At 38.2% G+C, this 144,179-nt stretch overlaps 1 protein-coding gene across 1 annotated transcript; it reads left to right on the top strand.

Annotated features, from left to right (window-relative positions):
• The first annotated feature begins 27,437 nt into the window (after positions 1–27,437).
• LOC114666255 (suppressor of cytokine signaling 5-like) lies at positions 27,438–140,193 on the top strand. Its single transcript, XM_028821032.2, is given in 4 exon segments — positions 27,438–27,706; positions 102,812–102,883; positions 137,941–137,997; positions 137,999–140,193. Coding segments are annotated over 2 exon segments (1,662 nt in total). The 5' UTR covers positions 27,438–27,706; positions 102,812–102,883; positions 137,941–137,958; the 3' UTR covers positions 139,622–140,193.
• Positions 140,194–144,179: the final 3,986 nt, after the last annotated feature.

Genomic DNA, 144,179 nt, shown 5'->3' with positions numbered 1-144,179 from the left:
TTTCGATATTCCTTAAACGTTTTGAAGAATCGACATTCTAAGCTTACAGATGGCTTAACGTCTATTACAGAGCTGATTGTGTGGCGATTGGGTATTTGGAGAAAGAAAAGTAAGGACAGGAATTGGAGGTTAGTACGTTTGAAAGAGACAGTACTTCTGTAATAAAGCATTTCATTGAAGGTGGAGCAAGCATCTTGCTGTAAGACATGAACAATCACTGCGCCACCGTGTTCCCATGTTTAATAACATGCTTTAACTCATATCATCATGAAAATGATATCACGTATACTTCTCAGTATTTTAATTACTCAGAGAGCTTTAATATTACGAACATAATGGATTCTGTGTCCTGTCGGAGGAAGAGCACGTAGTGATTCAGGCACATAGAGCACATAGAAGATCAAATACAAAACAAAGCATTTAACGTGCTACTTTAGTTACGATGGGATTTGAGAAACTAGTAAATTAAACGATTTTAAGATGAAGTTTATGATGTTCTACTTTAATGACAAAATAAACTACGTGATTAAAGTGGAAATTTTGAGATTAAAGTTGACATTTCGTGCTTTTTTTCACACTGTGTGCCTTTTTTTTCACTGTACCTTAATAAGCTTTCATATGACACTCAGACTGTGGGCTACAACTCGCCTTTTCATGCCGAATTTGATATGTGACAACTTTTTTATTTCGGGGCACTGTGCGACTTTGTGAACTTGAGCTTGAGTTTCTCCAACACACTATGTCACTCGATGAACTTCCTTTTCTTGCTTATATAACTGTTTAAACCAACAAATAGTACGTTTTTCTTTGCCTCCATTTGGTATTTGATGAAATTCTTCTATTTTTCCTCATACTTTTGCCATTGCCTTTTCACAGAACGCTGGGCTTAAGGTCTATTTATATTGATTTGCATATTCAAAGAGGTGTAATTCTGGGAGGAGTTGGGGCGGGACAGCAAGCGCGTGCATGTGCATTTATTTCCACGCTGAGCGGGATTCATGTAGCGGAAGAATGCGGAAGTTGGCGAACGCACAGATTCCTGTATCTTGATTTTTCTGTGCGTAAGCACATTTTGGCTTTTGTGCTTACGTCATGTTATAGTGCGAATTCTACACACGGCGTTATGCATGAGGCCCCAGGTTTGGTGTAAAAAGCGCTTTGAACTTTGGTGAACAATCTGGTTCATTGTGTGTCAACCTTTTGCTAACTTCCTTGATTATTTTATGGAAAGATCAAAGAAAGAAAAGTAGTGTGCTGGGGCCCCTGTTTTGATAGCAAAACAGAAATATACATAGGCATCAGAAACATTGTGGGCCCCTATGCTCCTGGGGCAGTGACCATTGTGCCCATACTTTAAGAAGGCCCTGATTCTGTTGCTCTTTAATACCAAATGTATGATAGGACTTTCTTATTGGTTCACTTTTAGCAAAATATTATTTTTCTAAATAATTTACACAAAACTAATAACTCTATTAAACAAAAGAATCCTGAAATCTTAATTTTGGCAGAAAAAATTAAAAACTTTAGGATATCTATTACGTGTGTTACCATTTTTTTCATATCTTCGACCATTCATCTATTATTTGCCTCTTGGAGATTTGATGTATTTCCTCCATGGACCGTTGCTTGTTCTTATATGCCACTGTATTTACTTTAAAAGATTACCAATAAATGATGTATTTTTGTTGAGTTGTTGATTCCTTGGTTATAAAAAAGATGATATTCAATACTGCATAGATAACTCTGGGGATTTCCAGCTCTAAGGCACTGTTATTTGTGAATTTAACAGTCCATTTTTATATTTTTGTTGAATACTCATTCTTTGCTCATTTATTATCTTTTCTTTTTTCTTTAATAAACTTTCTGCTTTCATATGAAGTGTGATAGTGTGATTGTGGGCAGTTTTATATTAAAAATGTGTGGAACTCTGCAGGGATGCTACTTTTTGTTTGTCTGTGGTTGGGCTGAGAAGAAGCATGCAGGTTTCATAGACAGTGTAAAAACATAAAATGATGTAATTGAACAAAATGTATGTGTGTACAGAAAATAGGACAGAATGATGAAACTTGTTTGTGTTTTGCGTACGTGACAAAAAGCATGTATACTTTCTGGAAGTTTTCTTTTGATAAATGTGTGTGACAAGAAAATATACCTTTAGGGTAATGACTTTACAAAATTGGAAAAGTACAATGAGTCAGGACGCTATTTTTATTGCTTACGTGGTCAACGATCAGGAGATTAGAAAGGTATAAAAGAACAAGGACATCTGCGCTCGAGGCAGATGAAGCGCGGTGTCCTAGGACTGTGTTTCTCTGACATTTTACCTTTGTCTGGTATGTATCAATAAAAGGTTTTTACTAATTTTAATTTTCTTCTCTGTCTTCAGTCACAAAAAGTGTCCACAGTTTTTGGCGCCCGGACGTGGGGCAAGAGACGGCCGGTCGACTCCTCCAGCGAGACCATTTCAGTGATCCGTCTTACCAGCGGACTGCCGTCAACTTGAGTACTCCGGCAGCAGAGCATGCAGCTCCGGCAAAAGTTAGGACTGCCCTGTCCTGAAACAGTTCTTGCGTGAGGAGTCCCTGGTCTCCTCTTTGCTACATCCACAGTGACTGAACGGATTTCCAGACAGAGCTTGCACACTTCCAGACTGGGGTAAGCACCGGGGGATTTCCGAACATTTTTTTATTTTCTAAATAACGGGAGGGCGAGTTTCCTGTTGACCGTCTAGTCATACTCATATCTCAACGGGTTGCTTAAGGTGATGGAGACTTGACCCAAGCAGTTTGACGCATACGAAAGGTCTGACGAAAGGATACTGGCCTCACCCATATCCTAGACTCGGCTGGACGTATTGATGTAGTATTCTGCTGAACCAAATCGGACACGAAGTCACCTGAGCTGGAATCCGGGGATGTGAGCGGACAGGCTAACGGGACGAGTAACGGGGTGGTATGGAAATATAAACCGAAAAGAGCACAGATTGCAGGATTGCTGTTAGGAACGGAATGATATGTAGCGCTATGGAAGATATGTAGCGCTATGGAAAAATAAATAAATCTACATACGGAATAAGCAACAATACCGTGTTCTCCTGGGAGTTGGACCGATAGTAAGGTGTCTCCCCTTGGAACTAAAGAAGGGAACAGTAAGGGAATAGTGAGTGGCACACTTAATACCTCGCTGATTCATACGTACACAAGGGATTAGGCGAATCAGTATATAGTTGGAAAATTAAATACAGAACCCGGGAGAGCAAGGGAACATAATGGGAACTGATAACAGTAAGCCTGTTAATCGCCGCACAGGGGGATCAAAATCATTAATGCTGGAAGAATTATTTTCGGAGGATCAACAGACGCCCCGTAAAAATGGGTCTCCTAGAAAATTTATAGAAAAGAAGACAGGTTTAGATTTCAAGAAGGCATGTAAGAAATGGAATAGACAGAGTGGTGGGCGTTGGCCGATAGAGGGGACAGGAGATGTAAGTGAAATACAGGAAACTAGGAAGATCCTGTGTAGGAATAAGCAGGGTTGTTATAATAGTGGACCGTATCGAATGGATATGATCGATAGAAATTTAGAAGCAGTACCCCCTTTATCCTATTATTTTTTTCCCCTCCTCAGAACCAACCTCAGGCACCTCTATTATCCCCTCCTCTATCCCCCATTCCGACTGCCCCCCCTGCACTACAACTAGCAGAAGTTTCCCCTGATGATTCCCCAGGCACAGATCACTATGACCCCTCAACCCAGCGTGATGACCCACCCTGTACTAGACAAACCCCCGTCTCCAAATGCACCAGAAGTCAAACCTCCACTCACAAACCAGCTCCAACTTTTTTCTCTTCTGATCCTTCACCTTCACTTACTTGCTCTTTAATAGAAGTTCCCAATCCCCATTATAACCCTGCCCATCCAGCTGGACCCCAAAATCCCACAACAGTTATGATAAATCGGAATTGGGACATCCAAGAACTTAAAGATGTCGTGAATGCACTTCCAGATCCAAAGGAAGTAGGAGGACTAAAATTTGTTGAACAACTTGATCAGTTAGATAGCATGTATAAGCCTAATGCTGCTGAATGGACCCAGGTACTTCGTCGAAAGCTTGGGACCACATGGGCCACTGTTAGCAGGGGTGTCCGCAATGACGTTCCATGGGTATGGAACCCAGCTTTAACTCGGGGATAGGTGGAGAAGGCGAATTTAACCCACAATGGGAGGCGTTGAGACAAAATATTGCAGAAAAATATAAAAAAGGAACGGACTGGTCCCTTATTTCTGCTGCAAAACAAAAGAGAGACGAAACGGTTGATGAATGGGCACATAGGATTCAAGACCTTATGGCTAATCACTCGGGCTTGGGAAATGCTGATGACCGCACTCGAGCTGCAGTTCCACCTTTTGTTTCCGGTTTGCGCCTTGATATACAAAACAAGGTCCGCACTTCCTGTATTGAGTGGGAAAGTGCCACGTTTGATGAAGTCAAACGACATGCTGAACATGCCGAAAAAACAAACTAAGCAGAAGGAATCGGACTCTCATGCCAAATTATTGGCAGCACAGATGAACTATTATACCAGGAATGCTCCTGACCAAGGTCGAGGATATGGCTTTAGAGGAAGGGGACGAGGACGAGGAAGAGGACGAGGTGGTTTTAGAGCTCCTCCTGTTGACCACACTAAGAATCCTTTTATTCCCTCTCCCTTTAATCCCAATGTTAATTCCTACTCTTGCTACGCTTGTGGTGAAACTGGACATTTTCGTCGGGAGTGCCCTCACAGACAGCAACAGCCCCCACCTCCCCTTATTCCACCTGTTTTTTCTGACACCCCTGACCAACAATACTGGCCATAGGAAAACGCTGGGACCTCCAGCCACTCTTTTCAACTACCTTTGCTCACCCATAATTCTGAGACTGATCCTTTACTGACATTGTTCGTTGATGGCACTGAGACTGTTTTCTTCATCGACACTGGTGCCACTCGATCTACCCTCTCGCTGGCAAAGGTCCCTGCCTCAAACGAAACTGTTACTGTGCTTACTGCTTCTGGACAACCTCACCTTCTTCAAGTATCAAAACTTCTTCAAGTCCAGTCACGTCCTGGCGGACATACCTTGTTCAACCCCAAAAGTTGTTGTGTCAAATTACCCCTTACCCCAAACCCTCTTTTGCAGCATGAGATATTTCCCTACACACCATTCTCCTCAAAGCCCTACACTCTTTCTCCCCTTGTCTTTTTCCCAATTTACAGGCCCCTGACATTTTACACTGTACTGCCCAATACTTCCCTATAGAAGCAGACACCCCCTGGCTAGAATCTTTCCTTACTTCTAGTACTTGCCCCGAAACCCTTCACATCTACTGTGTTTTTATTTCATCCACAAAGGCAGCTGCTTCTGTTATCTTGGCAGCATAGTGCCTCATATTTCCTTAGCTAAATCACACACTGTTAAATGGGGAAAATAGGACCATGGGTGGAAAAATGCCTTGAAAGAACAGACTGGTTACAAGTTACTCCAGGTATTTTTGATACTCCTGACCATTTAATAACTAAAGTAGTGTTTCAAAGGATAGCCCATTGTGAGCCTCTGGTGATCCACCCGAAATCCTCCTTCCGCCCGCACCGTGCCCAATATCCTTTGTCTCCCGAAGCAGAGGCTGGCATCTCCGCCGTACATCCCGATCTCGTCAAACGCGGTACCGCCGATGGACATGGACCGTCATGCCTCAGGGATACAGAGAAGCCCTTTGTGTTTATGGTTAAGCTCTTGCCCAAAATTTAGACGGCTTTTGGCTGGAAATAGGTAGTACATTGATACAGTATGTAGATGGAAATAATATGTAGCGCTACGGAAGAAAATTGTACAATAGATACTCAGAAATTGTTGCTGTTTCTGGGGGAAAATGGCCATAAAGTTTCTAAAGTTAAGCTGCAGCTAATCAAAACAACTGTAAAATATCTAGGTCATGACATTACGTATGGAACAAGAGCTCTCTCTAGCGATCGCATTACAGCCATCCAAAATCTTCCTAGACCGGTCACAAAACAACAGGTTATGTCTGTTTTAGGTATTCTGGGCTACTGCAGACAGTGGGTTCTAAATTTTACTGAAAGAGCACAGCCGTTGCAACAACTGGCTGAGAAGGCTGTCTGTGACCTCAAAGCTGCTTTTCTATCTGCGCCCGCGCTAGGTTTGCCTGATCATTCTCGTCCATTCACTTTGTTCGTGGACGAAAAGCAGGGATTTATGAATGCAGTACTGACGCAACAACATGGAGATAAACAAAGACCGGTGGCTTATTTTTCTAAAAAACTGGATCCAGTGGCCGCAGCACTTCCTCCGTGTCTTCGTGCTGTGGCTGCAACAACAGAAGCTGTATTAGCAAGCACGGATGTAGTTCTCATGAGCCCCCTAACAGTTAAAGTGCCTCACGCTGTACATTCTATCCTAGTACAAGCCAAAACTTCACATCTCAACTAGTTACGCAGTGGTCCAAGGGGACCGCCTGCTGGAAGCAAATCGAATTTCATCAAGCTTAAGTGCACAAACAGCTGAACTCGTAGCACTCACTCGAGCATGTCAGCTGTCCGAAGGGAAGATCGTAACAATTTATACAGATTCCAGGTATGCTTTTGGAGTCTGCCATGATCATGGAGCACTATGGAAACTAAGGGGATTTAAGACCAGTACTGGCAAACCCATCCAACATCAGAAATTGATCAAATCCCTTTTAGAAGCCATAACCAAACCATCGAAGCTAGCGATTGTTAAATGATAGCTCACACAGGATCCTGTTAGCAAAGGAAATGAATTAGCTGACCACTTTGCTAAAGAGGCTGCATATAATAACACACCAATTTCTTTATTCCAACAGAGAAATGACCAGGACCCTGATAATCAAATTATTTCTTTACAGAGTGCAGCCACGGATATCGAAAGGAGAAAATGGTCCAAAGAAGGGTCCCTTTCTGATGGAGTCTGGACTCATAAACACACTAACAAACCTTTTCTCCCAAAAGCCTCTTTCCCAGGAATGGCAAAAATCGCCCATGGCCTCGATCACGCAGGAAGAGATGCCATGGTTCGAGATGTTGAAAAACATTGGAAGCTGTAGGTTTCTCTACATATGCAGAGCAATTTTGCAGATGCTGTGCAATATGTCAAAAGTTTAATGTGGGAAAAGGTACCCAGGTAAGTCCCGCCGTTACCCCTAATCCAATGGGTCCGTTTGAACACCTCCAAATGGATTTCATTGAACTAACCCCGTCTAAAGGGTACCGATATTGTCTTGTGATTGTCGATGTGTTCTCCCGATGAATAGAGGCTTTCCCTTCAAAACACAGCGATGCCAAAACAGTAGCTAAAGCACTAATTAAAGAGATTATTCCAAGATGGGGTATCCCTCAAAAGTTACAAACAGATAATGGCACTCATTTTGTGAACTCCGTTATAAATGAATTAACCACCTGGCTCCAAATTAATGTGCACCATTATTGTAAATACCATCCCCAAAGCGGAGGCATCGTAGAACGATGCAATGGCACTTTAAAAGCTAAACTCGCAAAAATTTTGTGAACAAACTAATTTATCATGGCCGGATGCACTACCCTTAGCTTTAATGGAACTAAGGGGACGGACACACCGACAACTGGGACTATCGCCGTTTGAGATTCTGACCGGACGTCCCATGCCCGTTGGCATGGTTGTAATGTGAATTTGCATACTGTGGACAATGATCTTCTCTCTAGTCTTGCAGGTTTGCGAACCTCGTTGAAGGAAATCCACCAGCAGGTTAATCAAGCCTGGAGGACCAGTCCCCTTTCTAAGGATTTACCAATTCCCTTGGGCACCTGGATCCTGGTTCGAGATACTCGGAGGAAACACTGGCATCAGCCTAGGTGGAGAGGACCATTCCAAATTCTTCTATCCACACCACACGCCGTGAAAGTTGAAGGACTGCCTGCCTGGATTCACGCCTCACATTGCAAGAGATGGCACCCTTGATTGCTGTGCTACTATGTTTTTCTTTTCCCTTGTCTACTGCCCTGGTCACCTTGACTTTCCCGTTAGGAATTACCACATCAGTGCAGTTTGATTTCTGCTCTATTATCAACTGTGGGACTGGTCGACAAGCCCAATGACTTGGCAAAATCGTCTAGCCTTGGACATGTTACTTGCGAAAAAGGGAGGTGTCTGTGCTATGTTTGGTGATGCTTGTTGTACATATATTCCAAATAATACCGCGCCAGATGGATCAATAACTCGTGCATTGGCAGGCCTTACTGCTCTCTCTAAAGAACTTTCCACTAATTCTGGCATTACAAATCCCTGGGATCAGTGGTTTGCATCCTCCTTCGGATCCTGGGGACAATGGATAAGATCTGTTTTCATTTCTTTGGTTGTGACATTTTGTCTCCTCCTCCTGTTTGGTTGTTGTATTATCCCTTTGTTTCGCTATATAATATCTAAGTACTTTACCGCCTCTATGGAAAGGGCATATATGCTACATGAGGAGCGCATGTCTCGTATAGCTTCTTCCACTTTCTCTCCCCCTTCCCCTTCATCAACCATTTCAAGATAGAATTGTATTGCCCACATCATTTTGTTCAAAAAGGGAGGAGTGTAAAAACATAAAATGATGTAATTGAACAAAATGTATGTGTGTACAGAAAATAGGACAGAATGACGAAACTTGTTTGTGTTTTGCGTACGTGACAAAAAGCATGTATACTTTCTGGAAGTTTTCTTTTGATAAATGTGTGTGACAAGAAAATATACCTTTAGGGTAATGACTTTACAAAATTGGAAAAGTACAATGAGTCAGGACGCTATTTTTATTGCTTACGTGGTCAACGATCAGGAGATTAGAAAGGTATAAAAGAACAAGGACATCTGCACTCGAGGCAGATGAAGCGCGGTGTCCTAGGACTGTGTTTCTCTGACATTTTACCTTTGTCTGGTATGTATCAATAAAAGGTTTTTACTAATTTTAATTTTCTTCTCTGTCTTCAGTCACAAAAAGTGTCCACAACAGTTTGAATGAATCCTTGAAGATATAAAAATTTATTCTGACCAGATTACATTTGTTTATTTGTTAGTGAAACAGTCACTTTGTTTTTTTTATTGCAAAAAGACATATGGATAGTATCAGACTTATTCAAAATGTTACAGAATTTTGGATAAATCATTACCCTCTATATTGTTTTGTACATCGTTCAAATCATTTATTAACTAAATCTGAATTATGTAGGAAATGAACTTCTGTCCTCTGTACTCCTCAAATGAACGTGTCATAGTTTTGCTGAAGCTCTGCTTCAACCTTTTTCTTTTTTAAAATTATGACCCTTTTAGTTGATAATTATTATCCTTTTACAATTAAGATTCAATCTAAAGAAATGAGGCTTTCAATTATGACTCATTCCCAGGTGACACTACTAACTTAGCCCAGTCACCTGAGCTCAAAAAATAGAGAAGCTTTAAATAAACGTAATCAATGCACAATGAGAAAAATTAAAGGATCTTTTCTTGAATCTAATGTGTTTAATTTCTTAATGATGCTGACACATCACATTAATTCAAATGAGCTAAAATATTTTGCTACTGATTTTTCTTTGTACTCCACTTCTGATTCTTCTCATTTCAATGTTCAACAGCACTACATCAGCATTGATGGATTCCATTTGCCCTGGTACTGATTTTCCATCATTGCAATGTCCTTGTAAAACCTTTCACCATCATGGCACAAAGATTAGTTGGGAAGAAGTCCAAGTGAGAATGCAGGAAATGATTCTTTAGTGATATGTTGCACTTCATGGTTTTGTGTGCTTGAAGCATGTTGTCAGTTAGTTGGATGCAGATTAGTGCTCACCAAGGAAATTCTCAGCAACATCCTTGAGTGCTTTCCAGGCGATTCCCTGACCTGTATGTCATTGATGACATGTCTGATTTTTGGGCCAACAAAATTTGGTTAGGTTAGGTAGACTTTATTATTCCTGAGGAAAATTTGTTTGCAGCAGTAAAGTACAACAAAAATGCCTGGAACAAATGGAACCATCTGCCTTAAATGTCAAAATCCTTTACCTTCCTTGTTTATCACTTTCACAAAATTTATAATCAGTCCAAGTTTTATATGAAAAGAAGGAAAAATATGTTTGTTGGGACGATAAGTGCTTTATGTGCCACAATTTTCTGTCCTGGAACCAAATGCTGTGATGAGACTCTTTAGTATGGCTGTCTCATTTGTAAATGAAACTACAGTACTTGCTAGATTAGGGCTACATTCCTAGAAGTTGTGCTGCTACTTTTTATCACCCCAGATGTTCCAGCTGTAGTTGTTTTACTGTATCTGTATACTTTGTAACAGAATAAACAAGACAACGATAAAGATTTTGGGTACCACGCTGGTAACCCCATATAACTGAATGATTTATAGTAAATAAAACATGAAACAACCGTGAGAATGTCTTCACAGATGTGAGTTCATGACAGAACTGGACTAAGATGGTGGATCTTCCAGCTCTGATGACTTCCAACAGGAAGATGCAGGTCCAGGTGGCTGGATATCAGAAGCAAAGCTGCCAATCTTCCAGCACCAACCCCTGGAGTGGCGGGTTATTACCATTACCAGAGCCCTTAAGCTGTCCCCCATACACGCACATGTAATATGAAAGGAAATCACAAGAATAAGTGACCGCAATAAAATGGTATGTATTGATACAAAAACATAAAGTTGATTTTTGTGATCAGCAGGACAAAATCTATAAGATTCACCCAAAGTATTCAGGAAGTAAACTCTTGATTGTTCAGTATATTTAAGTAACTGTATTAAGGATAAATGTGTGGAGATGAGAAATTCAAGTAAAGAGGATACTATTGGAAAAGGAGAGTCTGACAGGACCCTTATGTTATTGAAAAAGTATGCCAAGAATGATGTATGTAACTTGAACCAAAAGAAGAAAGACCATAGAGGTCTGAAAAACATATGTGCTCAGAAGTAGCGCTGGAAGCTATTAATTGCAGAGGCTCTGAAGTAGTAACCAATATGTGAGAAAATGAAGTTTGTTTTCAGTACAGGTGGGTGTTTCCTGTACAGGGTGAAGAACATGCTACCAAGGACCTATCAGACCCCTTAACTTGTAACTACAGTTTAGGGTTGCAGGAATACCTAGAGTCACCCAGTGTTTCCATAAGACGTTTCTGGCACCAGAAATGTTTAATGAGATGAGCCCAGAAGTGACTCTTGGTTGGGGCTTAAATCTGTTTCTGTGCAGATCTCAGTTGAGATTGGGTTCAAGAGGATGGTATTCATTCAAGAGAAGCAAATGAGACCAGAGGGCTGGAGAAAAAGAGGTGAAAGATAACAGTGCTTTGTGTGGTACTAAGCAGAGTAGTGCACCAGTCACCACAGTAAATAGACCGGTCACTGCTTTTTTAGGGAGGCCTATAGATGGAGGATTATTTGATATTTTCTATTTCTTTTTGAAGGTTTGTATGTCAGTGTGTGGTTCCATTCCTTTTTTGTTACCTGCAAAAGAAAAAAAAATACATAAAATATTAACAATTTTTATGTAGCTTGGGCTCCATAGAGTGCTTTCTTGATTCTGGAGCAGCTAGGGGAAGAAACACTTATTGTCCACAACTGATTTTTCCTGTAACAATACTGACAACTGAAACGTTAATGTATATGTAACACAGTTGCCAGGTCAGTCCTCCCCACTGCTTGGCTTCTGTGACTCTAAGTAAGTCTTTTAACCTACCAATTTCAAGTTCAACTTTTTTGTAATTTTTATAAATACAGCAAAATTCTTAGTTGCATGTCTAACTAATACCACTGTTCCAACTCTAGAAATATGAAAGCAATTGCACTGTGAATTAAAAATAAAATTACTGATTTACCAACACAGCTTCCATTAAAGAGAATCCTACTAGTTGTACCTAATTTCCAACAAGCTGAATACTGATGTGGGGCGGCACGGTGGCGCAGTGGGTAGCGCTGCTTCCTCGTAGTTAGGAGACCCGGGTTTGCTTCCCGGGTCCTCTTTGTATGGAGTTTGCATGTTCTCCCCGTGTCTGCATGGGTTTTCTTCGGGTGCTCCGGTTTCCTCCCACAGTCCAAAGACATGCAGGTTAGATGCATTGGCGATTCTAAATTGTCCCTAGTGTGTGCTTGGTGTGTGGGTGTGTGTGTGTGTGTGTGCGTCCTGCGATGGGCTGGCGCCCTGCCCGGGGTGTGTTTCCTGCCTTGTGCCCTGTGTTGGCTGGGATTGGCTTCAGCAGACCCCCGTGACCCTGTAGTTAGGATATAGCGGGTTGGATATTGGATGAATACTAATGTACGAAAGATTCACCTGATCTTTTCTTTGTTGATAATCTTTGGATTATCCCTCCAGGTCAAACTGGTTTGGCTCACTCAGTCTCTAATTTGGTTATGGACAGTGCTCACTCCAGAGAATCACCCACAAAAGGGTATTATTTTGATCAAGGAGATGTGAAGTTAATTTAAGGCAAAGACATTTGGATTGTGCAATGACCCTGTCACATTTCAGATCTTCTTAAAGTGTGTCTTAGTTAACCATCTCCTGAACAAAGGAGGTAGTGTATTATGACCACATGCTTTTGCATGCTCCTGATCTTGTGCAACACAATTTAATTTTATGACCTCTTAGAATACACAACAAAACAGGCATCAAACGCAACCCCTGGGTGCTGTTCAGGGTAGTACACTGCTGCAAGTTTAACAAATTGTCAACGGCCTTGCAGATGGGCCTTGTGATCTGCACACATTTCTAGTACTAATCTTCACTCTTGGTGAATTTTATGGAATACTTTGCCAAAACTGCCATAATGGTCACCTATGCACAAATGCAGCAGATTTAATTTTGAGAATAATGTCAGACAGCCTTTGATCAACCCCAGTCAACCCTAATAAATTTCCATTTTTATCTTTCTCAAAATGCACATTTTAGTGGATACAGATGATATCTGCATTGGCGATGGTGAATGGGTAGTGTCATATTCCAGCTGGGCACTAGCCCATGCAGAATGATATTAAGAACATTTGGCCACAGTACAAGCTATTCATCATTTCTGCCCCTCTTTTCAATGGCACCCACTTCTGGCTGTTCACCAATCATGAATCACTGATGTGCCTATTCATCTTTCATGAACTGGAAAAGAGGATTACACATTGGCTCAAGGTCCTACAGAAGTAAACGTTTGTGGTGAACATCACAAGTATCACAGTAACTCAAAAGCTTTATTTGAGAGGCTCTCTGTTCCAGCTGAACAGGGCCTTTGTGCAACACACAGAAGGAGTCACAATGCACTTCAAAGATGTTTGTGTGTGTGTGCAGCAATAGGCAAAATGGTGAAACCACTGGAGTTGGATCTTGTAAAGATCTGGTGCAGCAAACTATTTAAATGTTAGCCTGATTCTGTAATGAAAACCAAACAGAAACCAAAACATGTGAGAAGAACTTGGTCTCCATTATTGCATGGTCTCAGAATATTGCAGCAGTTAGAACATTTTAGAAATTGGACTGGATCTGTTTTCTGTGGTATAAAAGGTCCTCTGGCCTACGCTTATAATGCTGGCAGCTTACTGTGTGGTATGATACACTATTCACAATAGTTTAGCATTTCCAGATATGGCATTCTTAGCTCAGGTTTACATTCTGTTCACTGTTTTGCCATTACTGACAAATAATTTTCTACTGCATGTATGTGAAGCCATCAGCCTTATTGATCCAATATAGTGTACACCTGAAGGCTTTCAGCATCTATCTGTGGTCTTCACAGTTGTGCATGGGGAGTACCAAAGCATGAAAATCCCACAAGCACTTCCCATTAGAAGGGGCAATCTCAGTAAAAAGAAACCCGGTTAGGCACAGAAAGGGTCTTGTAGAATCTTCAAAAAATGAAAGGTTTATTCTTCACAAAAAAGGTTCTTCAATATCAATGAAGAACTGAAGAGCACAAAGACATAAAATAGAGTGGCCTAAACTCCCAGTAAGGCAATCCAATGTAAACAAAGTCCCAAAACAAGAATCTACTAACTGGACAAAATAAAGAGCAAACAGGTACAAAATCCAAAAATTCACAAACAGATACCGAAAAAACTAAAAAATTTGCCAAAACACACAAACACATTCAAAATGAACTGGTAGTAACTGTGAGAAACGCTGCGGATATTATATTGTGGAGGGAGGTTCCTGGTAGTGATTGGTCTCTTGGGTACCACCCACAAAGCACATGAGATTTTTGGAGTTATTTGTTATTTGCTTTGGAACTGTTTTGTTACTGGGATTGAAGATCGAAAGATGGTATTGATACTGAACTCAAAACATTTGAACTAATCCAACACTATACAGCACCTCATCCCTGTTCAGATAAGCTTATTTTTACTAATGGCCTGGTTGCACCTGATGCTTAGAACACTTACGCGCACACATCATGGCTGCCACGTGTTCCCAGCACTCTTTTGACACATCCTCTGAGCATGTCGTCCAAAATTAATGCGAGTTGCAGTACCATCAAAAATTTGGGTGGCGTATGAGTTCAAGTTTTGGTACATGATGTCATCATCATTGTTTACTATCAACATTTCTTTAGTGACAAACATGCCTGTCAGAGCAGCTGGTATCAAATCACCAACTCTTTGAAAGTGGATGTGGAAACATGCAAAGTGGAAAATGTCTGAGAAAAGAAGTGGGGTTTCACAGTGTGATGGGAGGCCACATTGCAGCTCCAACAGAATCAATGTGTGTACTTCAATGTTTGATGAATTTTTTCGGTGTGGTGAAGCAAATCATCAGACTTAAATGCTAACATCTGAATGTCTTCATGGTGCTTTTTTTTCATCCATTTCTCGCATAGGCAATACAAGCGTCGCATATTCCCAATCATAATGATGCAATACATTTAAAGGTCTCACATACCATCTTCTGTGTCTCTGTTGCCATTTTTTTTTTTTTGCACCTTCACAACAGCCTCTTGCATTGCCACCATTAGAATCCTCCATATTTACATAAAGTACACGTCCAAGTATAGTCTATACCAGGGGTAGGCAACGTCGGTCCTGGAGTGCCACAGTATGTGCAGGTTTTTGTTCCAACCCAGTTCCTTAATGAGAACTCAATTATTGCTGATGAAGCACATATTGCTTAAGTGACATTTTGATGCTTCATTTTAGTGGTCTCGCTTGTTAAGGTTCTCCAACCTTAATTGCTTATTTCAATCTTAAACTGCTGCATTCAGTGTTTTAATTGCTCCTTATTAGCAATAAGATGTAAAAGACAAAGCAGCCAGCAGTTCTCCAGCTAGCTTTTTTCCAATTACATCTGTGTGTGTTCATCATGCACGGTTTGATTTAATAAAACACTTAATAGAAAAATGTGACAGACTGAAAATGATCTGTTTTAGGCTTCATATCATTTGGATGATATCCTTGGAAAGGAAAAAAATCTACGATATAAAAGCCTTACATTGCACAGACTAACAAGCCATAAAATTAAATAAGGTCTGAGATTGGCAATGATTGGTTTCTAATTAAGCAGTTGGGTTGAATGAAAACCTGTAGCCACTGCGGCTCACCAGGACCGACATTGCCTACCCCTGTTTTACATCTTATTGCTAATAAGGAGCAATTAAAACACTGAATGCAGCAGTTTAAGATTGAAATAAGCAATTAAGGTTGGAGAACCTTAACAAGCGAGACCACTAAAATGAAGCATTAAAATGTCACTTAAGCAATATGTGCTTCATCAGCAATAATTGAGTTCTCGTTAAGGAACTGGGTTGGAACAAAAACCTGCACATACTGTGGCACTCCAGGACCGACGTTGCCTACCCCTGGTCTATACATTGGCTTACATAGCAGCAGCGTCCAGTTCACTTACTGTCAAGTGTATTCCGGCCCTAACACACCCCAAGACTGTATGTAACCTTGGGGTGATGACACTTGTAAGGTCCTATGCTCCCTCCAGAACCACTCAGATCTGCTGATGAACAGCATGGTATCAAATCTCAATCCAGACTCTTTTCATGTGTAGTTCCTAACAAGTGAAACAAGCTGTCCAGCTCCATTCAAAATGCTGACTTCATCAATGTGTTTAAGGAGCATTTGAACACTCTTTTGTTTGGTGAATTTCTGTCTAACTGATATTAGCTGATAGGTTTTGTAATGTAGGAATTGTAATCGGCTTGTATTTTGTTCTGAGCTCTTCACTGGGGATGATCAATTTTGTAACCTTGCCCTGTAATACTTGTTCCAAAACAGTCTGATGTTTACTCAATAATGCTGACTTCTTTTGTAAGTTGTTCACTTTAGATAAAGGTGTGTGCTATATAAATAAATGTAAATGTCTACTTAAATCACAGCCTTTTGTTATCTGCACCCTTGTGTGGCATTTGTTTCATCAAGTGTAGCATCTTCAGACTTCCTGTATCTCTGTCTGTCCTTTTCTAGTTCCTCCTAAATGTTGAGATGATGCAATCTTTTGAGAACTGTCTTGACATTTTCACTAAAGCAATTTTACTACACAGCATGGTCATTTTGTTCTTGCTTTAGTTATGAATTTAAAGTCTTCTGAGAAAAACAGCAGTCAGACATCCTATGTGCTTGACCACTCTTCTTTTTCTTCTTCTTTTGGCTGCTCCTGTTAGGGGTTGCCACAGTGGATCATCTTGTTCCATATCTTCCTGTACTCTGCATCTTGCTCTGTTACACCCATCACCTGCATGTTCTCCCTCACCACATCCATAAAACTTCTCTTAGGCCTTCCTCTTTTCCTCTTGTGTGGCAGCACCATCCTTAACATCCATCCATCCATTATCCAACCCGCTGAATCCGAACACAGGGTCACGGGGGTCTGCTGGAGCCAATCCCAGCCAACACAGGGCACAAGGCAGGAAACAATCCCGGGCAGGGTGCCAACCCACCGCAGGACACACACAAACACACCCACACACCAAGCACACACTAGGGCCAATTTAGAATCGCCAATCCACCTAACCTGCATGACTTTGGACTGTGGGAGGAAACCGGAGCGCTCGGAGGAAACCCACGCAGACACGGGGAGAACATGCAAACTCCATGCAGGGAGGAGCCGAGAAGCGAACCCAGGTCTCCTAACTGCGAGGCAGAAGCGCTACCACTGCGCCACCGTGCCGCCCCATCCTTAACATCCTTTTCCCAATATACCCAGCATCTCTCCTCTGCACATGAGCTGACCCTCTCATGTACTGTACTCATTTCTAATCCTGTCCGTCCTCGTCACACCCAATGCATATCTTGACATCTTTAAGTCTATCATCCCCAGCTCTTTCTCCTGCTTTCTGGTCAGTGCCACCATCTCCAACCCATATTAGAACATTAGAACACTCTAGACGAGAACAGGCCATTCATTCCAACAAAGCTCGTCAGTCTTATCTACTTATTTCTTCCAAAAAAACATCAAGTCAAGTTTTGAAAGTCCCTAGTGTCTACCACACTACTTGGTAGCTTATTCCAAGTGTCTATCGTTCTTTGTGTAAAGAAAAACTTCCTAATGTTTGTGCGAAATTTACCCTTAAGAAGTTTCCAACTGTGTCCCTGTGTTCTTGATGAACTCATTTTAAAATAACAGTCTCAGTCCACTGTACTAATTCCCTTCATAATTTTAAACACTTCAATCATGTCACCTCTTAATCTTATTTTGCTTAAACTGTATAGGCTCAGCTCTTTTAACCTTTCCTCATAATTCAACCCCTGTAGCCCTGGGATCAGCATAGTCGCTCTTCTCTGGACCTTTTCTAACGCTGCTATGTCCTTTTTGTAGCCTGGAAATCAAAACTGCACACAGTAGTCATGATGACGCCTCATCAGTGCATTATAAAGGTTGAGCATAACCTCCTTGGACTTGTACTCCACACACCGTGCTATATAGCCTAACATTCTGTTAACCTTCTTAATGGCTTCTGAACACTGTCAGGAAGTCGATAGCTTAGAGTCCACTATGACTCCTAAATCCTTCTCATAAGGTGTACTCTCGATTTCCCGACCGCCCATTGTGTATTCAAACCTAACATTTTTACTTCCAATGTGTAATACTTTAAATTTACTGACATTAAATTTCATCTGCCACAAATCTGCCCAAGCCTGTATGCCATCCAAGACCTTCTGTAATGATATAACAGATTCCAAATTATCTGCTAATCCACCTATCTTGGTATCATCTGCAAACTTAACCAGCTTGTTACTTATATTCCTATCTAAATCATTTATATATATTAAAAATAGCAGTGGCCCTAGCACTGACCCCTTAGTCAGTGTTCCAGGAACACCATTCTTAACATTGGTCAGTTCTGAAGAGGTTCCTCACACCATCACCCTCTGCTTCCTGTGTCTGAGCCAATTCTGCACCCATCTAAAAACATCACCCTGAACTCCCACTTTTAATTTGATGCCCAACCTCTCATGTGACACCTTATCAAATGCTTTCTGAAAGTCAAGATAAATAATATCATATGCTCCACTTTGATTGTATCCTTTTGTTGCCTCCTCATAGAATTCCAGCATGTTAGTAAAACACGACCTCCCTCTTCTGAACCCATGCTGACTGTTCAGAATAACTCCTGTCCTTGCCAGGTGTTGCTCAATCTTATCCTTAATAATTCCTTCCATTAATTTTCCAGTGATGCATGTTAAGCTTACTGGCCTATAGTTGCTTGGATCTGCCCTGTCACCCTTTTTATATAATGGGATGATATTTGCCATTTTCCAGTCCTTCGGTATCTCTCCAGTGTGCAGTGACTTCCTAAAAATATGTGTCACGGGTTTATATATGTACTCACTAGCCTCCTTAAGAACTTGATGATCAATATTATCTGGTCCTAGTGATTTGTTTGATTTCAGCTTATTTAATCTGAGCAGCACTTCTCCCTCTACAATTTCCAAATTACTCAGTACCTCCTTCGTAGTCGCGTTTACCTCTGGGAGGTTATCCACTTGCTGGTCTCACTACCGTCCTGTAGATCTTCCCTTTCACTCTTTCTGATAACCGTCTGTCACAAATTACTCCTGACAGCCTTCTCCACCCATTCCGTCCTGCCTGCACTCTCTTTTTAATCTCTCTTCCACACTCCCTGTTACTTTGTACTGTTGATCCCAAGTATTTCAACTCATTCACCTTCGCCAACTCTACTCCCTGCATCCTCACCATTCCTCTGACCTCCCTCTCATTCACACACATGTATTCTGTCTTGTTCCTACTGACCTTCATTCCTCTCCTCTCTAGAGTATATCTCCACCTTTCCAGGGACTCCTCAACCTGCTCCCTGCTCTCGCTACAGATCACAATGTCATCAGCAAACATCATAGTCCATGGGGACTCCTGTCTAATCTCGTCTGTCAACCTGTCCATCAACATTGCAAATAAGAAAGGGCTCAGAGCCAATCCCTGATGTAATCCCACCTCCACATTAAATGCATCCGTCACTCCTACCGTAGACCTCACCACTGTCACACTTCCTTCATACATATCCTGTACAACTCTTACGTACTTCTTTGCCACTCCCAATTTCCTCATACAATACTTCAACTACTCTCAAGGCTGTCTGCCATATGCTTTATCCAGGTCCACATAGACGCAATGCAACTCCTTCTGGCCTACTCTATACTTCTCCATCATAACCTTCAGAGCAAAAATCGCATCTGCGGTGTTCTTTCTTGACATGAAACCATACTGCTGCTCAGCAATCATCACCTCTCATCTTAAACTAGCCTCCACTACTCTTTCCTATAACTTCATGTTGTGGCTCAACAATTTTATCCCCCTGTAGTTACTACAGCTCTGTATATACCCCTTATTCTTAAAAATCAGCACCAGTACACTTCTCCTCCACTCCTCAGGCATCATCTCACTTTTCAAGATTCCATTAAACAATCTGGTTTAAAACTCCACAGCCATCTCTCCTAAACACATCCGTGCTTCCACAGTTAAGTCATTTGAACCTATGGCCTTTCTATTCTTCATCCTCTTCATAGCTGTCCTTACTTCCTCTTTGTTAATCTGTTGCACTTCCTGATTCACTATCTCCACATCATCCAACCTTTTCTCTCTCTCATTGTCTTCATTCATCAGCCTCTCAAAGTACTCTTTCCATCTGCTCAACAAACCCTCCTCACTTGTGAGTATGTTTCCATCTTTATACTTTATTGCCCTAAACTGCTGCACATCTTTCCCAGCTTGGACCTATTCTCCCTCCTTAGTGTCCAGCCTCTCATACAACTCATTTATTTGTCTTTTCTTTAGCCTTCGCCGCCTCTCTCTTCACCTTGCGCCTTATGTCCTTGTACTCTTGTTTACTTTCTGTATCTCTCTGACTATCCCACTTCTTCTTTGCCATCCTCTTTCGCTGTATACTCTCCTGTACTTACCCATTCCACCACCAGGTTTCCTTTAAATACTTCCTCTGTCCAAATGTCATTCAAAGCACCCTTCTTGCTGTGATCCTTACTAATTCTGCTATAGTTGTAGGAGTATGAGCCTCCTCCCTAAACACAACCTTGCAGTCTTCCTTTTTCAATCATTTTATTCTTGGCTCTGTCCTCACTCTCCTCCTCTTCTTGATCTCCAACATCATCCTACAGACCACCATCTCATGCTGCCTAACTACACTTTCCCCTGCCACCACTTTGCAGTCTTCAATCTCCTTCAGATGGGCTCTTCTGCATAGGATAAAATCTAGCTGTGTGCATCTTCCTCCACTCTTGCACGTCACCCTATGTTTCTCCCTCTTCTTAAAATACGTATTCACTACAGCAATGCCCATCCTTTTTGCAAAATCCACTATCATCTGACCATTTTCATTCCTCTCCTTGACACCACACCTACCCATCACCTCCTTGTCTCCTCCTTTCCCTTCGCCAACATGTCCATTGAAATCCGCTCCAATCACCACCTTCTGTCCCTTGGGTACACCGTCCTTCAATTCATTCAACTCACTCCAGAAATCTTCTTTCTCATCTTTTGCATACCCAACTTGCAGGGCATATATGCACTATTAACATTCACCATCACGCGTCCAGTTTCCAGTTTCAAAATCACCACTCTGTCTGACACTCCTTTCACCTCCAAAACACTGAAATACTGTTCCTTCAGAACAACCCCTACCCAATTTATCCTCCCATCCACACCATGATAGCAATTTGAATCCACCTCTGATCCACCTGGCCTTACTCCACTTCCATTTATTCTCTTGCACACACAATATATCAACCTTCCTTCTCTCCATCATATCAGCTGACTCTCTCCCTTTACCAGGCATACTGCCAACATTCAAATTTGCTACCCTCAGTTTCACTCTCTTTACCTTCCTCCTTTCCTCTTTCCTCCGGACACGTCACCCCCCTGTTCTTTTCCTTCTTTGGCCAACAGTAGCCCAGTTTCCGCCAGCACCCTGCTGGCTAACAGTACAGGTCACAGCCGTTGTTAACCCGGGCCTCGACCAATCCGGTATGGAAATTTGTATCATTGTCCGCATGTTGATTTTGCAAAATTATACACTGGATGCCCTTCCTGACGTAACCCTCCCCATTTATCCAGGCATGAAATTGGCAAGAAGAAACGCACTGGTTTGTGCATCCCCTGTGGCTGGGATGACCACTTTGCATTTTGACCACTGCTTGACCAGTCTATTCTTGCTTATATGGTGAATGCTTATGTTGGCAATGCTGTTTTTTCACATAAAGAATAGAAAAATCTGCTTCATTACAAAGTAACTGCATTATTTTCAGTTTGGATGTTATAGTCCTATTATAGTCCTCCTCTGGTGAATATTGACCCTTAATCAGTAGTGGTCTTTCACCTACTCCATTTAAGTGCTGTGCTGCTGAAGTTCGAGCTGATGGGTGAAAGGATCACCTTAATGTGATTTTATGTTGCAGAGAAAAAATGTGGCATTGTTTGCATTCATGTATTTAATTTCAAAGATTTGTGCAATGGCCCGGTGTTTAGCATTGCTGGCTCATGGATCAAAGATGCCTGGTTCTTGTTTGTGTGGGGTTTACATGTTTCCCCTTGCTTGGGTGGGCTTGAGGTATTGCGGTTTTCCTAAAGATGTGCATATCAAGTTAATTGGCGACTCTCGATTAGCCATTTGTGAGCATGAATGTGTCCTATTATGGATTCCTGTCCTATTTAAGGTTGGTTCCAGATTTGCCTCCAGCCCCCTACAGTACGCTACTGAGATGGATCGAGCACGGTTGAAAATATTACTTTACATTATTTGGTGCATTTAGCTTTCTAGGAGAAGAAGATAGGTGCAGTACATCAAGATGTGGCAATTATACAGGGAATGAGAGATAAACATGAAGAGGTGCAATTTTATGCAATTAAATTTTTACTTTACATTTAACTCTATAAGATCATAAGATATAATAAAAGAAATCCAAATTATTTTTAATGAGTGAAACACTTGAGAGAAGACATAAAATATCAGGAAAATTTTTATCAGTCAAAAATGAATTTCTACTTAATTGTTGAAAACAAGCAGTTTTTGATGTCAGAAGCAGCTGTCAGATGAGTAAGACCTGCTCACTTCGCTCGCCAACCCCCGTGTTTGGTTTTCCTGATACACACTTTTAAGATTTTTTTTCTTTGTTTGTTGCTATTTCATTAGTTTCACTTTTATTTCAGAACTTCTGTAAAAACAATATTTGTAATCTTGCGAGTCCCAATATGCTGAATCTTTTTAATGAGGTCAGGACAGGTTTCTCTGTTTGGAATTTCAGCACAGACAAAACGATCGACATCATCAGCAGTTAATATTTTTTTTTTTACAAAGTAAAAAAGTAAGTAGAGTTCTGCATTGGACTCCTGTCTGTAAAGTTGTGCTATTTTCCTCTCACAGTTCCAAAAGTACATGGGGTTACCAAGGTGATATCCCAGCTTTTGTCTAGGTTTTTGTACAAGGTACTAGGCAGAACGTTTTTGACTCCTGGGGTAAATTTAGCTTTTTAAATAAGCAGACAGATATATATATATATATATATATATATATATATATATACATTAACAAAGTAACCAATAAATGCATGTGCGGTAAACTCCGTTTTTGAAATTCTCAAGATTATTTATTTGTCACATGCATAGTTATACTGGACAACACGCAGTGAAATGTATCCTGATCCGCTTATCAGAAACTGTGCAAAGTTAGAAGAATAACAGTTAAATTAACAAAAAGTCATAGATTGAAAGGTAAAAGTATAGTAGAACATAATAAATAAGTACAATTATGTGAATAAAGTAGAGTTAAGTGTTAAGGTGCAATAGTGTAATAATTATTGTGCAAAACCAAAGTTAGACTGGTGCATAGTTAAATGAGGCAGTTTGTTTGTTTGCGCTACTGCGATCTTTACTTTCTTTTTTTATATTTTCTAATTTTCCTACTTTCATATCCTTTAACTTTCTCCATATGTGTATAGCGCCGTTTCTTTTTTTTGAGCCTTTCTAATTTCATTGGTTTCATAGTCTCTAACCTGCTCTGCATGTGTTTAGCGCCAACGTTTGTAAACGTCATTATGAAGTTCTACTTTGTCATTTTACTCATTGTCTTTTAATTCTGAGCCGTACAGTACAATACATGGAACAGAATAAATCCTCAATGCAGTATAAAAATTAAAATTCCAGAAGTATGGAGTAGAATTTCACATTAGATGATATCACATAATATGATTTGGATTTGTTTTAAGTCCTGGAGACCTCATTCATCAAGCTGCCTCCCCCATTTTGCCATTCCACATCTGAAATAGCGCTAATCCAATGAAAGGACCCCTCATTCCCACGTCCCCATTCATCAGGGTTGAGTTTACCTTATGCAGGCAATCTACAATTTAAAGAGATTGTTATTTTCTTGTGAATTGTTACATATGCATTATTTTCACTTTTACTTTAAAAACTTTTGTAAAAACAATACTTGTTACTTTATTTCCTGCCTTGCGTGAGGTTACATCTCTTTCTTCCCAGACGTATAATACTGCTCGTGTTGTGAAGGGTGTTGCGGCTGAACGTACGCTAAGGATATGCCTTTGGATCATTTGCTGTCTTTTTGCTGCTTGCTAGCTGCCTCTTCTGCCTGTTGCATGACGTTGTTTTAAGAGCTCAGAGCACATGATGCTTGCCTGCCAAAAGCAATCCAACAACTGCTAGCTTAGAGGTCTGTTGACTTGTTTTAAATGATGGGTCACTGCCTGGTCTCACGTGACGTTGTAAAAGTAATACCTGTCTTTTATTTCTGGCCACAGACGTGGTTGAATTCTTTCTTGCAGGATGTATAACGCTGCTCGCGTTCGGTTGGGGTAGCTGCTGTCGCAGCATTCTCCACATGTGTATAGCGCCGTTTTTTTTTTTTTTTTGAGCCTTTCTAATTTCACTGTTTTCATAGTCTAACCTGCTCTGCATGTGTTTTGCGTCAACGTTTGTAAACGTCTTTATGAAGTTCTACTTTCTTTTACTCATTGTCTTCTTATTCTTAGCTGGATTGGATGTGTTTTTTTCAATTCCACTTGTTCCGGGCTGATAATTACTTTCCTTATTTTCTGAATTTGCACCTTGATTATTCTTTTTTGCTCTTTTTTCTGTCCAACGCATTTGAGTCTCTTTTCTCCGCACCTGATTGGACGTGCTTTTTTTTCCTTTCCACTTGTTCCAGGCTGATCATCACGTTCCTTATTTTCTAAATTTGCACCTAGATTATTGTTTTTCTTTTTAGCATTTTTTTCTCTCCATACGGATTTGTTTTTTTTTTTATATTGCTTGTAAGTAGGGTGTGTCTTGCAAGACTCTCGTTCTATGTTCCCGTGAGATGCACCGTGGCAGGTCCCTTTTGTCTCGCGGGTCTTTAAATTATCTTCCGAGAAGATCACGTATTGTAGACTATCAGGACAGGGGACAGGATTTCTTTTTATAATAGAGAGATAGATATGGAAAATATGCACAATATAGATGCTGATGTGACCTCACTCGTGTTAAATTTGAAATGGTAAACAAATCTGTAATTGAAGTTGCACAGAATGTTTCTCCGTTTTAAGGTGGATGAATATGCAAATTCACCAAAGCTTTTCAATTGAGGATTTTGAAATTTCAAAATTTTGTAAAGCGCACTGTAATCAAACTATCTTGATGAAAACCTAACATTCCTGAAAAATGTTATTGAAGAATACATGTGGTGAATTTCAACAAAATCAGTCCACTGGGAGGCGAGTTATTTCATTCAGACAGCAAGACAGACATACAGAAATGACAACTCCAGTAGGTGTTTTCACATTATATGCAAATGAACACTAAAAGTAATAGTCAGTTAGTCATTTTCTAACCTGCTTAGTCCTGAACAGGGTTGCTGGAGGTGCTGGAGCCTATCCCACCCAGCTAGCAATGCAGGAAAAAACTGTGGGCAGAGCAAATATACACACACTGGCCAATTTAGTATTGCCAATCCACCTAACTTGCATGTCTTTGAACTTTGGAAGAAAACCAGAGCACTGGGAGGAAACCCATGCAGACACAAGGAGAACATGCAAACTCCACGTGGGGAGTACCTGGGATGCGAACCGTGGATCTTACTTAGGGTGAGGCAGCAGTGTCACCACTGTGCCAAGGTGCCGCCTCACAAGTAATAGAATAATGATAATAATAAGTCAAGGCAGGCAATAAAATATATTTAAAAATATTTCATGTTTGATATGTCTTTCCCTACAGGTACCCTTCATCATTCCTCGTATGGCTTTCCTTGATATCCTCATCTGTCTGAACCTCTCTTGTCCGACACTTTCTCTCTCAGTTGAGATCCCATAAAATCTGCTTCTCAGACTCTTGTCATTTTGAAGCGCTTTGCTTGCCTCCTGTTTGCATTTTTACTACTACCTATGGCAGATAGGCCCCTATTACCCGCTATGAAAACATTACTTGTATTCTTGTGAATACTTACCATCTCAGTGTGCCTCCTATGCTTATACTCCTTCTCATGTGTCTCAGCATCTCTTGCCTGACACTCCCTCCTGCTGATCATGTCACCAAAGCCAAACTGACCAATTAGACTACGCAGGGGGAAAAGACACACATTTGCACTCACTCACATACACACACACTCACACAGAAGTAACATTTTATTTCATACTAGTCATGTTACCTGTTGACAACTTATAGAATAAATTTTCATGTATCTGATATCTCTTGCCCTGTATCTACCCTTAGCACCTTTCCTCAGTATCCTTGTGTGTCTGAACCTCTCATGCCCAGCTGTTCCTCTCTCGAGCATGTTCCTGAAAAGCCTGCTTCTCAGACTGTCATTTCAAGGTGCCTTGCTCACCTACTGTTCGCTTTTATACTTCCTCCTTTACTTTTCCATGTGTGTCTCACACTTGTACATTCTCTTTTAATCTAGTTGCAAAGTCAAACTGAGCAGTTCAGAATGTTCAGAGGGACTGGCCACACATACAGACCTTAGCATTTTACAATACAGTACATCAGATGTACCTGAAATTGTTATTGTTGCCATACATTTTAGTGGACAAAAAAAAAAATCAAAAGATACTAGCTTGCTTAAAATTGTAAATTAAAGTAAAAAAGAAAGACAGACATAAGTAAATTGGGAGTAATGTGAAATTTAGAAATGAAAAATGAATCTTGGTGTAAAAGTTCTAAATAGAGAAATGATGGTGGTGGATTTTAAACCAAAACTGGCATGCCCGTCTAATGACTGCACCTGCCTTGCGCCCGATGCTTGCTGGGATGGGCTCTGACTTCTCCATGGCCCAACTCTGGATAAGTGGGTTAAGTAAAGATTGATGGCTTTAATTAGTAAAAATCTGAAAAAAGAATGAAAATATAGAAAATATGCCCCGTGAAGTGGTGACGTCATTGCGTGACGTCATTGCCGGACTCACGTGTCTTTTTTTTTTTTTTTTTCAGAAAGATCCGGCTCATGTTGCCGGAAACACGATTACACCCACAAAGCTTCAATGTTGCACAGCCATTGGCGGAAACGAACTGTTCGTCACTCACCATGCAAAGTCAGCTATGAGATGCAGATTTACAATTTACTAACACAATCCTTTTACGAGGCGTCTAAAACATAAACATTAACTTTTGCAGTGGCTAAATATTACTACAGACGTTTACCTTTCACAATGCATCTGAGTGTCAAAGAGATATAGTGCAACTATTGGAAGAATAATCTGTCCGTCAACTTTAGCCGTAGCCAAGCACATTTTCACTCTCTAGAACTGTTTCTTATCAAACTCCGCCTCCATTCGGTTTCTTTGGTTGCGTAAGAGATGGTCGTTCTTTCTACCTCCTATCATATTTTAACAACGCCCCCTTACTAAAATTTAATTGGCCAAGTTTCTGTCCGTCAAAACAACCAGAGAAAAAGGTCGCCCCACCCCCGACTTCTCCCTTGGCTTGCCTTGGCGACCATCGCTCTGGGGCTGTCAGGGAGGGCTCTTTCAGCGCATTCTGGGGGCGAATCACCGATGGAAATGTTTTTGTTCAGTTAAGAACAGAAAATATCTACTTTAAAATTACAATTATCAGGAATGGTGCACAAAACGGCATACCTCTGCATGTTTCTAAAGACTGTGGTCAACGAGAGGACGATGCATTCAGCCACTATTTCTACGTGTTACTTGAAGACAAACGTGTGGAGCTGAAAATAAAAGGTGGGTGCACAAGAAGTCCACTTCACATTTCAGAGATTTTCCTTAAGGCCTTACTCACGCAGAACCTAAGAGTTTACTCCGTTGTAGCGCGAGGGCTTCGCCAGCAATCTAACTCTGCGGCCGCTTCATCAAAACCTGCTCTGCTCCCTCTCTACTCAGCTGGCATTTGTGGCGGGCTGGACGCAGTCGGGGCCTTTCGCTAACCGCATTCATAGTGGGGCACGGTAGTTCTCACGGGCACCCTGTGTGTGTGCACGCCTGGCATCGTCTTTGGACCACGAGGTTCTTGTGGCTTCCTCGCATCCCCCTGTCACTTTTTAGGCTTATCCTGTCCGCCTTTCTTGCCTTGTCCGTGCTGTCTGCAATCACGGTAGCTTTGTAGTGAGTTACTCGTACTTTAAATCCATGACCCATTTATAAGTAAGGGTATAGCGCATCATCTATTAATGCACGATAAAGTGGTTATTTGCTTAATTTGACTGTCTCTCGTGCTTATTTGCGCGTTTATCAGACACAATCCGATTTGTTTATTCAGATGAACACTTTTTTGTGGGTTCAAGCGCACTAGGATTTCTGTTTATACCAACGTGGAATTGTACTTCTCGGAAAAGAAAAAAAAAAAAAGGTCTGTCCTTGGAAAATGAATTGACCCGAAATGATGATTTGATGCAGTGAACCTCGTTTATTAAGCTGGTTTTACTCGAAATCATGGTATTTAATTTTGCTTGATGTAAAGCAAACTTTGCGTTTATTTTTCGTGGACAAAAGTTAACCTACATAAAGTTTTGTGCTAATGTCTACTAAATGAATAAGACACATCTACCGATGTTCTTTTTTTTAGTGTAAGAAGTTCAGCGATTACAAAAAAAGGTGGAAACTTTTTAAGAGAGAATCTCCTTTGCATGTCGCATTGAGTTCTTTTGATTATGTTATCTTTAGTAAAATGACCAAAAGAATTGTCACTTTTGAAGTATTGTGTTCTGCTGATTACTGCAGTTTTTTCCTGGTGCAGCGGCCAGTGTCACAGCGCTAGGAACCAAATTCAGTGGCCGACTGTTGTGCGTTGAGTTTGCGTGTCGCCCTTCGTGTTTACATGGGACTGCTCAGGGAATGTCGAGTTCTCTCACAGCCCACAGTCATGCTGTGAGGTGGATTGGTAACTCGAGAGTGTCCTCGTATGCGGGTGTGCGATGGCATGCCACAGACCGGTGTCCCATCTACAGCGTTCATCAAGTTTGTTCTTGCAGCTACTGGACTAGGTTATGGCCCCTAATGGTCATGTACTAGTAGGATGGTGACAAAAGTACATATAACAAAAATTTGAAATTAGATGAGCTGTGGTGCACTAATTAGGTGTATTTGTTTCTCCTTTACTGCCTGTGTGTGTAATATATATATATTAGAGAGTAGTTAAAAAAAATTGCATAGCGTAAAGGCACTTGGTGCAAATCCTGGACCAGTCACTTTCAATGTTGTGTTTGCATATTTTACTTGTGTCTCTGTTGTCGTTTCTCACATATCGCAAACTTGGCCCAGTGTGAGTTTGCTCTTAAATGTGTCCCACCCAGGGTGGTTGCCTATCTTTAGCTTGATGCTGAGGTGGTAGGTTTTGTCATCCCACAACCCTGAATTGGAGTAAATAGCTGAAGAAATGGGTGGGTGGATGTTGAATTTTCCTGTTAAGCATATTTTGGTGGGCTTAACCTATCAAGTATTGATTTTAATGTTGCTGTTGTATAAACATATGTGTTATATATGAGATAAGACCATTGCATTTGAGATAGGCCCTTAATTCCATCAAAGCTGCATGATTGCCACTGGATAATTAACCCTAGTGATCAGTTTTTTCTTTTAAATGCTTTTCAAAGGCAAAGAGGATTCCATTGTGTGTGTATTCGATTTTAGCAGCAACAGGTACAAAGCAGGAGCTAAATCTGTAGAGGGTGCTATTTCACCACAGGGTACATTCACTTCTTAAGGCCTAATTTAGAGTTTCCAGTCAATAGACCATTCCCATCTTTGCAATGTTGGAGTAATTTAAAAGTATAACTTCTCTTTTAAGCACAGAGCAAAATTAGTCAACACCATTTTTATTTTTAACAATATTTGTCAAACAAAGTATATGTGCAATTTTATGTTTTCTTCCAAAGTGATTGTAGTAACAATTCAGAATTAAAGGTATTTATGATTATAGTGTCAATAATACAATTTACTTCCTTCCATCCTACACAATTATACATCCAGTTTTACTGTATATTATAACAGTACTTACATGAGTGCATGTTTCTCAAACAGAACATGTTGTGTTGAACTATAACAAAATAAGTTACAAGAAAAATCATTCATAAACATAATAAATTAAATGTATTATTATTATTATTATCAAAGGCATCTGTGCATCCCAGAATGTAGAAAGGATGTCTTCAGGAGTCAGTAAAGTTACATGGCCTGGCTCACATTTTGTTGTAATTAAAAAAAACACAGTAACAAAATACAGTCAAAAAAGAAGAAAAACATAAATACTGTAATACGTTCCAGAGAAAGTAAGTGATACTCAACACTTAACCCACACCTGGCTTGGAGAGCTAAACAATAAGAGAGCCCCAACTAAAGTGTTCTTTTTATTGTGAAAAAGAGCAAATAAAATAAAACCACCACAGATTTAGCATGCTTACTTTAGAATTCAGTTAATGATTTCCTTCCAAATTCTGAACAAGACCCTGTAAATGGTGATTTTTTTTTTCCCATTTTGAGAAAAATCTGGAACATCATTCTACTGCTAAATTATGAAAGGTGGATTTGGATTCTTCTGGTTTAGCAAAATAAATCAGTGTAAGTAATCAGATATAGGATATCACAACACACGCACAAATCTTATCTAGCAGCAGGGGTCCCCTTGAAAATTTTCAGTATTTTGGTCACATGGCCATATCCATTATTTATTTGTTGCTAAGACTGCAATATTTGTGGGTTAATTCAGAGATGCACTTAAATAATTATCCTTGTTTTGTATAGTACTAATTTGGGCAGTTAAAAACAAGACATGGGAAAAAATGTGCTTTTCCATTCATAAATGAATGAGTTAACACACAATAAATAACAACAAATACAAAATAAGGAATTTTCAATTAAAAATTATCTTCTCAAATTAGAAGTAATGACAATTTAAATATGACCCTATTAGCTGAACCATTTAACAAATAGGTTATATGCATTCAACAAATATATGCACGCGGACACACTGTTCTTTGTTACGGGAAATGCTAAATTGCAATGTCAAAGTATCACATAGAAAAATGATTTTGTTGCTGATGTTTACCTAGTTTAGAAATCAAATCTGAAGTTGCAGAGGCGTATTGCATGACTAATTTTATTTGGCATGAAGCACTTTAAAATTGTAGCTGTGATGGGCTCTGCATTCAAAATGCGTTTATTCTTTGTAAGTGAGGGGGTCTGCAAACCCAGGTTTTACTTATTTTAAAGAAACCAAAATGTTTGCTGCAGTTTGAAAAGCCGAGGTGAAGTAAGCTCAACTTCCAGTTTAATTAATCTTGCTATGAATACCTGTCATGTACAAAAATATACTCTGATGGTTTAATGGTTGTCACAAGAGAAATTTCCAGATGAAACAATGAAATAATGTTACAGCAAGATTCTGTTTATATATTTAAAAACAATGCAATATGCTCTAATTCTGAGGTTGTGCATATCCCTTCTCACGTAATCTACTTGGCAACCAGATGGATATCCACGCATTTTGGTTTTAGTAGTAGCAGCAGCAGCAGCGGTGGTGGTGGTGCTGGCAGAAACTTGAAATGATGGGTTGCTGCAAAATTTTCTTTTTTGCGGGAAGCACTGACAGATTTATTTCTAGGGCAGCGTTTTCTCACCTGGGGCCTCATTTATAAAGCTTGCGTAAACACAAAAAAGGCTTGAAAGGTGTGTACACATCTTTCCAGACAAAGATCAGGATTCATAAAATAAACTTTGATGGGAGAACATGCATATATTTATGATAGATAAATAGATACTTTATTAATCCCAAGGGGAAATTCATTTATGGCAACTCTCACTCATGCGTATGCAACATTTCAGAGAAACAGGGAAATGATGACACCCTTGATCAAATAGGGAAATGCAGCCAAACCAGCTAAATGATGACTCGCATGCAATATAATATTTGTTACCAAGCTGTTGTTATACTGTGTGTTGATGTTACAAATATATTACAAATGATGAATATGATGTATAGACTGTATTTTAGTTGTCTTTCAAGAGGGACAATTTTGCGCATGTGCACTGAAAATCTTGTTTGGTTATTCATCAGTTTATGTTGGCTACCTGTTGTCACTTTTCTGGGAACTGGCAGACAAGTCAGGAATATCTCATCTTTCTGTGTTGAAGCCATTATCTAACCAGTGAGGCGGTACATCCAGTTTTCCTATGGTGTGGGTGCACATACAATACATAAAATAATGTGCCAACATACAGTGGTGTGAAAAACTATTTGCCCCCTTCCTGATTTCTTATTCTTTTGCATGTTTGTCACACAAAATGTTTCTGATCATCAAACACATTTAACCATTAGTCAAATATAACACAAGTAAACACAAAATGCAGTTTTTAAATGATGGTTTTTATTATTTAGGGAGAAAAAAAATCCAAACCTACATGGCCCTGTGTGAAAAAGTAATTGCCCCCTTGTTAAAAAATAACCTAACTGTGGTGTATCACACCTGAGTTCAATTTCCGTAGCCACCCCCAGGCCTGATTACTGCCACACCTGTTTCAATCAAGAAATCACTTAAATAGGAGCTGCCTGACACAGAGAAGTAGACCAAAAGCACCTCAAAAGCTAGACATCATGCCAAGATCCAAAGAAATTCAGGAACAAATGAGAACAGAAGTAATTGAGATCTATCAGTCTGGTAAAGGTTATAAAGCCATTTCTAAAGCTTTGGGACTCCAGCGAACCACAGTGAGAGCCATTATCCACAAATGGCAAAAACATGGAACAGTGGTGAACCTTCCCAGGAGTGGCCGGCCGACCAAAATTACCCCAAGAGCGCAGAGACGACTCATCCGAGAGGTCACAAAAGACCCCAGGACAACGTCTAAAGAACTGCAGGCCTCACTTGCCTCAATTAAGGTCAGTGTTCACGATTCCACCATAAGAAAGAGACTGGGCAAAAACGGCCTGCATGGCAGATTTCCAAGACGCAAACCACTGTTAAGCAAAAAGAACATTAGGGCTCGTCTCAATTTTGCTAAGAAACATCTCAATGATTGCCAAGACTTTTGGGAAAATACCTTGTGGACTGATGAGTCAAAAGTTGAACTTTTTGGAAGGCAAATGTCCCGTTACATCTGGCGTAAAAGGAACACAGCATTTCAGAAAAAGAACATCATACCAACAGTAAAATATGGTGGTGGTAGTGTGATGGTCTGGGGTTGTTTTGCTGCTTCAGGACCTGGAAGGCTTGCTGTGATAGATGGAACCATGAATTCTACTGTCTACCAAAAAATCCTGAAGGAGAATGTCTGGCCATCTGTTCGTCAACTCAAGCTGAAGCGATCTTGGGTGCTGCAACAGGACAATGACCCAAAACACACCAGCAAATCCACCTCTGAATGGCTGAAGAAAAACAAAATGAAGACTTTGGAGTGGCCTAGTCAAAGTCCTGACCTGAATCCAATTGAGATGCTATGGCATGACCTTAAAAAGGCGGTTCATGCTAGAAAACCCTCAAATAAAGCTGCATTACAACAATTTTGCAAAGATGAGTGGGCCAAAATTCCTCCAGAGCACTGTAAAAGACTCATTGCAAGTTATCGCAAACGCTTGATTGCAGTTATTGCTGCTAAGGGTGGCCCAACCAGTTATTAGGTTCAGGGGGCAATTACTTTTTCACACAGGGCCATGTAGGTTTGGATTTTTTTTTCTCCCTAAATAATAAAACCACCATTTACAAACTGCATTTTGTGTTTACTTGTGTTATGTTTGACTAATGGTTAAATGTGTTTGATGATCAGAAACATTTTGTGTGGCAAACATGCAAAAGAATAAGAAATCAGGAAGGGGGCAAATAGTTTTTCACACCACTGTATAAATTCAATTTGCATCAGTGTCTTGTTCTCATAATGTGATCAGAGCACTATGCTGCACTCGTATTGTAATAAGGGCATCTAGCAAAAATGTAGCTGCTTTTGTTAACAATGAGCAGTGACATTCATTAACACACAGTCATCTGGGATGCTAAGATGAGACTGAAAAAAATGTCATGGCTCAGTGGCTTTGGTCAACCCGTGATTCATTTATTTTGAGGCAGAGTAACCTTGAAAGATGTGATGATGCGTACGTGGTGGCTGACTTATTGGTAAGATAACTTCCAGAAAGCCTGTGCTGTTCATTGTAACAGCATCGTGTCATTGTATTTGTTAGTTAATAGTGGCTGCCTGCTCAGACACATACTGTTGATGCCTTAAGTCTCTCCCTGTGCCCCAGAATGCACTGGAGAGGCACTATAATGCTGCACATGGCCTTTCACTCTCGGTTATAGTGCATAGCCAGATACTCTTAATTGCAGGTTGTGGGTCTCAATGCAGCAGGTGGGAGGCTGCTCCGTCTTCCAATGAAGTTCTGTAGCTTTGTGATTTGTATATGTTTTAGGTTGATTAGCATGCTCCGTATGTGGATGTTTCAGAGCATCATTCGAGGTGTATTCATGTACGCACATTTATAAGGTTACTAGGGGGCTCCGCCCCCTGCTCGCTTCGCTCGCCAACCCCTGGTGTTGGGAATGACAAAGAGCGCGATGTATGAATGAGATATAGAATAGTGTGACGGTGTAGATGATGCAAATAGAAAGCAAACAATAAAGTGTGTGGCACAGTGTAAAGGTTTATTTGAAAATTTCTTTGTACACGCCGTTTAAGTGTAAAAGGTAATTTCAGGTCAGAACTTGTAAGGTCAATGAAGATGGTTATTGTTGTGATCAGAGTCAAGTTTGTCAGAGCTTAGAAAGAGTTGTGTCTCTCCAGGAAGTAATGGAATGACTTGGGTATTTATGTTTTGCACATTAATATTTTTTGGACCTAATATAGTGCGTTGTGTTAAAAGGGGCATTTGGTCTAATGAGATTGCTGTTCCAAATCTCTCTGTAACTAAGTTGTCGCAGATAAAGGCTTGAGGAATTGTAATAATATGTGGCTGAAGTCCATCTGTATTGGTGAGTGTACCATCTCTCAGTTGTAATAAGCAATTGTTATGATTTGGTTCTGGACATCGTATCTTTTTTACTAACTGTATCTTTTGAAAGCAATGCCAATTGTCTGCGTATTTTAAGGTGCACTGAACAATAGCTGAGTGCATGGCATCTGGAAGAATAGCTAAGCACTGTCTAAAATCTCCTCCTCATAAAAGTACCTTTCATCCAAATCGAATATTATTATTCATAAACGTTTGTAGAAGTTTATGAATGGTGTTGAGTAAGTGACTTCATGCCATTGTACATTCATCAATAATTAACATTTTTTCAAGACGGATGTCACGTGCAGTGCCACCGTTAATGTTCATAGTGGATACCGATTTGTAGGATCTAATGCAGTTGATAAAGATTTCACTTTCAGGTACATCGTTAGAAGCTTTTGTAGATATTCAGTATAGGAATGTAAAGAAGGCAGTCTAATTTGACCCTTTTGACAACAACGTGTAAATGTATTACTTGTATTGCCAGTTGTTTCTTCAGGGAAGTGAACTGAATGACAATGATTGCAAATGACATTCATTAATCCGAATGAATTTTCCTGGTGTATATTTTGCTTGTGCCGTTTGAGAGGCACGTTGTTGCATGTGTAGTATTTGGGACGTGTTGTTTTGGAGCTGTAATCGATTTGCCTGTGCTGTGTGAAAAGCCTGTTGTAGCCTTCCTTGCCGTTAACGTATGTCTGAGATGGGAGGTGTTTCGTTTTGAATCCGTGCCTGTTGCGATGCAGCACTTTGATTGATAGCTTGCGTCATGTGGATCTAGGATGTAGATTTGTGCATATTTGCGTTGTTGATTTGTTTCAGGGTGCACTGTTCCAATGCGATTCAGTATTTGTGCACATATGCGAAAGCAGTATGGGCCATTGCCTTTTGGTGGCCTGATATTTACTCCGTTAGATGCAAAAGCAAATGAACTATTGTAGGATCTAATGCAGTTCATAAAGTTTTTACTTTTAGGTACATCGTTAGTTAGAAGCTGTAGTTGAGCTTTGCGTTTTTGGAGTCGAGACATTTTTTCTTTTAGAAATATGGATAAGTAATAAGGAGTATTGCACTCACTGTTAATATGGAGCCTTTTCTGCGGTTGAACGGTTAATAGTGCCTTATTGTAATGAGATCCACCTATGCTGCATAGCCGTCTATTTTGTTGTTTCTTTCGTGTTCGTGTGTTTGTTCCTGTTATCCTTTCCTTTTCGTTTTGTACCCGTGACCGTGTATTCAAGACTTGTTTCTTTCTCAGCTAGCGAAATATGAATAAGTAATAAGGAGGATCGCAGTCACTGTTAATATGTTTCCTTTTCTGCAGTTGAACGGTTAATAGTGCTTTATTGTAAGGAGATCCACCTATGCTGACACCTATGCTGTCTAGTGTGAAGGTGTTGACGTTCACTTTAGAATATGTGGCTTTGGGTGTCACTTCTTATGGATGTGTGTGTGTGTGGGGGGGGGGGGGGTGAGGATTGTTGTTGCGCGAGCGTCTTCTTTCTTTTTGTGTTCCTGTGTCTTGTTGAATCCCCCTGTTTGTGTGTGTCCCGTCCGTTGCTTGTAGGGTCTGTGGGGTGGTTTTGTTGTGTTCTTTTTTTTGTGTTCCATGGGCTTGTTGAATCCCCCTCTTTGTGTGTGTCCTGTCCGGTGCCTGTAATGGGGGGGGGTGTTGCCTTGCTGTTGTGCGCGAGCCTCTTTTTTTTTTTTTTTTTTTTTTTGGGTCTAGTTTCGTGTGCAATGTGTTTCGTGCTTTGCCTGCATTTGACTACTTGTTTATGTGCCTTTTCCTTTTTTCGGTGCTCCTTGCGTGTCATTTCTCCTTTTTTGTCTTTTTTCTGTGGTCTTGTCCGTCTGTCGCGGCCCCTCATCCGCCTCTCGCGGACTCTTTTTGCGCCTGCGCAGTACGTCCTTTTGCAGCTACGGCCCATGGCCGGATGTGCCTGCGTCCATCATCCGGTTTAGCATTCTCGGTTAGTAATATGGATTGTGATTTGTAAATGGTAATTTGCATAGAATTGTGCATCTGTCAGGTATTATAAATCTGAATTTTTTGTTTTTTGGCATACACATTTTCTGTATTTTTTGGTATGCACTGTAGGAGGTACACGGCATGGATAGGTATCCCAGCAGGAAGTTGAGAAAGTCCCTTACCCGGACGGGAAGCCCAGAGTAAACAGAAGGGTGCCCTGACCGGATGTGTACCTAATACTTTCCCTGGGCAGAAGAAAAGAAGACCGGGATGAACTGTTGCAAAGGGGTATTTAATTCCCTCAGATGTTAGATGGCAGCAGCCCTCCATATCAGTGCCCATTTGGGAATCGGCAGGGAATGCTGGGTGTTGTAGTCTGGCAGCACAGCCCTGCTGGGGTTCAAGGGTGCCACAAGGGGGCAGTGCAGGTGGACGCTCTCCCTATTCATGGGACTTCCGTATGACCCGGAAGTACTTCCATCGGGCAATGGCCCTGGCACCGGGCCCTCAATAAAAGGGACCTCACTCCCTTGTCCAGGCGAGTCGGAGCTGGGGGGAAGGAAGGCAACACTCAATTGAAGGAGGTCAGTGCGGTGGCGAGAAGAAAGGAATAGTAAGGAGGATTGATTTCTGGAGAAAAGAAAACCTGTGTTTGTGCTACTTTGGAGGTGTTTTGTAATAATCCTTCTATTATTTGAACCTGGGACAGTGCTGGTGTGTTTATTTTGGGGCTTGGGGCTAGCTGATGCCCCCTTTCTATTACAGCGCATATTTTCAAGCTTGAATCCCAGCAAAGTTTTATAATAGGCCCTAGGCAGGTAGATAGATAGAACAACATTACTCCATATATTGCTATTAAAGCATTTGGAGTGATTATAAAGATCCATGTTTTTTTCAGAAATGTGCAAAACCTTTTTTCCTCAAAATTATCAGAATGTAGGACCTTCCCAAAACCAGTGACCTAGTAATGCAGGCATTTGATGACATCTCTTGTCAGTTTGGACTTTTCCATATGTTCATTTTAGACAATGTTTTTGATGAGATACTGTATGTATAAATGATGGATCATTTTTATTTATTTATTTATTTATTTTACTTATAGTATGCTTGGCTCATGTTGAACTAGAACACATTTTGTCAATGGGTTAATTCCATTTCTTTTTGGAAATTTAAAGATCTCTTTTCTGTCATTCTCTAAGATCATCATCTTGTCAGTTCCTTAAAGGTTGTTGATAGTAGGGCTGAGCAATTTGAGCAAAGTATGTAATTGCAATTTTTCTGACAGATATTGCAATTCCAATTTAATTTGTGGTATAATTTTTTTTAAAGTCAAAATTCAGTTCAATATTCACTGTGTCATAGAGTGTTTTCAGCCTGCTTGGTGCGAAAGCACAATCTTATCCCCCACGATAATCACTCAACTCTTCTTACAGATGTGTCTTGTACCCTCATAAAAACTGCTTTCCCCTGGGCTGCAACAGAGTGAACAAAGTAAAAAAGCAGGCAGATCAAAAGTTGACTTGTTTTAATATTTTGGATGTGCCCACTGTACTGCACCTGTTGTAATTTTAAATAAAGTGAGTCATATTTCAACAAAGTACTGATTTCAAAATTCAGTAAATGAACAGCAGAGGTGCTAACATGCTAATTAATCAAGCACCAGTTTAAAGAGATCATTTTTAACCAAAGGTCGGTGTCATTTTGAGTAGCAGACCTCCCGCTCAGACGGTACTGAGTTAACTGAAGAACAACATTAAGCCGATGCCTCCAAAATAACACTGGTCAATAAATGCATTGCTTTAGAATGTTAATTAAGTGTAACACACTATATTAATAACATACTGGATATCAGAATAGTGCTTCTCCAAGCCAGACAGTGCACATGTTTAAAGCAAAAGAGACAATGTGGTGGCTGTGTGACACATGCCCGCATGCAGCTAAACAAAAAAAGAGGTCAAAGTCAAAACTTGCCCCGTACGGAGCTCCATCAATACAAGTTGGTTAGGATTGTCCATGCCCAGGTCATCGTCTACAGTGATCAAACTTGTCATGTTATTCAGTCTGACTCTGTTCAGCGCCTTAGCTCATACCATTTGATAGCTGAATTCTGTTGCCTATACTGTATGAGGATCTTTTCGGTGAGGTTATCAGGTAGATAGTCGTGTACAGTAATTAAGGAGCAGACACAATGTCTGGCATTTTGCAATATTTATAATTACATTTTTTAGAATTGATGTGCTATGCTTTGTAATTATTAATGGTCTACATTGGTGACTTTGGACCTAAGCGCAACCTCTTGCTGAAGGTAATGCTGAGTTACTGTCCACGCCAGTTAACCAGTTTGGGTATGATATGTGATTAAACTTGCTAGAAGAGCTCCTATCAGTAAAAAAAAAAAAAAAAAATCACTTATTCAGTTCTTTGTAAATCTACAAGTACATTCAATATGTACATTTTATACAAAAGACTATTTTTTTTTACTTATTAAAAAATTATTATTGGTTGGCCCTTGCAGTCTGTCTGAATGGGCACCCACCACCAAGGCCTGCCCATAGCAACAGGTCTAACTTATTGAATCAAAGAGCACAGCGGGGGGCAGGCAAAAATATCATTTTGAAGTTGTCTAGTTGTAAGATTTAGAAGCTAACCATTCAAGATTATGAAAAGGCAGATCATGGAAGTGAAGTGCGTAAAACATCTACAAAACACAATTGAATATCAAATTTTGCCCTCATAACGTATATCCTAAATCACAGTCTGCGATTTGCTAATCGCATTGTTTCAAATTGCGATTTCATTTTGAAATCAAGTTGATCTGTTCTAGAGATGCTGTCTGAATTTTCATCCAAACTGGCTAGCATCACCTCAGAGACAGATTTAGATGTAAGGTAAGAGAGCTTTGCTGGGTTGTTCTTGATGAAGTTTCAATTTTGTAGAAGTAAAAATGTGGAAGATTAAATTTGGAGCTTGGAAACTTTTGTCTCTCAAACTCCAGAAATAAAATATACAAACAAATACAAAAGCATCCACAAGTACTGTTGTATCTAAACATGACTCTGGAATTCCTCATCAACCAACCCATTAGTAATCAGTTTATGAAAAACTATGTATATCCCTGTACTAAAAAAACTAAAATTAGGCACTTGAATTTCACTGGATTTTGCTCTTTCTATGTGTGCATATGTGAGCTTCATAAACAGTAATATTGCACATCTGGCTGCAGTGTTCATCTTGGGATGTCCAAATTCCAAGGGTAAGTCAAAAAGTACCCGTAATTGGGGATGCTCCGATCAGGTTTTTTAATGCCGATTCCGATCACCGATTTCATGTTATTTGAACAGCTGATTCCAGTAGTATGTGATATTTTTGTTTTTGTATTTTTTCCCTTAAAAAACTTTTACTCTAAGCTCCAGCTTAACCAGATGCATAGAAGCCTTATATGCTAAATTAAAGTGTATTTTCATAATTAAACTATAGACCAAAGGTCTTGTTTATTTTTTATTAACAAAATGAAGTTCTGTAGGCGTATTCAGTGACCATAAAAATACTAAAATAAATAAAAGCTCATTAAAATTTTAAATAAAATATGTACGCAAATATGTATCTGTAATACATATGCCATAAAAGAAAAGAAAATTCTTTATAAAGTTACAAACTGTTATTTTAATTTTTTCTGTAATGTACCTAAAACAAGATTTAATTAAAAAAAAGTAGTTTTGCTGTTTCTCTAGCTACAAAAACATGTATGTGTATATATATACACACACACACATATAAAGTTTTTTTTCTCGCACAATCAATTGATATTGCAAGTTAAACACAGCTTATATGTAAATATATTTGCATTTATAGGTTTTAATAATTTAAAATCATTAATTGCACTACAGCTTTTTAACTATTAAAATATACATTTACTAGATTTATACAGGTGTGTTTTTTTTTTCTTTTCACTATGTCAGCTGAACATTCATAATTCTGGAGGTGTAATTATAAATATGGAATGCCATATAAATCTAAAAAAGACACAGATGTATCAAATGTTCATTAGATGTTCATCAAGAAGATAAAAGACTAACATACTTATCAGGTTTATAAGTAAAAGCATTTTGATGTTAAGCTAACAAGCCTATCTTTTTCTATAATACGCTACTGTGGCTTGTCTGTCCAGGATTTTAAATCACCTGTAACTCACAAACCGTTTCACCTATTGACTTGAAATTTGGTACGCATATACTATGTGACGTCTACTATCCGCTTTTGGGGTGATGATTTTTATTACTGTTTTTATTTTTATTTTATTGTAGAATCAACTTTCGGCAGTGCGCAGCAGGGCGGCCGTGCAGCGCATGCGTATGGGCGCCTTTCTCATTCCCTACCACCTTCGCTAATCATTCTTGAGACAGATTGAAGACTTAAGTGCCAGCTTAAGTGAAAAATTAAAGAAAACGTACTAGGTAATTGCAACACAAAAACTAACTTAATCAGTTTTAACGTGAAAAGATGCCGATGAAAGAAGAGAAGCAGTGGGCCGCTAGGGTGGAGAAAAGAAGAGCTGCTCCGGAAGTAGCAAGCGAATCAACATCTGAGCAAACGAATGATAAACGTACAGAGCTGAAGTCAAGTGTATTCACTGCACATTATAGTGCAGTATGCCGTTACTGGTTGTTTAATAAGTAGCAATTTCAAAATTGGCTTTATCTTTTACTTTTCCAATTAAAAATGTAACCAGTTGCATTTCAAACAAGCTCGCTGTTCAAACTTAAATGGTGTCCATTTTAATTAAAGGACAAAATAAAAAGGTCTGACTACATTAAAGTAACTTTTCTTGCCATTTTTCTGACTGCACAAGAAGACTCCTCTGATACTTTTTTTCCACTGTATTGCACCACTTTCTTTTATGTAAAGGTTAAGCTCTCTGCTTAAACAAGCCTTGAAGATAAAAAATAAATAAATAGACGTAGTGGCTCAACTACTGTAATACCTTCCATAAAGTCCTTAGAAGGCTGGCGTCCTTCAACATCTGCAATAAGATGCTGCAGATGTTCTATCAGACGGTTGTGGCGAGCGCCCTCTTCTACACGGTGGTGTGCTGGGGAGGCAGCATTAAGAAGAAAGACGCCTCACGCCTGGACAAACTGGTGAGGAAGGCAGGCTCTGTTGTTGGCATGGAGCTGAACAGTTTAACATCTGTGGCAGAGCGATGGGCGCTCATCAGGCTCCTATCAATTATGGAGAATCCACTGAATCCAGTAAACAGTGTCCTCTCCTGACAGAAGAGCAGCTTCAGCGACAGACTGCTGTCACTGTCCTGCTCCACTGACAGACTGAGAAGATTGTTCCTCCCCCAAACTATGCAACTCTTCAATTCCACCCATTTGGGGGGGTAAACATTAACATTATAAAAAGTTATTGTCTGTTTTTACCTGCATTATTATCAGTCTTTAATATTGTTTTTTGTATCAGTATGCTGCTGCTGGAGAATGTGAATTTCCCCTTGGGATTAATAAAGTATGTGTCTGTCTGTCTGTCTGTCTGTCTGTCTGTCTGTCTGTCTGTCTGTCACAAAATTTCCATAAAGCTTACACAAACAGGAAAGATCTTTTTTTTTATAATCAGCCAATTTACTGACTGAGACTTTTTTTTTACAGAATATTGGCTGATTTAGATCGGCTGCCGATCGATTGGAGCATCCCTACCCGGAACAATTATAATAATTAAACTCCAAATTCCTTCAGTGTTACCTGAACATTACTTTTTGGTATAGAATCCTAGGTTATTAAAACACTTTCTCTAACCATGTCATGAGCATGTTCAACATTGTCAGAACTAGTGGACTTGGATGAGAGACCTGACAGTTTTTAAGTTATAACAGTCATTCTTGAATTTTTTAACCCATTCAGTTACTTTACTGAGGCAAAACATTGTTTCCTAATCCTGATGAAAGGTGGTAATGGATCTTTGTTCCTGATAATACATCCTGCCCACAAAAAAACAGAGTTAATTAATTCATATGGAAAGAGCGGCCTTGTTAATAACTGTTTAAAACACCAGCAATTACCTGTCTAGTTTGGACCTGTTTTGCAGCAACTTAGACAAAGAAAGCTAACACACTATGATGTTGTTGTTTTGACCTACCCATGTATTTTATAGTACCAAAAAAAGTGAAAAAGTTTAAATGATATTGTTGTGCCACAGACAAAACATATATATTTGCTTGTGGATTTCATTTTTAATCCTAAAGTTTCAAGTTGTTATAAACCATTAAAATATCAAGAATCCAAGAATAAAACTGAATAAAAAACTTGCTATAATTCAGTTTTATTCAAGAATCCCAAGAATAAAATTGAATAAAAAAAATTGTTAAAATGACATGTTGATGTTAATGTCCATCTGCAGGGACAAGTAACATCCTCCACAGACAATGTATGTTTGCTCAGCAAGACACCAAGAAGAAATGATTGAGACACATATATGTGTCTGCTTTTAACCCTTCAGTGCTTATACAAATACCATGAATTTACACAGGATATTACAGACTCATATCAAATGTATGTTTTTATTATGTGATGATAATAATAATAATAATAATAGCAGCTCATTACTCATAGTTCTAAATACAAGGACAACGTGAGATTCCAACCTATTACCTACGTGGTAAGCGATAGCTTTTCCACTGCACCAACTGCGTAGATCTGGGTGACAACTGGTTAATAATAATAACTAGCCAACCCGCCGCATAATTATGTATTGATGGGTGAACACTTCCTGAAAGACACAGTTGTCCAAATGGTGTGGGTTTGAGGATACGACTGTAAGTGAATGAAAAGATGGAACTCTGGAGAGAGCAACATTATTGTCCGTGACTGAAAACTGGAGGACTGCCTCCGCGCCCCCACCTCCCAGAGCGAGGGGCGCCCAGTGAGGACGCCCCCTCCGCCTCTCTGGAGAGAGGGCGGGGAAGTGGGCCTGAGAGGTTTCGGGTCCTAACCGTCCAATGACGGGTCGGCACAACTGGTAACGATCCTTCCGCAGGTTTACCAACGGAAACCTTGTTAGGACATTTACATCCTCTAGATAGGCAAGTTCGATCGACTGACGCCCATTCTGCCCCGGCATTCTAGTCTGCTGATTTCTTACTCATCTCTTAGTCATCGTTCAGTACGCAGTGCCTGCTCATGTGCCCGCCCCCAACTCCTCACCTGAATTGCTTTCGTCTGTGTACAGTCCACATGCACTTGTGAGGCACGTTGACTGTTTATTTTCCAAACACTGCCTCAGTCGCTTTAGTCTGTGCTACAGTTCGCATACACCTGTGAACCACGTTCAAGCCGGGTGAGGTTTCCCGTGTTGAGTCAAATTATGCCAAAGTCTCCACACCTGGTGGTGCCCTTCCGTCAATTCCTTTAAGTTTCAGCTTTGCAACCATACTCCCCTCAGAACCCAAAGACTTTGTTTACCCAGTAGGCTGCCTGGCGGGTCATGGGAATAACGCCGCCGGATCGCCAGTCGGCGTCGTGTATGGTCGGAACTACGACGGTATGTGATCTTCCTCGAACCTCCGACTTTCGTTCTTGATTAATGATAACATTCTTGGCAAAAGCTTTCGCTCTCGCGCCATGGTTGGCTGCTTAGTGAATTGTTGGTTGGCGGGACTCGGTCGTGCGTGCGTCTTGCTTACCATGGATTGCATGCAAAACAGGCATATCTTTTTGAAAGTTTGTCCCTGCGCCTTATTAATTGTTATCGCAAAGGCCAATCTAACAGGAAATTGTCTGTGTGTAAAAGTAAAAGGCAAATTTGAATCTGATGGGGTCAGGCAAATCGGCGAATAAGGACAGTTTGTGAGGTAGCAGCTGCGATTGTTTTACACTCTAGTACATTGCGGTGAATGCTGAGAACAGTCAGTCTAGTGCCTTTACAGAGACTTCTTGCTGGCATGAGGTTTCTGAGAAGTATGACGACTGAACCAATTTTAAGTTTGACTTTATGTGGAGGCATGCTAGTGGGAGTAATGGCTGCCCAGCGGGTCATGGGAATAACACTGCCGGATCGCCAGTCGGCATCGTTTATGGTTGGAACTATGACGGTATGTGATCTTCTTCGAACCTCCGACTTTTGTTCTTGATTAATTAAAACATTCTTGGCAAATGCTTTTGCTCTCGCGCGAATTTTTGTCATGCGTGTTCCATGGTCTGGTGCTTAGTGAATTGGTGGGCGGGGCTCGGTCTTGCGTGCGTCTTGGACTTAGTGAATTATATATATATAGATAATTCTTTGCATTTATATAGCGCTTTTCTTACTACACAAAGTGCTCAGCAATTGCAGGTTAAGGGCCTTGCTCAAGGGCCCAACAGAGCAGAGTCCCTATTGGCATTTACAGGATTCGAACCGGCAACCTTCCGATTGCCAGTGCAGATCCCTAGCCTCAGAGCCACCACTCCACCATATGTGCAAACACACATGTATGCAGACGTCTTTTACTTTGTACCGACTGATAGTTGGACTTCAGGAACATGTCAGTTCAGAAATTTCTTTTTCTTCGGTTTTATTTTTGAATAAAATCATACATGTTTTGTTACACCTTTTGTGTAAGTGTTAATTTGATATTTGGGCTTCAGTCTTCACAAATCCTACACTTCACATCAGCATTATACTGTAACATATGAAAATATTTTCTGTTTTAGCTGTGTGATCAGCATTTCTTGCCTCGCATTTCCTCTGTCATTCTATATTTACACAGATCGTTGTACATATGGAACACACATGAAATGTATGTATTTCAAATCATGGTATTACCTTTATAATTCCTTATAAACACATCACTGTGAGGATTGCATTAGGATGATGCCTTCATCTAACTGATTGGGGGCTGTAGCAGGCTGCTTTCTGCTAAACCACACTTTTGCAAAACAAAAGTGGGCTATTAGCGCAGTGATAAGGAGCTACGAGCTTCTTGGCATGGTCAGGAAAATTTAAGAAAGTCAGAGACAATGAAAAAAATCATAAGCTTCAGGGATTCTAGTGTTAATCAGTTTGTGTATTACACAAGCTGTAAACTTGCTTAATCCAATTCATGGTCAAATTTCCCAGTGTGTTGGTAGAAGTGGTATTGCCATATATGGGTATGCAGACATTTATTTATATAAATGACATGCATATATAAATGTTACTCCTACTGTGTTTTAGTGTATTGTGTCCAAAATAAAAATATGACACATGCATTCTTAATGATTGTATGGATGTTAATAATATACCATGAATAAATAAAGACAGGTTTTTATTTAATATTGTTAGCCTTTTCTGGACAATTAATACCACATTGGGAATTCTATCAGTTCTCTTGTTTGTTATATATGCTAAAAATGATATTTTACTTATATTTGGTACAATATTAACAATGAGTCATCTGATAAGATGTGCAAATATTTTAATTATAGTAATAGTTTTCTCAACTGTGAAAGTATTTCACAAACAATGTGAGTTGCCTTCTTGGATAACTACTGTGAATCTTAACATTATTTCATAGATGCATCACTGTGTCCACAGGATTATTTTCAAAATGAACTCTACTGAGACCACCAAAGCACAAGCTTATCATATTGGGACAGTTCTCATTATCTGTCTAGATACTCAAATGCTGCTGGGAGCAGTAGGCTGCAATTACTACAGTTCTCATGTAGGAAAGGGTGTTGGATCACTCGGTTAATTATCGGTTTTACCTACTGCAATGCTGGAAATTAATTAAACCAATCAACAAGACGGCCCCCAAGGGACACCAATTTAAATGTAGGTTGAGTCAACTTCTCTGTTTCACTTTCTGGCCAAGATGGCAGAAATATAAAACAATTTGTACAATTTATGAACAAGGTTCCTAAATCTTAGAAAGTTTATACATTAACACATTCACTTTCTCTGTTGTGGTTTGACATGAAGATAGATCTATTTTCACAAATAGCCCAAATTTGCCTTGTTTAAATAAAGAAAATAATATAATTCGTTTATATCATAAGGATAATGGAAGATGGATATATTAACGTATAGAGAGATATAGATGTAAAACTGTAGGAAACTGTTGTCTACTTTTCTCCCAGGTCTCAACTTCTGGTTTCTTTTGGGCAGTTTCTTTTTGAGGTTCAAACACACCATGTCACTCCTCATGTTGCTAGGAAATGTACGTCCGTTCAGCAATTGGTGATCAGTCAGTTGCCATTTTCAGCAAGATGAACACATTGCCTTTTATATAACGTCTCCCTCTGCTTGTGCACCTGCTATTTCTCAGCAAGGTTTGGACTAATGACACTCTCGTCCACCTCCAGTGCAGACTAGGCTTCTTCCCTTCTAGTCTAGCACAGTTGTCCTTCAGAGTAAAGGGGATTGCTTCAGCCTTATTATACGACCACATCCTGTAAGCTGTGTGCTCTGGCTATAGATAGTCAAAGTTACGGCCAGGTTGAGAGCTGTAAGCTTTGTCAGAAGAGGGGTGATCTAGGTCTTACGGGGGTATTTAAATGAAGGAATAGGGTTCTATCATTGGTTTCTTGGGCACACATAAGCCCAAGTTCTTGATTGACCACTGTTGCAAAGTTCTGTCTATCAATGTTATTCATCCTTCATTCGATTTTGGGTATCCAGCTTGTGCCTCCAAGAGATATCCCTGCAATGTTACATGGTCTGGTGTAGATCATATTATCAGATAAGGTGTAAAGGCTGCATTCCAGCGAAACCCCCACCATGGAAACTGAGACTTTTTAGCTGGTAATAAGAGTGTCTGTCAGTGGCTTTTTAACACTAGAATTACCAGAGCCTACGAGAAAACTCATAAATCCGGCCCACCTTAAATCCTTTCTCACCGTCAGTATCTTTTGTCCTGTGAATGTGTCGATAAGCAGCTAGCAGCCTGGTATCCCATCCTCCCACCCACCGCTGCAGTTCAATTCGCAAAGAAGTTTGTCAGTGCTAAGTGTTTATCTTTGAGTGAAGTGCTGGAGCTTTATAGGGTAAAAAAAGTACATTGTCATTTGGAATACATACATTTCATGTGTGTTCCGTGTCAACAACAATCTAAGTAAATCGTCGTTAACACAGAAATTTTTTTCATGTTTTAGTAATAGTTGACAAAATGTAGACATGAAATGTATAATGTGTGAAGCCTGAAATACAAATATGAAATAAACACTTTCACAAAAGGTACAAGTATAATTAAACAAGTGCACTTTTATTGAAGAATTTAACCGAAGAAAAAAGAAAGCAGGTTATGGTAGGTGGTTGATATGACAGCTTGCGTGGTGCAATGCTAAGAACTGTTGCCTTCCAATCAAGAGGTTGCGATGTCGATATGAGCTAATTCCCAAATTTACCATTTTGAGTAGTGAGCTGCACTTATTGTTAATATCATACAATAAAAACATACATTTGATTTGCATCTGTTTATTATAGTACTTGTCAAAGTTAGCGTTTTGTTTTTAGTTTTATTCTCTCACATTCACGCTCCCACACATACACCACACCCCCCGATCTGGCGCTGTTTTCAGATAAAGACGTGGTATAACAAACAAACTTGTTTTGTTATACCCCCTCTTTATTTGAAAACCGTGTCTGATCTTGTGCGCGAACGGGACTGGGAAAACTGTGGATGTGAGTGGTGTGCGTGACTTGAGAATGGCTGTGGATGTGAATTTTTTTTATTCAGTTTTATTCTTTAGTGTTCCTGTTCACGCTGAATTAGTATGCACCTTCTGATCCATGATGTCAAAGCTGCACTGACCAAAAAAAGAGAGACTTAGGTATATATGACCTTTGGAATAATTCATTTTATGACCTGTATTGTACATTTCGTAAAACGTTGCACAAATGCAACATTATATTCATTTTCACACCTTCATGCAGTTGTAGTCAGTGACCGCGTTTTTTTTTTTGTTGTTGTTGTTTTTTTTTTTTTTTTTTTTTTTCTCCTCGATCTTGGGCAGTGTCCACATGTTGCTGCATGGTTTTATTTCTTTTGAACTCTAGGAGATGCAGAGGACAGAGTAGTACAGAGAGGTCAGTTCCGCACTATATGCAATCACCAGATTCAAATGTTAACAGTTCCCACACACACCCAAGGACTGTTCTTCCTACATTTACGACATGTGTATAAGGTGTGAAACCTGAAGTCCAAATATGAAATAAACACTTTCACAAAAGGTACAAGTATAACAAAACAGTGCACTTTTATTCAAGAATATAACGAAAGAAAAAAGAAAGCAAGTTACTATAGGCAGTTGATACGACAGCTTGCGTGGTTCAATGCTAAGAACTGCTGACTCCCAATCAAGAGCTTCTGGGTTTGATGCTGGCAGCTTCTCAAGTTTACTGTTTTAAGTAGAGAGCTGCCTTTATTGTTAATATTATACAATAAAAACATACATTTGATTTGTGTCTGTAAATTCAGCCGCTGTAAATTTATAGTACTTATCAAAGTTAGTGTTTTTTTTTTTCAGTTTTATTCTCTCACTCACGTTCACGCTCCCAAAACACCACCCCGTAACCCCAACCCCCCGATCTGAAACAGTTTTCAGATAAAGACGTGTACTTGACTGGGAATAATTGTGATGATTTTATATAGAATGGAATTGACCTCTCTGTTCTATTCTGTCCTCTGCATCTTCTGGAGTTTTTGTTATACCATGTCTTTATCAGCTGTAAATGTATGGTATTTCTAAAAGTTAGCTTTTTTTTCCAGTTTTGTTCTCTCAGTCATGTTTACGCTGTAACCCCCCTTTTGATCTGACTCTAACAGCGCCAGTATAAATTCACACCCGATCTGATGCTGTTCATTTTCAAATATTTCGTTTCAATATTGCATTAGTGCAACGATGTTTTCTGATTGGTACTATTCAGGTCATAACATGATTTCTTTAAAATGTCACATATATTTGTCTTTCTTTTTTGCCCGGTGCTGCATTGACCTCGTGCACCAGAAGGCATGAGCTTATTTAGTATGAGAAGGAGCATGCAGATGGCCGGTTGCTGTGTGCTATAACACGCTTGACTTGGCGGTGATGAATGCACATGTACTGTGCAAGGCCACTGAGAAAAAAAGTGTGTTCATGCGTAGTCGCTTCTTACAAGAAAAGGCGATGGATAAAGCAAAAGAGGATGCAACATCGACAAGCTTCTGTTCCCCAGCCCTTTCAGTGTAATAGTAACCACAGCACAGAGAGAAGTGTGTACATTGCAACAGGTACACGTTTTAAATGTAGAAAGGACGGTCCTTGGGTGTGTGGGAACTGTTAACATTTGAATCTGATGATTGCATATAGCGCGGAACTGACCTCTCTGTACTATTCTTTCCTCTGAATGTCCTGGAGTACAAAAGAAACATCACCGTGCACCAAAATGCGGAGACTGCATGGGCAAGATCGGGGGAAAAAAAAAAAAAAAACAACGTGGTCACTGATTACAACCGCAAGAAGGCATGCAAAATGAATATGAATAATATTGCACAATATGGACCATAAGGTACATACTAATTCAGCGTGAGCAGGAACACTCAATAAAACTGAATTAAAAAAATTTCAAGTGATGGTGAGTGGCGAAGCAGGCAGATTCACCATCGTTTGTGTGTCAGCTTTTATCCCTCCAGATCAGAGAATTTCCAGTTCCATTGTCTCAAAACACCACTCACATCTCCAGTTATTCCCAGTTTTAGATAAAAAGTAACCACGTCAGATCTGGGGCGGGATGGGTATGACAGCCATTAGGGCGACCAGACCAATAAAAGGTTGTACCCACCTGCAGAGATCTGTCCAGTCCCAGGTCTGTGCACCTCAGAGAGTGCCGCCTCTGAAATGCTTAGTTTATGAAGCTCCTCTTGACAGCAGAGGAAGATGATCATCATGCCGGAGAGACAAAACGTTCAATGCGCCTGTCTGGGTGGGCTGCCTCAAATTGGGACCCGAGTGCTGGTGTGCAGCGGGCGATGCCTCCACACCACACCAGTTCTGATCTCCAATAGGCCTGACTCTATTGGCTCTCCGATGGTTTTGATTCTTCCGGAGATGGTGCTCTTGAGGCCTTTTCCCCATCCCCTTCATAATGCGAGCAGCCTTCACAGCAGAGCTACTCCCACAGAGAGCAGAAAGTAGTCCTGTCTGCCGTCTCATAGCTGTGTGAAGGTTTTTTACGGTGGCTGGAGTGCCAGTCCTGCCACCAACCCCCATGATTTCCCTTGAAGTTGGAGGGCCGGATGCAGTTTACTGTCATACCCATACACCAGCAGCAAAAATTGAGACTTGAGTAGAGGTAGTGGAAACTTTGTATATTATTCAAATATTATAATATTTATCATAATATGTATATTAAGGTTAGGTGTGCACTCTGCTTAATTGAGCTAAGTATTTCAGGTCTTGAACATTATCTTCTTATTGTTACAATGTAATGACTTTAAATTGTTGTAAAGAGACAGTAAACACTTTCTCAGAGTGCTCTTTTTTCCTTCTCTCAGGTTAAGTGTACTTACACCTGAGTTATTAACCTAGCATTGATGTTTCACATTACCAGTTTAGTGTCTTTGGGAGCAATGAGCACGAAGCTAGCATGTGAGTGTTGTTTGTGATTTTACTTTTATTGTATAATCAGATGAGGACTTGTTCATTTTGAGTATCTGCTTTACAGACAGTGCTTCATTAATAAAGATGCACTTTAATCCATTTTAGAGAGACACAAGCATTTGGCTGTCAAATTTGGCTGTTCAAAAGCTCAATCCTGATTGAACCCACTCCCTACTCATTTATGAGAGGAATTTCGAAAGTGGTTGATTTAACAATATTTTAGCAACCATACATATGTTTGAGACATTGTGAGAATATGATTTGCTATCTGACATGTAGAAAAAGTTAAGAATTTTTTATATGAGTGTTTTGATATTGTTCACTGTTTTTGTTCAGGGTTCTTTCCCATATAAGCCAAATTGTGTCAGACACTTTGCTAACTCCGCTATTTTCAAAAAACATCAAACTAAAAATTATTCTTGGTCATTACTAAAAACAAGATGGTAACAGGTAACATTTTGGGTGAGGTGTTTATTTAATAAACTGATTACACATATGGACATCTAGAAAAACAAGGTTATAATCCCCGTGAACGTATATTTGCATATATTATCTTTTAATGGCATTCAAATATAATGATCTGAATGTACATGAACTAGTAATCTATAAATGTTTGGTAATTATTTATTAAAAATTAAAGTGTTACCCAAACTACATCTTAACATCTCATAATAGGATATCTAAATTAGAATGATATTTTATGAAAATTAAAATTAATACCAGCATGCTACTGCAGTTACTAGTGCTGCTGCCACTTCAGGCACCCGGTGTGGAGTTTGCTGTTTCTCTCTCTGAATGTATATATTTATTCCGAGTTCCTCCCCCTAAGTTGAATGTTCCAAAGATGAATGTGTGTTTTAATTGACAATTCAAAATTAGCCCATTATTAGTGAGAGTACGCATGAGTCTCAGTATGCTCTATAAACAAATAATGCTACATCCATGGTTGGGCTTGTGTCTTCAAGCCCAGTATTTCAGGGTTATGCACTAGCCTGGTACAACCTCGAGCTAAATATGCTGGCTGGAAGTTGAATAAATACTACCAAACTACTGTATATCTTGAATCAGGGTCCAGTGTAAGCTGTATACATTTGTTTATTATCTTAATCTTTAAATTTTAAAAATGAAATTATTATTATAAGTTTTATATCTATAATTTACATAATATTGAGGAGAATACCAAATCCTGGAAGCAGACGCCCTTCGATTATAATTTTGAACATGCCATTACAGAAAGTGAATATCAGGAAGGATTGGTAATATAGAGAAAATAGTTACCATTAATATATTAAGAACTGTTGGAATCAAGTTTTAAATACAAGTTTGCTTTTTGCAAGTATAATTTGCCATATGTATGTTGAAAAAAATTCTAAACCTGTAGTTTATATAGTATGTTTTCTTATTTTTATATTTCATGTTTATATTACAGTATATAGTTGAATAGACCCAGTTAAAGATGCATGCAGCTTTTTCTCTTCATTTGTTTTAAGTAAAAGCAGTTCATGTAGTATTTTCTGCAAAAACATAAGTGATAGAAATCTTCAAGTGATTTAACTAATCAAAAATGATTGAAGTGTTTATTTTTTTAAATGTTGATTACTTTTTAAAGAAAGCTTTGTGCTGGGTATTTTTGCCTCTTCAGACTTGTAACGGGAAGAGGCGAGGCTTCTCTTTAAGCTACATAAATTATATTATCTGCCAGCTGAGTAACTGTTTTTATGGAACAAAACCCAGCAGCCACTAAGATTGCCAGAAAAAAAGTTTTTTGAAACTCTGGTGCAGATTAATTTTGTTTCAAAGGAATTGAGCAAGTCAGAAAATGGGTGAATGGATGATTAAAAAACAAAAAACAACATTGAGTTTTCACATAGTGAGTATATAGCTCTTTTTCCTCATGTGGCGGTATTGAAATAAGTAGGACTGGAAAATAATTAAGCGTAATGCTTTGCTTCATTACGAATGCCTGAATTAGTGTGCTCTCATATAACAGTGAACATAGTTTAATCCTGTAGATGTTATAGTAAATTTAAATGTTTGCTCAGCTAGGAAGATTATGCTATTTTATATGTATTTAGCTGCTAAAAAAAAACAACAAAAATATAGACCATAGTTTATATTTTTGCACTTATATTTTGCCAATTGTCATAATTAAAAAGCACAAGTTTAATTTTTATCAGCATGTTCCACTTCATTGTGACCTTTTCTTCCATCTGTCACTCTGCACCAGTCAAAACTGTTTTGATGCAGTTAAGGCTGGGCATTTAATCATTTAGGCTGAATATACAAGTCTCACACACACACACACACACACACACACACACACACACACACACACACACACACACACACACATATACATTTACATATACACAGTGGAACCTCGGTTCACGAACGTCTCGGTACACGTACAACTCAACTCGGTTTACGACCAAAAAGTTCGCCAAACTTTTGCCTCGGTTCACGACCACACACTTGGTTTACGAACAAGCCAGTTTCCCTTTCGGTTTGTGCGCGCCAATGATTTCCGCACGTGTTGCATTGTTCTCGGTCAGACGTGCGTGCTTGCACTTGCTTGTGTGCGTGCTTTCGCCGTGAACTCTTTGTGCTCTATTTCATTCCCCTTCCGGTTCGTACGTGACGATTACTGTATTTAAGCACTTGTTCAGCCTCTCCCTGTTCATTGCTCTCAGTCAGAGGTGCGTGCTTTACCTGTTAACTCTTTGTGCTCTACAGTATTTCGTGTGCTTTTGCAGTTAACCATGGCTTCTTAGCAAGTGAAGAGTGGTGAGAAGAAAGTGTTGCAATGTTACTTTTCTCTTTTTTCAAATGTTCATTTTTTTCCCTGTGCTTAAAATTCATTTAAAGAGAGTGTTTACAGCGATCGGGTTGTAATGCTATTAGTGTGAACTCCTGCAATGTTACTGTCTTGGTTGGCTTTTAAATAAAGTTTGGATTTGTTCAAATGTTCCTTTTTTTTCCCCCTGTGCTTAAAACTCATTTAAAAAAAAGTGTTCATACAGCGATTGGATTGTAAGGCTATAGCGCGAACTGCTGCAATGTTACAGATAGAGAGAGAGAAAGGGCTCCCGTGCTGCTGAGAGAAGAGAGAGAGAGAGAGCAGGCTCGTGTGCTGATGAGAGAGAGAGCGAGTGCAGCTGAGAGAGAGCAAGCCTGCACATGCAGCTGAGCAGGGAGCCTGGGTATTTGTGTCAGTGTTATTCAATGTTTTTACATTAGTTTACTATTACACTGTGCATTCTATGGTGTAATTAACTATTTGTGCTTAAAAATCTTTAAAAAAATATATTTACATACAGTTCGTACGGTCTGGAATGGATTAATTGTATTTACATACAATCCTTTGGGGGAAATTGCTTCGGTTCATGACCAAATCGGTTTACGACCAGAGGTTTGGAACGAATTATGGTCATGAACCGAGGTTCCACCGTATATATACATATATATATATATCCATCTTACTAACCGAAGGTAGTAAACCGGATATGGACGCAGGGCGCGGGGCACATCGAGGTGCACGCGCACTGCCGCCCGCCACAGAGCAAAAAAAAGAAACGAGAGGATTCGAAGGTTGTATTATAGTACGGACGCTATCCCCACAGGTCCATGCTGTGACAACGTGCGCGCCTACAACGCGCTTGCGAAAGGATTCACGGCTCAAACCAACTGTGACAACGCGCGCGCCTACAACGCTCTTGCGAAAGGAGTCACGGCTCAAACCAAACAAAACACAGAAACGAGACTACGACCTGTGAACTACACCTGGGGTAAAGCGTGCACACCGGGTTGTACAGCCGCCCGGACCCGACCGCCCACACCACCGCATATACCTTCCGTGATATGTCTTCACGCAGCGGCTTCCCACCGAGGCGCATATTGTGCTGTGGTGCTCGCCCCACAGTCAGACGCGGCGGCTTCCCAGGGTCAGTAGGTGGCCCCCAAACAACACAACCTGTTCAAGCAGTTGGTGTCAGCGAAGGCGACAGACTTACGCTCACTGCCTAATCCACTGTGCCAGTAATGTAGATCACATAACGGTCATTCACTTTGGCGCCCGCCCCAGAGTCCAGAGTCAAACACAGCGGCGTCCCACAACGCTGTGCCGCACGCCCCAGAGTCAAACGCAGTGACTTCCCAAACCGCGGTGGCTTCCCAGAGTCAGTAGGTGGCGCCCAAATAACACAACGTGATGCGCCGTGGCGCCCTCCCCAGAGTCAAACGCAGCGGCTTCCCAGAGTCAGTACGTGGCGCCCAAACAACACAACCTGTGAGCTACACTTACTCTAATCCACTGTGCCAGTAATATAGATCACATAACAGTCACAGACTCTAACCCAGCGGCTTCGCACACTCAGTGGCTGGCACACGAACACCACAACCTGTAAACTGAACTTGCTGTTCAAAACTCTGCCAGCAGTCGGTGTCAGCACAGGCAACGGAATCACGTCTCCACAAACGAGACCACTTTACTACAGATATGCTTATGTAGTTAAATGACATTTCCCCAGACGCACCCACCCTCCATGATATGTCATCCATCCAGATACCGGACGGAGCAGAAACTGATTGCCATTCTTGGATTTCCGATTCGCTAGCGAAACGCAGGCTTACTAGTATATATATATTATAATAGTAAGGACCTAAGTGGCAGTACATCCCATGGCTGTAACAGTATGAGGATTGTAATTAGTTACTGATTGCTTTTTTGTTTTTATTCATAGAAATAAATCTATTTGATTTCTGCAGAGGTGTCAGTGCAGTTTTGTTCCTTGCATCTTGGAAGGGGCATTACAGTATTAAAGAGAAGAATATGACAAGCGCTGCTTCTTTTACGAATACACTTGTTCCAAAGAAAGGATATTTCGTTAAGTTGGTTGTCTGGAATTAGTTCAGATATGAAAGATTGGATGTTGAACAAACTTAAGTAAAATGCAGTGTTCGCAAAAAGACAATAGCAGTTAAAAGTGGCAACACATCGTTTATTTCAGAACTTGAAACAGAAATAGCAGAATGGAACCAGTGCAAAAAAGCACAGGATGAAGATAAAGCTTGTCCCCAACTAACAGCTCCCGAGTATTCTTCGCCCTGCTTCAGCATGGACTGCACAAGGCACGTGCCTTGTCTGGGGCCAGGGGAAGAAACCACCACAGTTGTCAATCACGCCTTCATATCCTGCAGCGGTGACTATGCTGCACTGTGAAGAATAAGCAGGTTGTCTGTAATGGGCGATTTTAGGGCTATTAGTGCACACTTGGAGGTCAAGACTCTGGAGACCAGTAGTTAAAGTGCAGGGAAGAAGCTGGCTGGTGTGCTCTGTAAGCTAAAGTATTTTTTATATGTATATATTTATATATATATATATATATATATATATATATATAAGAAAAGTCAATCGTGATAAAAGCGTGCCTTAGGGATAAAGGAGAGTAGTGAGGCCTGTCGAAAACAGAAACAGTTGTAAAGAGAACTGTAGAAGATAAAGTAAATGATGTGAAAGGAATGTGGAGGCAACAGAGTAGAACAGTGAAGACTGCCAAAGTAAAAAGAAATTACAAAAAAAGTACAGAAAACTCTGTGAAGAAAGTTTTCATGTTTTGCCCCTTTTCTCATTGATAATAAAAATATACATGTTATTTTCAGTTTGCAAAATGAGGACAGTCCTCTCTTTTCTTGTTGAAAGTGATTTCTGTGTTAGGAAATTTAAATAAGGCTCAAATCATCTATATAAAAAAAAAAAAAAAAAAAAAAAAAATCAAGGTTTTATTTTTTGCCATACTCCTCCGCCCCATGTTGACCAGCATTTAACAATTTTTGTTTGTTTTTAAAATTATTCTTAATGTGTTGTTTTAGTGGAAAATTTCAAGCTGTATTTTCATGTTACCATGTATTATTCATGCTTGAATTTGTTCAGTATAGTTATTACAGTACTTGTAGTCCACTTCAGCTCCAGTTTGGGGTTGGGACTTTAAAAAAGATTGTGTTCAGTTTCTAGTGGCTTACTTGACTTGGTCATTTTCAATGATTTTTTTGGTATTGCCAAGCTTATCAGTAGTATCTTTGTATCTATTGATGTGGCCTTCGAAGACAAAATCAGAATTCTTTAATTAAATACTTTATAGATCTGTTAATGGTTTCATAAGCTGCATGCCCTGAGGCAAAGTTGCCCATAACTACCTTTGCTTTTCATGGTCACATTTTTACTTTACTGACAAGTGGTTTGGCATTATTTGCAACTTCTTAATTGGGGAAAAAAACAAGCTTTAAGAAGTCAAAATGCAAAAATAGACTACTTTGACTCATGATCTTTAAAAATATATGAAGCTAAGGACATCTTTCTGTATTTATCAGGATATCAAACCCATCCTGTTTTTGAAGTTTGCAGGCGTGAGGCTTCTTATTAAAATTGCAAATAGTATGTTGAATTCAGCAGTAAATATTAACCTTGGTTTATATTACTTTGAGCAATTAAACTTTGCACATCTGCAAACAAGTAAGTTGTTTTTGAGCTGTTAGCAGTAAGGATATTTTGCTTTCTGTTTGTTCTGTGTGCCAGGGCTATTTCAGGTGAATCTTACTCTAGTCTTTAAGGACAGAAGCTATATTTGCATATTAGAGCAAAACAAACTGATCTGTCTTTGTTTGCTACAGACTCAAGCTGATATTCTATATCTCAAATAGTGATGTGAAAAAATTCACTTCTGAAATCTCATCCGAGTGTTCTCACATAAGTTGCGGTTTTAGAATTACAACTGCATCAGAATTATAATTCTGATATGAATGAGAATCTCATTTTTGTTTTAGGGATTGGGTTCTGTGTATCCTTTGGTATTAACACAGAAGAAAAATTAATTTGATCTCTGTTGGATGTGCCAAATAGGTGGAATTTGGTTGAAATAAAACTGGTAGTTTAAAAATAACTACAATACTGCTTTTATAGCATGCTGTGGAGAAACATTTTAATTATGTAATGTGTACAGTGATTCAGATAGGCAGTAAAATGCAAAAATAAATGTATTTCACTCAGTAATATAGACTTCATAAAGGGAAAAATTACAATAGTTTAGCAGGACTTGTTTGTACCTTATTCAGCAAGATCAAGTGACAACTTTGTAGTCAGTTGGTCTGCGCGGCTGCTTTGAATCTTACTTCACTTACCTTCAATATAATGTTTGCTCATTCTCCATATCTGCCTCGATTTTTCCTTCCACATCCCAGCACATTAAGCTACAAGAATGTATTTGAAAAAAATGATGTTTACTTCAACCTTATGAACAGAATGGGTAAGTCTCCAAGCAGCATCTATACAGGCAGTCAGTACTGCAATATGGGTTTCCACTACACTAAGGGGGGGGGGGGGGGGGGGGGGGATTAGTGTTCTTTTTCGATTTACAAACCAAATTGAAACTGAATCTTCACAGTTAAACTGAGCCTTAGGCTACTTTTCAAGTGTGTGGTGCTAGAGATGACACAGTATCGTCCTCATCATTATTCTAAATATGCCTCACTGTAGCCTGTGTAACAACTGGGGTTAGATATTTGTGAAGTTTAATCACTGTCTCTGCCATTCTTACAGCTTATGCCGTCTTCATGTGCTATGGTGCAGCCAACATATCACTGTGCTGCTAACATGTCTTCTCACATGGCTCATCTGGCCGTTTATACATTTTCATTATGTAAAGTAATCTGCCAGTCTTACAAATACTTCGCTTCTTGTACTACAGTCTGGAATTGGTGGACTAGAAATATTGCCACTTTGACTTATCATATAGTTAAGCAGTTACTATTTTCTTCTTTCAGAAAGAAAGACTAAAAGTGGCTTAAGGTTCACACTCTGTGTGTTACATGTCCCTTGTTTACTAAAGAATTTCTGATTATTTTTAAAGGGAAGGATCCATCTATACAAGGAACTATTTTGAGATGTTTTTATACCAGATAGTGAATACATTCTCCTTTTCTGCTGTAATGTTGTGCTATGCTATAACTAATTTAAAATGCAGCAGAACTTTTAATTCTGTATTTTAATATTTTTTACAAATAATGATGTTGATCAGTCTATCTTGATAATCTTTAAGTGTATGTAATAAATCAATGGCATAAATTACCTTTTTTAAACTTATCAGTGTAATTGAGTAGCTGGAATAAATAAGAGGTAAGGTAATTAATGTTGATTGCCTCAATCCTATTTGATCATTTCTGATTTAAATGTGATAAAATTTCAAACTGCATTCTTTTTTAAAGTCTCCGAAAAGTTAACTTTCTAAAACAATACCATAACTTTCATCTTAGTTTTACAGTTTAAATTTGACAAGGATGCTTTTCAGATAGTGGGAGATTTTTACGCTCAGTCCGACAGTCAGTCATTTTCTTACTCTGAACAGTGTCGCAGGGATCTGTTGGAGTCTATCCCGGCTAGCATAGGGCACAAGGCTATGGCAGGGCATACACACAGACACACACACCCCAACAACACGCTAAGGCCAATTTAGGATTACCAATTTACCTAAACCTGCATGTCTTTGGAATGTGGGAGGAAACCCATTCAGACATGGGGGGGAACATGGAAACTCCATGAAGGGAGGACATAGGTCACAAACCCTGGTCTCCATACTGCAAGGCAGCAGCACTACCACTACGCCACAGTGCCGCCCTGCTTGGTAAGTGTTTCATGAAAATATAGCTTTTCCCATACTGTAGGAATATTTCAAATCTGCATTTCAAGTTCAAAGTTTATTGTCATGTGCACAGTAAGGAAACATGTTTCCCTGTACAGTGAAATTTGATCATAGAGCATCAGTGGAATTAGATGAATGAGCAGATTTATTTGGAAAGTTCATTTTATTTTAAAGAGAAGGTTTCCTTTGATAAAAATACTTTGGTTTGTTTGTGACTGTTTGAGATGTTGCAGTAATTTGGGAGTGCACTTCATCACTTTTGTAAACATAGACTGTAAGAACAATTAGAATGAGAACAAACTTTTCAGCCTAACAAAGCTTGTCATTTTCTCTTCTTTGCTTTACAAATTTTGCCAGTGTTGTGATATGAAGGTCATGGAGTTCTTCAGTTTTCACTAATACATAGCCTTTTTTGAGTATGTGCAGTCCTCTATGGGAAGAAACACTGTACCCCCTAAGGTATTTGTGAAATGTATCCTCAAAAACATCCATCTGTATCCCTGTGTACTTGGTTAAGCACTTCATAATTTTAAACATTTCTATCATGTCATTATTAATCAGTTTGCTTAACTTCCAAAAAAGTATGCTTCTTTTAAGTGTTTTTCCTTACAGCTTTTAGAACACAACTGCACATAGAATTTCAGATGTGTATTCATAAGAATATTATACAGTTTAACATAATCTTTTTTTTCTTCAAAACTCTCAGCCCATTCATTCTAAACATAGCCCTCTTTTACCCTTTTCGGTCGATTATATACATTGTCTGGATGAGGAGACAGTCATAAGTTCATTTGGACTTCATTGGGACATATTTTCCCATGATATTTTTCTAAATTTCTACATAAACGTGGGGTTGAGGAAAATACAACTTCATGTGGTAAATTTTGCAGGTATCACAGTGCACAGTATGTATCACAATATTTAAAAATTTGCTTTTTAAAGGTAGGCGTGTATGTTGTTAAACAGGCATGAGCCACCGTGAAACAGCATTGCCCTTTTTGAAAAAGAATGCCAAAAAGTAAATAAAAAGCTCTGATTATGAAAACTGAATCTTATTCTTTTATTGTTAAAAATAGAGTAAAAGTTCCAACAAACGTAGTCTTCATGATTCAGTAATCTTGTGCAGCATTTTAAATCATTGGCAATGGATAAAAAAGGTTGATGTCGCTGAGTGTTTTAGTTTTTTATTGGGCATGATCTGAAATTTGAATATCTCTTATAGTAAAGAATACTTTTATGATCTTATGTTTTGAAAATCTATTTTTTAAGAAATTTTAAGACTTAAGGATCTGCTGGAACTCTCTTTTTCATAACGAGTGTCAGGGTTTAGTAAAGGCACTAGAGAATCATGGTTAGAGGACGGGCATGGATTCATTCCAGTAGATTCAAGTACCTTTCAACTTGCATGAAGGGTGGACTAAACTGAATGTTGTGGAATGTTCCAAAATAATTATACCAACACTCTTTAAATAAAATAAAAATAAAATAAATAAATAAAAATGAGCAAGTGCCCTGTTTGTAACTTTTTTATATTATTATAAAGGTGTATTTTTATTAAACAGCTGTACTTGAATGGCCCATTGATCAGTGCCTGAGAGTGAATGAAAATTTAAAAGGTATGCTTAGGAAGGCACATAATGCTGTAATGATGGAATATTATTGTTTTGCCCTCCCTTAGGTATACATCCAGCTCTAGAGTCTCAATTGTATTATTCAGTGCTTATCCCTCTTATGCATATTTATTCTGAGGTGAGGCACAAGTAAGAATGATTGTTGTCCATTTCCTTATGTAGAATATTTTCCATTTTATTTAATTAAGTTTCTGGTTAGTTCAGTTATGTAAAGTAGAGAGAGCAGTTACCTCTGTGGAATCTCCCTTTTGACCTCAGCTGCTTCAGAAAGTTTCTTATACCATAACATATAGTTAAGCCAATTCTGCATTCATCTGCACACTTCCCCCTGGATTCCTGCTTATTTTACTGTCATGAATAAACCTTTAATAGGAGAGCCAATAAAATAAAATCCTTAGTTATTATCATAACTCCATGTTACTGCATGGTTGAGTTAGTGCTGGGCAGTATACCGGTTCATACCGAAAACTGTTTTTTATTTTTGTTATGATATGGATTTTTCTTATACTGCAAAACACCGGTTTAAATTGCCTAAACAACATTCGGAACGTGGTGCATCGGGAAACTGTTTAAGGGGGGACCTTTTTCACTGCTACACTGCTAAGCACATGCAATATGGAGTACATGCGTTAGTGGAAGTGTTGCGCAGGGGCTCTTTTTCACTGCTACACCTCTAAACAAGCATACAACGGAGTACATGCATTGCACGGTGAAAATGGATAGAGAACATTCCGAAACTGAAGCTGTAGCAGACGATAAAGTTGAACATGATGACACAGAAGAACTTTTGCAGGAGAAAGGAGTCACGTCTATTGTCTGGACATACTTTAGATTTAAAAGGTTGGATGTGGACCATTATGTTCAAATGTGTGAATACTGTTTCTATACTACTGGATAATACTGCAAGCCAAGTTGTACTTGTTTTATTTTTTTCAATACTATGTACAGTGCATCCAGAAAGTATTCACAGCGCATCACTTTTTCCACATTTTGTTATGTTACAGCCTTATTCCAAAATGGATTAAATTCATTTTTTTTCCACAGAATTCTGCACACAACACCCCATAATGACAACATGAAAGTTTACTTGAGGTTTTTGCAAATTTATTAAAAATGAAAAAATTGAGAAATCCCATGTACTGTACATAAGTATTCACAGCCTTTGATCAATACTTTCTCGATGCACCTTTGGCAGCAATTACAGCCTCAAGTCTTGTTGAATATGATGCCACAAGCTTGGCACACCTATCCTTGTCCAGTTTCGCCTATTCCTCTTTGCAGCACCTCTCAAGCTCCATCATGTTGGATGGGAAGCGTCGGTGCACAGCCATTTTAAGATCTCTCCAGAGATGTTCAATTGGATTCAAGTCTGGGCTCTGGCTGGGCCACTCAAGGACATTCACAGAGTTGTCCTGAAAGCCACTCCTTTGATATCTTGGCTGTGTGCTTAGGGTCATTGTCCTGCTGAAAGATGAACCGTCGGCCCAGTCTGAGGTCAAGAGCGCTCAGGAGCAGGTTTTCATCCAGGATGTCTCTGTACATTGCTGCAGTCATCTTTCCCTTTATCCTGACTAGTCTCCCAGTTCCTGCCGCTGAAAAACATCCCCACAGCATGCTTCACTGTAGGGATGGTGCCAGGTTTCCTCCAAACGTGACGCCTGGCATTCACACCAAAGTGTTCAATCTTTGTCTCATCAGACCAGAGAATTTTCTTTCTCATGGTCTGAGAGTCCTTCAGGTGCCGTTTTGGCAAACTTCAGGCAGGCTGCCATGTGCCTTTTACTAAGGAGTGGCTTCCGTCTGGCCACTCTACCATACAGACCTGATTGGTGGATTGCTGCAGAGATGGTTGTCCTTCTGGAAGGTTCTTCTCTCTCCACAGAGGACCTCTGGAGCTCTGACAGGGTTCTTGGTCACCTCCCTGACTAAGGCCCTTCTCCCCCGATCACTCAGTTTAGATGGCCGGCCAGCTCTAGAAGAGTCCTGGTGGTTTTCGAACTTCTTCCACTTACGGATGATGGAGGCCACTGTGCTCATTGGGACCTACAAAGCAGCAGAAATTTTTCTATAACCTTCCCCAGATATGTGCCTCGAGACAATCCTGTCTCAGAGGTCTACAGACAATTCCTTTGACTTCATGCTTAGTTTGTACTCTGACATGAACTGTCAACTGTGGGACCTTATATAGACAGGTGTGTGCCTTTCCAAATCATGTCCAGTCAACTGAATTTACCACAGGTAGACTCCAATTAAGCTGCAGAAACATCTCAAGGATGATCAGGAGAAACAGGATGCACCTGAGCTCAATTTCGAGCTTCATGGCAAAGGCTGTGAATACTTATGTACATGTGCTTTCTCAATTTTTTTATTTTTAATAAATTAGCAAAAACCTCAAGTAAACTTTTTTCACGTTGTCATTATGGGGTGTTGTGTGTAGAATTCTGAGGAAAAAATGAATTTAATCCATTTTGGAATAAGGCTGTAGCATAACAAAATGTGGAAAAAGTGATGTGCTGTGAATACTTTCCGGATGCACTGTAGTGCACCTGGGTACTGTGTAATAGTGTGACGACATGTTGACTTTATTCTCGACATTTCCACTTTAATCTCGACGTTTATGACAAGAATAAAGTCGACATTTCTTTTTTATTCACACTGTCAAGATTAACGTCGACATGTTGACTTTATTCTCGTAATTTGTTATTAAAGTAGAACATCGTAAACTAAACTATATCTTAAAATGAATATTTAATTTAGTAGGTTTTCTCAAACCCCGTCATAAGTTATGTAGCACATTAATTGCTTTGTGTTGTGTTCCTGGAGCCGTGTTAATCGCTACTGCTTCTTAAACTGACTTAAGAGGAGGCGCTGGCAGCACACAGAATACATTAATTTCATGATATTCCTGTTCCCTGAACATTTAGAATGCTAAGATAAATACTTGATATAATTTTCATGATGAAATGCATTAAAGCATGTATTAATCATGTGGGGCACGGTGGCGTGGAGGTCGCACTGCTGCCTCGCAGCAATGGGGTCCCGGGTGTTCCCTGCTTTGAATTTGCATGTTTTTCTGGTGGGTTTACTCGGCGTGCTTCCGTTTCCTTTCAAAGTCATGAAGGATGCCGGGTTTTGTTATGCTATATTAACCCTGCTATTGTATGTGTTGCTCATATTCACCCTGCGATGTGCTGGCGCCACGTTCAGGATTTCCTCCTGCCTTGCACACAACGCTTGCTGGGATGGGCACAACCCTGAATGGACGGCATAATTAAATATGTATAATGGAGGTCTTTTTTTTTTTTTTTTTTAAAGTTCTGAACACTCCGTGGTCTAAGTTTATAACTAGTTTTAATTCCACAAGGATGTTTATCGTGTGGCGATTGGTTATGTGGAGAAAGAAAAAGGAAGGATAGGGACAGGGGGTTTGGTACGTCAGACAGACAGACAGCACGCATGCAATAAAGAAAGCCCGCTCAGAAGAACATCCATTGAATTCTGTGTTCGTGTCTTCGACCACCAGATCACGAACCCAACATTTACACAATTTTTAAGTTAAACCAGAGAGATACCCATTCATATATCGTTTTTTGGAGCCTCCTCACACCTGCAATAAAGTTCTTTACACTGAACGTTCACCTGGGGACCCCTTACTGCGAGGGAGCAGCACTGCCGCCACACTACCGTGCATGTTTAATGCCTGCTTTAATGCATTTCATCATGAACAATTATCTTAGCATTCTACATTTTCAGAGAGCAGGGATATCATGAAGTGAATGTAATCTGTGCGGTGATTGCTGCCTCTTAGTGCAAGAGGAAGTTAGTTTAAGAAGCGCATAACGTGTAGGGAACACTTAACACAAAGCATTTAATATGCTACATTAACTTATGACGGGGTTTGAGAAAATCTAGTGAATTAGGCATTGGTTTTAGGATGAAGTTTAGTTTACGACATTCTACTTTAATGACAAAATAAACTACGAGAATAAAGTGGAAATGTCGACTTTAATCTCGACATAGTTTTTTTTTTTTTGACTGTGTCCGTATTTTTTTTTTCTTCACCGCGGCCCTAATACGCTTCCGTAGGGCTATACCACAAATAGCATTATAAATGCAAGTTGCAGTTTTATTATTCATCTATATAGCTTAGTTTGAAGCAAGGTCCATATTAATACAGTTTGCCTTAATGATGGTTCAGTTGGTAAAGATGTCATCACCAAGTTGCACTTGTTTTATTTTATTTTGATTTGGTGAATACTGTGTAATGCACCTGGGCTTGAAGTCTTGGAAGTAATCAAATTATTACTGGAAGTTGCACTAGTATGTATTTTATTGTTATTATTTATTAGTTTAAATATTCTGCAGTTTAATGATGGTAAAGTTGTTTAAAAAGTCACTTTAACATGTCAGTGGACAGAGATTGTTAACTTTAACAAAGTTTAATTGGTTTACAAAAAATATTTACTATTTATTCATTTTCTAAGACATGTTCAGTGCAATACAACTTTTGACAAGCACCTCTAGATATTTTACTAAGTCTAAATGCCTCTTTGGATGGTTGAAAATATGTTGTCAAAGTTTTTGTTTAAATTGTTTGCAAACAGTGTTCAATAAAAAGGATCTATATTTTGACTGCATCTGTCATGTAATGTGATTCCTTCTCTTCATTAATACCACCCCCTTGAAAACTTTATGGGCCATCCAAACCTGTATTAATACTTGTGTGCACATAAAAATGTTTTTTTTGTACAATGTACAATTCTCATGACAGTGGAATAGGTTATTCTTAGCCAGTAATTGCAGTGGAAAATGTGGTTAACATCCACTCATTCATGGGGAAAAAATACCGTCCAATACCGTGAAACCGGTATAATTTTGAAAAATACCGTGATATAGAATTTTGGTCATACTGCCCGCACTAGGTTGAGTATCCCTATTCCAAAATGCCTGGGACTTAGAAGTATTTTGGATATTTTTGGATTTGGGAATATTTTCATATACATAATGAAATATCTTGAGGACACCCTTGATCAAGTAGGGAAATGCACCTAAACAAGCTAAATGATGACACACATGTATAATAAGTTATATTAATGTGCTGTTATTATAACGTGCATTGGCGCAACAAACATATTAAACATTAAAACTCATGAATATGTGCAGGTTCTGCTTTAGTTCCTTTTTAACAGTGCTAATGCTGCATATGTGCAAAGAAAAAATGTTTATTTTTTTAAACTCGTTTATACTGTTTACCTGATAACGCTTCTCGGGGAAACTGTCGAACAGGTCAGGAATATCTGAAGCATCCCTCATTCCGTCACGTGTGCTATGCTGGAAGTCTTTAACCAACCGTAGAACTACATTACGTTTTCATGCATTGTGGATGCTCATATATAAAACATGTATGCAAACATAAAAATTGGGTAACATAAAAAAGCAGCCTTCAGTAGTGTACGATTTTCCCAACGTAATCAGAGCAATTTCCTGCACTCACATGGCAATAAGAGCAGCTAACAAGAATGAAGTTGTTTTTATTGACCGTAAGTAGTGTCATTCCAGTAACGTACAAGTCATCTGCAATTTTAAAGATGCCACACAGTAATCGTGTTGCTTTTGGGCAAAACTAGTCAAGTGTGTTTCATTGCTTAGCAGTACTTGCCCCATCCCGCTGTGAAAAAATAAATGTGTTTTGAATCTGTACATATTTTATTCACATCCACTTTTTTGTTTACGTGTAGTTTTATAAAAGAGACGCCTAATATGGAGCTTCCACTTTGTGTCATGGCATCATATGGGTACTCAAAGTTTCGGGTTTTAGAGTATTTTGGAATGTCAGCTTGGGGATACACAACCCATATAATATGATACCCCCATCATAACCGTTAGTTATTCATTAATGCATATGTGTTGTGTATATGCTTGTTTCTTTCATCTACTGTCCTCAGTAACCAAATTGTAAGGGCTGCTTTCTTCTTTTCAATGTTATACTAACCTTCATTAATTTCTTTCTCATCTCCTCACTAACTCCTCACAGAATATATCTGGCTAGATTTCCTGTTCCCTTTAATGTTTGGTAATAAACTGTCCTTTAGTGTATGAAGAATGCTTTTAAATCCAACTCATTGCTACTACGTCATCAGTATATAAAATGCCATATTTATTTTTTAAGGTGATTTCAGTGTTATTTATGATTCACATTTCTGAAATTACTTTAATAAGTTTTATTTCTGAGGATTCTCAGCCAGAGTAACTTGAAACTTATTATATAATAATCAGCAGATCTGTATTGTTCAGTTCTGACATTCTCCTTGTGGCTTTTAACAGTACATTTTGTCACATTATTTTTTTTACTTTTTATGTGAAGTAAATTAAATTAAATAGGATTAATGAGGACATCAGCACAGCAAACACTGAAGTGTGGTGATGGACTACTGCCTCCAACATAGATTGTGCACAGAGACAAGGTGGGGCCAGCTTGGAGTTGACAATCTGTATCTAAAAATAACAAACCTCCATCCTGTTGAAATCGGGTATCCACCACATCCATTTCTTTTAGTTGGGACCGCAAAAAGTTCTCTAGCATTTCAATGTAACATTCTGAAGTGATGGTGACCGTTGCCCCCCCAAGCCCCCTCAAAAAAGTAATGGCAAATTCTTCAGTGGTGCTCCAAACTGTAACACGCTCACTATGCAGGGATCTGTGATGAAGTTCACGTGGGTTTATTTTCAGTCCAATAGAGAAAGTTTTGCTTATTTATGTGTCTCGTTGCTGCATGTGATAATGGCATCTCGATGAACGGGTTGCAGAATGTTCACGCACAACTCTATACGGTTCTCCCAGTGCCATCATTTTGTATGGATAGAAGTTAAGGTCCTCATGCAAAATCCTCCTCAAAGACATGTTGGAAATGCCTAAGGCAGAAGCATGTTTGCATGCTGAACGTCTAGGAAACTGCAAAATTTATGCCTGTTACAGCTTGGATGTTTTCAGGTGTTCGTACGGTCTGAGGATGGCCTGGAGATTTTCTGTTCAATGTTGTACCCATCTGTCTAAATTTAGCCACCCACTAAAAAATTGTTTTCCAATTTGGGGCATCACCATTAGGAGGAATGATGAACTGCGTTCGGGAGGCATGTTGCGTAGTGATGAATGATTTGTTGTTTTTGAAGAACACTTTGACAGGGAAAGCATGGTGCGCACCGGACCAAGGCATGTTGCCAACTGAAAATTACAAGTGTTCACCTATCAAAGGATCCCCACCCCAACCCACTCAGCTGCCTCTACCTCATGCAGTGGCCTTGAGAAATGTGGTACTTCATTTTGGCTCACCCTGTATAATGTTGAAGAAGCCAGCTAGTCTCAATCTAGACCAAATAAAATATTTGGCAAGGCCTGTGGCTAAGACCAAGACATGTCTGAGAACAGATATCCCCAAGTGTAAGATAATAGAAGAATCTTCCCTAGTCAGCAGTTGAATACAAGGCTTGAGTATTGTAGCCCTAAATCAAGACATGCATTTTAAAGTTTCTAGATGTGAATTTATCTTGAAGTAGTGTCATTTTATAATAACAATGGTGATGTTCTGCGGTGGGTTGGCACCCTGCCCGCGATTGGTTCCTGCCTTGTGCCCTGTGTTGGCTGGGATTGGCTCCAGCAGACCCCCGTGACCCTGTGTTCGGATTCAGCGGGTTGGAAAATGGATGGATGGATGGTGATGTCTTACTACATAGTGCATACTATTCATTATACCTGTGCTTTATAAAAGTAGTCAGAACCTATAAAACTATTGACATATTGCTTGCTCAAGTGATGCTTATATATCTTACTCCAATTGGTATTCAAATTGTAAGTTCACATGCTTGAAAAGCATTTCTTTTGGGAGAAAAAAAGGTTTCTGTGAAACAGCAATTTTATAATAAAAAGCCCAAATATGGTGTTGCTTTGTAAAGAAGTTTTACTTGTGTATAAGTATGTGAATATTAAAAGCCTTCCCTAATGTGACAAACCATAACCCTACTTTCTCTGAAAATACTAATTATTCAAAACCTTTGGCACATATAGATCAAATATTGATCCAATGAAAGTCCAACCTTGAATAAATAAAGTCTAATTTATCTTACATTGCAAGACTGTTTAATTGTATTCCTAGTTGTATTGCCTGTTAGGTGAAGCAAATATAGCCTCAAAATTATATTACAATATTTCAAGGAAGTTTGCAATAATTATATTTATGATGATAAAGGATAAAAAATGCTGACCAACATTTTATTGGTGATTGCAGCTTGTAGACAGCAACATTTATTAGTGCAAACAAAATGGATGACATTTTCCATCCTTCTTTTCTAATGGGCTGCTGCCTTTGGTAACAGACTAACTAATTCGAAGTGTGAATTTATTTCCACAAGGTGCCAGCTCAAGCAGCATTATAGTGCTTTAGTAGTGACACAGCATTGTATCAAGCGTGACGCAGCATTTAAGCACAAAAGTAGACTAGTTAGTGTTTTCCCTGTTAAACAATTATGTTATACTTTTACTTAAGATTAACACTTTAACAATAACAATAGCTAAAGTAACTTAACCTTGTAACTCTTCAGGAGCCTGCACAATATTGTCACCTAATAAGTCATCTCAGATTTTAATTACAAATATAAACAAACAGCAGCAATTCAAATAAACCTTCAGTCATAATGTAAATACTCACTGATTATAAAAATAAAAATGCCTTCAAAACTTAAATAACAGTTAAGCAGTTAAATTCATCCATCCATCCTCTTCCGCTTATCCGAGGTCGGCTCACGGGGGCAGCAGCTTGAGTAGAGATACCCAGACTTCTCTCTCCCCGGCCACTTCTTCTAGCTCTTCCGGGAGAATCCCAAAGCGTTCCCAGGCCAGCCGGGAGACACAGTCCCTCCAGTGTGTCCTGGGTCTTCCCCGGGGCCTCCTCCCGGTTGGACGTGCCCGGAATACCTCACCAGGGAGGCATCCAGGAGGCATCCTGATCAGATGCCCGAGCCACCTCATCTGACTCCTCTTGATGCGGAGGAGCAGCCGCTCTACTCTGAGCCCCTCCCGGATGACTGAGCTTCTCACCCTATCTTTAAGGAAGAGCCCAGACACCCTGCGGAGGAAACTCATTTCAGCTGCTTGTATTCGCGATCTTGTTCTTTCGGTCACTACTCAAAATGGTGAGGATAGGAAAATAGATCGACTGGTAAATCGAGAGCTTTGCCTTATGGCTCAGCTCCTTTTTCACCACGATAGACCGATGCAGAGCCCGCATCACTGCGGGCGCCGCACCGATCCGCCTGTTGATCTCACGCTCCATTCTTCCCTCACTCGTGAACAAGACCCCGAGATACTTGAACTCCTCCACTTGAGGCAGGATCTCGCTCCCAACCCTGAGAGGGCACTCCACCCTTTTCCGGCTGAGGACCATGGTCTCGGAAGTGGAGATGCTGATTCTCATCCCAGCCGCTTCACACTCAGCTGCAAACCGATCCAGAGAGAGCTGAAGATCACGGCCTGATGAAGCAAACAGGACAACATCATCTGCAAAAAGCAGTGACCCAATCTTGAGTCCACCAAACCAAACCCCCTCAACACCCTGGCTGCGCCTAGAAATTCTGTCCATAAAAGTTATGAACAGAATTGGTGACAAAGGGCAGCCCTGGCAGAGTCCAACTTTCACTGGAAATGGGTTTGACTTAGTGCCGGCAATGCGGACCAAGCTCTGACACCGGTTGTACAGGGACCGAACAGCCCTTATCAGGGGGTTCGGTAGCCCATACTCCCGGAGCACCCCCCACAGGATTCCCTGAGGGACACGGTCGAACACCTTTTTCAAGTCCACAAAAACACATGTAGACTGGTTGGGTGAACTCCCATGCACCCTCCAGGACTCTGCTAAGGGTGTAGAGCTGGTCCACTGTTCCACGACCAGGACGAAAGCCACACTGTTCCTCCTGAATCCGAGGTTCGACTATCCGACGGACCCTCCTCTCCAGAACCCCCGAATAGACTTTTCCAGGGAGGCTGAGGAGTGTGATCCCTCTGTAGTTGGAACACACCCTCCGGTCCCCCTCTTTAAGAGGGGGACCACCACCCCGGTCTGCCAATCCAGAGGCACTGTCCCTGATGTCCATGTGATGTTGTCAACATTGTATATGGTGGGGATGGTGTGCTGCTGACCGCGATATGGGACATTGTGGGTCGGTGGGGGGAGTACTTCGAAGACCTCCTCAATCCCACTAACATGCCTTCCAATGAGGAAGCAGAGCCTGGGGACTCCGAGGTGGTCAAAAAACTCCTTGGTGGCAAGGCCCTGGGGGTGGATGAGATACGCCCAGAGTTCCTCAAGGCTCTGGATGTTGTTGTAGCAGTTAAATTACTTTTTGTTTTTTTTTTTTTTCTTTTTTGGGTTATTCTCAAATGAGGTAGAATATCAGTACTGGAACTGTTGCATTGCCTCTAGTTTCTTTTGTAAACATAAAATGGATATACCATGAAATGAGATAAGTTAGAATGTCATTGTTGGATCTGTACAAGCAAACACTTTACGAGTTAACTAGCCATCCTTATTATCAAATATTTACAATAAACTATTTACAATCTTGTAGGCTTCAGTACCTCTCCTTAAACCATATGGGCCGATACACACAGGTGATAAAAAACAAGCTTTGTATCCAATTAAAATTAAAAAAAATACAATACAATTATTGCAGTTCTGAGCGAAGATGGGATGCGTATTGGCAAAGAAATTAAACTGCCCTTTCACTCTCTTCCGAGCAAATAAGTAAGAGAAATTGGATATCCACAAAAGTAACAGTGTTAAAAAAAAAAACCAAAAAAAAAAAAAACCTGAACAACTCACACAGAAACACTCAAGAATACCTTCAGAACTGTCCTTTGTTACTGGAGGAAACCAAGGGGCTTCCCTTTTGTGACTCAGTGTTGTCTCGAGTGTCTCTTTTTTTCTTTGCGATTGTAACCCTGTACAAGTGGCAACTCACCAGCACAGTAAGACCTCTTTCCAACAATCGTAGCTGCTACGCTACCGAGTATGATAATAGGAGTCACGCTTATTAGTTACTTTTGTAGTTTATCTTTAAACTTCCTTTCAGTGTTTTTCCTCACCTTTCCCTTTTCAAGGCAAAAAGAAGCTAGAGTCGGGCAGCTCCCTGGACCCTAACACAGACGCCATCTTTGACTCACGTTATTTTTTTTTTTTTTTAATTTTCCCCATTTGCTCCTTTTGGCCAATCCCATTGTATGAACATAATACAGACCCTCACTCAACCAATCACAACAGAGATACTGCGCTCAGCTTGTTAACCAGGCACTTCTCACACAGTGATTCAAAAAAAATATTATTAAAATTAAAATACATTTTGTCACAGCATGCTTCATACATCCCAGGCAAGGATGTCTCCAAAAAATATTTTCTACCTATGATTTTGTATCTTCGGTCAAGCTTTTTAACCAGTTGCTTAAAGCCCACCTTTTCCACTGTTTGGACTGGTAGCATATCCTTGGCCAAACAATATCTAACTGCATCAGCAATTTCATTCCACCGTTTGCTCATCCTGCCATATGGAGTGCAAGTAGCAAGTGATCAAGCAATGCTCGATTGAGTCATTTGGTTCACTTTTTGGCTGCACATCACCTGCTGCTAGTATCTCCTTACTTGCTTTCATAGCCTTGTTGTAGCCTTCATTCCTTTTTTTCGCATTTCCTCATGAACTCCTCACAGAGTAGATCTTGTTAGATTTCCTGTTGCCTTTAAAGTTTGGTGATAAACTGTCCTTTAGTCATCAGTACATAAGATGGTGCCATATTTATTTTTAAGGTGATTTCACTTTTGTTTTTGATTCACAAGTTTTATTTCTGAGGATTCTCCGCCAGAGCTGTTTGAAACTTATACATGAGGCCCCTGGTAATTATTATATAATAACGCCGTGCGTAGAACTCACACTATAACATGGCGTAAGCACAAAAGTGGGAATTTGCATACGCACAGAAAAATTCAGATGCATAAATCTGTGCATTCGCCAACTTCCACGTTCTTCCGCTACATAAATCCCGATCAGCGTGAAAAGTAACGCACGTGCACGCGCCTGCAGCCAAACCCCAACTCCTCCCAGAATTACGCCCTTTTGAATATGCAAATCAATATAAATAGGCCTTAAGCTCAGCATTCTGTGAAAAGACATTGGGAAAAGCATGGGGGAAAATAGAAGAATTTCAGCGAATACCAAGTGGAGGCAAGGAAAAACTTACTATTCGTTGGTTTAAACAGTGATATAATCAACAAAAGGAAGTTGATCGAGTGACATATAGTGTCGGAGAAACTCGAAAGCTCAAGTTCACAAAGTTGCACAATGCCCAAAAAAAAAAAAGTCGCCGTGAAAAGTGAGTCGTAGCCCATCGTCTGAGTGTCATATGAAAGCTTATTAGGGTACAGAGAAAAAAAATAGGCACACAGTGGGGATAAAAGCTCGAAATGTCAACTTTAATCTCAGAATTTCCACTTTAATCACGTAGTTTATTTTGTCATTAAAGTAGAACATCATAAACTTCATCTTAAAATCGTTTAATTTAGTAGTTTCTCAAATCCCATCTTAACTGAAGTAGCAGGTTAAATGCTTTGTTTTGTATTTGATCTTCTATGTGCTTTGTGTATGTGAATCACTCCGTGCTTCCGGGCTTTCTCTTCCTCCAACAGGACACAGAATCCATTACATTCGTAATATTACAGCTCTCTGAATAATTAAAATACTGAGATGTATACGTGATATTTTTTCATGATGATAGGAATGAAAGCATGTTATTAAACATGGGAACACGGTGGCACAGTGATTGTTCATGTCTCACGCAAGATGCTTGCTGCTCCATGTGCGACCTTCGATGAAATAATTTATTGCAGCAGTACTGTCTCTTTCAAACGTACTAACCTCCAATTCCTGTCCTTCCTTTTCTTTCTCCAAATGCGCAATCGCCACACAGTCAGCTCTGTAATAGACATTAAGCCATCTGTAAGCTTAGAACGACGATTCTTCAAAACGTTTAAGAAACATTGAAATATCTTCGTAGTACATATTTAATTATTCTATCCATCTATCCTCCCAGTGTCGCACCAGCCCAACAAGAATACAGCACGAGGTAGGAACAATCCGTGAACTAGCTAGCGCTGCAGCACCGTGTCCTCACATGTTTAATTATTAACAACTAGACAAAGAGCCCGTTTCGACAATGTAAGATGAAACGGGCACGAGTGGAATAATAAGTATAAGCACCACAAACCTAATATAGGTGTATTGAATGAATGCGTAATTAGGCCTGGAGCTGTAGTCGAAATCGCCTTTCAGGCCTCTAGAGCTTTAATCGAAGTCACCTTTCTCTTTGAATTTTTACGGCCATAAATCCGCCACCCGCCGCGATGTTGGTCGAAGTCGACTTTCTCTTTGAATTTTTGCGGCCGTAAATCCGCTGCCTGCCGCGATGTTGGTCAAAGTCGCCTTTCTCTTTGAATTTTCGCGGCCGTAAATCCGCCGCCTGCCGCGATGTCTGTCTCGTAAGGTTTTTCGGGCAGCTGCGCAGAAGCCGACTGCGCATTCGGCTTCGGACAGATGTGAGTGAGTGAGTGAGTGAGTAGACTGGCGAATTATGTATAAGATATAGATCATTTAAATGAAGTTAGTTTTATCTGTACAATATAATCAACATATTTTGCTGCATTTCATCTTAAAAATGATATCGTCGTCATATGTAAATACGCGCTTTATAAAGTGGCGCAGGTTGTGCAATATTATAACTGTAGTGCAAGTTTACAGTGAGGTAGTTGTACTTATAAGTACAGACAGTTCTACAAGGAGCACTTGATGGACTGATTGAGTGCATTTAAAGTTCTTGGAATGAAACTGTTTCTGAACCACGAGGTCCGTACAGGAAAGGCTCTGAAGCGTTTTGTCGTGGCTGAGGCAGCGTGTGCTTGATGCTGTATACCGATAATGTTCTTTCTGATCAGCTGCTGCTGTGATTCCAAACTCAGATACAGTGATATAAGTACTCCGAGTGGTGCAGTGAGAGTAATATGGAACAAGATGATCCGCTGTAGCAACCCCTAACGGGAGCATCTGAAAGAAGAAAAAGAAGGTGCAATGAGAGTAACAACGCTAAAGCAGTTATGGCATTTAGAATACTATGGCTATTCCCTGGACCATTATATTGTTACAGGTTAATTACAATCAGATGCATTACACTAATAAACAATATGCAGTTAGTTTCAGTGTTTTTATAAAGCCGCGTCAGGAATGTGGATCTAAGAATGAAAGGGTAACCACACAGGAACAGTAGCACTGCTTTGATGCTGGGTGCCGCCAGTCTGCAAAACCGAGCAGAGAACTTGGTACGCCAGGGTATGAGGTACCGTGGAAATGTGCGTGGCTTTACGCCAAGTTTAGGTTTTATACATCACGATTTGAGTGTGGAAACGTTCGTACGCAACATTTCTGTACGTACACACCGTTTATACATAAGCCCCCAGATCTGAATTGTTCAGATCTGACATTCTCCTTGTGAGTTTTAACAGTACATTTTGTCACATTATTTTTTGACTTTTTATGTGAAGTAGTGGACATTGTGTTTTTGCTTCAAGTGGTTAAACAAGATTGTTGTGTTTCCACCTTTAGCAGTAACAGTTTTCTTGCATATTTTGCAGCGGATTGTGCCTTGTTGGAGGTCTGACCTCTTGTAGCTAACCCACATACAATTATTAATGCTGTCAAAAATTTGAATTTAATTATCATAGTATTCATGCCAGATTAACCAGTAAACAATGCTTTTTCAGGATAATTTAATTTACAAAAAACTTTTCAAATTAAATTTGATAACAAATCACTTTTTGAGATATCTGATTTTTGCTGTGGTGAGATTATGTGCCTTTTTACATTTAGCGAACAGCTGATGAAAAACAGTAAGAAAGTGGTCTTTGCCATCCCATTCATCAACCCTGTAAACACGGTCTTTTTGATTTCTTTTGAAATAATCTCCCAAACAAGATTAAATGTTTGTTTCTGCTGTTTTATGTGAACTCTTCCAGATGCTAGCATTTTAAAACTACTGGCATTGCATGCTGTTTGAGTGTGCTATTTAAGTAAAATTGTCAATGGTCGTTGTTTATTTCATTTTATTTATTTTTAAAGAGCAGCAGGATTTACTAAGATAGACTTTACTAAGATAAGCTATTCCAGAGGTTAAAATAAAAAACATCATTTTCACAATATGAAATTAATGTCATGTAAATACATATTTTATTGCTAACATTATATCTGAATTGTCTTAACTAAACATGTTTTAGCTTTGTAAAAGGAAACTTAAGTGTCAGTCCATTAATAGAATCCAGAACTGAGTCGCTTTCTGAATTAGGCCTGGCAGGTTGCTCTTCATGGACTACCTGGTTTGTCTTACCATATGTACATATTTCTGTCAAGTATTGGAAAATAAATACTGCTTAAAATCAATATTAAAAAAAATAAAAATTCAAACATTGATTTATCAGTGCTACATGAATTAGTGCATTCAAGAAATTAAGAGTATTTTCTTTTACACAAACTCATTAAAGCTGTTTTTGTAAAAGTATACTTTTTAAATTAGGTTTTTTGGAAAACAACTTGGGCATGTTTGTGACATTTGCTGTTGTGAGATTTATGTTTGCATCAGAAAGTGGGAGAGACATTTAATGGATAATAACACCACCTGAATGGTAATATTTAATGGACAAGTCAAATTCAAATTTTTAGATATCACTTACTGTTGATAACATAATTTGCCAACTGTTTACATTTGTCCAAACTTGGGCTACCTTTGTGAAATCATATTTGACAATTGAAGATTAGTCTATTATTTCATAACCCCTCTAAAACAGCCTTTGCTCTTTTTCAGGGTGTCTCACATACGTAAGTGATCAGACATTTTAATTGCTTTTCCGTATCAAATAATGAAGAATTGGCTATTGAACTAGACTGACCCTTACTGCAGCAATTATTCATAATTGAAGACTGTATCCTATTCTTTACCGTACCATTCTAATTTGTATTCCACTGTATTCATCCCATTCCAGTTGTTATATTAATTAATATTACTTGGGCTTTCAAAAACTCAATGAACAAAACAAATTTATTATTTACTGATTTATTCTCATCAGTAAAGTGCACCATTTAGAAACCCTGTTATCTGTGCATTTCTGAGATTATGCAGTTACCACATTACATATTGTAGCATTAGATAGATTTGCCTTGTGCTTTAGGGCACTATGAGCTGAGCCAGGGGAAAGTGTAGGCAATGAGGAAGTTTCCAAACACTAAACAAATTTTGTTGTGGAAAAAATATATGAAGCAGCTTTTCTTGTCTCTGTTGTAGACTAGCCACAGGTACAAAGACAGCCACTTTGTTTGAAACTTTGCTTGATTGTTAGCATCATCTTGTATTTTGGTTTGCCTTCTCATCCCAAAATAATGTACCTTAGATGATCTGATAATGTTAAATTATGTATTTATAAGTAAGGCTATATATGTGAGAGTGGCTCCCCTGTCCAAGGTTGGTTCCTGTATCACACCAAAGGCACAGGCAACACACAAACATGCTTCCAATGACCCCAGTGTAGATAAACCGGTTAGAAAGTGAACACATTGATGGATGTAAAACTGTAGTTTGTTTTTATTTCAACCAAAGAATGAATATAATTTCACTTCTCCTTTATGGGGGCTGTGGTTTAGTGGTTATTCTTGTCATCATTTCAACTACATCAGTAATGGGATTAAATGGCAATAATAAAGCTTTTTTTCTTTTACCTTGAAAGAACAATGGGATTTTTCTACTTTATATGTTTATAGAGTGCATTGGGTGGTTACATTATGTTAGAAAAGACAGGATTTTAAATAATAGGTATGATTCCAGAAATCCCATGCAGAAAGGTAAAATCTCCTTGGATGCAGAATGTCAAAATCTTAACATTTCTAAAGTCATTCAGTGATGTAAACTTGCTTTGTTTTGTGTATGTCAAGGCTGTCAATGGTGTTATCATTGATTTTCCTTAAAGCTGTTTTTTCTCTGTGTGATATGAACCTTTTATGGTTTTAATGTCTAATAAGACCATTAACAGTTGATCTGAAGCATTACCTATCAATCAAAACTTTAGACGGGGCCTGTTATATTATGTCACAATGAAAATCGAATAGCTTTGTTAAGAGAATGTGACAGAAACATAGAGGAAAAAATTAATTCACAGCTACTTTGCTGAGAAATGTTTAAAAAGGCAGCATGCAAACCCTTTTTTCGTCACTTATACTCTGCAGATACAAATTTTTAAGTGTTAACATAAGTCCATATATCAGTGGCATCCATAAATGGCCAAAGGGGCACTTTTATGCAGGTTTACAAAACTGTAATGTGAGGGCTTTTTTCTGTTAGCAATGGAAAAAGTATGTGAAATGTGCTGTAAAAAATAAATGAAAATTTCTGGTAAAAATGGATTAATAGTCCTAATGATCTGTATGAGTTGGAGGCATATAAATCAAAGCTCAAGTCTTTTTTTTTTCCTTCAAGTATGTTTTCTTTCTTTTTTTTTTTTTTTTTTTTTTTTTTTTTTTTTTAGAGTGGAAGCTTTTTGGAGTCACTACTCTCATTATAATAAAACCATGAAATCTATTAAAAATGTAACGAAAAAAAAGTTGTCTGCTTTTGAAAAAAGGCAGAAATTAAACCATAACTTCCAATGCTGCAAAGCACTCTGGAAATTCTCTCTAATCTGTGTTATTTCAGTGCCTTTATTGCTGCATTCTTTGTGGTTAACAAGAACACTGTGCTTCCCATGTCTTAAATTCTTACATTTGTAACCAAATTAAAATAAAAATGAAAAAATAATCTGGCAGGGAAGAGTATCATAATTTACTAAAAAATCTTATAGGGTGCAGCAATATACACTTTTTGTAATACTGGACATATTTTGTTTTTGGGTACATGATATGACAGATTTTCAATGTATCTTTACCTATTATGTTGTGGTTAAGAATGAAAAAAAGTTTGTACAAATGGGTTGTTGTAACTTATTGTTAACTTAATCATTCGTCATTTCTCATTAATTTGCTTAGCACGGATGTTCACATTAAAAAAAAAAAATCACACAAAATATAAGTGCCATTGGTAACTTAGTGTCTGCGGAAACTGTTGCTATATATTGTGGAAGAACTCAAACATATAAATTAAAGAAAGAAATTTATCCTCTAGTGCAGTGGTAGTCAACCTGGTCCCTACCGCCCACTAGTGGGCCTTCCAGCTTTCATGGTGGGCGGTAGCGGAGCAACCAAACGGTGCTGCGATTACATACTAATCGACTAACTGTTGACCAGTCAAGATCAGGACAGCGGTCACACTCTGTTACAGGGCATTTGTATTGGGACCGCACCCAACCTCTTTCGCGACCACCTGGCCCGCATCCGCAAGCAAAAGAAGTGATGCCATTGGCCAACACCCGCTACATAAAATTATATAAAACGCACAACCACGGATACTCACTAACTTAGTCTCGTCTCGACAAACTCTCGCTCAGCCACGACCCTTGTAACGTCCGGCAATCCTCAACTTAGAGGTACCCAGCATTTGTTACTCTGTCAACACATTCATCATTTCAACGTACAAGGAGCTTCGATTACTACATCCCGATCCTGACTCCCAACGGCTGTTGTTGGATCCACATATCTTTCAACATTACGGTCTGACGAAAACCTCGTGGGATCGTGATAGCCAGCACCTTGACTGACCATCCACGTCCATCGTACGCTGTGCTGTCCAGCGACCGGAACGCCTGATCCTGCCTGACCAACGCCAGGAGACGAGAAGGACGTCTCGCATACCGGATCGGAGAAGCGCGCAGCCTTCCAAAAGTCGCGACCACGCAACAGACTTCAAGCACATAAGTTTTGTTCATGTTACGTAAGTGAAGCTAAATCGTTACGTAATCGAAACTAAAGTCAGTACGTAGTTAGATTTCTGAGAGCAAGTACGTGCTTACAGCTTCAAACACAATATTGCAAAATATCGTGAGCCCATGTCTCAAAAAAAGAAATACGCACGCAGCTATTCGCCAGAGTATCTGAAGATGGGTTTCATAGAATCTGTTGCAAATAAACAACATCCAATGTGTTTATTGTGCCATAAAACATTATCCAATGAGGCAATGAAGCCAAGTCGATTGCGAGAACATCTTTCTACAAAGCATCCAAATGACAAGGACAAGCCCATTGAATATTTTCAGGAAATATATAAAAAATTTCAAAATCGTTCAACTATCGTTGTATCATTTAAGAAACAACATACAACGAACAAAGATGGATTAATTGCCACTTATCGCATTTCACAATTAATTGCAAAAAGTGGTAAAAGCTATAATATTGGTGAAACTATAATAATACCCTCTATAAAAGAATAATACCTCAAATTTTAAAAACGTTGCCCCAAGCGATAGCACAGTAAAGCGACGAATTGATGAAATGGCAGTTAATGTTGAAAACAAACTTATAACTATTCTCCAAAACTCTTCATTTTCAATGCAATTGTACGAATCTACTATTGCAGATAATGATGCTTTATTGATGGCATATGTACGCTATTTTGATGAAAACAATATATTACGAGAAGAAATGCTATTCACAATAAATCTCATCACAGATACAAAAGGATTATCTATATTTAATACTTTGAGAACATACTTTACAAAAAATAATATTCCTTTGAATAATGTTGTTGCATGCGCTACTGATGGAGCACCATCAATGGTAGGTCGCTATCGTGGATTTGTTGCTTATTTGAAGCAGGAAGTGCCAAATGTTTTATGTATTCATTGTGTGGTGCACAGACAACATCTTGTAGGAACACATCTAAGTACAAGTCTCCATTCATCATTAACTATAATAATTCGAGCCGTAAACAAGATCAAATCCAATGCAAAGAATGATAGAATGTTTCGGCTGCTTTGCCAGGACAATAATGAAGATTTTATTAAGTTACTTTTGCACACAGAAGTTTGGTGGCTGTTATATTATGTCACAATGAAAATCGAATAGCTTTGTTAAGAGAATATGACAGAAACATAGACGAAAAATTTAATTCACAGCTACTTTGCTGAGAAATGTTTAAAAAGGCAGCATGCAAACCCTTTTTTCGTCACTTATACTCTGCAGATACAAATTTTTAAGTGTTAACATAAGTCCATATATCAGTGGCATCCATAAATGGCCAAAGGGGCACTTTATGCAGGTTTACAAAACTGTAATGTGAGGGCTTTTTTTCTGTTAGCAATAGCAATGGAAAAAGTATGTGAAATTGGCTAGATTTGTAGCATTATATGATAGTGTCATACAATTTTTTGAAAGTAATAATGAGACCAATCTGTGTCAACAGTTAAAAACAGTAAAGAATGATGCCTTTTACTTGGCACATATTTTCAAGAGATTTAACGATGTCAATTTGCAGCTTCAAAGAGCTAATAAAACTCTTATAGGTTGCCAAAGTATTGTGCTATTATTTATTGACAAACTTGAACTACTTCGTCATAATCTACTGAAGAGAGAATTTCATCAGTTTCCTCAATTATCGTCTATAAAAGATGATGTAACTCCAGAGGATATTGACAGATTCAGTAGCCACCTCAATGAACTTAAGTTGGACATGGAAAAACGATTTGAAAATATTTTGAAATTGAAGGTACAGTGGAGCAATTTCCCCCATAGGATTGTATGTAAATACAATTAATCCGTTCCAGACCATACGAACTGTATGTAAATATTTTTTTTAAAGCTTTTTAAGCACAAATACAGTTAATTACACCATAGAATGCACAGTGTAATAGTAAACTAATGTAAAAACATTGAATAACACTGACACAAACACCCAGGGTCCCTGCTCAGCTGCACACGCAGGCTCTCTCTCTCTCTCTCTCTCTCTCTCTCTCTCTCTCTCTCTCTCTCTCTCTCTCTCTCTCAGCAGCACACGAGCCTCTCTCCCCCCTCTCCTCTCAGCTGCACGCGCAGGCTCTCTCTCTCTTTCTCTCAGCAGCACATGAGCCCCCCCAACCTCTCTGTAACAATGCAGCAGTTCGTGCTATAGCCTTACAATCCGATTGCTGTATAAACACCTTTTAAATGAGTTTTAAGCACAGGGAAAAAAAGGAACATTTGAACAAATCCGAACTTTATTTAAAAGCCAACCAAGAAAGTAACATTACAGGGGTTCAAGCTAATAGCATTACAACCTGATCGCTGTAAACACACTTTTTAAATGAGTTTTAAGCACAGGGAAAAAATGAACATTTGAATAAAAAGAAAAGTAACATTGCATCACTTCTCATAATTAAGTCTCAATAATTCTCACCACTCTTCACTTGCTTAGAAGCCATGGTTAACTGCAAAAGCACACGAAATACTGTAGAGCACAAAGAGTTCACAGGTAAAGCACGCACGTCTGACTGAGAACAATGAACAGGGAGAGGCCGAACATGTGCTTAAATACAGTAATCGGCGCGTACGATCTGGAAGGGAAATGAAATAGAGCACAAAGACTTCACAGCGAAAGCACGCACGCACGGAGAACAATGCAACACGTGCTTGTTCGTATACCGATTGTGTGGTCGTGAACCGAGGCAAAAGTTTGGCGAACGTTTTGGTCATAAACCGAGTTGTACGTGTACCGAGACGTTCGTGAACCGAGGTTCCACTGTATATGACTGGATGAAAAATCCTTTTACCGCAAATATTGAAGAGGCTGATACAACTTGTCAAGAAGAACTGTTAGAAATTAGATATGATGAAGAAAGTAAACATAAATTCGACAGTGGTGGATATGAAAACCTATGGCAAAATAAAAAAATGCCGGTCTTGTATCCAAATATGTGGAAATGGTATTCAGTTTATTGATACCTTTCCCTACCTCATATCTTGTGGAATCAGGATTTAGTGCTGTTAATCGTATTATGACCAAAGAAAGAAACCGCCTGAATATTTCCGAAAGGGGAGACCTTCGTTTGTTCCTCACAAAAATTGAACCGGATATTCAATATTTAGTTTCCCAGCATCAGCCTCAGGGATCCCACTAATAATTCAATTAACTAATGTAATTTCTGTGTATGCAAAGTATAAATAAAAAGATAGATTTAACTATAGTAAGTTGTTTTATAAAGATTTATTCTGCCAAACTTAGAGAAAATCTGACATAAAGTACTTGGTAAGTAATTATTATTATATGCTTTAACTTGCTGTAACTCTGCTTTATAAATTTTATAAGAAAAGTTAATTCCCTACTTTATAAATCACCATTACTGTCGAACCGGTGGGCGGTTAGAAAATTTTACTACTAACAGAGATACAAAAGTGGGCGGTATGTATAAAAAGGTTGACTACCCCTGCTGTAGTGGATAAATCATTATTAGGCGTACTTGGACCAGGCTGGCCTGGTCTCATAACACAAAGAAAGTATATAAAAAATTTTCTACACTGTGATATGCTGGGCCCGGAAACATCACTTAAAGGGATTCCACAATCAACTATTAAAAGGGAATGCTCAGTTAGTTATGCAACACTAACACTGAGTACTTTCGGTCAATAAATTATTCTGCAGAAGTATGTCAAGAAATGTTACTGGGGCTCCTTTATACCAACAGCAATATGCCTGTATGATGCCTTGCTGTTACTGCCAAGTCAGAAGTTTTTTTTTTTTTTCTTACTTTCTTTCTCTTTAGTCATTCTGTTGGTTGCAGTTTGTCAATTAAGTTGTACCATTGTTTTTGTTTCCTTTATCTGTGAGTGTAAACATGTTTGTTTTGTTCTACAGATTTTTTTAAATACAGGCAAAATTCCATTACAACAAATATTTTTACAACAAATTTTTCATTACGACGAAGTATTTTTATGGTCCTGACAGCTTCCCCATATGACACAAGTCTATAGAAATCTTGTTACTACTAAATACATTCAGCAGATACTTTCATTACAACGAAGTGCACAGAAGACCTTGAAATGCCTAAATGAATCATTCACAGAGTAGTTAGTTCTATGGTTACGGCTCAGTTGTGCACAACAGTCCCCAAACAGAAACACTGTCATTTTTTTTTTTCTTTCTTCGAACTTTCCTCATACTGTTTTTTTTTTTTTTTTTTTTTTTTTTTTTTTTTTTTTTGTTTTTGGTGGTTTTCAGTGATACCTTTTGCTTATTGCTCATCAACATTTGAAAAACATCCATTGGAATTTAACTCATTGTCACCCTCCTATAGAAGCGGCAGACACAATAAAATAACAGTTCATATAAATAAATTAAAAAAAACGTAAAATTTTTGCAGCTCTCAATTGCGACTAAAAGAAAAATGACATTGCCAGTGAATTCGGAATTTCACCGTCAACACTGTCAACTTTCTTGAAAGAGAGCAAAAAAAGAAGAAAAATCTTGGGTTGCAAACATATGTGAACTGCTGCATTTGAAGACGTCTAAAAAGACGTTTCTATGTGGTTCAGTGATGCTCATTCGAGAAACATTCCTATTAATGTGAGGATTCTAAACTCTCTTGGGACCTCCCCCAACTGGACAACACGCAGAAGAGCATCCTGAAGTGCTACCACTGTGTCTGTGGAAGACTGTTTATCCATTGCCGGGGCTGCAGCAGGCTCACAGTTCTGTTACAGCTCTTCACTGAAGCAAACAGAAAAGATCTCGATAGGTGATGCAAGGAACGTTGTAAATGCAGGGAATAGTATTACTTGGCCACTAACCTGACCACAACCCTGCCAGACTGCTGTGTCTGTGTATAGGAGAGTAGCAGATCATGCCACAATAAATAACCATGCTGTTCCTGTTTCAAGCTGAATAAAGCTAGTTTTGCTAAAGTACTGAGACTTAGCCTCATGTTTTGGGGTGCAAGACACGGACTTATAGCGTGACCACGATCTTTCAGGATTTGCTTCTACGGTGCTTCACTGTGGCACTGTGAGCGTGCTGTTGCCCTGCCCCAGCAACAGACAATCTTCCACAGATGTGGCAATCATGCCCATCTCTACTTTGACATCTGTCAGGGCCTTTGTTATCCTTTGTCCCTTTAATGCCATCTTAGTACATTGCAACAAGCAGGACATTCTGTCACATGAGACATATTTAGAAATTCTGTTAAATGGCAAATAATAATTTTATACATTTTTCTTTGAATAATAGTACTGTTTTTGCTTTCTGACATTTTAAGTTTCAGTAGCAAGGAAAATTCAAATTTCATCCTGATTTGTTTGAACCCTACATGTTTTTGGAACTTTCTCATACTCTTTTGTGTTTTTAATAATGACCTTGACAAAAACAAAGTTGATCTCTACAATAGCTGAGTGAAAAGTGCCATCTTTGTTCTGGTTCACTAAAGAGTACTTTCTTTAATCATCTCCCATGTTTAATCTTATTGATTACCTTCCATTTTACATATTCCAATTCTTGTTCTTAATTTTCCAAGGCTTGTTCACTGTGATTTTTATTTTATTTTTAAATGTTTTTTAAATTTATTTTAAGTCGGTCTCTATGCCTGTTTTACATTCACTTTGCTTTATTTTAGCGCACTAAATCTGTTACTTGCCTGTTTATTTTTCTGTTTCTTAGCACAGCTCCTCTGGTACTAATTTATAATTAGACCTGATAACTGTCATTTTTAGTATGATTTTTTTCACACTATTACTGTGCTGTGTTAAGCACAAATGTGTTCAAGCTTGCATCTCTTTCTAAGAAAGATGTTTCCAAGTGTTTCTTCTTGTCCAAAACATTTAAACACTTGTTTTCAGTGTGAGCCATGACAGCCTCTCATTGAATATAAACAAATCAACAATTTATGTTGTTTATTTTTCATTTATTGTATATATAGATATTTATAAAAGGAAAATGTTATTGTGCTTTTTATTTCCTTACATTAATAATTAAAAGCTGATTACTAACAGAGTTTAAAGGTAAATTTTTTATTTTGTGATTAAAAATACATTTTCATAATTAGCTGAAAATATTCCATGTTTCTTAATTGGTTCACACGTTTCTGCTGTGTTGATTCTGCTCATGTCACTGACATAAAATGATGGTAAAATTAGTTTATTGTGTGAATATCAATTCAAGTCCTAATAGTTATTTAACGTCAGTTAAAGTACAACATCGACACTGGAAGATATCTGTAATAGATAGATAGATAGATAGATAATATGATGTTAGTACATATTTTCAGTGATAAGCCAATTTTCTAGAATTGGTCCCTTTGAAGTAGCCACTTGAGCTAATTCTGTAGAGCAACACTCATGGTGTAAGAAACTTTGGTTCCATTGCACTGTAGCATAGAGCTAGGTCCCACCCCATACATGATACTAAAGTTATGTACAAATTTAAATTGCTTTAAGCCTGATCTCATAACTTTTTTTTTTTATGGTTGATTATAGTAAAAAATTAAAAGCAATGACATCCAAGTATATTTGTCATTCCCAATCTCGTTTATAACAACATATTTTAAATTGTGTATTGATCAATGCAAATTTTAATGTTGGTGTCCCTGAAAGACCTCTCTCTCCCTCAGTTTTGTTTGTCAAGAACTCCACGATGTTCACTTCATCTTGAGGTTACTAGATATCACACAGAAGTTTTTGTGAATATCGCTGAACTCTGTGAAATGCATTGAAATCAATGGGGAAGTGCTAAATGAACTAGATTTGACTGGACTATAATGGTGCCATCATCTTTAAAATCTCTCTGAGGGCTAGGGAAAAGAATCTGTATTATTTACGTATCTGTTCTACCACTAACTAAATCCCAACAGAATCTGTAATGCAAATGATCAGCATTATATACCCGGGGAGGTGGTCCCATCCAATGTTGGTTATTACAGCTCTGGGAGATGTTGCCCTGGCCTTGCAAAGCATTATGGGGCACTAAGGAAAAAGTTCTCTTAAACCAGCTAAATTATCAGTAAATAATTTGCTGAAAAAGGATGAATGCAGCAAATTTGCTGCATATAATGTTTTGGTGAAATTTGCTGATCAACACTATGAAGTGTGCTGATAATTCTGGAAGTATTCAATATTTTAGCAAAAAAGCATGTGTTTTGCACATTTTGTTAACTCATATAACAGTTATCCAGTTCTATTATGTGACAGTTAACATTAGATTATTTTCCATGCCCGTTTTTTTAAATTATTATACAGAAATTATTTACTTCCATCATGTCATAATAATTTTTGTCTCCATTCTACATGAAAACATGAGTTAAGTAACATACATAAAAAAAAAAAAAAAAAAAATTTCGGGAGAATTCCTTGAAAATCTATATTCTTTACATAAGCTGTCCAGATTGGAGTTTGTGCTGTGTATTTATGACTACAATGATCCCTCCTCCATTGCGTTCCGGAACCCCCGCGATAGGTGAAAATCCGCGAAGTAAAAACCATATGTTTATATGGTTATTTTTATATTGTCACGCTTGGGTCACAGATTTGCACAGAAACACAGGAGGTTGTAGAGAGACAGGAACGTTATTCAAACAATACAAACAAACATTTGTCTCTTTTTCAAAAGTTTAAACGTGCTCCATGACAAGACAGAGATGACAGTTCCATCTCACAATTAAAAGAATGCAAACATATCTTCCTCTTCAAAGGACTGCTCGTCAGAAGCAGAGAATGTCAGAGAGAGAGAGAGAGAGAGAGAGAAAAGCAAACAATCAAAAACCGATTGGTGCTGTTCAAGCTTTTAAGTATGCAAAGCACCTTGCGGGAAGCATATCGCTTGACAACGCAGCCGCAAGTAAGCCCAGCAAGGAAGGGAGCAATGTGAAGGTAGTCTTTCAGCATTTTTTAGACGAGCGTCTGTATCCTCTAGGGGTGCGAACAGCCTCCCTGCTCAAACCCCCTCCGTCAGTAGCAGAGAATGTCAGAGCAAGAGAGAGAGAGAGAAAAGCAAACAATCAAAAATCAATAAGTGCTGTTTGGGCTTTTAAGTATGTGAAGCACCGTGCGGGAAGCATATCATGCAACAAAGCAGCCACAAGGAAGGGAGCAATGTGAAGGTAGTCTTTCAACGTTTTTTGAGGAGCGTCCGTATCCTCTAGGGGTGCGAACAGCCCCCCTGCTCACAATATATTTGAGGAGTTTTATTTAATACGTAATACGTGCTCTTATTGGGTAGCTTCTCAGCCATCTGCCAATAGCATCCCTTGTATGAAATCAACTGGGCAAACCAACTGAGGAAGCATGTATCAGAAAATAAAAGGACCTATTGTTCACTGAAACCCACGAACCAGCGAAAAATCCGCGATATATATTTAAATATGCTTACATATAAAATCCGCGATAGAGAGAAGCCACGAAAGTCGAAGCGCAATATAGCGAGGGATTACTGTATATCTGCATATGTGCTACGTTCAAGTCCGCATGTTGTGCAGCTGTGTTCATTTAGGCATATTGCGTAGCTTCATGCTATACATGCAAGATTCAAATTTGTGAAATTTAAAGTGTCATCCTGAGTCGTACATAGATATAACATTAGTTCAGTCTGTGGGTTAAAAAATGTATTGTGCAAAAAATATTACTCTTCTTTTTAGAAGCATTTGAAATTAAGAAAAAATGCATGACTTGGCATTTTATTTCTCTTGCCTAGTAACTTTGCCAACATTCTATAGTGAACAGAGATTGAACAGGAGTTCCCCATTAATTGGAATATTGTAAATGTCTGAGAAGGGTGTACAATATGAAGATACTTTTTTGTGATGTATAGACTAAGGAAATGGGCATAGTTTTCATTTCTGACCCACTCTGTAACCCTGTGTAAGTTACTTAATCTGTCTTTGCTCCAAAAAAAGTAAACATAATTACAGTGCATCTTTGTGTGTAGTGTTTTCTTGGAATACTGTTTTTCATAGAATTGTTCTATGAATAGAATGATAGAAAAAAAAGTTTGTTTGATCAATGAAGTGAAATGGAGTGAAGCAAATTTACCTTTATTATTTTAGCATTATGTACTAATCACTTTCATAAAGTATAATGCTTAGTAACCATCCAGGTTTACTAGCTTCCATCTCATGCATTCATCAAAGTTAATTATATTGGGTGCTTGCATGAAAAAAAAAAAACCTTTATGTATTTTCTGCATTGTAGAATGTTTTTTCTAAAGTGTCTACAAATATGTACAAATTAACTAGGGATTAACATGTTAAATATTACTTTCTTCATGTCAGCAGTATTAGTAGTGTGTACAAAGCACAGTGAGATTCTTTCTTGCATGTTCAACCAAAAGATATTGCCACTCTGCACATCATGATAGTTTTACAGTAACAGTTGTTTAGAGGATTGACTTAGAAAGTCTTCTTGGGAGCATGCACTGATAGTTTGCTAATTGTTATTTTATTAGTGCATTGTACATTGGACTTACTTATCTTTGGTATTGACCAATAGTGGACAACATATGCAACCTTCAGGGATGGCAATATTTAACAAGTTTATGTTTGTGGTATTATTGTTGTGAATGCAGAAACCAAAAAAAGTATCTACCAGTTATAACATTTTCACATTGTGCTTCTGTTAATTATTTTTATGAAATAGGCAGGTGTTTGCAGTGCATTGTCAACTCCACAGCAACATACACAAGTAAGACTATGAAATACAGTGTAATCTTTGAAATGTTACTGAAGTTGCCAGTATGTCTCATATTTTATGGTGATCCATGCCACATAGTTGCAATAAAAAGCGCTGCACTCCAGTCACCATTAATTTACAAATTCTGTAACATCAGTATGCAGATGCAAAAAGAAAAAAAATGATAGATCTTTTTTTATTTTCGCTCTTATTTGCTGCTTCCTAAATCATTTGGACTTTATTGTGAGTTAAAGCTTTTGGATTGGACTGCAGTGTTCAAAAGTCTAACAAAATAACAAATACAATAAAGACCGAGGCAAAAAAACACATTTCTCTAATAATGTTTCCAGTGTTATGTTTTTCATTGCAACCACATTGAAATCAGTGGGTTGGCCAGCTAGTCTCGAACTCCTGGACAGTAATCTATAGATCCAGCTCCCCGTGGGTTTGGTTGCTGATTTGGGAGACTGGGGATTGTGGTAGAGGCATTGGAACTTTTGAGCTTATTCAAATCGAATTTATTAAATATATGTACATTTTCAAAAGTGGGCACTGTAAAAATGGGTTTTTAATGGTATGTGTGTTTACTTTCATGCCATACTCCTGTTCTTATTCCAGCGTGCTTTACATTGATTATCTAAGAAAGTAACCCTATTCTTGAGCTACATCTAGACATAGAAATAACTTTCATAATAAACTTTATTGTGATTAAAAATTTTATTATGTTAAGTCTATTAATTTTTTTTCCTGATAAGCTGTCTAATGTGATTTATGTCCATAATATTTGTATGCTGACTAAATGTTTTGTGCATTCTGCTTGATTACTGTAAACTTTTAGTATATTGTTTTTATCTGGGAAACGCATAAATACAATCCCTCCATTTCTATAATAGAATAAGACATTAAAATGATATCTTCTGACAGCAGGCAGCAGAAAGAGGCATGGTAGGGAACAAGAAAATTGATTAGTGATTGTGTTGATGATCTGAGTAATGATAAGCAATTACTGTTGAAAGAAAGTAGCACAAAGTGTTTTTCTCTACTTTGTTCAGTTTAGATCAGTTCATCTTGCTATGGTTGAACTCTTCTCTACATATAATTTGCTTCCTATTCTTATTTTAATAGCACTTTATTCCTCTTGCAGAGATACTGTGGTGTTTGAGTATCTCTGACCTTCTTGTGCCTCTCCTAGTATTTATGAATTGAATAAAAATATAAAGCGGCTGGGATGAGAATCAGCACCTCCAAATCCGAGACCATGGTCCTCAGCCGGAAAAGGGTGGAGTGCCCTCTCAGGGTTGGTAGCGAGATCCTGCCCCAAGTGGAGGAGTTCAAGTATCTCGGGGTCTTGTTCACGAGTGAGGGAAGAATGGAGCGTGAGATCGACAGGCGGATCGGTGCGGCATCCGCAGTAATGCGGGCGCTGCATCAGTCTGTCGTGGTGAAAAAGGAGCTGAGCCGCAAGGCGAAGCTCTCAATTTACCAGTCGATCTATGTTCCTACCCTCACCTATGGTCATGAGCTATGGGTAGTGACTGAAAGAACGAGATCGCGAATACAAGCAGCTGAAATGAGTTTCCTCCGCAGGGTGTCTGGGCTTTCCCTTAAAGATAGGGTGAAAAGCTCAGTCATCCGGGAGGGGCTCAGAGTAGAGCCGCTGCTCCTCCGCATCGAGAGGAGTCAGATGAGGTGGCTCGGGCATCTGATCAGGATGCCTCCTGGACGCCTCCCTGGTGAGGTGTTCCGGGCACGTCTAACCGGGAGGAGGCCCCGGGGAAGACCCAGGACACGCTGGAGGGACTATGTCTCTCGACTGGCCTGGGAACGCCTTGGGATTCTCCCGGAAGAGCTAGAAGAAGTGGCCGGGGAGAGGGAAGTCTGGGCATCTCTGCTCAAACTGCTGCCCCCGCGACCCGACCTCGGATAAGCGGGAGACAATGGATGGATGGATGGATAAAAATATAAGTAAATAGGAACCTGTATGTGATGGGTGCAACATCACTTTGAGATGAAACAGGACTTGGAAACCAGTGACCTGCTTCTTTTTTAACATGCACATTGAACAAAGGTGCCAGATTGCCCCTTTCCAGATGTAAGGTTGAATAAATGTTAGATAGATTTACTTATTTGTAAGTAAGTTTCTTCCATCTTGGATATATCTTGCATATTGCTTTCTACAATATGTTTTATTGCTGGATGGGCAAAAAAAGAATGGGAGAAGTATGGCACATAGAACACGGAATACATAGTTGAAGAAGGCTGAAGAAACATACTACCGTAGTAGGATCTAAAGAATTATTCTAAATCACCTGTCAGCTATCTGTGGACATGCAACTGCTGTGAGGTATGTAGTACTCACTCCAGCCTCTTTGTGTTGATTCACAGTGTTTATGTTTAGAACAGTCGTCAGAATGAAATGTGTATTTAATTAATATTGTTAGTTTTCTTTTCTCTGTAGTTGTAAATAAAAAGTAAGAGCACTGTGTAGATATGAAGCTTAATGGAATATAGGTAGGTAGATTATTATTATCCCAGAGGTAGGTTTGGTTGTACAAGTTTTAAACAAATCATAGGACACTGTTACATAGGTACAAGAAATAAGCTGAGCTAGTTCTAGGAATAGAACTAATAAAGTCATTTGTTCTTGACATTTGGGAGCCTAAATATGCAGCTTAATGGCAACAAATGGAACTTGGGCAGTACAGGATGGCTGATGTTTAACAAAATTGAATTACCTTTTTATGTTTGTTGCATCACAGAGAGAGACTCCTGCAAACCACTAATTTTACTTTTCATTTTGACCATCATGCTGTGTATGACGTTTTTGTTGTTAATGCTAAAGTTTCCAAAACAACATTAAAAAACACATTTCAGACTTATAAAAAGTGTCTTTATAGTTTCGTGTACTTTAAAATAGTTTCTTTGGAAAGAATGGCTGTTTTGTGCCTTCTTAGATTTTTTTCTATATTAAGATCTTAGGTTACTTTGATCAATGATCTTTCCTAGATAGTCTATAGTACTAGGGTGTTGTACCGTGTTAGCCATTATGAATGTAGTGAGAAGTCAAGCAAAATGTCACCTTTTATTGGCTAACTTGAAAGATTATAATATGCAAGCTTTCGAGGCAACTCAGGCCCCTGCGTATTGTAATCTTTTTAGTTAGCCAATAAAAGGTGCCATTTTGCTTGACTCCTCACTAGATAATTTATATAATGCTGGACATCTCTGCCCTTTTTTAATTGTTGATGTGTAAGTGGAGGTGGGACATCTAAAATCTACAGCCATATTCTTGATCATACAGATATTTAGCTGTAAAAAACAAAACGACAACTCATCAACTATAGGATAGCAAGATACAGATAAGATACAGATAACAAATTCACAATGACAGTCACTTGCAGATATTAAGATAAGCCTATCCTTAACTTCTGCAGTCATTTGTATACAGCATAAACAGTAGAGAAGACTGACAAAAGCCTTGAGGTGAGCCAGTGGGTGGAAAAAGGTTATCAGTTATCACTGTTTTGTGTTAGTTAAAAAGTCCAGAATGTACTTGGCCAAGTTAGATTCCTAATAGAATTTCTGAATTGATTTCTCAACTGAAATTTTAGGCTGGATTGCATTAAAAGCAGCTGGTAAAAGAAACAATCAATAGCAGTATTGGGTGGGCTTTTTGATCCTTCCAAGTGATTACACAGCACTTGTAGAAATTCAGCTGTGACATCTTACTTCTAGTCAACCCTGTTCTACCCTGCAAGCTAGCAAGAAGTTCTGATAGGCCAGAGTTCTGGTTAGCATCTGTCTCTAAATCAAATTTTCAAAGGATTTCATTATATGAGAATCTAATTCTACCAGTTTGAAAGTATTATTGAATGTGTGTGGCTATTGGAATAATATTTGCTTGTTTCAAAAATGTAAGCACCTGTTGTAAATCTAAAGACTTCTGAATTATGGAATGGAATATTGGGAAGAGTTGCTCTGCTTAGTTTTAAAACAGATGTTGACTTATACCATATGGACCAGAGCTTTTTGAGTATCCTTGAAGAACTTTATGGACATAATTTTAATCAAAGAAGGGCTGACTCCTAGCTGCAGCCCTGAGTCTAGTATTTTCTTAGCAATTATCTTATTCTCTGATTTATATTCTTCTTTTTTCCTTAGGTGTTTTATACTGTGTTATTTTACAAAGACGTACAACCAACCTAATGTTACAGTGTAATTTAAAAATGCTAAAAGCATTATAATATTCAGTTTTTGTATTATTGTTGTTAGATTATCTATATAATTAATTTGATTTAACTGTTGTATTTGAGCAGAACTATTATATTAAACTAACATTTCATTATTTCCATTTTTGCTTTGATTATTTTTGCTTATATAACTTAAAATTAAACACTAAAACTTATGGAATATTTTTTTCTTGTAGACATGCAAAGTAAGCTGCCAGACTATAAGTCTGTTTTGGAAGTTATTTAAAATAGCAAGCCGTTCAGTGGATTGCATCCATATGTTCCACCATATGCCTAAAAGTAATTAGCTAACCTTAATTGGGGTAGTGAGGTTTGCTTTAGAAGTAAGCCATTGAAGAGGTTAAAAAAAAATCATGCTTTAATCTAATACTAACGAAGAGAGCAACTGTCTGAATTTGGGAAAATGTTTACCTGATGGGACATACTATATGGTAATTTACTCCTGTGTAATTAATAAATATTAAAATTGACTCCAAATTGCACCCACACCTCACTAAGATGGAATTTTTTTGGGGGATATTTATTTTTTTGAAAATGTGAAGTGAAATAGAAGAATATATTCTAGGATAATGTAATTTGTCTGAAATGTATATATTATATATATATTCATTGCATTCGTAGTCTGTGTCACAATCTGATTGTATGGGTGGTTACCTACCAGGTAACACTTGTGGTTGGTCAGCAAGTCAGCTAACATCCGCCACGGTGCCCTCATTTCAGTTGCGAGAAGCAGATCATAGAATGGTTCAAAAATAGTTTACTGTCAAATAATGCAGAGTACGCGACATGTGTTTCGCCCTAATTCTGGGCTCATCAGGCGTACACACTCACTGCACCCTCCTCTTGGGGAATTATATATATATATTTATAATATATATTATATATTTCTATGAATAAAAACAAAAACAATAAAGCAATCAGTAACTAATTACAATCCTCACACTGTTACAGCCAATGGGAAGTACTGCCAGTTAGGTCCTTACTATTTTATATATTTTGTTGCAAAATCCAGACATAAGAGTCATAAAAAGGTTTTGGGGTAGCCACCCGTATATTGCTATCTTGGCTGCAAAGTTGCAAAATGTATAACTGCACTGATGTGCACAAAAACGAGTCCAAAACAGAACTGAGGGATTAGGGAAAAGGTGGAGGCCTTTAACACTAGAATTACCAGAGCCTACGAAAAAACTCGTATATCTGGCCCACCTTAAATCGCTTCTTAAATCCATTCACACCTCTCCGCCAGCATCCTTTGTCCTCTAAATGTGCTGATAAAAGACAAGATGCCAGCAGCCGGCTATTCCATCCCCCCACCGACTTAGAACGTGAGCGAAGTTTTCCCAGCTCACGCCTTGATTGATTATGTGGGAGTGAAGTGGAGTTTTACAGTGGAAATAAGACATCATTATTCTAAAGTAATCTGTGTAAACACATTGTTAAAACAGAAACTTTGTCATATTTTAGTAATAAATGTTACAAAATGTAGTAGGCATAAACTATAGAATGTGTAAAGCCCGAGTTCCAAAGATCAAATAAACACTTTCACAAAAGCTTCAAGGGCAATGCAATAGCTTCTGTGGCGTAGCGCGTTAAGATTTGCCTCTTAGAGGACAACAGCTCTGCCGCCTCTCAGACCTGTGTTCGATTCCCCGCTAGGTATAAAATGTTGCTTTTTTTTTCTTCTTTTTAACCTCAAACGGACATAAAATTTATAAATTGGTATGCACTGTCAGTTAATGAGATCGTTATATTTTCATGTGGGATGCTCCTTTTAAAATATTTTTTTAACAATTGAGACTGCAATTAACAGGAACAACTGTCCTTATAACTGTTAGTTTTTAAGATCCATAACACACAGACAGACGAGCACTGCGTAATAGGGAGACAGACAGGCAGAGATATATAAATAAACAGGGAAGGCACATGTACTGAAAGAAAAAAAAGATCAACGTGCGTTGTTGTTACTTAGAGAGTCAGATCGGGGGAGGGGTGATGTCAGAGCGGGTGAGCTCATTCAGTGCTACAGGAACAACGCACGTTGATCTTTTTTTTCTTTCAGTACATGTGCCTTCCCTGTTTATTTATATATCTCTGCCTGTCTGTCTCCCTATTACGCAGTGCTCGTCTGTCTGTGTGTTATGGATCTTAAAAACTAACAGTTATAAGGACAGTTGTTCCTGTTAATTGCAGTCTCAATTGTTAAAAAAATATTTTAAAAGGAGCATCCCACATGAAAATATAACGATCTCATTAACTGACAGTGCATACCAATTTATAAATTTTATGTCCGTTTGAGGTTAAAAAGAAGAAAAAAAAAGCAACATTTTATACCTAGCGGGGAATCGAACTCAGGTCTGAGAGGCGGCAGAGCTGTTGTCCTCTAAGAGGCAAATCTTAACGCGCTACGCCACAGAAGCTATTGCATTGCCCTTGAAGCTTTTGTGAAAGTGTTTATTTGATTTTTGGAACTCGGGCTTTACACATTCTATAGTTTATGCCTACTACATTTTGTAACATTTATTACTAAAATATGACAAAGTTTCTGTTTTAACAATGTGTTTACACAGATTACTTTAGAATAATGATGTCTTATTTCCACTGTAAAACTCCACTTCACTCCCACATAATCAATCAAGGCGTGAGCTGGGAAAACTTCGCTCACGTTCTAAGTCGGTGGAGGGATGGAATAGCCGGCTGCTTGCAGCTTGTCTTTTATCAGCACATTTAGAGGACAAAGGATGCTGGCGGAGAGGTGTGAATGGATATAAGAAGCGATTTAAGGTGGGCCGGATATACAAGTTTTTTCGTAGGCTCTGGTAATTCTAGTGTTAAAGGAGAAGACAGGAAGTGAAGTTAGATGGGTCGGCTCATAAGGGTCTTCAGCCATAGGCTCCAGCCCGGACATGACATCAAAGGAGCCAGAGCCGACAAGGTCTTCCTTCATAAGTTCAGACCCGGAAGTGACGTCAATCTCCTGTGGATGGTTTGCAGGAAAGTGAGAAAAAGAATCGGTGCACTCTGCCACGACCCGGTCTGACACGGAATTGCCCTTACTCAAGCCCTTTATCTGCCTCTCTAATGCGCACGTGTGTGACAATATATATATATATATATATATATATATATATATATATACAGTAATCCCTCGCTACTTCGCGGTTCACTTTTCGCGGATTCACGACTTCGCGGGTTTTTAAATACAAGTGATTGCCCGCCTATCGCGGAAGTTATGTTCCAGACCCATCAGCAACAGGAGAAAATCCACGATATAGAAAGACCATATAAATAAACATTTTTATAGTTTAAGCCTTAAAATACCCATGCCACATGCTTTAAACACATGTAAACTTATAAAACACACTTTGTTAACACGTATGATATGTGGATGTCGGGCTAAGGATATGAGTAACATCTCACTATTATAAAACATTTTAACTTCACGCAAGACAAGACAGTGAGACAGGAAAATTGGTGATGTACAGGCTTAAAATTATTGACACGCAGAGCGACAAGCAGCACAAAGCCAGCACAAAGTCCACTTCTCCTTAGCGTTCATTCAGCTCCCCACCCCCTTGACAATGCGAAGTGGCAGGAGCGTACTGCGCTTCCGGGGAGGGGGGGTTTGAGCGAAGGTGCGTTCAGCTGTCACACACCCACACACACACACACACTCCTCCTTCCGAACGCACAGAGCGACAAGCAGGCATTTTGGCAGAAGCAGCACAAAGTCCATTTCTGCTCAGCGTGAGTTCAGCTGCCCCCCTTCACAAAGCGAGTGCAGACACATTGACGTCTGATCGCAGTGTGCAGTGTTGGTCTGAGGTGTTTAAGAATGTAGAAAGTGTTTAAGAGCATAGGAAGTGTTTATAAGAGCGTGGGAAAGGTTAACAAGAGAGTGAGAAAGGTTTATAAGAGTGTGGGAAGGGTTTATAAAGCCTTAAAATATGTATAAATAATAAAATAAGTATAGGTCGCTACTTCGCGGATTTTCACCTATCGCGGGGGGCACTGGAACGTAACCCCCGCGATAGGTGAGGGATTACTGTATATATATATATATATATATATATATATATATATATATATATATATATATATATATATATATATATATATATATATATAATATGGAGATTATTTCTATATTATACCAAAATATATCCACTGGAGTTGTTGCTTCGTAGAGTTGCTTTCCAGAACTTCGGTGTATATAGAATTTGTGTGTTTTGTGTTGTAGTTTTTCTCGTATTATAGTTTCCCCAAATAGTCATAATGTATTTTGATAGATCAAATGCTAACCTGTTTAATGCACACAGATAAAGTGTAGTTGTTTTGGAAAAATTGTCTTATTTCTTGTGTAGCATGGCATTTGTTGTTAGCCAAGTCAAACCTTGGTTTTAATGTTTCCCTTGTTTGCAGATAAAATAGCATTTTTTATTTGTTTGCATGTGCGTGTGTGTGGGCCGTAAGTTTCCATACGTAGGAAAAGAAAATTTTTTTTATGAAAAAACATTATTTATATAATATGCTCTACATGACTGCCATTGTTTTGAAAATATATTTCAATACGTGTCTGCCACTGCTGATGAACACGCATTAGCACAGCTGGAGTTATACTTGTAATGGTGTTGGTGATACGTTCCCTAAGATGATTTATGTTTCGTGTCCTTTCCTGATACACCATGGCCTTGAAATGCCCCCAAAGATAAAAAATCAAGTGGGGTGAGATCTGGCGATCTGGGAGGCCACTCCACAGGACCACGGCGATTATCCAAGCATCCGGAAATTGCTGATCTAACCATTGATGCACGTGAATACCCTAATATGATGGAGCTCCATCTTGCTGGAAGTAAACTGGGAAATTACCATCCTCGTTTAGCCGGGATGGAAAAATCTCTTCTTGCATCATATTAAGATACTTTTCAGCATTAAGATTTCTATTGACAAAAATTGCTCCAATAATTCTGTCACCCCATATCCCGGCCCACACCATCAATTTACCGGCACCTTGCATCTTCGTCGGACTCATCCAGTGAGGGTTAGCATTACTCCAATAAGAATCTGCTGCCATCTACCAGGATGCTGACAATGAAACGAGGTTGGACATTTCAGCAAGACAATGATCCCAAACGCACAGCCAAGGATACTCTCAATTGGTTTCAGAGAAAGAAAATAATCGCTAGACTTGATTCCAAATGAAAATATGAAAAGAACTGAAAATCAGAGTTCATATAAGACACCCCCTGAACCATCAAGATTTGAAGACAGTTCGTGTGGAAGAATGGGCCAAAATCACACCTGAGCAATGCATGCAAATAGTTTCTCCATACAGGAGGCATCTTGAAGCTGTTATTACCATCAAAGGCTTTTCTACTAAATATTAAATAAATTTCAGTAAGCATATTCAATACTTATTCCCTGTGTCATTCCACTTTATTACACATAACTTAATTTATGGACTTATTTTGTTTTGTGTTGTTACCGTATGTGTATATATCTATCTATATATATATATATATATATATATATAAACACATGCACACTACCATTTCAAAGATTTAGAACACCTCAGTTTTTTAGTTCTTATGGAAATGCTCGCCGTTGAGTTGAGTAGAATGAGTAAACAATAGCAAAAAAAAAAAATAAGTCAAGGAATCAGAAAGTGTACAAAATTTTATTCAAAGTACCATTTGCTGATTTAATATCCAAACTGTGGTGACCCTTTTCATTCCAAATGCCAGTCACTCTGTGCAAGTCACCAGCAAAAAAAACCCAGACCATCACACTTCTTCCTCCATGTGTGACAGTTGGTGACCCACACTGAGGAACCATCATTTTACCAACTCAATGTTGTAGAAACACCCTGCGTGAGGAACTGAAGGTTTCAAATTTTGATGCATCAGCCCATAAGACTTTCTTCCAGTCTACAGTAGTCCACATCTGGTATTTCAAGGCTGTATTTTGTCAACTAAGGAATGGCTTTCTTACTGCCACTTGCCCTGTCAAACCTGCAGCACAAAGTCTCCTCTTCACAGTAAAACCAAAACTTGTTTTTTTCCACCACTGTTAAGTTGTGCTTGAAGCTGTTCTGCTGTGAAGTGCCTATCACGCAAGCTGGTAAACTTCAGAAACATTTCTTCTGATTGGGTTGTGATATTGGGTCTGCCAGATCTCTTCCTATCAGAGTTTCCTCCAGTTTCCTATTGCATTTGGATTGCAGTTTCTCTAAATGAAAGGCCTACACTTCTAAGGGTAATAATGCTCTGTCTCATTTCATTTATTAATTGCCATTTTCTTGCCCTTATCAGTGGAATTTACCACTTTGTAGGGCCTCAAGGCTTTAGTAACACAGTCTGTTCCAACTCTGCCTTACGATAGACGTAGGGTTTTTAAGTAATCAACAGAAGTTGGTACACCTGTGCAAATTTCTTGCTTTAACTTGCTTGGCTTAATTTACTTTCATTGCTGCAGAACATCTGTAGGTTGTAACCTATTAGGTGTCCCTGAAGAAGGCCCATTTGTAATATTCTGAAATTTCCATTTTTCAGTTTTTGCTAACCTAAACTTTAAATTTAAACCTCTGACAGTTTACTCTTTACCTTTTCACCACTGACTGGTAGTGTATATAAAATGCGTGTTGGTATATTTATATGTATTTATAACACTTTGTTATGCTACAGTATTTGTTCTTATGATTTTTGTGCAGTTGGAAGCATAGTGAAGTAAAACTCTCTTTGTCACTTATTTGTGATGATAACCAAACAGTCCTAATTAGTCATGCTTCAGTAACCTGACAGATACAGTGCAGTGATGAAGAACAGCTCAGGCAGTTGAAAATAAAGTTTGATGTCACATATTACATTACAGTCAAAGTGCTCCTATTTGCTTGGTTCCAACCATTGTTTTGCCTGGCAAAGAAGAATGGCATAGATTTAAACCTAAAGCGATATTGACTTACACAGTGCTGATTTCATAGGGTACATGGTAGACCCAATAAGTGTGACCAGGCAGCAAAAATGAAGGTCCAAGAATGTATAACAAATGTTTCATACTGTATATGAGTCAAGTTATAAAACTACCATGAAGTTCACTTTTATTGTTTTCAATATCCTTTAACGTTTCGCAGCTTTCCAGTGATGATTAATAATTGTCATTTGTGCTATTGCCAAATACACATATGTTGAAATTCAGTAATATTCAGGAAGAAATTCATAAAAAAATTTGAAAAAATGATTTTTAATTAAGTTTTTCATTTTAATAAAGTGACAAATGTACTTATGCCCACACCATGCTAGATAAATTAGCAACAGCTTTACACTAGCTTTGGCTAAGCTTAATATAATGTCATGGAGCCTCAGGGCCTTCAACTCCTGTCAGCAAGGCTCATACATGTTGAACCTTCTCTATCATCACTTCGTTGACATGTGTTTTTCATACCTTCTTGGAGCAGATAACCATTTTCACTTCTATTCCACTGACCCTTTGATCCCCTGTTCTACTGGAAAAATAGGACCCTGGTTTATTTTTCAATTTATTTTTTTTTTTTTTTGGGAACTGGTTATCCAATAGTATGTATTGCTTGCCTCAGGTGGGATAGGGGTGAGTTGGAATGGCTTGTTTTACCTTGATGGTTGTTTTCCTTATTTCTTGCTGTTACTCTATACTTGGCTTAATTAACAAATGAAACCATGACAAAAAACATTTACATGTCAATAGGATAGTTATGAAGACTGCTTAATATAGTATTTTGCAGAAAGCCAGTTCAGATGAACAAGATTATGAGTAATGGGGGTCACAGTGTTTTATTTGGGTCAGGGCTCCAACATCAGCATTTTGAATCTGTTGTTAATCTGATGATACTGGATACAGAAAGACTGTTGTAAAGAGAATTACAGTTGTCCTACCAAGAAGTTATAATAATATGGTACATTTTTTTGGGATATTAGTTGAAAAGATATATTGGCTGTCAAAATATTCTTTCTTTTTATCTGTACAACATATCATAAGAAAAACAGATCACAGAAACATAATTTGTGTTTTTATCTTTACAGAAGGAAGTATAGTGCACCCAGAGAATGAAAAGGCATGGACTGGAAAAAGTAGAAAGTAAACACATTTTGCTGGTAAGTGAATGATATTTTTGAAAGGTGCATATCACTCTTCAATATTTACAGTAAATGATTTTCTTGCATGTCTAATAAAAAGTTGAAGCACTGACTGTAGTGCCTGTTCTCTTCCATTGCATCATAGCCTATATGCTGGATCTTTATAAAATGAAAGTTACAATTTTGGCTTACTCCTTGGATGAATAATTAATAAACATTGTTACTGGCTATAGAAGAAACCATTGGATACTGTATAGGTATCTTAAATTGTCTTTGATGCATTCCATACTTATAGTGTAGGACTATCTTTTGCAAAAGTGAAACTTGTTATTCCTGTTGGATCTGACCCATGGCCAGCAATTCTGTATTAAACGCAACTTGCCAACTTCATCTGCAGCACATATACAGTGGGTAAAGAAAAGAATCACCCCCATCAGAATATTCACATTTTTTTGCTTTATAGCCTTAAATGAAAACACACAAACTAATATTTTTTCCAGATTTACTTGCTCAATGCAATCTATAACATCCAAGTGAAAGATATCACAGCTATAGTTCAGAAGAATTTAAAAAAAATAAAAAACAAGAAATACTGAGATTAATAAAGGATCACCCCCCTCCTAAGCAATATTTGTAAACTCGATCAGGTGTAAGTAACCACCATTTCCACTGCAGACCATGGTTACTGGCTTCCAACTGTGATCAATTGTAATCAGTGTGATTAGTGAAGCATAAAAACAGCTGTTCCTGGAGCATTCCCTTGCTTGGTAGTGCAACTGACAGCAAACAGCTGACTATGGGTGGCAAGCCACTTTCAAAAGATCTTAGGGATAGAGTTGTGGACAGACATAAGGCAGGAGATGAGTACAAAAAAATCTCAAAAGGCTTTTTCAATCCCAAGGAGCACAGTAAAGTCCATAATAAAGAAGTGGCAAGTGTTTGGTACTACTAGGACCCTCCCTGGATCTGGCTATCCCTCCAAACTGGATGGAAGACCAAGGAGGAAACTGGTAAGAGAGGTTACCAAGAGGCCAATGGCCACTTTGAAGGAGTTACAGGATTTTATGACAAAGAATGGTCATTGTGTGTATGTGACAACAATTTCACAAGTGCAAACGATTGTGGCTTGTTCAGGAGAGTCACGAGGAAAAAGCCACTTCTCAAGAAAGGCCACATTAAGGCTTGTTTGAGCTTTGCCAGAATGCACCTTGAAGATTCTGACGCCAAGTGGAAAAAGGTCTTATTATTTGGCCTCAATACCAAACGGTACACCTGGCAGAAATCCAATGCAGCTCACCATCCACAACACACCATGCCTACAGTAAAGCATGGAGGTGGCAGCATCCTGTTGTGGGGGTGGCTGAAGGAGAAAAAAGTGAATGTCCTCGTGTGGCCCAGTCAGAGCCCAGATCTAAATCCCATTGAAAATCTGTGGAAAGATTTGACGATAGTAGTTCACCAACACTTACCATCCAGTGTGACTGAACTTGAACAGTTCTGTAAAGAAGAGTGGGCAAATATTGCCCAATCTAGATAGATGTGCAAAGCTGATAGGAGTATCCCAACAGACTCATGGCTGTCATTAAAGGCAAAAGGTGGTTCAACAAAATATTGACATTGTGGGATGATCCTTTATTAATCTCAGTATGTCTTGTTTTTAATTTTTTATAATGGTCTGAACTGTATCTATGATATCTTTCACTTGGATATTATAGGTTGCATTAAGTAAGTAAAGCTGGGAAGAAATATTTTTTGTGTGTGTTTTCATTTAAGGCTGTAAAACAAAAAAAAAGGAATATTTCGAAGGGGCGTGATTCTATTCTGTGCCCACTGTGGGTATTTAATCCTTTTTAAAATCCATCAAAGACCTCCAGGAATATACAGTATTTCTACTTGTCATGATAAGTATGAAACAAATAGATAGGTAGATATATTATACTTTATTTGTCCCCAAGGGAAAATTAAAATTTTGCCAAAATATTTTCACCTCTACACGAGTAGAGGATTCTATCAAAATAGTTAAATCAGTTATGTGCAATTGTTTTCTCTTATATATTTTTAAAAATTCTCTTTACATGTTTAAGTAATATGATTCATGTAGATGACATGAAGCTAGTGTTATGCCAAGGTATTGGTACCAAACAGTGAATATGTACACTCACTGGCCACTTTATTAGGTATACCTTTTGAACTGCTTGTTAATGCAAGCATCTAATCAGCCAATCACATGGCAGCAACTCAATGCCTTTAGGCATATAGACATTGTCAAGACAACCTGCTGAATTTCAAACTGAGTATCAGAATGGGCAAGAAAGGCGATTTAAGTGACTATGAACGTGGCTCGGTTTTTGGTGCCAGACGGTCTGGTCTGAGTATTTCAGAAACTCATTGATCTACTGGTAATTTCACCCACAACCATCTCTAGGGTTTACAGAAAATTATCCAAAAAAGGGAAAATATCCGGAGAGTGGCAGTTGTTTTGGTGAAAATGCCTTGTTGAGGTCAGAGGAGAATGACCAGACTGATTTGAGCTGATAGATAGGCAACAGTAACTTGTATTACAACTTGTTATAGCTAACATGTGCATGTTCTTCTGCATAACACATCGAACCTTGAAGCAGGAGACCACACCGGGTGCCACTCCTGTCAGCTAAGAACAAGCAACTGAGGGTATAATTCACATGTGCTCACCAAAATTGGACAATAGAAGATTAGAAAAACTTTCCCTGGTCTGATGCGTCTCAATTTCTGCTGCGACATTCGGATGGTAGTGTCAGAATTGGCATCCGCAATATGAAAGTATGGATCCATCCTGCCTTATATCAGTGATTCAGAGTGGTGATGGTGTAATGGTGTGGGGGATATTTTCTTGGCACACTTTGGACCCCTTAGTACCTGGTGAGCATTGTTTAAACACCACAGCCTACCTTTGTATTGTTGCTGACCATGTCCATTCCTTTATGACCGCAGTGCAGACTTCTTCTGATGGCTACTTTCAGCAGGATAACTCACCATGCCTCAAAGCTCATTTAATCTCAGACTCGTTTCTTGAACATGAAAATTAGTTTACTGTATTCAAATGGCCTCCACAGTCACCCGGTCTCAATCCAATAGAGCACCTTTGTGATGTGGTGGAATGAGAGATTTATATCATGGATATGCAGCAACTGCTTGGTACTGTCAGGTTTCCAGCACCTTGTTGAATCTATATAGCAATGAATTACGTCCGTTGTGAAGGAAAAGGGGTTACAATCTGGTACTAGTAAGTTGTACCAAATAAAGTGGCTAGTGAGTGTATGTGGAATTAGTTTTAGGGCGTGTACAATATCATGCTTGGGAATCAAAATAAAGAAATAAAATTCTATATATCATGTAAAAATTATTTACATTATGAGACATTGACTCTTGCTATTAATTGTTTTAGTTGACAGAAAGCTAAATCTATACAAGTAGGTTTCCACTAAGAAAGAACATTTCGATATACCAATATTTATGGGTAAATTTACCCCAAAATCTCAAAAATGCTTGGACTGACGCTGTTGCTGTGAGCATTGGAGTTACTTTTCCAGAAGCATTAAGGCAGGAGAGGAGAGAGAGAATTAGAGGCAGATGTGACATACTTGGATCAAAGACAAGGACGATAGAAGGCATAAGTTTAAATTTAATGAGTCCTCCATGAATTACTCCATTCTAATATTCATTTGCGTCTATGGATCATACGGAACCTAAGGAACATCTCCATCCCAACCCCTATGCCCATTCCCTGCCTTCCAGAATCATTTACATTTATATGTGAATCTTATGGTTTTGAACAGGAATGCTGGGATGCTGCCCAATCAGTGCTCTAAAATTGTTTACATTTGCATTTTTATCTGCAGACTTTAAACAGGAACCCCGATCGTTTAAGATGCCCCTAAAACATAGTACTGGCAGTTATTTTCTTCCACTTCAAGCTCTAGAGAAAACAACTCCCAAAGTAAAAACATTTAATCCATTACATTTGCTGTCTAAATGTGCAGCCTGTAAGCGTTATTGTTGTTTGTAATAAGTTAAAGTGAAATGCAATATGTTAGAACTTTATCTGCCTATGGCAAAAAAATATATATACAGCCTTGAACATACAACTGATGAAAAACACAAAGAAATCCTGTAGTGAATGATGTAAATAGATGAAAATCATAAAACATCTAATAATTACTAGCGAACCCGCGGTGTACCATACGCTGCATAATCAGGCCACTTTTTTAATGATTTTTAAGCACAGGGAGAAAATTAACATTTGAAAAATCGTTAATGTAATAAATCACCAAGAAAAGTAACATTGTAACAATGCATGGAACGAACCAACATACAATTGTCCATGACTGAAAACTGGCGGACCGCCGTCGCGCCTTCTCCTCCCAGAGCGAGGGATTGGGGTGGACTGCGCTCGGGCGCGGAGGGCGGAACAGGAGGAGAGGGGAAGGATGCCCATTCTGCCCCCTCCGTCATGCTAGTCTGCTGTTTTCTCGTTCAGTATGCACTGCCTGCTCATGTGCCCACCCCCAACTCATTACCCGAGTCGTTTTCCTCTTTGCACAGTCCACATGCACCTGTGAGTCACGTAGACTTTTCATTGTCCTTTGCAGTTTTGGCTGCTTTTCTATATATAATCCACCAAGTCACCCGACCACGGTAGTAGCGAGGGGAGGGGGAGGGGGTGTGTACAAAGGGCAGGGACGTAATCAGTGCGAGCGTATGACCCGCTAGCCAACCCGCGGCTATGTATTGATGGGTGAACACTTCCTGAATGACACAGTTGTCCAAACAGAAGTGAAAACAAAATCGAGCCCGGCTCATTCTTTAACACTAGAATTACCAGAGCCTACGAAAAAACTCGTAAATCCGTCCCACCTTAAATCGCGTCTTAAATCCGTTTGCACCTCTCCACTAAAGTCCTTTGTCATCTAAATGTGCTGATAAACAAAAGCTACTAGCAGCCAGCTATTCCATCCCCCCACCGACTTAGAACGAATTTCTCCTAGCTCATGCCTTGCCTTGATTTATCTGGGATTGAAGTGGAGTTTTAGAGTGGAAATAATATACAGTAGTGTTATTTGGAATACACGCATTTCATGTGTGTTCCGTTCCGTTCAGTAGTCTGTGCAAACACATTTTTAAAACAGAAACGTTTTTCATATTCTAATAGTAAATGACAAAATGTAGGCATAAACTATATAACATATGAAGCCTGAAGTCCATATATCAAAGAAACACTTTCACAAAAGGTACAAATAAGAGAACACGTGCGCTTTTCTTCAAAAATATAACTGCACAAAAAAAAAAGCCGCGTTAGCATGCCACATTGACACTCTGACTACAACCGCCGCGGTGGCGTAATGGTATCAGCTCCTGACTGGGAATCAGAGGGTGGCGAGTTCGATCCCACACGGCTCCACTTCGAGAAGTGAACTGCTCTTATTCTTACAATTTTAGAATAACAACATAAATTTGATTTCAGTCTGTAACAGCCGGTGTAACTTATGATACTGGTAAAGGTTAGCTTTTTTTTTTTTTTTTTTTAAATTCACTTTTCATTCTCGCAGTCGCATTCAGAATCAATCCATACAACCCCATCTGACATAAAGACGCGCTATAGGTCTGCAGTGTACCACGATGCATACTACCGTGCCCCCCCCAAAAGGGTTCTGACACACAAACGCTGGCGAAGCTGCCTTCTTCGTATCTCACCGTCACTTGAAATCAGCAGTTCTTAACATTGCACCATGCAAGCTGTCGTATCAACCACCAACTGTAACTTGCTTTCTTTATTCTTCGGTTATACTCTTGAATAAAAATGCACTTTTATTTATGTGAAAACAGCTGTGTCAGATGGGGTTGTATGGATTGATTCTGAATGCGACTGCGAGAATGAAAAGTGAATTAAAAAAAAAAAAAAAAAAAAAGCTAACCTTTACCAGTATCATAAGTTACACTGGCTGTTACAGACTGAAATCAAATTTATGTTGTTATTCTAAAATTGTAAGAATGAGAGCAGTTCACTTCTCGAAGTGGAGCCGTGCGGGATCGAACTCGCCACCCTCTGATTCCCAGTCAGGAGCTGATACCATTACGCCACCACGGCGGTTGTAGTCAGAGTGTCAATGTGGCATGCTAACGCGGCTTTTTTTTTTGTGCAGTCATATTTTTGAAGAAAAGCGCACGTGTTCTCTTATTTGTACCTTTTGTGAAAGTGTTTCTTTGATATATGGACTTCAGGCTTCATACGTTATATAGTTTATGCCTACATTTTGTCATTTACTATTAGAATATGAAAAACGTTTCTGTTCTAAAAATGTGTTTGCACAGACTACTGAACGGAACGGAACACACACGAAATGCGTGTATTCCAAATAACACTACTATATATTATTTCCACTCTAAAACTCCACTTCAATCCCAGATAAATCAAGGCAAGGCATGAGCTAGGAGAAATTCGTTCTAAGTCGGTGGGGGGATGGAATAGCTGGCTGCTAGTAGCTTTTGTTTATCAGCACATTTAGATGACAAAGGACTCTAGCGGAGAGGTGCAAACGGATTTAAGACGCGATTTAAGGTGGGACGGATTTACGAGTTTCTTCGTAGGCTCTGGTAATTCTAGTGTTAACTGCCTTGTAGCACAGTGGTAGTGTTGCTGCTTTGCAGTAAGGAGACTGTGCAAGATTTTGAGTTCGCTTCCCGGTTCCTCCCTGTGTGGATAGCGCTTTGAATACTGAAAACACTGGTATATCAATGTAATGAAGTATTATTCTTGTGTGTCCAGCGCTGTCTCTCTCGCTCGCGCGCGCCTGTATGTCTGTGTCGCTCGCTCGCTCGATGCACGTGTTCCTGCAGACATACCAGTAAGTGAATGAAAAGATGGAACTCTGGAGAGAGCAACATATAACTGTCCGTGACTGAACACTGGTTTTGGCAGATACATGCACATCTTTTTGAAAGTTTGGCCCTGTGCCTTATTAATTGTCATCGCAAAGGCAAATCTAACAGGAAATTGTCTTCGTGTTAAAGAAAAAGGCAAATTATCAGCGACAAACAAACTGTTTTACACGCTGCATACCAACCCGCGGCGTACTATACGCCACATAATCACGCCGCTTTTTTAATGTTTTTTAAACAGAGGGGAAAAAAATGAACATTTGCAAAATCCGTAACGCTGCTTTCAGTAAGTACAATGCACACGTGTTTAATTTGTCGGCCACTTTTTGCCAGCCGTCTTTTCTGGTTTGGGATGCTTTTGCAGTGTTACCGCTTGTGCATATTAAATCTTGAAATCCTTCAAGTAACTAATTAACTAACTAACACCCACCCACCCAGCTTGTGTGAAAAAAATGCGCCCGTTCTTTCATCATTTTGTTGCAGCCTATCAAAGACTTGCTGATCATGTTTTCTAGACTCAATATACATTGGCTTTTCACTCAGCACGGGGTTGCGCATTCATCTCGGATTATTACATCCTGCTAGACTAATTTGCTACACGGCTGCGTTTGAAAAACCGACTTATCCCGGATGAGTTTCACCGGCATTAATGATTAGGAATCTGGTTGGAACAAAACCCTGCATCCACAGGGGTTCACCAGGACCGAGTTTGGGAAACACTGCTGAACACAGACGAAACCGACTCAGGTGAGGAGTTGGGGCGGGCAAAGTAGTTGCAGCTATTGATTATTCAGTGTTGTTTGCCTGGGTGTTTTTAAATGCCTGTTGAGATATCTCTGCACTCGGAACGTTTTTGAACAAATGGTGCATTGAAAGATCTGTTTGGAATGCGTTTGTTCAGTGGAGTGGGTGTTTAAATATGCTTTGAGAGATTTCTGGCGCGTGAAGGTTTTGGAGCAGTTTTGACACTGAAAAGAATTCATCAGGGAATGTGTTTTGAGGTGGTTAGTAAGGTATCTGCGTGCGTGAAAGTGTTTGTTGCAAATTTTGCATACAAATCTTTGTTTTGAATGGATCTGCATATGGTTGTGGAGATCCGTCTCACCTGTGAAGTCCTCGTTACAAAATGTGCAATTGAAGGTGAGAGTGGAATGAGTTCGTAAGTGTTTCTTGAGAGCGCGAGTTGTTTTGAAGCATTGTTGGCAATGTTCACATTGCATAATTCGTTTAGTGTTGTGTTTTTTTAAATGTGCGTTCAGATATCTCTGCACTTGGAAGCTTTTGGAACAAAAGGTGCATTGAAAGTCCTGTGTGGAATGCTTGTGTTCAGGGGAGTGTGTCTTGAAATGTTTTTCAGGAAGAGGAGAGTGGGCAGGTAACGTCACATTAGTGTGGCGAGCAAGTGGGTGTGCACCCTGTGTGCACATACCGACAGCGTGAAAAGATGTCACCAGAAGGTTATCACATGTGTATTTGAGAGGCATGAGAACCTCGTAATGCCCATGATCCAAAGGACCGCTAAAGAGCAGGGATATGGAGAGACGCTGGGCCGGATTATAAACTTGAGGAGAGGCTTGAGGACGTTCTTGGAAGTAAATGCTGATAGTAGCTGGAAGGATTTGGGACATTGCCACAATTTCTGCCTCGCCAACATAGACTCCGGACGTATTCATGTAGTCAGCGTATTGTTGAGTAGACTGTATAACAATGCCTCTGTGACTAACAACAACGGACACCACGTTGCCGAAGTTATCCCAATGTTGGCAAACAAAGCCAATAGCCATGTTGCGAAGTTTGAGAGCAACAGTTTCGTCAGTGACATTTTTCCAAAAAAACTCGACTGATAGAAACAAACAGTTACCTGATGCAGGAATTTCTATAACATTGAAAGAAGTGTTGTTTCCATGAAATACATTTGAAGCGGTAGCCATGGAGGGCAAAAGAACAGTCAACGTGGCTCACAGCTGGATTTGGACAGCAGCACAGAGCAAAGCGAGTTAGTATGTGTTTGATGAGCTGTTCGAGTTGGGGGGCAGTGCTCTGAGGTACGTTCCCGATCACGTGGGAGGAGGGGTAGAGTTTCTGGGCGGGGCTTCGTTGTTCCTTTCCCATGGTTTTCGATGGTGGACGCGGTCGGGTGTCGTAACTGAAAAGAATAATGAAAAATCAACGTGGCTCAGAGGTGCATGTGGACTCCTAGCACAGACGAAAGGGACTAACTGGGTGGTCGGTGAGTTTTTGCATCCAGGAACATGAGCAGGCAGTGTGACTGCCTAGAGAGCGAGGGTAGACGCGGGCCGCAGTAAAAGGAGTGTTGGTGGGCAGGGAAACGTCTTCCATGTTCCTGCAGGACCATCTAAGAAGACGCATGTTTGTCGCGGATGCGGTGGACGCCGGTCGGGGAATAAGGAGTGTTGGTGGGCGGGGAAACGTCCTCCGTGTTCCTGCAGGACCATCTAAGAAGACGCATGTTTGTCGTGGATGCGAATTGCTGTATGTAGCATGTAAAACAGTTTGCTATGGTGCACGCGGTCGTGTGTCGTAACTGAAAAGTCAACGTGGCTCAGAGGTGCATGTGTACTGTAGCACAGACGAACATAAATGACGGCGTTTTTTCCGAGTCGTCGCGTCCGAGTTGGTGGGCGTGGCTCTGCGAGTTGTCGTCGTATCCAATGGTCTTAGAGTTGGTGGGCGTGGCTCCTTCCTGCGTGCGCCATGGGCGTCTTACTTGTCGGCGACTTAGTGAATCCACGCCCCTTCCGGCATGCTTTCCATGGGTGGCTACTTGTCGGCTACTTAGTGAATTATTATATAATTACCAATTACCTGTTTCATTTTTAAAGAGTATACTTTCCTGTAAAGTGTTTTGTAATGACCATCAGCACAAACCTCTGTCTCTATGAAAAGCTGAAATTGATCAAATGCAGAAATGTTGTACTTACAGTATGTGCAATTGTATATAAGAATTTTCCAGAGTAAGCAACTACAGTGATCTAATAATATTATTATTACTTATTTTTTGACTGTTGCCTTTATGCAAGGCAACGTGAAACATTTAAGATACAATTGGCTACATTTCATTTGTTTTTCCAATTAGAGCATAAGCAAGTAAAGTGCTCATGGGCACAGAGTGTCAGTATCAGCATTTGAACCTAAAACCTCATGGTTTGAAGTCCAAGCCTTAACCATTACACCTCATTGCCTGCCAATTATATCAGTAGATATAGTATCTGCTGATACTGGATACAGGAATGTACTTAGTTGCACAGTATTCCTGATACATCCGAATAATCGATGTCCATTGTCTTATGAAATTTCCCAGACAAAGCTGGGTAACAGAGCTAGGCAACTACTAACTTTGTACCAATTCTTTACAATTGCTGTATATGCCACAGTAACTTCACACTTACAGCAGTTAGTTTCCTTTGGCGTATGGATCATAGAGTTGCACTCTACCAATGAACACAATTTTTTAAGCCCCCTCCTCCCTTTTTTTTTTTTTTAATTTTCTGCATCTGTTAGGATGGAAAGTAGACAAGACTCTAGAATAATTCATTTGGCTATGCAGCATTTTCATACATTTTGGCATTTTATTCAATTTATGAATTTATCTGTGCAGACTGAAATTGATTTGTAGTCAAAGCAACTTATTTTTACAAACATAAGCAAGGGGTAAGGATTAAATAACTGGGGGTACATTGCCTTAAATCAGGCATTGTGAGTGTCCTTTGCACAGTTTTAAGATGGAAACCTTTTCTATGCAAATTCTGTAAATATTAACGTGTCCTTAGCTTTTGGCTACAGTAATAAGTAACCATGAAATACATGTTCATAATTAGCATAAGTATAATAAAAATAATTAAACAGGACAATTACAAAGTACAAATAAAATCTGAGAAGGTATAAAGAAAATCTAGGGCTGGAAGAAGGCACATGTGTAGAGATGAGTTTTAAATTTGATATTTTAAGAGAAATGGAATATAGAGAATGAATGTTATGAAGGAGTCCGTGCTAGAGCTCAGGAGTAGTACAACCGACAACGAGCTCCTCTTTTATGGACAGACGATCTGATATAACAAGAAGACAGAAGAATTGGAGTGTTCATAATGTTCATAAGGGAGCAATATATATGACCAGTCCAAGTTAAAAAGTGTTTAATATGTGAGCATGGGTAATTTATTAATTCTGTGTTGAACTGGAAGCTTATGACCTGGGTGTGATCATGGGCATTAGTTTAACTTAGTAAACATACATAATTTTTAAGGACCATTTGTATCTTTTTTTTTTTTTTTTTTTTTTTTTTTTTTAATAAGTTTAGCAGGGGAGCAAGACGCAAGGGTGTAATGGCAGTCTAACTTTGAGATGATAAGTGCATGAAATAGTGTCTGAGCTGCAGAGTGAGATGGTAAGGGACTTTGTCTTAAAATGTTATGCAGATGATGTAAGATAACTTGGGATATAGAATTAAAATTGGTTTCAAATAACAGAGTGCTGTCAAAAACTATATCAATGGCTTTTGATATAAGAGCAAAAATGAGTAAGGGTGCTGTCAGTGCAAATGTCTAAGCTGCTAGATTTTGAAAGAATAGCTTGTGAACCTAAAAATGGAAATTCATGTTTGCCATTATTAAGCTTTAGGGGATGACATGCCATCTGATTTTTAATGTCAAAGATGCAACTAATCATAGCAGAAGCTGGGCAAACGTCAGAGGGTTTTACAGAAATGTGAAGATGGATGTCATCAGCTAAGCAATGAAAATAAATACCATGGTGATGCATACTTGAATTTAGAGGGAAAAAGTAACTGATAAACAGCATGAGGCATATTACTGATTCTTAGTACACGCAAAGGGTAGCAATGAAATAGTGAGAACTACATTTTTTCAGTTCAACATATTAAAATCTGTTAGTTAAATATGACTGAAACCATGAATAAAACATGCCATTTATATCTAAACAAGAGGATTGTTCCAATAATAGTTTATGAGAAATGGTATCAAATGCTGAACTTAGATCCAGAAGTATAATATTGCTTAGTGGTCCCAAATCAGCTGCACAAAGCAGATCTTTTGTCACTTACACCAAGGCTGTTTTAGTGCTATGTCTAGAATTAAACCCCCTGGAAAATTAATTAAAATTGTGGTATTATTTATGTATGTATAAATTTGAAAAAATAAAAACAAAGTGAATGTACTGTACATTAATAATTAAACAAATGCCTATCCATACTATATTCTATAAAACACAATAAAAGTCTGACATACCTAGTTTCTAATTTCTAGATTTAGGCTATGAGCTTGAAGGTTTCAGTTGTGTTAAACAGTTACTGTTAATGGAAAATAAAACTTTAATTCACAGTATAATCTGGTTTATGTATACATTATATACATGTACTTCATTTTGAAAAAGTAGCAAAAGCTAAATATAAGTAGGATCAGTACTGAATTTGTAATTCAGGGAGTAGGGTTGTAATATGGGTGTATTCCACAAAGTAAGCTGGACAGTTTTGTTGCCATATTTTAGTAATTAACTAACAAATACCATACAGGTAGAATGGAGGCAAACTTAAATATGCCAGGTTATTTATATAGGCTATGCTTTTGGATGCAGTCCAGCATTTGGTTCAAATGCAGCATGCTATAGATTAGATCTCCAGTATCTTACACTGATAACAGGGCCCATGCACAAGTAAGTTTGTACTGTGGATGATTGCTGAAAAGAAATATTAGTTCTAACCTGCAGTACCAATGATAGAACTTCAGTGTTTGTAAATCTGGTCAATTTAGGTTCAGTGTTGCATGCTTTTCCCATCTTTAGAACAATTTTACTTGCATGATGGTATTGTAAATCTATGGATTGTGATATTCTGAACCATCAACAACAACATTTATTTATATAGCACATTTTCATACAAATAATGTAGCTCAAAGTGCTTTACATGATGAAGAAAAGAGAAAAAAAGACAAAGTAAGATTTAAAATAAGACAACACTAATTAACATAGAATAAGAGTAAGGTCCGATGGCCAGGGAGGACAGAAAAAACATTAAAAAACTCCAGACAGCTGGAGAGAAAAAATAAAATCTGCAGGGGTTTCAGACCATGAGACCGCCCAGCCCCCTCTAGGCATTCTATCTAACATAATTGAACAGTCCTCTTTGTATTTAGGGTTCTCATGGAAGGATTTGATGATGATGGTCATGTAGACTTCTGGCTTTTAATCCATCAATGTAGGAACATCATGGTGCTTTGATTAGGTGGTGGTGGCGTAGGTCACCACCACAGAAAACTGGGAAAAGAAACAAAAGAGAGAGTAGGGGTTAGTGCGGATTTTAGAGCCACCATGAATAGTTATGATAATTAATTGAATATACAGAGCATCAGGATTAAACTAAAATGAAGTTATGAGAAGGCCATGTTAAAAGTAATGTGTTTTCAGCAGTTTTTTAAAGTGCTCCACTGTATTAGCCTGGCGAATTCCTATTGGCAGGCTATTCCAGATTTTAGGTGCATAACAGCAGAAGGCTGCCTCACCACTTCTTTTAAGTTTAGCTCTTGGAATTCTAAGCAGACACTCATTTGAGGATCTAAGGTTACGATTTGGAATATAAGGTGTCAGACATTCCGATATATAAGATGGAGCAAGATTATTTAAGGCTTTGTAAACCATAAGCAGTATTTTAAAGTCAATTCTGAATGACACAGGTAACCAGTGTAGTGACATCAAAACTGGAGAAATGTGCTCGGATTTTCTAGCAGCTGCATTTTGCACTAGTTGCAAACGATTTATGTCTTTTTTGGGTAGTCCTGAGAGGAGTGCGTTACAGTAATCTAGTCGACTGAAAACAAAAGCATGAACTAATTTCTGAGCATCTTTCAATGATATAAGAGGTCTAACTTTTGCTATATTTATTAAGTGAAAAAATGCTGTCCTAGTGATCTGATTAATATGAGATTTAAAATTCAGGTTACAGTCAACAGTTACCTCTAAATTCTTTACCTTCGTCTTGACTTTTAATCCTAATGCATCGTTTATTTCTAATCACCTCATTATATCCATTATTGCCAATCACTAAAATTTCTGTTTTCTCTTTATTTAGCTTGAGAAAATTACTATTTGTCCATTCAGAAACACAAGTAAGAAATTGTGTTAGTGAAACAACAGTGTCCGGGTCCTCAGGTGCTATTGATAAATACAGCTGCGTGTCATCAGCATAGCTGTGGTAACTCACGATATGCCCCGAGATAATCTGACCTAATAGAAGCATGTAGATTGAAAAGAGCAGCGGACCCAGGATAGAGCCTTGTGGAACACCATACAGAATATGTGTCTTTGAGTTATAATTACCACAACTAACAAAGAACTTTCTACCTGCCAGGTAGGATTCAAACCAATTTAAGACACTGCCAGAGAGGCCCACTCATTGACTAAGGCGATTTCTAAGAATATTGTGATCAATGGTGTCAAATGCAGCACTCAGATCTAAGAGGATGAGAACAGATAAATGGCCTCTGTCTGCATTTACCCGCAAGTCATTTACTACTTTAACGAGTGCAGTTTCTGTACTGTGATTTGTTCTAAAACCCGACTGAAACTTATCAAGAATAGCATGTTTATTAAGGTGGTCATTTAGCTGCATAATGACTGCCTTCTCTAGAATGTTACTTAAGAAAGGCAGGTTAGAAATGGGTCTAAATTTTTCAGAAGCAGAGGGGTCAAGATTATATTTCTTGAGTAGGGGTTTAACTACAGCAGTCTTACGAAAGTCTGGGAAGACCCCCCCCCCGTATCTAATGAGGAGTTTACTATGTCAAGAAAACTATCAATTCGCACGCCCGATACTTCTTTGAAAAAACTTTTTGGTTATTGGGTCAAGGACGCAGGTGGAGGGTCACAATTGATAAATTATTTTATGTAAATCAGGTAAATCTATCCTGGTGAAAGAATTTAATTTGTTCATAACAGAGTACTGGGGCTTAGGAGGATCCGCAGTATTGGGGAGATGTACCATATTATTTCTAATATCATTCATTTTTTGATTGAAAAATACAGCAATAGCCTCACAAGTTTCACTGGAAGTATTTTGGAGGCATTCCTTTGAGTTACCTGGGTTTAGCAGACAATCAATTGTAGAGAATAAGATTCTGGGATTACTAGCATTGTTATTTATAATCTTAGAGAAATAGCAGTGCCTCAAGACGGACTGTGTTATTGTATTCTATTATTATAACTTTTAATATTTCATAGTGGATAGTTAATTTAGTCTTCCTCCATTTACGCTCAGCTCTACGGCATGCTCTCTTTAAATCAGACTCTCTTTGGGTCTTCCATGGTATAACAATGCTAGAAGATTTTTTAACTGTCTTTTCAGGTGCAACTATGTCACCAGCAGCTCTCACTTTAGTATTAAATTTTTCCAACTTAATATTTACATTATCCTCGCTAATTTAATTAGCACTATAAACGGACAGGTTGCTTAGAATGTTTGTTAATTTTAAAGCTGCTGATGATGAATCAAAGAAGCGTTTTTTAATAATATGCTTCTCATGAATGTTTTCTATCAATATTTCTATATTAAATAGTAAAAGAAATTGGTCTGATAGACCAGTATCAATGATCTGCTTTACATCAAGTTTTAGTCCCTTGGTAATTACTAAGTCTAATGTATGACCTGCTTTATGTGTAGGCTGATTAACGAGCTGCCTCAAATCAAAAGAGTCCAGGAGGTTAATGAATTCTTTTACTTTTTAGTTACACTGATTATCGATATGAAAGTTAGTCGCTGACTATTAGGAGTGTGTCATAGTTCGTAATTATAATTGACACCAGGTCTGAGAATTCCTCAAAGAAAGACGCATTAAATTTAGGTCTATACACGGATAATACTAGAAAGTGAGAATCTCCATGAATAACGGCGGAAAAATACTCAAAGGACTTGAATTTACCAAAACTGACATCTTTACTCTTTAACCGGCTCAAGTAAATGTTTGCTAAGCCTCCGTCCTTCTTTCCCTGGCGATCCGCACGAGTAAAGCTAATTTGGAGGTGCAGATTCGATTAAAACAGCCTAAGCCACATTTCACTTGTGCAATATCACAATGCTCTGACATTTAATAGTGCCATATTTAATGTTTCAGAGGAGCAGTGCTGAATTCTATGTGCGTTACGGGTATTTGAAATAGAAATTAAGTTATTGTTATTAGCGCCGCTCTGTGCGTATTTTTTATTTAATCTATAATCTGTTTTTATAGATTTAATACAATTACACCTTTAGATGAACAATGTAATTAAATTATTAGTGTTTATGCTGCACTGCCTAGATTTTTTACGTGCATCATTAATCACCTATTATGACCATTGTGCTTAAACTGGTGCTAATTTTGATCAGTTACCAGTATCAGAAGTTCCTGTTGTTGAATCAAGGACAACTAAATGATCAGGTCAAACTGAGTCATCCATTTTTCATTTTGTCTTTAAATGATCTGGGTCCATTTTATTGCCAGTAATCTTACATTTCTGGAACATTTTATGGATGTAAAGTTACCTATAATGTCAGTATTTCAGGCTAGGCTGAATATACCACACACATTCAGGCAATGCACATTCAAGATGTGGATTTATTTTAGACTTACCTTGAAACCTATACCACATAGGCCCAAACATAAATATAAGGCATTAAGGTGGTGGTTGATTATTTAATTATCTTAGATTACACAACAATCTTTTTTTCTTTAATTTATTTTTTAAATAATGCTTTGCTTGCTGACCGACAATTACCCTCACTATTTTTATTAGCATTACAGAAAATGAGGTGCCAAAGTATATTCCAGGGCTGCTGGTAGCAATTAAGTATACACCAGGAAATTATAAAAAATGTGTTACGGTAACTGTATTATGCACTTAACGGTCTCTTAGTTAAAGCTCGTTTAGAATTCTGTACTTACTGGAAGTTTAAAAACTACTTTCAGAGTCTTATAGTCTAATAAATTGTATTACAGTATTGCTGTTAAATACAGAATCTTTTGGGTTTTGCAAAATATAAAGGAAGATTATGCATTTGTTATGTTTTGGGTAAAAAGTGTATTCAAATAGTATAATTGGTGTCACAAAGATTCCTTAAGTGCATTAACTTATTTGGGAAAGTTGGAGATCATAGTTAAAATAAATATTGGGCCTGCCACCAATTTAAATAGCCATGCACAGACATTGAGTCACTTTAGGTTACTAGGTTGTTTTTAAAAAACAGTCATTTAATATTTTTTCAGGTTTTTAGTTCAGTTTGGTCTCTCTTCTTAAAATTTCTCTTTTTTCATTTTATAACATAATGTATTTTTCATGTTCATTCTTCTGCATTTATTAATCTGCTGTCAAAAATGTTTTATGTGGGCTAATTAGTAGAAGGTTACTTTCACATTTTGTTTTTCATGAAAATACTTTTTGTAAGCAAAATGGGAATTACAAGCTTGTCATATTGTTTAATTTCTTCTGAAACAAAGCTTAATTTGAAAATGTAGTGTTCATTTGTTTAACCCTTTAACCGCCAACTCCCTAAATATTCCTCACGCCAGGCGAAATCTGAACAATTTTCGTTTTTTTACTTTTTTACATTTTTTTTTACATTTTTTACATTTATTCATGCAGTATTGACCACTAAATGTTGTGCAAGTTGCCAGTGTATACACGAAATCTATAAATGTAACCTGAATTCTCAGCTAAGCAAAACATCTTGATACCAAACCGTGCCCTTTTCAATGGTAGATACTGTCTAAACTGTAAGCGGCCCTTCCACGACAATAAACTTTCATCAACTGCAACTGACGGTCCTGGCATGTAGGGCAACTGAAATGCTTCAAATAAATGATCAATCAAAGGACGTAGCTTGAACAAGTGGTCGCGGTTTGGATCTTTCTTATCTGGCTCGTTTCTGTTGTCATTCAAATGAAAGAATTTCAGCAGCAAAGAGAATCGGTTACGTGTCATGACAGCTGCAAAAATAGGTGTTGCATACATAGGATCTGTAGACCAGTACATCTCAATATCTGGTTTTCTGATTATTCCCATCAACATCAAAATCCCAATGAATTTTTTCATTTCGTTTTCATCAGTGTCAAACCAAGCACGAACACGGGAATGTGGAGGTAAATTGGGATTTTTCTCAATAAACTGTGCTGCATACAGATTTGTCTGATGAACAAAATGTCTGATCAAATCAGGTGACACAAACAGCTCATAAAACTGCTCAGCAGTGTAATTGTTTACATCAACAATAAAGCCACACGTTCCCTCAAACGAATGCAGAAAAGGTAGTTCACCACGGGCAGCAGCCCAGCTGAGATGCTGGGGATACACCCACTCAGCGCCGTCATCCGATGCCTCTTCATTCACAGTATCATGCAGCGCACGTTGCTGCTCATCACTGTCACTAAAATCTTCTTCAGAACTGCTACAATCATGATCAGAACTGTCCAAAATCGCCTGCAAAGCCTCACTTGAAGTCAGTTTACGTTTCGCCATATTCACAGCTGTTACATGCGAATCACGTCACATGACCGGCCAAAACAACCACAGACTTGTCGAAATACAACGTAGTAATAATACCCACGCCAAACCGTCAGTTATACTACTTGCCAGGCATTCATATAACCACAGGCAAATGTGCCGGATAATTCCGGCAGTATGGCGTTAGCAATAAAACAACGGTGCCGGATATATCCGGCAGAGGGCGGTTAAGGGGTTAACAAAAAAGTATGTATGTATTCACACATTGATTCAATTAATTGATATTGACAATTAAACACTGCTTAAATGTAAATATAGTTTCACTTAGAGGTTTTAATCATTATTAATAATTGCACCAAAGCTTTTTTTCTTTTAAAATGTATATTTACTATATTTATATAGTTTGTTTTTATCCATTGTGCCAGATATACATTCCTAATTCATGAAATGTAATTATAAATATGGATTATCATTTTAATTATGCAATACTTGTTTCTTACCAAAACTTATACTATATGACTCACACAAACAAATAATAAACAGAGTAAATCTTTCAATCAAATATTCATGAAATGTTTATCAAGAAAGATACAAGGCTTACACAAGTTTACATGTAAAATAGACAAATTTTTCTGTTAAGCTAACTAGCCTGTCATACACTAAGCAGCATTTTCAAATTTTTCTGTGTCTTGTTTTTCTCTTTGAAAATGTAAACTACTATATATAGTTAACAACAAGCTTGTTCGCCATCCAAACGCGGACAAGCAGTGTTCCTTTTAATTAAAGTTCTGTATTCATTAATGTATTCTTGCCATTTGTCTAACTGTATAGGATGACTCCTCCGATTCTTTTTTTTTTTTCTTCAGTTTATTGCTGTACTTTCTTTAATGTAAAGGCTAATATTCCTATCTGTTCTCACTCTGGTAGTCTGCTTTACTGTTCTTTGTTTACAGGAGGTAAAAGACGTGTGCTTGCTTAATTAAGGTAACACCTTGTGTAAAGTTGCACTACAGATAAATTACCATAAAGCTTACAAAAACAGATGCTGAAAAAATCATTTTTTGTGATCAGCCAATTTACCAGTCACCAATCTTGTCTTTTGTAGTAAAGATCTGATTACTGGCTGATCGATTGGACCATTCACTGCATACTTCGTTGTGGATAAAAAGAATCAACTGGGGACTACACAAGCCATTACACTACTGCTTCAATAACAGTTACAAGTGAAAGGAATTTATTACATGCAGAGTTATTACAGAAATACATGCAAAATAACTTTTCATATACAGTAATCCCTCCTCTATCGTGGGGGTTGTGTTCCAGACCCCCCCACGAAAGGTGAAAATCCACGAAGTTGAAACCATATGTTTATATTGTTATTTTTATATTGTCATGCTTGGGTCACAGATTGCACAGAAACACAGGAGGTTGTAGAGAGACAGGAACTTTATTCAAACACTGCAAACAAACATTTGTCTCTTTTTCAAAAGTTTAAACTGTGCTCCATGACAAGACAGAGATGACAGTTCCGTCTCACAATTAAAAGAATGAAGACATATCTTCCTCTTCAAAGGAGCGCGCGTCAGGAGCAGAGAATGTCAGAGAGAGAGAGAAAAAAGCAAACAAAAATCAATAGGGCTGTTTGGCTTTTAAGTATGCGAAGCACTGCCGGACAAAGCAGCTGCAAGGATGTACAATGTAAAGGTAGTCTTTCAGCATTTTTTAGAGGAGCGTCCGTATCCTCTAGGCCAGTGTGCGAACAGCCCCTGCGCACACAACCCCTCCGTCAGGAGCAGAGAATGTCAGAGAGAGAGAGACAGAGAAAAACAAACAATCAAAAATCAATACGTGCCCTTCGAGCTTTTAAGTATGCGAAGCACCGTGCGGGAAGCATGTCGCTTGACAAAGCAGCTGCACAGAAGGGAGCAACGTGAAGGTAATCTCTCAGCGTTTTTTGAGGAGCGGCCGTATCCTCTAGGGGTGCGAACATCCCCCGTGCTCACAATATATTTGAGGAGTTTTATTTAATACGTAATACGCGCTCTGGTTGGGTAGCTTCTCAGCCATCTGCCAATAGCGTCCCTTGTATGAAATCAACTGGGCAAACCAACTGAGGAAGCATGTACCAGAAATTAAAAGACCCATTGTCCGCAGAAATCCGCGAACCAGCAAAAAATCTGCGATATATATATATAAATATGCTCACATATAAAATCCGCGATAGAATGAAGCCGCGAAGCGCGATATAGCGAGGGATTACTGTATGCTTTAATTAACTTTTTCACTGAATTAAATGTGGAGGATATTCCATAAAGTAGCAATGACCACAGGAAGAGGACAGCATAATGCCTCCTTCTCTGGTATGCAGACAATCCTGAATATGCTTTGTACTATAAGCCCAAGCACTGCAGAGTATGAATATACAGTACCTTGCCAGGCCTAAACCTCATCATTGCTTACATGAGGACCTGATGAATGGAGAAAACAAGGGAAACCCTTTTAAAAACTCAAAGTGTGAAAAACTTCAATACAAACATATATAGTACCGATTAAAAGTTTTAGAACACCTCAATTTTTCTTCTAATTTAATCAGATGAAATGCAATGAATGACCTAAAATGGTGAAAAGGTAAGCAGTAAACTGCCAGAGATTTAAATTTAAAAAAACTGGAAAAAAGTAAATACAAGAATGCTACAAATTGGCCTTCTTCATGGAACAATTAATAGATTACAAACTACAGATGTTCTGCAGCAATTAAATTAAATGAAGCCTTGCGGGTTGAAGCAAGCAATTTGCACAGGTGTCCCGACTTGTGTGGATTACTTAAAAACCCTCTGTCTGTCGTAAAGCCGAGTTGGAACAGACTGAAGTACTACTTGGACAATATTCTAGAGATAATGGCAAGGAAACGGAAATTAACAAATGAAGTGAGTCGGAGCATTATTTCCCTTAGAAGTGTAGGCCTTTCATTTAGAGAAATTGCAAAAAAAATCAAAAGTGTCAATGAGTACACTGGTGTCCTACGCAATCCAAAGGCAATTAGAAACTGGAAGAAACTCTGATAGGAAGAGATCTGGCAGACCCAAAGTCACAACCAAATTACAGGACAAATTTTTGAGGGTCGCCAGCTTGCATGATAGACATCTTACAGCACAACAGCTTCAAGCTCAACAAGTCTCAGTTTCTACTGTGAAGAGGAGACTTTGTGCTGCAGGTTTAACAAGATTAGTGGCAGTAAGAAAGCCATTCCTTAAAGGACAAAATGGGGCCTTGAAATACTGGCTGTGGAGTACTTCAGATTGGACAAAGTCTCCTTCACAGTAGTGTTCTAAAACTTTTGACCAGCATTGTACAAAAGTCTTCAATACAATCATTTAGGGAAATCACTGACTGTGTTAAATTAAAAGGTGCATGACACTGTAAAAGTCATATTGCAACTGGGAATAATGATGAAGATCAAGTGGTGATTATTTTCACATAGATATTTGTGATGTCTAATTAAGGTCTGAAAACAAAATTTGAGAGTGCAATATTAATGTTGTGTTCAGTTCATTTTTTAGAAACTATTTTGTATACATTGGAAAATTGATCACACCTCAACATTATAATCGTTTAAAACATGTCAGTTTTCAAAACTATACTCTTTCAAGAAGCCAGTAGTGTTTATATTGCAGTGGAAGATGGAGTGCTATGCACTCATGTGCAACAATACTTTGTAAATAAATATTGCTGTAAAAACTTCTCTGTAATTCCCCCACCTAATTTATAAAACTGGACTACCATGTTTGTGCTTACAGCCCAGCAGACCACTACAGTATGTATATGCATTTACAATTTGCCCACCCATGAATAAGCTGATTTGTAGCTGTTTCAGCAGTTCAAGAAGAGATGAGAGGAGTATAATTCTGTGTGTCCATTACTCAGTATGACACACTTTTAGGTAAAGACTGCAGTGATTTTTTTTCCCCTTAATTTTACGTGATCTGCAAAGAATTTTTGCCAAAATGTTTACTTATGATGAAATTAGTTACATGTTAGTGCCTATGTTGAAGGAGAAACAGTCTTCAGGATAATTTTACCTTGTCTTTCAGAAAACAAATGTGAAAGAGAATCTCAGGTATAAGAAAGTTCCCATATAGTTTCTGTATGTGTATTTGCACATGTGTTTAAAAACTGTGCTGAACTATCATTGTTTTACTTATTTGGCCAGTAACCATTCTACTTAAAGCTTAGCATGCTTGGGCTTGGCCAGTACTTGGATAAGATACCAAACAGGAAAGCTTAGGTTCCTTCTGAAAAAGGTGTTCGTAAGGTCATCGTAGGGACTACAGTTCCGATTAGGTAGCAGGAGAGTGCTTTGGCTAATTGGAGGACTCGCTATCAGTGTTCACAAAGTTTTTTAGAGGCCAAAGAAGAATTTAGTCTTAAGTTTGCAGGTACAGCATTTTTTTTTCCAACTTACTTGAATTGCAGTTTTATCTTACTGATTACTGCTTTTGTCTGAGAGCAAGTCATTTTATCTCATCATGGGGTTGTGTTTAGTCATGTTGAATTTCTAAAATACTGTTTTCCCTGTTTATTTTTATCTAGATCCTTTCCTGAGAAATGTACAGGTTTTAAATGGGTGTACAGTATTGCCAAACCCTTCAGGAGCAATATTCCTTTCTTTCAACCTTCCAAAAAACATTTGAAACTCTGAAACACCCTTTTAAGCTGAGTTAAACAGTTGTGAAATGTCATTTGAAATGAAGTTTAGCAACAACTGTATGTGAAAAGAAACTTGGCTGTTTCACTCACCAATACCTATTTTTTGATATTGTACAAAACCAATGGAGCGAAAGTTGGACCAGTGAACAAGGACAAGTAGCGACCTGCTCGTAGCTGATCAAACATGCATGGAGGAATTTCATTGCACTGTGTGCATGTGACAACTCTGAAATTATCTGCTAATACTGCATTTGTTATCAAAGTAAAACCTTATATTTCTGTAACGGCAATGCTGTCTTACACCTGCATTTAGTTACTGTGTACAAAACTATGTACCAAAAGCCATGATGAAATGGAACGAAATGCAGTTTTTAGTGTATGCCAAGCTGCTATTCAGAATATGGCAGAAAGAGAACAACTGAGGATGGTGTTAGTAATTTTAATTTTTTCTTGATGTTAGACATTTATCCAAGTCCATGTTATGATGGGGCAATTATTTTAGGTTTGATACTTATATAGCATTGTGATCTGTAGCAATTTTGAATAAACTTTGAATAATCTTTTTAACATTATTGCATATTGCCACTGGTTCTGTCGACAGTAATAATGTGGAGTCTTTCAGTGAAGTATGTGAGCCCCAGTACCCCCCACCCCCTAATTGTTGATAGTTTCTCTGGGTTATGGATTCAATTGTTTAACAAACCATCTAGTTTATTAATTTGTGATTAAACATTATCTGTGAAACCACACTAAACTAGGAAATACAAAAAAAGTAGTCTTAATAGTTCCAACCCACCAAGGAGCTATAGCAATAATTGAATCCTGTCATACAAAAAACAGAGACTTAGTGTAAATGACTGATGGGACACTTGCATTTCAGCCAGCCTTGACAAAAGGGTTACATTTTAACAAATGTTTGCTTTCTTACCTTTAACTCTTTCTACAGATAAACCTGAGCAGCAAATATTATTTATGATAATCAGTGATTATTTACAATAATAAGGAACAATCTTTCATCCATTTTCTGCAGCTGCTTTTTCCAGTTCAAAGTTGTGTTACCTTTACCATCACCATCAAACATGAGTAGGAGCCAGATGCATTCTAATCCTAAAGCAAAATCATGTAGTTTGAGAAAAAAATGTACTAACAAATAGATGAAATAGATAGTTATTAACCTGTATTTTTTTTAAAATGTTGGCGATTATAATCAAAGATTTCCATGACTTGTGTTATCCATTTAGCATTATCAAAGTATAGTTTTCTCTTAGATTACATTGTCACAGTTCTGATAAAATTAAGCTAAGCTGCTGCAGGTTCTTTTTTTAAGCTCTTGTAATAACTTCTGTTCAGGGTTGCAGTGAGCACAGGGTGCTATTAAGAGGTAATGTCCCAAAGTCAAGAGAGTTTTCAGAGTGACCGTTCAAGTCTGTCTGCATTTTCAGGACCATCGCTTTGCTCATGTACTTAAGTGACTTCAGCTGCAGATGGAAGCTCCTGTCACACTTTGCACAACTGTTGTTAAGGTTCTACCTTTGTCTAGAAACGGCTCCATAAGCTTTATGACCTTAGTCACAGAAAGTCAATCTCCCTTGGGACGACTGGGATATTTTCATGAATAAGGAGTGGCATTGCACATGTACTTTGTCAGCATGCCCATGTCTATCAAACACAGGACGCTATGCAGTCTACTTGTGACTTTATGCTATAGGAAGATAAGTAAATAAATCAAGGTAAATAGGTGAATAATATTCGATCTGGCTTTTATATAAGTAACATGTAAATGTTTTTTATATAAAGACCATCACAAAACATAATCACAAACAGGAATTTGCACAATACTTAGGTGAGCTCTGTAGGCCCTGGTGTTTCATTGAAGGACATACATGTGGCGGATATACTGGCAGGATGACGCCGAAATTCTTGCTTTATCCAAATGGTACCATCTTTCACCTTTACGCCTGGTGCAGCTGCGTTGTTATGTGTGAGTTGACATTTCTTGCGGAGAGAGCTTCTGGTCTCTTTCTCAGATGTAAAACCCTCGCCCTCGTCTGAGTTCACCTGTTTTATAGCACATCTTTATTTGAAAACTAACAGTGTCAGATTGGGGGAAGCTTGAAGTGACTGAGTAATAAAAAAAAAACACTAACTTTTACAAGTACAATAAATTTACACAGACTGTTACAGACTCAAATAAATCAAATGTATATTTTTATTCTATAATAGTAATAATAATAATAATAGCCACTCACTACTCAAAACAGTTAATGCATGAAGGACACAGGATCGAACCCGCAACCTCTCAACTTGGAGACAGTAGTTCTTACCTCTGCACCAGCCAAGGTGTGTGTGTGTGCGCATGTGTGTGTGTGGTACCCTATCCCAATATCTTTTACTTTGGTTAAATATTGGAAAAAAGCTTGTTTTGTTATATCTGTTTCTTTTGTGAAGTGTATATTTGATATTTGGACCTCAATCTTCACACATTATACACTTCACGTAAGCATTTTGCCAATTATTTGTAGAACATGAAAAAAGTTTCTGTTTTGGGTATATGTTCAACGTTTCTTGCCTTGCATTTCCTGTCATCCTACATTTACCCAGGTCGTTGTAGACAAGGAACAGAGATGAAATGTATGTGTTCCAAATAACAATATATTATTTACCCCCAGGGTCTCCAACTCCAGTCCTTGAGAGCTACTGTGGCAACAGGCTTTCATTCTAACCCTTTTCTTAATTAGTGACAGATTTTGCTGCTAATTAACTCTTTGCCTTAATTTTAATTGATGCACTACTCAGGCCACTTAAACATTTCTTTTTGCCTTAATTAGCAGCCAAAAAATAATGAGACACAAAATGAGCCAACATGTGACCAACAACCTGTGTACATCACACAATATCTGAAAATAAAGAAAGGTGAAGGTCTCAGTAATGTTGATCTGCTCAGGTCCACAAAACATTTTGACAGCGCACTTAAAAATCAAAATCAACAGTTTTGGAAATGTTTGCAATGGCAAAATGAGAGCCATGGAATTAAATAACAGGTTTAATTAGTAATGAGAATTGGCTTCAAATTAAGAAACTGAATGGAGTGTAGTTGGTTGGAGTTTGAGGTCCTGGCTTAGTTAGTCATCTGTTGGCTCATTTTACATCAAATTTATGTTTAGGTGTTTTTTAAGAAAAAAAGAATCAATTCAGCGGTCAGAGCCTCAAACATTCAATTAAAATAAAGGGAAATAGTTAATTAGCAGCAAAAACTGCTCACTAATTAAGAAAAGGGTTAGAATGAAAGCTTGCTGCCACAGTAGCTCTCCAGGACTGGAGTTGGAGACCCTTGATTTACCCTATACAATTCAAGGCACCTCACACCTAGATAAACAGACTTGGGCTGGGAGAACTTCATGCTCAACTAAACCTACCGCCTCGGTGGGGGATGGGATAGCAGGCTGCCTCCTGCCGGTGCTGATCGACACATTTACAAAACAAAAAACGCAGGTGAGGAGGTGCGAGGGAATTTAAAGTTACCCGGGATTATGAGTTTTTTTTCCATGGGCTTCAGGGATTCTAGTGTTAATCATAAGGTACATATTTATCAGTAATGGACACTGGTGCAAATTCCTCAGATTACACCTCCACTGTTGAATACTTTGAACCACTGTCTACTTCTTAATTATATCTTATTTAAAAGTGAAAAGGGCTTATCCTTACACAAGTAAGGTGAAGGGAGGGTAGTTATGAATACACACCTTTGCATCAAAAGCTTTGGCACAAAGAAGAAAAAAATGATAATTATAACAATGTTCATGAAAACAGCCTGAGTGAAAGAACATTTGCCTAACAAGCCCAGGAATAAGCACAAACTGGTATTTAGTTAAGACATTTGTTGGAACAAAAGCAGGTCCCCTTCATACTTGTGTGACTTTGGTAATCCAGCCAGATAGAGGATGGGCAGATACTCTCATTTTTTATTATTATTTACAGTGTTACATACTTCAGGCTACAGTAAAAAAAAAACAAAAAAAAAAACGGACCCTTCGTCTTCAAATATTTACTTTTGATACACTTTATGAGTGAATTTTGTTTCTTTATGTCATCAGTATGATAACATCAGGCAATACTCACAAAGATCAGTGTTTTTATTGTGGAATTGGTTTTGTTTCATAGTAATTAATGCATTTCTGTGAATTAGCTGTCTTAAAGCTGCTGTTGCTTTTGCATTTTAATTGACTGTGGTTCAGTGTGTCTAGACTGGGTTCACTGTGAGGGTTGTCTATCGGGGGTGGGGTCTTCTTCTTACAGAGCCAGGCATGCATATGTACATTCCAGTGTAGCAGCATGGATGAGAGCCATAGCTTCATTTTTAGCCTTGACCTTGCCTGCATGAAATTCTGCCTGGCAACACTTCCTTTTAACTGTTATTCTTGAACATGCGGCTATGTGATCTACTTTGTTTCATTGTACTTTAAAAATAAGTCATACTCCAAAGTGTGCCAGTTTTATTCCACATTTATTATTTGATTACTACTAAAATGCATGTAGTGGTCTCGGGAGTTGAATTGAATATTTGACAGAGTGAGCGATTGCCTCTGTGTTATTGTAAATAAAGGAAATTTATTGGCCTTAGTGGCATCTCACCATATGTTTCATAAAGAACTGTAGGATCATTTTGAACTAAGTTTTCATATGTACATAAAAATGTATTTACTTTTTGTTGACTAAAAAAGTAAAAACTGCTTAATATCAACATTGACTAAAATCAAAATCCAGGCATTTTTCACATGAAAGAGTAAATCATAATTATTATGGTCTCTGTAAGTTTGCTTTTTTAACAACAGACTTTTCAAATAATTTTTGTCAGGTTTATGTCATTTGCTGTTGTAAGACTTAACATGTACATACATTTATGAGTGTATACATTAACTGATTAATAATGCATACTGAAAAGTGATATATAATGCACAAGATAATTCAATGTAATCTTAAATATAACAACTACTTATGCTTTAATCTTTCATTTCTCTCCTTTTTTAATAAACGTTTGTCCTCACTTTAAAGTTGCCATTCGTAAATCAGACTTATCCATTGAAGATCAATATGTTATTTCTGAATTCTTGTAAAAATAGATTTTCTTGTGTTGTTTTCAAAGTTTGTGCTGTCTCAATTTTAGTGAATGCTAATTCAGGTTTACTAATGAATTGTGCTATGTTAGCAGCCCCACTAATTGTATGTTTCTGCAATTATGTATTTTTGATGATCCACTGTGATATTATCACATAAGACATTTGCATTGTAAGGTAACCCACATATTTGGCCTGTGTCAAGTCAAGTCAGGTTGACTAATTTTGCATGTGTAGTAACTTTTTTTCTGAAATTTTGTGATGTTCTTTTCTGATTTTTTCACTAAACAATTTTAAAACAAACTTTATTGGAATGTGGCATTTCTTTTGTTACACATTTAAGTTGTACCTAATCCTACCTTGCCAACTCATTAGCTGCTCGATTTTGTGGACCTGGAAAAGAAATCGCTACAATCATGATGGTCTTTCACAGTAAAACACCTTTCATTATCATGTTATGGAATTAATTATGAAATTAAAATGCATAATTCAGTAGGCATTGAAAGCAGAACTATGTGACCAATCAGCTGTGAGTTAAATTTATTTGTAATATGCATATGATTGAGGGAAATTGATGTTTTTATTATTACGGGACCCTGCATTACCCTATCAGATGATCATCTTAAGTAATAGACATGCTACAATTGTTCATCCAGCCATTTTCTAACTGGCTTATCTGTTTCAGTGTTGTGAGGAGCTAGTGCCTATACCTGCTGTACAAATTCGCACTTACTCATGTGCCAATTTTAGATTAGATTATTTTAATAGCTCATTTAAAACAACAGCGGTTGTGCCAACGTTCTGTACAAAGAAGCATTAAAGTAAACACAATGCAAATAATTGTGCAGAAGCAGATTAATGAAACAACCAATTATAACATCCACCACAATCCCATTATACATAGTGAAAGGCAGAAGAAAACAAAGTAGGTCTTAAGCCGAGTTTTAAAAACCTTGATGGAGGATGAAGACCTAATGTGAAAAGGCAAGTCATTCCAAAGCCTTGAAGCGACAACTGAGAAAGCTTTGTCTCCCCTCGACTTCAGCCAAGATCTTGGAACTACAAGGAGAAGTTGTCCAGATGACCTCCGTGCTCTTGGTGCCACATAGGGGTGAAGGTCACAGATATATTTTGGAGCAAGATATGCAAGGCTTTAAAAACAAACAATAAGATTTTAAAATAAATGTGACACCTCACAGGTAGCCAGTGGAGAGAGGCTAAAATGGGGGAGATATGATCCTTTTTTTCTTGACCCAATTAAGAATCTAACTGCAGTGTTTTGTGTTATCAAATAACCTAACCAGCATGTATCTGGGATGTGGGATAAAAATCAATATCTGATGAAAACTGTATATGAGCAGCATCAGCCAAGGAGGCAGAAAGTGAAAATTGGGGCAGGTTTCAAACGCTGTGGCTATCTCTATGTCTGTAGCTAAGCTACAATAGAGATGAAATGACCTGGTCCATTTGTTCATTCCAAAATAAAATGTATATTTTTCTGTTAGTGTTTTGTCCATGTACTAGTGTAAACATAACAGCTTAGCTATTAGCTAAATAAATGAACTTGATGGACTTAATGATCTCCTCTCATTTGTCAGATTTCCTATGTCCTTACAAATCTCACAGCAACAGATATCACAAATTTCACTGTGACTTTCTAAAAGACCTCATTTGAGTAATCTGTTGTTACAGCCTCAAATAATAGCTTTAAAGAAACTATAGTGAAAATATCCCAAATAATTTTGGTATTGACTAATTTATGTGGACTGATATGATAATGTTTGACCCACCTGCCCCCTAGCCACTAGTTAAATTCATGCACTTCTCCAGCTCCAAGACTGCTCTTTTACTGCAAAAATATTGACAAGCATTTTCTCTTCAACTTTTGCCTTTTCCATACTATTCCTCTTCAACTACCTTTTAGCATCATTAATATGCTTTTCAGCTGTTGACGTAGTTATTGCTGGAATTAACTGCCTTGTGCAATACAACTTCGTTTTCTTATGCAGTTTTTCTTAACTATTTATCCAAAGTTAATTTCTTTTCAATGTTCCAGTGTTTCACTGCAATTTATTTAATATACTTTTATACATCACTGCTCCTTTGTTGTCACCATACAGATTTTTGATTTTTCCTTGTTCAGAGAACTATGTAGGCTTTCTGAAAAAGCAATAAACAGAAAAGAAACTGTATCCATTTGAACAGGAGACCTCCCAAATCCAAAAAAATCATTTCAGATTTAATTTTCAGAGCACCCTAACGGCATGTGGGAATGTGCAGATAATTTAAAAAATATTTTTCATTTATTCTACATTGTCACTTATTTCTCAAAACACAAACTTTACTTTCCTTATGAAAATCTTTATTTATTTTCCACCCTGAATGAAGGCTGAATGCACCATGTGTCAATAATGGTAATCATTGAGCTTTCAATCAGTAAGTTATCAAAAAATGTCAAACGTTTTTCATACCAAATGGTGATATCCTATCTCATGTTGCTGAACAGAGATTGTGGTTCTCAATGCGGTACTTGGAACTAGAGAATACCACTATTACATCTCTACAGAAGATGGAAACTGAAAGTCAACTGGGTGTCTGGTAAAGACAGTCAATTGACTGTCCAAATATTCACCACTGAAGCAGCAACTGTGATCTTGCCCTCTCATGATCACACTCCTGATGGATCAGATGTGTTCCTCACATACTCTGCACTTAGATTGAAACAGAAATTAAATGGGTCACATTCCTGTTGATGCAATACCAAGATGTTAACATTTCATTATAACTAGTGTTGTATTAAAAGATAAATCAAGCAGCTGATGCACATGTGTTGTGCTTAATGTACCTTTGGTAATTTATTTTTTCCATTAATCCTATACCCAAGTTAGTGGTGAACTTGATGATTATCATTACTGACTATTAATGAATTTAACCCATGTTTAGAATGGAAAATAAAAATTGAAAGATTCACATAAGAAAAGTAAGACTTGCCTTTTGAGAAAGAATGGACCAGTAGGATACAGGAATAATAATTTTAAAAATGTCTGGACATTTCTACAGTGCATTAAGCTGGTCTGAAAATTAGATCCGAAATGTTTTTTTCAGGTCTGCTGGTCAAATACTGATGCATTTTCTTGGTTATTTATAACCTTTTAAAAAGCCCTGTGTTGGTATCTAAACATGGGAAAAATATCAGCAGGCTGTATCAGTTAGAAGTATGCTTTCTGAAAGTCTAAATATGACAAAGCCATAGACGCAAATATTTTTTTTCCCTTTTTGAAGGTCTGCTCTTACCAAGTTGTCATCTGGACCAAATATTTTAATTGTGTTATGTACTATACCTATAAAAGTTATATAATTTGAGCCTGCTAGGTGGTTTAGTTCTTGAGATATCATCTTGTGAAACTGATGAAAAATTAAAGCACTGTCAAATTTAACTGCCCTATTCCCTCACAAAAGTGGCTGTATCTTAGAAAGTATTGATCTTACACCAAGATAATTTTACAGTGCGTCTCCTGAATAGCATGGGTACATCTGGTATTTTTTCAGAATTTTTTGAGACTGAAGTGTGTGGGATTTCTGGAAAATCAGTTGATTTAACATGAAATGACCCTTTTGGTATGTATACAGTACATTCTCTTCTCACTGTGAAACCTGTCATGTTACAATCACTGGATCCTGATGTTTCAATTACCTCTATCCCTGAATTCTAGTCTTTATTATTTCCAAATAACAACTCTGGAAATGTTTCTGTTGTTGTTTTACTATACTAGGAAAAAAAACCAGTAATTAAATACATCTATGAATTCCTACGCTAATTTGTGAAGCTTCTCCATTTAACGCGGTGGTAATTAATATCTCCTGTTATTGCAAATATAAACTTGATTTTTGATGTTTTTAAATGTTTCATATTGACTCTGTTATCTTACTGTGTGTGCCTGGCACCTGTGTTTGCTTCCTTATAACCAAACCCTCATATCCTCATTAAGATGTTGATCATTACCTGTTTGAAAAATTCTTTTATTTTAAATTTTAAAGTAAATCAGGCAAGTGAGTGTTACAGCAAAGGGGATGCCAAAAATATTGTTTGTGATGTAACAATTCACTCTTCTTCTGCAAAGTCATATTTAGAAGAAAGATTTACAATTTCCTTCTGTTGGCAGTAATATACTTTCATAACAGCTTAATAAATCCTACACTGAGCAAAGTTGTGACAATAAACAATAGCAACACATATATCCAAGACTCTAAAATTAAATTAGTTGTAACCATATGTTATTCAGAACAAGTAACAACAACATAATACAAGCAATTGAGTTTGAGAAAAAAGTACATACAGATGAGTTCTGTGGATAATTATATAATGGAGTCTTGGTTGCAGATCTAGTTTGTGAATAGAATGGTTTTAGTGTCCCAGGGTGTTCTGCTAGTAAGACACTAAACCCAGTCTATCTCTGAAGCATATTTGTTCATGATCATAAAGTAGCTTTCAAATATCCTGTTTGAAAAGACAACCTAATAGGCAACTTCAAATGTTATTTATTGTCATTCGGATATATTCAGCACTATTTTTTTAATATCATTAAAAATAATTTCATTCCTGGTGGCTGATGAAACATTGTTTCAGCTTTTAGATGTGGTCTGCATGGACATTGTAATAATAACCAGAATAAATTTCCAACTTTTGGGGCAAGTGTGAGTCCTTAAAAAGTAACTGTATTGTTTAAAAGCTAGTTTGCATTTTAACTAATAGAGTTTCGGTACCAGCTACTTAAACATTTCTAGGGGGAAAGAACCAAATATTTATCCTAGTTCATCCCTGTTTTAAGACAGTTATCTGGGCATATTAAAGCTACTATGCAACATTGTGAGAAAACTAATTTTTCCTTTTTTGTATTCAAAGTCTGATAAAGCAGCATGTTTTAAAAGTTGTTATTGTTTCCTTCATATTTGAATAAAGTGTCACTGGAACTAAAAGAAGCCACTATGTTTATAGTATACAAAAAGTAGCAGAAATATTACAGTTAGCTTTCAAGGCTTATTTTAGGAAGCAGGTTATGGATGATTTTTATAGTCAAATTTTAAACACATGGAATTTTAAAGAAAACAAAATATGAAAATCAGTGTGTCAAAGGATTTTTAAAGGAATTAACACAATGTGTATTATGAATGAATAAACTTACAGTTGTACGTTTTATTTACAAGTTAAAATAAAAAAGGTGAAAGTCACTAGACAAGATATCTTCAGAAATATTTTTATTTACTGTTAACACATTAGCTTTCAGATGAATTTTTGCTGTATCTCCAGAGGCCACATTTAAACACTAAAATTGTAGGAATTTCATAAGAATTCATAGATGCCTTCAGAATGGCCACAGTTAAGCTTTATTACTAGTAGATACTTCATGCTAAATTTTTAGAAGTTTTGAACTTATGCAGACATTGCACCACTCATATTTTTCCTTGTATAAGAAATTTGTGCTGCAGGCTGTCTTAAAGTGGTTGTTTGCTATAAAAGGGCCAGACCGCATAATGATCAAGGTTGTTGAAGTGATTAGGAGATGAAAGGTTCAGTTGTACAATAAGAATTGCATGTAGATTTGTAATGATCTAGGTTGTTAAGCAATGTGCTAATGCTTGCCGTTTTGTCTCCTTCAGTGCTGTGCTGTTTCTGTAGTTGGAACTTTTGACTTCCATCCTTATGTATTGTATCAGTCTTTCATATGATGACACTCATTTGAAGATATATTAAGAAAAAGCACATTCATCTTAAACTTTGCTTTCAAAGGAGAAGACAAGTTTTTGGAAGAAAACATCTGCTTTTAGTTGCGTTGCAGCAAGCATTCATCCAATGTACCAGCCAGAAAACAATGTCCTGAAAAAGCATCAGAACACAGTTTGCTGTTAGTTCACACCCACCTTCACAGATTCTTACAAGTGTGTACTTCCAGCAAGCTGTTTTCTAAATTTTCAGATTGAATTTAAATGCATAACTTAAACTGAATCAATGCATCCTGTTATTAAAAAGTCTGAATTTCTGCTCTTCATTCTACAAGCTAAAACAAAGAATTGTTTAAACATAAAATTTTATATCGTATAAATGATGTGTTGTATTTCCCTGCCTTTCAAAAAACTCAGTAAAAGCTCAATTTCGTCACTGGAAGAATTGGACGAGAAAAAGAAGTAAATACTTTAGATCACTAGATTAATTATACTATTTAATTATAAATAAAAGTTCCCAACAACCACCCTGATAATGTTGTATATTAATTAGATCATAACATCTGTGACAAGGTTGTTGATTATAGTATTTATTTCTTTAAACAAACATTACACTGCATTTTTTTGAAATTATCAAGTTTTTCTGCTGTAAAATTTTAAATTGCTTCACATTCATTAGTAGTACTTTCATCTGATTATTAAGAATACTGCTGTTTTATTTTAAAATGGTTCATTTTATATTAATATATTAAATGCACCAAAAATTAATAAATAACTTTTGGATTTTTCATTAGTTTATAAAAGCATACGCAACAATCTAATTTTACAGGTACTATTGCTATTTTTATTTAAACTTGGAGAATACCGGACCAATGAATGTAACTGAATAATTTTCTCTCTCTCTCTACTTGCAGTAAAATGTGATGTACAATTCAGATTATGGTGTACACATTGTGACTTCAATAATGAAATAATCATTTGCTAAAACTATACATTTAATCTATATTCTCCCTCATTTCTGTTGTTCTTGTGCATACGTAACAATTTTGTTTTGCCAAACTAATATATTTTGCTTGAATGAATAGACTTTTAAGGCCATATTTTGACTTTGTTTTTCAGGTTTGATTGTGTCAATAAATGGATAAAATGGGCAAGATGTGGAACAACTTGAAAAAACCGTTGCCACAACCTATTCCATTCCGAAAATACTAGCAAAAATGAAAACAGCCTGGATGTAAACTTCAGTGGGTACTCTTTGGAGCAGACCAACAGTATTTGCCTTTCTGAGTTACCTTCCCAAGCAACAGCTAGCACTCATCAGAGACTTTGTCCTTTGCCGCTGGTTTCTGACAACCTCCAGAACGTTTCACGAAGGAACCAGAATTGTGTCTCTGATATTCCTCAGATCATGGAGATCACAATAGACAAAGATTTTGAGGATCTGCGAGCAGCAGCAGGCACTCGATTGGCTCGCAGAGATTCTTACTCGAGGCATGCTCCTTGGGGGAGCAAGAAAAAACACTCATGCTCCACCAAGACACAGAGTTCCCTGGAGACTGATAAGCACTTTAGCAGGACACGAAATGGTCTGCAGAGACGGGAGAGAAGATTAGGAGTCAGTTCTGTACATGATATGGATTCCACCTCTACTCGGACTCTAAACGGATGCTCCTTCCGACAGCGTTTACAGGACACTGTAGGTCTCTGCTTTCCAATACGTTCCCGCTCTCGGTCTTCCAAAGTGACATTTTCAGCAAAGAGGAAGATCCACTTGTCTGAGCTCCTGCTTGAAAAATGCCCTTTTCCTGCAGGTTCAGATCTTGCCCAAAAGTGGCATCTCATTAAACAGCACACAGCTCCTGTTAGCCCCCAGTCTGCCACTTTGCTAGATGCATTTGCCTCTACAGAAGATGAAGAAGACAGACTGCGGGAGAGGAGGAGGCTCAGCATTGAAGAGGGGGTTGATCCGCCTCCCAATGCCCAGATCCACACATTTGAAGCCACAGCTCAGATTAATCCTTTATATAAGCTGGGACCAAAGCTACCGCCAGGGATAGGGGACATAACTGGGGACAGTAGGAGTTCTGCAATTGTAAATTCAGTACCTGTGGGAAGTGTGACAGCAGGGCCACAGCAAGCTGCACCTTTGCTTACGGATTTTGATTCAGAGGAAGATGCAACAACTTTGTGCTTGCAGTCACGTAGGCCAAAGCAGAGGCATACATCTGGAGAGAGCCATTTCTGCCGTCAAGGACCTTGGAAGGTTCACACACAAATAGATTTTATTCACTGCCTAGTGCCAGATCTACTGCAGATCACCAGCAACCCCTGTTACTGGGGTGTGATGGACCGGTATGAAGCAGAGGCACTTCTAGAGGGCAAACCTGAAGGCACATTCTTGCTCAGGGACTCTGCGCAGGAAGACTACCTCTTCTCTGTCAGCTTCCGCAGATATAACCGCTCATTGCATGCACGCATTGAGCAGTGGAATCACAACTTCAGCTTTGATGCTCATGACCCATGCATTTTCCACTCCTCAACTGTAAGTGGTCTGCTGGAGCATTACAAGGATCCTAGCTCCTGTATGTTTTTTGAACCTTTGCTCACAATGCCACTACACAGGACTTTTCCTTTTAGCCTGCAGTACATCTGTCGTGCAGTAATCTGTAGGCGTACCACCTATGACGGAATAGGCCTGCTTCCTTTGCCGGCAGCTCTGCAGGACTTTTTGAAGGAATACCATTATAAACAAAAAGTTCGAGTGCGATGGCTTGAGAGAGAACCTATCAAGGTCAAATAAAAATAATTGAGTAAATAACAAAAGAGGACCGCAGTAAAAGAACGAACAGTATCCAAACTTTTTTTTCTTCTTCTTCTTCAGGATAGGCCTCACACAAGAGGAAAGACTATATGTTTTTTGTGTTTTTTTTTCTTTCTGTTCTTTACGGTTTGTGTGTACATCACAACAATAGCCTATGGCAAGTAAATAGTTAGAATCCAACTTTGTTGTCAAAACAAAAGTGTAAAAAAAAAAAAAAAGACAAAAACCTTAGCCCTGTCACACTTCTTTCTGCTGCTACATTCTAGATAGGTACATAAATAATAATTATCATGTCTGCTCTGTGCTAAATAATAATAAAATAGTAGGCTAAGCCTCTAGCATGAGCACATTTGGGAAAAGACGCTTAACTGCAAGTTGTTTCTTTTTGAATAAATTTTGCAGTTCTGAATTCTTCTTTTTGTTTTAGTACTTTTGGAAGTATTTTGTCCTTTTTCCAAAGCAGTTATTGAGCTCTTTATGTGTCTGATTGCAGTTTTAAAAAAGTGTATGTGTTTTAATAGAAAGTGAAGTCATAAAATGTACTCCAAAAAGCATACAGGCTTCTTTTTGTGATTTTTTTAATTTTTTTTTTTTTTTTAATTTGTGCATTCTGTAAGGTCTGTGGCCTGCTTCCATCTCTCTGTTAAACCCAACCATTAAAAGCCATGGAAAGTCAGGCACTTTTATCTCAATCTTACAATTTTAGTTAATCCTGCCATTAGCTGTTCCTCTTCTTCTAAGATTATGTTCCATGACAAGAACTGACTAATATATTTTTTTCCTTATGTTTAACATTAATTTGCTGCAGGTAATATATATTTAGACATTTTTCATGAAATAAGAATTGTTTCTTTAATTTTAATTAGTCCTGTAACATTTCACGTTAGTGCTCTGTTTCTTAGAGAAAAAGTGGTCAAAAAATTTATTTCAGTCAGGAAATTCCCTTGAATAATGTAATTTATTCTCATTACATATAATAAGAAATTAATCCTTAACTGATGCAAAATTGTGGGATGTGATAAACAATGTTTTATTATTATTTTATTTTTTTAGGGGGTTGGGGGCAGTCTTAAGGCTTTTATGAAACATAGTGATACACACCTATTAATACATTGAGGATAATTTCACAAAATAAGGATTTTTTTTAAAGGGACCATCTATCTCTGTTAGCCTTAGTTACTATAAACATGTGCAGTTCATTCTCAAAACATTATTTAGGTGCTATATCTGTACCAGCATTCAAGGGTCCAACATTATCCTCTCAGAGGTTTTGTCATCTCAAAATAATACAAACTGTTTATTTTGCAACACCATCTTGCCTTATTTTAAATACCACATGACTCTCATATGTTGTGTTGTTTTTATGCAGGAGCACTGCACTTAGACACAGAAAATCACCACCTATTTTTACTTCAGATTTAAGAACTTACAGTGATTCACTGTATCCTTTCCTGTTTCTAGGAAGATTCTCACTATTTTAAACTCTTTATAAAATTACAAATGATCTGCCATTTTTATTTTTATTTGAATATTGTAATTGATTAACTTCTAGTATAGTGAAAGCCCTTTTTATGTAGCACATTTCACAATGAGTATCATTATAAGTAAGACATCACTGTTTATTAAGCAACTACTAATTATTAAAAATGTATACTTCTATATATATTGTGCATTATATCTTCCCCATCATGGGTATATAAAGTATATTTTATTCAAATAAAGATTTTAGCAGCTATATATTTAAAAAAGAAAAAAGTTGCCATGACACAATTTGACATTTGGTAGGTAAAACTGCTTTAAATACTGGTGTTGCACAAAAAGAAAACTTCAGTGATTTAAGTTTATTTTTAATTTAATTAGACAACTGGCTTATATTCTTTCCTTCCAATGAGAAAAGAAAAATGATCTTTTTGACTTGAGTCATTTTAATATGGTGGGTATGGACATCATGTTCTTTAACATTACATAATATTTACCGGTACATTTATTTGGTCGCAAATGCTTTTATTCAAAGCGACTTACAAAAAAAAAGTAAACAGAATCGAGTACTATTAGGCTAGGGCTTTTTTGTTCAGCAAGAGGACAGGTAATAAAGTTGATCGCCACAAGTAAAAAGGTGTAATATCTAATACATTTACAATAGATAAAGCTTTGATAATATCAGTATGCTTTCAATCAAAAAGCAAAGCTATTTTAAATGCCCTTTATGTAATAATCATTACACAGTGAAACTGCTGTTGCCTTTTTGTTTTCTGAAATGTATTGTCTTTAAAACTTTAACCAGCATTCTCTAAATCAAGGGTTCCCAAAGTGGTCGATATTGACCCCCTGGGGTCGATTTGAACTTTCTAGGGGTCGATAGTTTCAATGAAAAAATTTGGGGGTCAACGACAGCAAAAATAGACCCCCTTACTACTGCTATTTGTTTGTTATTTCAAAATATCAATGATTCCAATAGGTACCTAATTAAGAAGTAAAATCATTTAAAAAAACACATTACATACCAAATTTGCGAACGAAAAGGTAAAATGTGTCATTAAAAGAGTCACACGTAAGAATGCATGAAAATACATGTAGCACAAACATGTCTGTTCATTGTCTTATCGAACATATCAAAGCAAGTGCGGATATGAAAAACCATTGCATGTAATTAGGGGGTCGACAGTTTTAAAAGTTTTTGGTAAAGGGGTCTGAGGCTGAAAAAAGTTTGGGAACCCTTGCTCTAAATGATATAAAAATCGGAAACCCAAGAAGGAAATTTGAAAATGTTGTGCACTCAGTACAATAAGAGCTCACTAACTGCTTTATTTAATATATTCATACTAGCATACATTACTGTACTGTTTAATTTTAAGTTGTGTGTCTCTCTGGTCAGAATGATTTGTATTCAGTACTAACTCTCTCTAATGCGCTACATACTGGTTTGCTTCAAAATGTGCCTTGATAGTATTTGTTCCTCCTCTTTTTTGGTGCAGAATACAGCATAGTTATTTCATTCTTGGTATTTACAGTATGTTTTACTTTTCAAGTTTCTTGTTACAGGCATACAAGATTGTTTATCCGTTTAGGAGCTGGCAGAGCGTGTTCCTTGTTTCACTGCAGGATTGGTTTTTTGCCAATATTTTGTGAACTAAGGATGGGTTTTTCAGAAGCCACAGTCCAGCAAAGACAGATGTCTTGTTTTAGTTATGCAAGGATTTCCTTGAGTATGCATAACATCAAGCATTTTCATCAATTCAATTTGTTAGCATTTGTCTAAGAAGTTATTTTCTAAATCATTTATTACTGACTGAAATAGACAAAAAAATTTTTTAACATGGATGATTGAATTCTGAAATTGTAAATTAAGGATTTTAAAATAGTTTGTAAGTGAGCAAACTAAAAAAGAATAAAGGATGGACATGTAGGAAATTAATTAAATAATAACCTGTTCAATGCCTTCATATATGGTATAATATGAAACAACATTGCGATACAGTATGTATTTTACATGGTCTATGTAGTAGATCTTTGCAATGATTATTCGTTGACATGCAATATTTGTTATACAGCATGTAAGTTAATATGTGCTATTTATGTTGTGCATGCAGTGTGTGTGTGTTTTTATATATATATATATATATATATATATATATATATATATATATATAATATATAACACACACATACACAGACTTATTCAGTACTGGTCCAAAAGGTTTCAGAACACAATTTTTCCAGTTGTTATTGAAATTTAAGCAGTTCAAGTCCAGTGAATGACCAGAAAATGCTACAAAGGTAAGCAGTAAACCTCCTAAGGTTGAAGAAAAAAAAAAATGGTGTAGGTTACCAAAAGCTAAAAAATAATAAATTTTCAGAGTTATACAAAAAAGCATTGTTAAGAGAACAAGTTTATTAACATATAGCTTTTTTTCAGCAGTGTAAGTTAATTAATCCAAACAGCTCCTACTGGTGTCTTAACGTCTGTTGATTATGTACAAACATTATTTCTGTATAAAAGTGGTGTTTTGCAGAAATACTGCATACCTTAATGGGAGAAGAAAAAGATAATTAACAAAGGAAGACAGTCAGACCATTGTAACCCTCAAAACTGTGGAGATCTTTCCTTTGGAGAAACTGCAAAGAAAGCCAAGGTGTCAGTGAGTACAGTTTCCCATACCATCAAAAGGAACTTGAAAATTTGAGGAAGCTGACAGGAGCAGGTTTTATAGACCTAAAGCCACAACAGAATCAGAAGATACATTTCTGAGAGTCCGCATCTTGCATAACAGGTACCTCATATGACTGTGGTTGTAGTAAGCGCCATTTTAAACCATGAAAGGAAGGCTTTGGTTTGACAGGTCAAATCTTACTAAAAAAGGCATATGTAAAACAGAAAAATAGGAAAAAGAGGCTTACCTGGGCCAAGAACCACCACCAGTCTCTGTGTACTTTGAAATTAAACCGTAGAACAAATACACAAATGGCAATTAGTATACTGCACAGCTTTTGCCCTGTGAAGTTCCTGTCTTGCAAGTATAGTAAATGACTCTCAGAA

This window comes from Erpetoichthys calabaricus, chromosome 15 (genome assembly GCF_900747795.2).
Source record: "Erpetoichthys calabaricus chromosome 15, fErpCal1.3, whole genome shotgun sequence".
Lineage (NCBI taxonomy): Eukaryota > Metazoa > Chordata > Cladistia > Polypteriformes > Polypteridae > Erpetoichthys > Erpetoichthys calabaricus.
This window is presented reverse-complemented; position numbering and strand designations above follow the sequence as displayed.